Source organism: Scyliorhinus torazame, chromosome 3, assembly GCF_047496885.1.
Source record: "Scyliorhinus torazame isolate Kashiwa2021f chromosome 3, sScyTor2.1, whole genome shotgun sequence".
In the NCBI taxonomy this organism is placed as follows: domain Eukaryota; kingdom Metazoa; phylum Chordata; class Chondrichthyes; order Carcharhiniformes; family Scyliorhinidae; genus Scyliorhinus; species Scyliorhinus torazame.
This window is the reverse complement of record NC_092709.1, coordinates 273635451-273779629: the sequence shown is the minus strand read 5'-3', so window position 1 is coordinate 273779629 and position 144179 is coordinate 273635451.

The window sequence follows — 144179 nt, the reverse complement described above, 5'->3', positions numbered from 1 at the left end:
AAACAGTGGCCACTGTTCAATTCTGGATCTCTCGGGTTCGAAGGAGTAACTGCTGCTCAGCTGGGCTCATCCGTCTGGTAGCGGGCGTTGAACTTGGACTCGCTTCTGGTGTTTCTGCAATTGGCTATGGCTGTGACCGGGGTACCAAGGCCAAGAGGGTGCCAAGAGAGTGCGAACATATGGCAAACTCTTCTTCTTATACTCGGCGGGGGGGGGGGGGGGGGTTGCACTCTTTTGGGCGGTCCATCGATTTGGGCCTTACTAATTGGGTGAACCCTGATCACTCCGTTCGATTCCTTACCAATAAGTGGACGGGGATTTGGATGGCTGGGCGTGTCCCAAGCGGTCACTGACCCCGTTGTTTGCATTTCCCTTGAACAGGGAATGGCGCCGAAATGTCTGGGACTGTGCCGGTTGCTTGAGTACCAGTCCTTTGTTTTGGTGAAGATGGGCCATCAAATCCTAATTGGCTCCATTAAGATGCTAATTAGACGGAGTTTCGATACCGTCTGGACTTCTTGCTTACAAATATGCATTTCAGGTTTTGAGCCTGTCTGAGTCTTGGCTTGTCCATTTTACCTGCCAGGCTTTGACAGTTTCTCTGTACCTAGTTGGAAGTGGCTATCCCAGATGGCTACACAGGATTCCTAGCCTCTGACCTGCTCTTGTAGCCACAGTATTAATCTGGCTTGTCCAGTTCATTTTCTGGTCAATGGTAACCCCCAGGATGTTGATAGTGGGAGATTTAGTGATGGTAATACCATTGAATGCCAAGGGGCAATTGTTTGATTCTGATGGTCACTTGTGTGGTACGAATGTTACTGCTACAGCATTAATTACCTTGAGAGAATGGGAGCTGTTCTGCACAAACCTCACCCACTTAAATATTCTCAATATTGTAAGACCCCTACCTGATCTACAAATTCTAGTCTGTACTTTGGGTACCAATGGCACACAACAACTTGGACTTTGTTCCATTAAATGTGGTACACCTTTACTAAACTACTATGCAATAGTATGTACTCACGACAATGCTGGTTGTTTAGTTTCTCTGTCAGCCTGAGTCCATCTCAGTAGTCAATCTGCATGAGACCTCAGTATGCAACTTCCAGGTGACTGACTAGGTCACCCTAACTACTGCAGCAGCAATATCTTTGTGTGCTCTTTCTTTCTTTTGTTTTTGGCTCTGGTCTTGTGCCTTACAAGGTGAAACCTGTTTTTAAAACATTCAATTGGTCTGTAATTACCTCCCTGTCCTTCCTAATACAAGTCAGTGGGTTCACAATTTCTACTGCAGATGTTTTCTGGCTACTTGATTAATTATTTATTCTTCAACTGAGGCTCACTACTTATTTAATCTTCCGCTCCTGGCTGGTCACCAATTATACAGTAATTCTTGATTGATACACGTGAGCAGTTTAGTAAGTTGTTACAGATTTTTTAAATGGCTACTTTGGCCGAATGTTAGTACAAAATCGTGTCTTGACTTTGTCAGCATACGACAGTGAAGATTTTCCCTCTCAATTGTCAAGTTAAACTAAAATTCACTGTCCAGGTCTTCTGACAGAATACTGGTCAAACCATAAGCTTGTCAGGAGCATCAGGTCCTTGAAGAGCATCTAAATTGCAACGACAGAGGAAGTTTTGTGTAACTATCCTAAAAGACACGGCCAAGAGACCGAAACTTGAACAAAAGTAGCCATAGAGCTTTCCGGTACACTAAAGGCAACATGGATTTTGAAGATTCTTGGAAGCAGTTGAGAAATGTCACTCAGAGCACTGCATTTTCTCATGGGAATGTCACTTTAAAAAAAAAATGTATTCTCCTTTTTCACATTTTCTCCCAAATTTACACCCACCAACAATAAACAAGAATCAGCAACAAATATGTCAATCCCCATAACAATAACAACGACCCGATCCTCCCACCAACCCCCAAACATTAGCCCGCATGTTTACATAAACAAATGACAAAAAGGAATCAGGGATTACCCATAGTCACCCTTAAGACACACAGCCCCCCTCCCCCACAACCCTCCCACCCATCCCCTCCAACTAATGTTCGATGTTATCCAGTTCTTGAAAGTGCATAATAAATAATGCCCATGACTTGTAGAACCCCTCCGAGCTTCCCCCCAGTTCGAACATAACCTTCTCAAGGGTCAAGTATTCCAACAGGTCCCCCCGCCACGTCAGGGCACAGGGTGGAGAGGCTGCTCTCCATCCCAACAGGATCCGCCTTCGGGCGATCAACGAGGCGAAGGCTACAACATCTGCCTCCGCACCCGTTTCCAACCCTGGCTGGTCCGACACCCCGAATATGGCCTCCCGGGGACCCGGGTCCAGTTTCACATGCACTACCTTGGAAATGACCTCCTTCCAGTAATCCTCTAGCTTTGGACAGGACCAAAACATATGAACGTGATTAGCGGGCCACCCCCCCCGCAACGCTCACACAAATCTTCTACTCCTTCAAAGAATCGGCTCATCCTCGCCCTCGTGAGGTGTGCTCTGTATACCATCTTCAGCTGTATCATCCCCAACCTCGCACATGAGGTGGAGGCATTTACTCTCCAGAGCACCTCACACCAGATCCCCTCGTCTATACCTCTCCCAACCCATCCTCCCACTTTGCTTTGATCCCTTCCAGTGGTGCCTTATCCTCTTCCAAAATAGCTCCGTACACCGCTGACACTATCCCCTTCTCCAGTCCCCTTGTCGTCAGCACCTCCTCCAGCAATTTGGACGCCGGTTCCTCTGTGAAGCTCTGTATCTCCTTTCTGGCAAAATCTCGAACCTGCATGTATCTAAACATTCCTCCCAGCTCCAGCCCATACTTCGCTTCCAGCTCCTTTAGTCCTGCAAACCGACCCATAACAAACAAATCTTTTAGCATCTTAATCCCCTTCTCCTCCTATTTCCAAAAACTTCCATCCCACCTCCCTGGCTCAAATCTATGGTTCCCCGAATCGGCATTTCCCTTGACCCTGCCCCCAACCCGAAGTGTTGCTGAAACTGCCTCCAAATTCTCAATGAAGCTATTATTACTGGACTCCGTGAGTACTTCCCCGGGGCTATCGGGAGCGGCGCTGTTGCTAGTGCTTTCAGTCCCGACCCCCTGCACAAACTCTCCTCCATTCTGACCCATTGGGAATCAACCCCTCTGACCCAGCTCCGCACCTTCTCCACATTCGCCGCCCAGTCGTAGTACATCATGTTCGGAAGACCCAAACCCCCTGCCTGCCTTCCCCTCTGTAGCAGCACCTTTCTCACTCTGGCCAACTTCCCTCTCCATATGAACGAGGTAATCCTTCCCTCAATCTCCCTGGAAAAAGCCTTTGGCAGGAAAATCAGTAGGCATTGAAAAACAAACAGAAATCGCGGCAACACATTCATTTTAACCGCCTGTACCCGACCCACCAGTGACAGAGGGAGACCACCCCACCTTGCCAGATCGGCTTTCACTCTCCCCACCAAACTAGAGATGTTGTACCTGTGAAGCCTCCCCCACTCCCGGACAACCTGCACCCAAAGATACCTAAGGTGAGTACCTGCCCTACGGAATGGCAGCCCCCCCACCCCTGCCCCCACCCCCGGCCGAGACACCACAAAATACTCACTCTTGTCTAGGTTCAGCTTGTACCCCGAGAAGGACTCAAATACCTGCAGAAGCTCCTATAACCCCCCTATCGACACACTCGGTTCCGACACATATAACAGCAAGTCGTCGGCATATAAGGATCCCCCCCCGCACTATTCCTTTGCATGCTCCCGAACTTCTTAATGCGATGGCCACCGGCTCAATCGCAAGTGCAAACAGCAGGAGACATAGGACATAGCAGGGAGACACGGTGGAGAGAAAAGTATCTTGAGCTGATGTTGTTTGTGCGGACACTCGCCCTCGGCTCCTTATATAATAGCTTTACCCAGTTCCAAATCTTGGCCCAATCCCAAAACGCTCCAGAACTGCCATCAAGTACCCCCATTCTACCCGGCCAAACGACTTCATGGTGTCCAATGCCACAACCACCTCTGTTTCCTTCCCTTCCGCCGGTGCCATAACAATGTTCAAAATCCTCCTAATGTTCGAAAAGAGCTGCTTCCCACTCACGAACCCCGTCTGATCCTCACCTATAACCTTCGGGAGACACTCCTCCAGCCTACCCGCCAGTACCTTCACCAATACTTTTGCGTCCACATTCAGAAGTGATATGGGCCTATATGACCAACACTCCGTCGGATCCTTATCTTTTTTTAGCAACAGTGAAATCGATGCCTGCCCCAAGGTTTGCGGCAACACCCCCTTCCCTATCGCCTCCTCAAACATCCCCACCATCAGGGGTGCCAGCTTATCATTGAATTTTTAATAATATTCCACCGGAAACCCATCCGGCCCTGTCACCTTCACCGACTGCATCCTCCCAATCGCATCCTTTATCTGCTGCTTCACTATTGCTCCTTCTAATGTAGCCCTGTCCCCCTCCTCTAGCCTCGGGTACTCCAGCCCATCGAGAAATTCCTGCATCTCACCATCTCCCCCGGATGGCTCTGACCTGTACAACCTCTCATAAAACTCCTCAAAAACCTTGTTAATCAGCTCCGGAGCCACCACCAACTTCCTTGCCCTATCCCTCACCTGAAGAATTTCCCTTGCCGCTGCCTCCCTCCGGAGCTGACCTGCTAACATACGCCTTATCTCCATGTTCATAAGCTGCACCCCTTGCTCGTCTCAGTTGGCGCACTGCCTTCCTGGTAGACAGTTGTCGAAGCTCGCCTGTAGTTCCTTCCTCTTTTCCAGCTTTGCTGGGTCCCCATCCTCTGCATACCTCCTATCTACCTCCAACATCTCATCTATTACCCTCTGCTGCTCCAACCTCTCCTCTTTGTCCACCCTGGCCTTAAACAAAATTACCTCACCCCTCACCACTGCCTTTAGAGTCTCCCAGACGACTGCCTTCGACACCTAACATAGAACATAGAACAATACAGCGCAGTACAGGCCCTTCGGCCCACGATGTTGCACCGAAACAAAAGCCATCTAACCTACACTATGCCATTATCATCCATATGTTTATCCAATAAACTTTTAAATGCCCTCAATGTTGGCGAGTTCACTACTGTAGCAGGTAGGGCATTCCACGGCCTCACTACTCTTTGCGTAAAGAACCTACCCCTGACCTCTGTCCTACATCTATCACCCCTCAGTTTAAGGCTATGTCCCCTCGTGCTAGCCATTTCCATCCGCGGGAGAAGGCTCTCACTGTCCACCCTATCTAACCCTCTGATCATTTTGTATGCCTCTATTAAGTCTCCTCTTAACCTTCTTCTCTCTAACGAAAACAACCTCAAGTCCATCAGCCTTTCCTCATAAGATTTTCCCTCCATACCAGGCAACATCCTGGTAAATCTCCTCTGCACCCGTTCCAAAGCCTCCACGTCCTTCCTATAATGCGGTGACCAGAACTGTACGCAATACTCCAAATGCGGCCGTACCAGAGTTCTGTACAGCTGCAACATGACCTCCTGACTCCGGAACTCAATCCCTCTACAAATAAAGGCCAACACTCCATAGGCCTTCTTCACCACCCTATCAACCTGGGTGGCAACTTTCAGGGATATATGTACATGGACACCTAGATCCCTCTGCTCATCCACACTTTCAAGAACTTTTCCATTAGCCAAATATTCCACATTCCTGTTTTTCCTTCCAAAGTGAATCACCTCACACTTCTCTACATTAAACTCCATTTGCCACCTCTCAGCCCAGCACTGCAGCTTATCTATATCCCTCTGTAACCTGCTACTTCCTTCCACACTATCGACAACACCACCGACTTTAGTATCGTCTGCAAATTTACTCACCCACCCTTCTGCGCCTTCCTCTAGGTCATTGATAAAAATGACAAACAGCAACGGCTCCAGAACAGATCCTTGTGGTACTCCACTTGTAACTGAACTCCATTCTGAACATTTCCCATCAACCACCACCCTCTGTCTTCTTTCAGCTAGCCAATTTCTGATCCACATCTCTAAATCACCCTCAATCCCCAGCCTCCGTATTTTCTGCAATAGCCTACCGTGGGGAACCTTATCAAATGCTTTGCTGAAATCCATATACACCACATCAACTGCTCTACCCTCGTCTACCTGTTCAGTCACCTTCTCAAAGAACTCGATAAGGTTTGTGAGGCATGACCTACCCTTCACAAAGCCATGCTGACTATCCTTGATCATATTATTCCTATCTAGATGATTATAAATCTTGTCTCTTATAATCCCCTCCAAGACTTTACCCACTACAGACGTGAGGCTCACCGGTCTATAGTTGCCGGGGTTGTCTCTGCTCCCCTTTTTGAACAAAGGGACCACATTTGCTATCCTCCAGTCCTCTGGCACTATTCCTGTATCCAATGATGACATAAAAATCAAAGCCAATGGTCCAGCAATCTCTTCCCTGGCCTCCCAGAGAATCCTAGGATAAATCCCATCAGGTCCCGGGGACTTATCTATTTTCAGCCTGTCCAGAATTGCCAACACCTCTTCCCTACGTACCTCAATGCCATCTAATCTATTTACCTGGAGCTCAGCATTCTCCTCCACAACATTATCTTTTTCCTGAGTGAATACTGACGAAAAATATTCATTTAGTATCTCGCCTATCTCTTCAGACTCTACACACAACTTCCCATCCCTGTCCTTGACTGGTTCTACTCTGTCCCTAGTCATTCGCTTATTCCTGACATACCTATAGAAAGCTTTTGGGTTTTCCTTGATCCTTCCTGCCAAATACTTCTCATGTCCCCTCCTTGCTCGTCTTAGCTCTCTCTTTAGATCCTTCCTCGCTACCTTGTAACAATCCATCGCCCCAACTGAAACTTCACACCTCATCTTCACATAGGCCTCCTTCTTCGTCTTAACAAGAGATTCCACTTCTTTGGTAAACCACGGTTCCCTCGCTCGGCACCTTCCTCCCTGCCTGACCGGTACATACTTATCAAGAACACGCAGTAGCTGATCCTTGAACAAGCTCCACTTATCCAGTGTGTCCAACACTTGCAGCCTACTTCTCCACCTTATCCCCCCCAAGTCACGTCTAATGGCATCATAATTTCCCTTCCCCCAGCTATAACTCTTGCCCTGCGGTGTATACTTATCCCTTTCCATCCTTAACGTAAACGTCACCGAATTGTGGTCACTCTCCCCAAAGTGCTCACCTACCTCCAAATCCAACACCTGGCCTGGTTCATTAACCAAAACCAAATCCAATGTGGCCTCGCCTCTTGTTGGCCTGTCAACAAACTGTGTCAGGAAACCCTCCTGCACACACTGTACAAAAAACGATCCATCTAATGTACTCGAACTATATCTTTTCCAGTCAATATTTGGAAAGTTAAAGTCTCCCATAATAACTACCCTATTACTTTCGCTCTTATCCAGGATCATCCTCACCATCCTTTCCTCTACATCCCTAGAACTATTTGGAGGCCTATAGAAAACTCCCAACAGGGTGACCTCTCCTTTCCTGTTTCTAACCTCAGCCCATACTACCTCGGAAGATGAGTCCCCATCTAGCATCCTCTCCGCCACCGTAATACTGCTCTTGACTAGCAGCGCCACACCTCCCCCTCTTTTGCCTCCTTCTCTGAGCTTACTAAAACACCTAAACCCCGGAACCTGCAACATCCATTCCTGTCCCTGCTCTATCCATGTCTCCGAAATGGCCACAACATCGAAGTCCCAGGTACCAACCCATGCTGCCAGTTCCCCTACCTTGTTTCGTATACTCCTGGCATTGAAGTAGACACACTTCAAACCACCTACCTGAACACTGGCCCCCTCCTGCGACGTCAAATCTGAGCTCCTGACCTCTATACTCTCATTCTCCCTTACCCTAAAACTACAATCCAGGTTCCCATGCCCCTGCTGCATTAGTTTAACCCCCCCCCAAAGAGCACTAACAAATCTCCCCCCCAGGATATTTGTGCCCCGCAGGTTCAGATGTAGACCATCCTGTCTGTAGAGGTCCCACCTTCCCCAGAAAGAGCCCCAGTTATCCAGAAATCTGAATCCATCCCGCCTGCACCATCCCTGTAGCCACGTGTTTAATTGCTCTCTCTCCCTATTCCTCATCTCACTATCACGTGGCACGGGCAACAACCCAGAGATAACAACTCTGTTTGTTCTAGTTCTGAGCTTCCATCCTAGCTCCCTGAAAGCCTGCCTGACATCCTTATCCCCTTTCCTACCTATGTCGTTAGTGCCAATGTGGACCACGACTTGGGGCTGCTCCCCCTCCCCCTTAAGGACCCGGAAAACACAATCCGAGACATCACGTACCCTTGCACCTGGGAGGCAACATACCAAACGTGAGTCTCTCACGCTCCCACAAAATCTCCTATCTGTGCCCCTGACTATAGAGTCCCCAATTACTAATGCTCTGCTCCTCTCCCCCCTTCCCTTCTGAGCAACAGGGACAGACTCTGTGCCAGAGGCCCGTACCCCATGGCTTACCCCTGGTAAGTCGTCCCCCCCACAAGTATCCAAAGCGGTATACTTGTTTCTCAGGGGAACGACCGCAGGGGATCCCTGCACTGACTGCTTTTTCCCAGTCCCTCTTACAGTTACCCACCTATCTCCAATCTTTGGTGTAACTAATTCCCTGAAGCTGCTATCTATGACCCCCTCTGCCTCCCGAATGATCCGAAGTTCTTCCAACTCCAGCTCCAGTTCCCTAACTCGGTCTTGGAGGAGCTGGAGATGGCAGCACTTCCTGCAGGTAAAATCAGCAGGGACACTAACTGCATCCCTCACCTCAAACATCCTGCAGGAGGAACATTGCACTCCCTTCCCTGCCTTTCCTCTAACTTTCTACCAAGATCTGGCTAACAACTAAATTAAATTTTTTTATATATTAAAAAAAAAATTATTAATAACAATAATAAAATATGGTACTTACCTCACACCAAAGGGTTTTATTATTAGGTTAGAGGAGGAGGGCGGGTGGGAGTTGAAACAGTTGAAACCTACATATTCCTCAATTACCTTTTCAATTTTCTCACAGAACACTTGGTTCCCCAAAAGCCCCACATCCAGTTTCCATCCCGGTCTCTGCGCTACCCGCTTCTCCAGTACCATATCGAACCAATGCAGAGCATGATCTGACACTGCAATTGCCGAGTATTCCGATCCCTTAACCCCAGCCAGCAAAGCCTTCCTCACCACAAAGAAGTCGATCCGCGAGTATACCTTATGGACTGCAGAGAAAAACTAATACTCCCGTTCCCTTGGGTGCAGGAACCTCCAGTGGTCCACCCCTCCCATTTCCACCATTAGCCAGCCAGCGCCTTCGCCCCCCCCCCCCGATGGGACCAGCGAGCGCGGCCGTGATCTGTCCAACTTTGGCTCCTGCACCACGTTCCAGTCCTCCCCCACAATCAGTTCATGTGTGTCCAAGTCGGGGATGGCCCCAAACACCTTCTTCGCGAATCCCACATCGTCCCAATTGGGACCGTAAACACTTAACAGCGCCACTAATCTCCCCTCCAGCGCCCTTACCACAATCACATATCTACCCCCTTGATCTGCCACCACCTTCTCCACCTGGAAGCATACCCTTTTGCTGACCAGCACCGCTACACCTCGAGCCCTTCCGTCAAATCCAGAGTGAAACACTTGACTAGCCCAGCCCTTTTTAAGTCTCACCTGGTCCTTCACCCTCAGGTGAGTCTCCTGCAGCATTGCTACATTGGCTTTCAAACTTTTAAGGTGCGCAAGCACCCTTGATCTCTTGACCGGACCTCCTAGCCCTCTCACGTTCCATGTGACTATCCTTACTGGCGGTCTCTCACCCCCCCCCCCACCTTTCTTATCCACCGTCATCATACCACTGGGCCCTGCCCCATAAGCCTGACCCGCCCTGTCCATTGTTAACATCAAACCCCTTCCCCCCTCCCAAGAACGCCCCCTACATCCCCCCTTGAAAAAACATCTCCCAGCATCAATCCCTTCCCTCCCCCTCTCGCTCACCTCATAGGCCCATTGAAGCCTGCTATCCAGGCTCCAACATCCGCAACCCTCCTCTCACCTCATCTCCGTTCACTAGCTGACTTTAGTTAGCTAGCGCGTGTGGCTCCCCCCGCCAAGATATACCGTCCACTCCCACCCAGTCCCAGAGAAAGAAAAAACAAAACCAACAATCCAACCCATACAATTCACTAACATAAGATTTAACCGTCGCAACACAGAATGCCAATCAACCCAACCATTAACTTGAACTCTGTAACAAGTAAATTGCAATACACATCAGTAAAAAGAAAGTTGTAGCATTTATACATTTTCCAGCTCCCCAATCACAGTCCACAGTCTCTCTTCCAGCTCCGCTCCTTACATCTGTCCCAAACCTTCTGCCCTCACGAACGCCTCAGCCGCCTCCGCTGTCTCAAAATAAAAGTCTTTGGCGTAATACTTTACCCTCAGCTTCGCCGGGTACACCATACCAAATCGCACCCCCTTTTTGTACAGTGCCACCTTCACCCGCCCAAACGCCGCTCGTCTCTTTGCCAACTCAATCGTCAAGTCCTGATAGATCCGAACTCCAGCACCGTCCCACTGCATTTCGCGCTTCTGCTTCGCCCAGCTTAACACTTTCTCCTTCATGCAGTACTTATGGAAGCAGATAATTACTGCTCTTGGTGGCTCATTCACCTTGGGCTTCGGCCTTAATGACCGATGAGCTCGGTCCAGCTCGTACTGTGAGGAGTTCTCACCCTCCCCCATCAGCTCCGCCAACTTATTAGCAAAGTATTCTGTTGGCCTTGGGCCCTCTGTCCCTTCGGGCAAGTTCACAATTCTCAGATTGTGCGGTTCTCCAAGTCCTCGAGCTTTGCTCGGAGTCCTCTGTTCACCTCGACCACTCTCCTCAGCTCGTCCCATTTTTGGTTTCATTTTAGTGTTGGAGCTGAAGCCAGCCAAAGAAGGTGTAATTTCAATCTCTCTGCATCTAAAGACTATCTCTAGATAATTTGGGGAATTCAGAGTGATAACTGCTTTCAGTAGAGAATTTAAACCTGATATGCTTCTGTAAAAAGGTTTTTTGTCTTATGGATGTTAAAAGGAAAGTTTAAGGATTATTTAGAGTGTTATATTCTTTGGGGGGTGTATTTGAATTGATGGTTGCTAAGATGTTCACTGTATGTTTTAAAAAGTTTAACTGAGTTCATAGAATAAACATTGTTTTGCTGGAAAAATTATTTTTAAATTTCTGCTGCGCCACACCTTCTGAGTGGGCCATGTGCTCCCCATACCACAATCTAGTAAAAGTCGTGAGTCAGGTGAACTCCATGATACACTTTGGGGTTCTCTAAACTCTGGCCCATAACAATTTGGATTCATCAAACTGAAGCAACAAGATTGGTTTGACAAAAAATCAAGCATATATCCAAGATGGTAGATGATGCACATAATGCTCACAAATCCTTCATATCTAACAAAAAATTACCAGCAAGAAAAGTCAGATACCAGTGCAAATTAAGTGAGATGAGGAAGTAATAGTGGAAGAACAAGGCTGCATAGATTCAGAAAGCTGTCTACAAGCATGACCTAAAGGCCTATGAAGATGTCCAATCTGTTTACAACCAATGGTATGACACACCTCCTAAGTACAAAGACATTCTGAAAGCCAATGTCAGCTCATTTGGACCCCACTACATGAAAGGAACAACCCTGAGCAGATCCCAATGAGCAAGTCTCTGTCACCAATAAATTTCAACATTTGTGGAGAACAGTCAGGTTCCTACAGAGCAATCAAGTATGTTGTAAAGCCAGTGCCTTCAACCCTCTCCATTAGTGGCTTCATGTATATTACTTGTAATCAGATCTGAAAATCAAGATTTGGCCTATTATCAAGGAACAGATGACACCAACCTGGTCTCCTTGTCAAACATTTATCATTTGAGGTGAAGGGAGAACCGATCAAAATCGATTGCATCAAAATAATTAATTCTGTGACGTAATCCAAGGCATTTTGGTTTGTTAAGGTGTTAAATTAGTCCATGCATTCCAATATTATTCAGTGAAAGTTGGAGAAAAAGTATATGTATATATTGGGCAAGGACAAGGTCAAGCTTTGTCGCGATGTTCTATAAGTGCTCTCCCTGACACTCAAAAGGTATGCTAATGTTCCCTGCATTGCTAAGGTGGCAGTAGTGGGAAGCTGCTACAAAAATAGACATTCCCTCATTTATAATACAATAACCTTTTATTGTCACAAGTATGACGTTACTGCGAAAAGCCCCTAGTCGCCACATTCCGGCGCCTGTCCTGGTAAGCTGGTACGGGAATTGAACCTATGCTGCTGTCCTTGTTCTGCATCACAAACCAGCTGTCTATCCCACTGAGCTAAACCAGCCCTAGCCAGCCCTAAACCATTAGCCAGCGTGCTCAGGAGAAGTAGGGGAAAAATGTATTTCTCCAATTACTTGTTAAACTTTATTGTGTACTATCTTTGAGATTGTTAAAATTAATCAATGTGCATTTTCTGGATGGGCATGTATTTAATAGTTAATCACGAGATAGAAGCAAAAAGCTTCTCGGAATCTGCAGGAATTGTCTAAATGTCCTCCTGCCATCTGTCTTCAGTCCTCCAAGGTGGTCCTAGGTGCCTTCATGTATGTGTGATGATCAGTCAACATCCTTTTTGGACCAAGATCCTGGAAACCTGAGTTTACAGCCTCTTGAGCCAGGGACTTACGAGAGGTTTATTTTGTTGGAGTCGCTACTTTCCACTGTCAGATTCCACTTTCACCTATGCTCCTCTGGCACCATGAGGGGAGCAAATGAAGGACAGCCATTGATATTTTTTAAAAAGCAAGGAGATGGCCAGGGTGCAAGTAGCTTGCCAGTTCTGCTCTAATGAGGCCTCTGCCTGCACCGCAAGGTGCAAAGGAATCCTAGGGTTCAAGTAAGACAATATCAAGCCTCCAACCTAAAGTAGTCCTTCACACTTTCTCTGTATTTCTATTAGGTCCAGGCTCCTAAATATTTGTAGTGTGTTTCTTTGGTCTGGCTTTCATTCTTGTTATCCAACTCGACTCTTCAATCCAGTACTGTCATTTCTCCTTCAGGTAGCATCTCCTCTTGTTAATTTCTGACCCATCTCACCCATTTGTGGTCTAACTCCTGCTGCTGACCCACTTTACCACCCTGATGACATAACTGATTTAACAATTTAAAAAAAAATTATTTTGTTATTTTTCCAATTAAGGGGAATTTAGCATGGCCAATCCACCTACCCTGCACATCTTTGGGTTGTCGGCGTGAGACCCACGCAGACAGGCAGAGAATGTGCAAACTCCACATGGACAGTGACCCAGGACCAGGATCGAACCCGGGTCCTCGGCGCCGCAAGAGAGCAGTGCTAACCACTGCGCCACCGTGCCGCCTCATGCCTTCGAATTTTTGGGTCCATATTGTTTTCAAAGGCTTATTGAAAACTGTTCATTCAGATAGAATTTCTATACAGCGAGGCCCTAAAAATAAAAATTCTCATTGCAGCATTTTGTCAATTGCTGTTTGATATTCTGTACCACCTCAGCTTGACATGGCACAGCACAGATTAAATGTGCAATGTGAAATGTTTCCCCGAGATATAATGGGACGGGAGTGAAGATTATGTCATTGCAGATTTGAATTAGGCGGCAGGGTGCACTACCCAGCGCCAGACAATGAGCTCATTCTTGATACAGCATCTGAACAATCTTAGCAGTCACATTGTATTAGTCATTTAGTTACAATTTTGTTTATAGTTTCTAGTACTGTGTTTTCCATCAGGATCACACTTAAATCTTCATTAGTATGTGGTGAATGCATTCAGACTCAACAGTTGAATACAAAAATATATTTTTTACAAGAGGCAATGATTCTTCTGCCTCAGGTGTGCTACCCTCCAAATTATTGTGGCGCAATACTCATCACACACACCACACATACTTGTGCATGTCTCTTTGTAATGGCAAAGAAGAATAAATCAGTGCAATTAAATAATAATAATCACTTATTGTCACAAGTAGGCTTCAATGAAGTTACTGTGTAAAGCGCCTAGTCGCCACATTCCAGCACCTGTTCAGGGAGACTGGTATGGAAATTCAACCCGCGCTGCTGGCCTTGTTGTCCATTACAAGCCAGCTCTTTAGCCCACTGTGCTAAACCAGCCCCTATTAAAAAATAATTGAATAAAGTTCAATTATTTTTGTAGTTTTGCAACATAGCAACCTAAGCTACGCATTTTGTGGTGAAAAAGTTGTAAATTAAGTATCATATGCTGTACCCTACTATCTTGACCAAAATGTTTACTAGTCCATTTTAAGCTCACGTAGAACATGCTAATTGCCCTAATTTCTTCTTTTTGCAAATGGAGGTTTGATTTTTCTGATTTCTGTGGCAACGCCTCTACCAATCAGAATCCATTTGCCAACCAATCTGCATGATTTTCTCATGCAGTATAAATTGTTGTTTCGTTTGAGATTTGATATTCTTGCGAATATGTCCTATAAGTGCAGACAAAAAGCTTCCACAGCACACCTCTTATTTCCAGCACTATTCAAGTCCTTTACTATCAAGCAGCCATTTTCTGATTTCATAGATCTTAACAAATACAAATCAGAAAGAGAGTGCCAATTTTAACCACTATGATTCCTCAGCATCAAAAGCAAATTGGTGAACCCAAACATATCGATAACAGTCTACAAGTACATTTGCAACTAACTTGTACAAATGTTGAACATTTTACCCTTCTAGCCGTGAAGTATGGAAAATGCTTGTAGTGATATGATACAAATTTTGAAGTTCCCAATGTACAGGCACTACCGATTTTGAGAAAATATTGACTCAAATCTTTTATATACTCAGTAAAATCTTTTCTTGACCATGCCACCCTATTTGTCTGCATTTCTTTCATATAATCTATGTATACGGGGCATAATCAAATAGCACAGTGGTTAGCATCGTTGCTTCACAGCACCGGGGTACCAAGTTTGATTCCTGGCTTGGGTCACTGTCTGTGCGGAGTCTGCACGTTCACCCTGTGTCTGCGTGGATTTTCTCCAGGTGCTCCAGTTTCCTCCCAAAAGATGTGCAGCTAGGTGAATTGGACATTCTGAATTCTCCCTCTGTGTACCTGAACAGGTGCTAGAATGTGATGACTAGGGGCTTTTCACAGTAACTTCATTGCAGCGTTAATGTAAGCCTATTTGTGACAAGATTATTAAAAAATAAAAATTATTTCATCTTTGCTGGCAAAATAAAATGAAAATTGACTGATTTTCAGTTTTAATTTGTAGTGACGTGAATATGTGTTTTGTTTCTTATTCTACCTGTTGCAAATATTTCACAAAATGTCAGTTCAGTGGCTGTTACAATTTAACTTCAGCCAATTTTAGAATTACTTTGGTTCAATCGATAAACTTGTACTTCTGTCAACTTCAGGCAAAACCATTCTGGTAGGAGACCTTGTGCATTATTCATTTGATGAGCCAATTTTTCTCTCGAATTTGCAACTAATTAACTCAGGCTTTGAATTCACAAAACAGCAATTAATCAGAACCAATCAAGAAGGGGATGGAAGCTATTCATTCTGAAGTTCAAGAAACAAGTCAAAAACAAGTCAGAAACATATTTTGTGAGAAAAGAATTAAACCTTGAGTGGCTATCGGTTCACAAGATCCCATCCTTGTACAGAACCCCCTGCCTCCATGTTCCCCTTAAATTGTTTCCCTTCCAAGTGTTCATGTTGTCAGCTAATTCAACATCAGAGGTGACCAATTTCCCATAGTCTGCAACCAACAAACTCCCTTTAAGTGCCTGCAGTTCACCAGCAGCATGTAAATGAGACCCATGCCTCAAAATGAGCCTGGCAACATGGCAGTAACAACAGCCAGGCAGGCACTGAGTTTACTCTTTCCACTGACCACCCATTGTGCACCATTTCCTGGACCCTTGTTCTGCCATACCTCTAATGAATGGCCAGTGTTTCCAATGAAGAAATCCTGCTATTACTGCTTTTACCCAATGATTTTCTCATCTGTTCAATTAGGGAGTAATACACATGTGTAAGTGATGTCATGGTCTCAATGGCAATACTCATAGCATTCATTAAGAGACCACTGTTCTGAGCTGACTACACCACCATTTTAGGATGAGCCTGCAGATAACCATGAAGTTGTCAATCGTTTGGTGACACTTTATGGGGCATTTGAGTAAATGTCACAATGATGACTGAAATGACGGCAGAGACTGAGTACTTCATATCCTCTGTCAACTGCTGCAGATAACTAATGATGAACACAAAGAATGTCACAAATACTTTTTGCTTCTTCATTCATTACTATTTGAAGATCGGATCGTTAGAATACTAATGTCTTGTCCATACACTTTGCATAAAGAGAAGAAAAGAGAGATGGTCATAACATCAAAATGTCTGAAGTTACTCTGCAGTCACTGGAGCAGTTAAGGAGTACAGTTATTGTTGTAATGTCGGAAACACAGCAGCCAGTTTAGGCACAGCAATGTCCCACAAACAGCAAATTATGATTGGACAATTTATTCTGGTAATATTGATTGATGGATAAAATTTGGTCAGAATACTTGGCAAACTCAGCTGCTCTTTTTGTGAAGTAACAGGCTGATATAAGTTACTTCCACAGAAACAGGCCAACAGAGCCTCGATTAACAGTCTGAGCCAAATCTTTTGATGTCCTCTCCTGCCAATACCTGTTTGTTTCATCCAGTACCACAAATTCATGAAGGATATTTTCAGTGTTCTGTCTGTGCTGCTCCTTGGGATATGTGGGACACAACAAAGGCATATTCCTGAATTTATGGCAATGTGCATCTTGAGAAGAAGCTAATGGTAAAAAGAATAAAGTTTGCAATGTATCCTCCTGACATTGGCTCCAAGACAAATACAGTTATATTGTTTTTAATGTGTTGCACAAATATTCTGCAAGTGTAACCTCTGTTGTGATAATTAATAGTCGTGCCCCTACTTCATATTTTCTCTTGTCAAGGTTCCCTGCTAACCCTCAGCCAAGAAGGGCAAAGACAATCTCTTGAAACTCAGACAGCAGCTTCAGCTTGGCTGGCCCACCACCTGTCCAAATTCTCTCCTGATGATTGTGAGCAGCTTTGGTCTGGATGTATAACAGATGAAGATGTTAGCAATTGCATGTGTGCACCCTTGTGTGCTGACAGTCTCTATCCCTGCGCCAGACCTTCTCACATTAACTTTCACATTATTTTCATGCCAGTAATATTTTGCAGCTGTCTTGTGAAGTACATGGTCATATTGTCTTCTGCTGGAATAGTGCCACACTGACGATCAGTTCAAAAAATGTATCAATGTTCTCTGCATGTAGTTCAGATTTTCTCCGTATGAATGGAATGAATGGATATTTGCATTGGATCCATGCCTTGTAGAAACAAAGGATACATGGGATGGGTGTTTCTCTGATTTAGTAAGTTGTTGACAAGGTGGAACGTCTGCCCACCCATGTAACTGTGCCATTTTGATTCCACTGGACTAATTCTATATTTTAGGTGGGTTAGGGATGGTAATATCACTATGTCTGTCTTCCACTATTGAGACAGAGGGAAATTAAATGCGGCTGCAGTGTCAGAACAAATTATAAGAAAGTGTCAATCGCAGAAAGAAGCTCTCAGATTGTCAAATAAATTATGGATGCATTACTGACTGAAGACAAGCACGAATCTTGTGGATTCATGGCGGGTACCTACATGAAAGCTTTGTGGAGAAAGGTTGCTGCAAAACCCCATGCTACCTCCATCATTCCAGAAGCTGCCATACAATTCAGGAAGATGTTTGTTGACCTCACAAGAATGATCTCACAAGGTCGGTCAAGGCACACATTGATTGTTGCCTGACTTGAAATGAAAATCGCTTACTGTCACAAGTAGGCTTCCAATGAAGTTACTGTGAAAAGCCCCTAGTCGCCACATTCCGGCACCTGTTCGGGAAGGCTGGTACGGGAATTGAACCGTGCTGCTGGCCTGCCTTGGTCTGCTTTCAAAGCCAGCGATTTAGCCCAGTGTGCTAAACCAGCCCCTCCTTACCTGTCAGGCTGGATTTTCATCCTTCAAGTCAGGGAAATCCCCACTTCAGCCCAGCTGCCTCAGGATAAAGTGCCTAGAATGATGGGATTTTTATTGTGGGGGCCAGGATTGGGGTGGGGGGTGGGGGCGGGGGTGGTGGTGCAAGCTACAGTCAGGTCAGCTGCCAGGTGCTGAGGTTTGTAGTTTAAAACCAACACCTGGTTGCTGTGGCACTTTGTCTCAGCTATAATGAAAAAGGTAAGGCCTTACAGGCCTCACCTCTCATGCGACCATGCACTCCTAATGCCCCATCAATGTCTTCTCATGCCCCCCATTCTCCTCCTATTGCCCCTCGTGCGTCCCATGCCAAGTCAGAGATTTCTGGGATCTCAGACAACCCTCTTTATGGATTCTTGGCTTCCTTTTCAAAAGATTCCCTCATACAAACTCAGGCCCATGACAGCTCTGACGTGCTGAGAATCCCATCTCTCTGAAAAACTGCCCTGACTCCATGAGAATTGCAGAGGACTAGGACATGCCTATCTACGCACTGAGACCAGCCAAGTTGGGAGTGCAGAGTGTGAGCCTGTGACCCTAACCAGGTATTTAATCCACTTGTAGAAAATGGGTTAGTCATTTGAATAAGGCCACTTGTATTCATTTTAACAGTAATTCTTTGAGCTATGGCCTCTACTGCATGTGGATTAGGAGGAGCAGGAGTTTCTCCTCCAGGTCCAATTAGTTAATAAGTAAACTACCCTCTGTGATCTGTTTCCTTCACCCTCCCCACTAACAGCCCTCCTTGACCACTGCCTGCTAACAGAATTTCCTGTCAACAAGCCTCTAGTTTGTTAATCAGGCTGCCTATGGCAAGAAACTAACAGAAAAAATCTAAAATATCCCTGCAGTTAAAAAACTGCAGGACATGTGTTGACCGAGACCCTGTTCAATCACCCTAGACAGACGCAATAAAGCCACCTGAATTTAGTACAACTCTACTTTGTTCAGAAGAGCTAGCTTAAGCGTGATTTCTGAGAATACAGTACAGAGATGAGTCAGACTCATGACAGAGATCTAGGTATTACCCACACTAGTGAAGGAACAGGCCAAGCTGCGATCACTCAATGTGGATGTCTTCTTCTCTGAACCGATAGCTCAGCATCCCTCTTCTGTGATGGTTGCTGCTGGGTTTCTGGGTCATTGGTGACAGTGTATCCCAATGTCCCTTCTTTTATTCAGATTCTGCTATAGTCTCATCAAGACTTAAACTCATTAATAGAAATAAACAGGGTCCTCCTGTTTAACCAGGGTGATTTAACCAAGATCCATTGTCCTCTGAAACACTTGGCTGACCAGCAATTGGCCAGTTATGGCGTTTGATGGCCTATTAATTTATGGTCTTTCCTGTTGCAAAGTTGACCTTTACTATCTCAAAGTTAGTTACATGTTCATAGCATGGTTATTTGTTCTTTTGTGTGAACGTGATGAATACTGTAATTGGGTTATCGTAAAATAATGTATTTCTGTGGTGGCTTGAGTGGTCCAGCAGATGGCTGTGGTATTATCATAACTGTAAGAACAGCAAGGGTTAATGAACTGTCGAGAGTAGCCACTAGATGGAGCTACAGATACAAGTATACAAGACATTGATGGGTGAGAGTAGTCCAGGAGTTAGCTAGAGACAGTCAGAAATATTATCAGTGTGAGTTAGAGCAGATCATAGTTGATCCGAGTATTAAGATTAATTGTAAATGAGTGTATTTCATATGTTAACAATCAACAGTGTATTATTTAGAAGTAAGTGTTGAATCCAAGTTAGTAGTGTTAGTAAATTCATAGATTTGTTCAAGCTATTTTGTGGTCTTTGTGACACAATGCCAACCATCCTGAATTAAGTAACACAAAGAACACCACAATAGCCAATATTGTTTCCGGCCCGGGCTGTATTTGGTTGTTCCTGTTTTGACCGATATGTCTTTTTCCCTCTGTCAGCCTGCCCCCAGGATGTTTTCCCCAGTTTATTCCCATAGATGTAAACGCATGGGATCACTAGTTTTGGCAAACCTACTTCCCAGAGTTAGTCAGAGATGCATACTTTCTAGACAATATTCAAAGCTCATTTAGTTACTTATTTGGATTCAAAGCTGATATATTTGGTGACAGTTACTCAGGCTTGTCCAATTGTCTATTCACATGTCCAGTGACCGATCCCTACATCTCATTACCAATTCAACATTTAATCCATTTTCTTTTTCCATCTTTTAAACATAATCGTCATAAAGCTTGATTTATAGTAACAAGAACAATAGCAATAACAACATGATGTGACACAATCCGTATCCAAGGGTGTATTTCCATGTTAGAACCCCAATCCCAAATGTCATCCCGCCAAATAGTTTATTTTATCTGATTGATTTTATTATCTAGTTTCTTGTTCTTCCTGAACATATGTTTTGTCAGCCTTTTTAATCTCTTCTCCAACATCCTCAATTGTTCAGGCAACAGCTAGTTGGTGAGTCAGTGTCTAAGGGTCACATTTTCAAGATGGTGAGCAAGAGAACTAGGAGTGAGATGAGGAGAAATTTCTTGACTCAGGAAGTGAGGCACGATCAATTTGGCTGGAGCCGAAGTTGAATTTAAACTGAGGCTTTATTAGTATCAGATGTGTGGCCTCCTTCAGCAGCTGACAAAATGCCAGCGAGCTGGAGGCCACACATATTTATAACCCGGCTCCTGGGCGGAGCTAGCATGCAGGGGCCCAGGGGAACCTGTAGTGCAGGTTCTACCGTACAACCCTTAATATAAGAACACAGTGGTTTACCACAGAAAGTTGTTGGGATTTGGAATGCCCTGCCTGGGAGAGTAATGGATGTGGATTCCATAGGAGGTTCCAAAAGAGAGCTAGATATATATATTTGAAAGTGATTAATTTAGAGTGTTATGGAGATAGGACTGGGGAATGGGACTAGTTAGGTTGCTCTTTTGGGAGCCAGTGTAGACACAGTGGGTTGAATGGCCTCCTTGTATGCTGTAAATAACAAACACAACCTTTCTGTTAGGTTGCTCTCTTTGCATTCTTGGAGTTTCCCTTTAATCTTTTGGTTAACGTTGAACTCAACTTCTGATATTTTATGCCTGTCTATTCACTGTACAGCTCCTATTCAGGCTGCTACTCCATGTGAGAATCAAAATGATGGTCATAGAGTCATGGATGCTTACAGACAAAGGGTGGTGGTTGATGGGAAATGTTCAGACTCGAGTCCAGTTTCTAGTGGTGTACCATAAGGATCTGTTTTGGGGCCACTGCTGTTTTTCATTTTTATAAATGACTTGGAGGAGGGCGTAGAAGGATGGGTGAGTAAATTTGCAGATGACATTAAAGTCAGTGGAGTTGTGGACAGTGCAGAAGGATGTTACAAGTTACAGAGGGACATAGATAAGCTGCAGCGCTGGGCTGAGAGGTGGCAAATGGAGTTTAATGCAGAAAAGTGTGAGGTGATTCATTTTGGAAGGAATAACAGGAAGACAGAGTACTGGGCTAATGGTAAGATTCTTGGCAGTGTGGATGAGCAGAGAGATCTCGGTGTCCATGTACATAGATCCCTGAAAGTTGCCACCCAGGTTGAGAGGGTTGTTAAGAAGGTGTACGGTGTGTTAGCTTTTATTGGTAGAGGGATTGAGTTTAGGAGCCATGAGGTCATGTTGCAGCTATACAACACTCTGGTGCGGCCGCATTTGGAGTATTGCGTGCAATTCTGGTCGCCACATTATAGGAAGGATGCGGAAGCATTGGAAAGGGTGCAGAGGATATTTACCAGAATGTTGCCTGGTATGGAGGGAAGATCTTATGAGGAAAGGCTGAGGGACTTGAGGCTGTTTTCGTTAGAGCGAAGAAGGTTAAGAGGTGACTTAATTGAGGCATACAAGATGATCAGAGGATTGGATAGGTGGACAGTGAGAGCCTTTTTCCTCGGTTGGTGATGTCTAGCATGAGGGGACATACCTTTAAATTGAGGGGAATTAGATATAAGACAGATGTCAGAGGTAGGTTCTTTACTCAGAGAGTAGTAAGGGTGTGGAATGCCCTGCCTGCAACAGTAGTGGACTCGCCAACACTAAGGACATTCAAATGGTCATTGGATAGACATATGGAGAATAAAGGAATAGTGTAGATGGGCTTTAGAGGGTTTCACAGGTCGGAGCAACATCGAGGGCCAAAGGGCCTGTACTGCACTGTAATGCTTGATGTTCTTTGGAAACAAGCCCTTTGGCCCAGCTTGTCCATGCTGCCCAATTTCTGTCACTTGCCCGCATTTGGCCCATATCCCTCTATGCCCACCCTGCCCATGTAACTGTCTAACTGTTTTTTAAAGGAACAAATTGTACCCGCCTCTACCACTGCATCTGGCAGCTCATTACAGGTTCTTACCACCGTCTGTGTGAAGAAATTTTCCCTCTGGTCTCTTTTACATTTTTCTCCTCTCACCTTAAACCTATGCCCCCTAGTTCTAGACTCCCCTACCTTTGGGAAAAGATGTTGACTCTCTACCTTATCTATACCCCTCATTATTTTATTAACTTCTATAAGATCACCCCTAAGCCTCCTACGCTTCAGAAAAAAAAGTCCCAGATTATCCAGCCTCTCCTTATAGCTCAGACCATTAGGTCCTAATAGCATCCTGGTAAATCTCTTCCGCACTCTTTCTAGTTTAACAATATCCTTCCTATTGAAGGGTGACCAGAATTGAACACAGTATGCCATGTGTGATCTGACTACTGTCTTGTACAACTCCAACAAGACGTCCCAACTCCTGTGTTCAATATTCTGACCAATAAAACCTAGAGTGCTGAATGTCTTCTTCACCACCCTGTCTACATGCAACTCCACCTTCAAGGAGCTATGAACCTGTATCCCTAGACCTCTTTGCTCTGTAACTCTCCCCAACTCCCTACCATTAACTGAGTAGGTCCTGCCCTGATTTGATCTAACAAAATGCATCACCTCACATTTATCCAAATTAAACTCCAGCTGCCATTCATTGGACCACTGGCCCAATTGGTCAAGATCCTGTTGCAATCTTATATAACCTTCTTCACTATCCACTATGCCACCAATCTTGGTGTCATCTGCAAACTTACTAACCATGCCTCTTACATTCTCATCCAAATCATTAATATATATCACAAATAACAGTGGAGCCAGCACCGATCCCTGAGGCACACCGCTGGTCACAGTCCTCCAGTTTGAAAAACAACCCTCCACAACCACCCTTTGGCTTTGGTTACTAAGCCAATTTTGTATCCTGGATTCCTAGAGATTTAGCCTTTTGTAACAACCTACCATGCAGTACCTTGTCAAAGGCCTCGTTAAAGTCCATTAAAATAACTTCAACTGCACTGCCCTCATCTACCGTCTTGGTTACCTCTTCAAAAAGCTCAATTAAATTGGTGGGACATGATTTTCCCCTTACAAAGCCTTGCTGACTTTCCCTAATTAGTCCTTGCCTGTCCAAATGACTGTAGATCCTGTCCCTCAGAATACCTTCTAACAATTTACCCACTACAGGAGTAAGGCTAACCGGTGTGTAGTTCCCAGGCTTATCCCTACAGCCCTTCTTAAACAAGGGCACAACTTTTGCTACCCTCCAATCTTCATGCACCTCTCCTGCCACTGTCGATGGTTCAAATATCTCATTTAGGCGGCCGACAATTTCCTCCCTAGCCTCCCATAATGTCCTAGGGTATATTTCATCAGGTCCCGGGGATTTGTCGTTCTTGATGCGCTTTAATAACTCCAGCACTCCTTCTCTGTAATATGTACGCTCTTCAAGACATCGCTTTTTATTTCCCCAATTTCCCTAAAATTCATGCCTTCATCAAGAGTAAATACTGACGCGAAATATTCATTTAGGACCTCTCCCAACCCTTGTGGATCTGCATATAGATGAGCTTGTTTATCCTTAAGAGGCCCTACCCTCTCCCTAGTCACCCTTTTACCCTTTATGTATCTGTAAAAGCTCTTTGGATTTTCCTTTGCCTTATCTGCCGAGACAATCTCATGTCCCCTTTTTGCCCTCTTGATTTCTCTCTTAACTCTACTCCGACAAGCCCTATACCCTTCAAGGGAACCATTTGATCCCAGTTGCCTATGCATGTCATATGCCTCCTTCTTCCTTTTGATCATGGCCTCAATATCCCGAGTCATCCAGGGTTCCCTCCTTCTTCCAGTCTTACCCATCACTCTATCAGGAATGTGCTTATCTTGAACCCTAGCTGTACCCTTGCCTGCAAATAGGCACCCCCAATTAAGCTTTGAAAGTTCCCACATAATACCCTCGAAATTGGTCTTGCCCCAATTTAAAATTTTAACTTTTGGGCCAGAACGATCATTCTCCATAGCTATCTTAAAACTAATGGAATTATGGCCACTGGTCCCAAAGTGATCCCTAACTAACACTTCCATTACCTGCCCATCCTCATTCCCCAAAGAAGGACAAGGCCATCCATATATTGAATGATCAATTCTTCCTGAATACACTCGACAAATTTCTCTCCATCCAAACCCCTAGTGCTATAGTCTTTTGACAGGACACCTTAACTTCCCATAATGGTGGGACATTGAATTGGTGGAAACCCTGTACGTGCCATTTCCCATATATCCCACTCTTTAACAGATGTTGTTAGTTTATTTAACCTCTTTGTTACAGCAGTCATTGTAAACCTAAATTCTCAATCGTCATTTCTCAAACCTTTCTTTTGTCTCTACTAGCATACACAAACTATGTCCCTTTAAGATTTCAATAATTCATTACAGGTAAAACGTAACTTAAAGGAATTTTATGCCACCTTAACAAATTGTAGAGGAAGCCCCTTGATTATCTCATCGTTCTTCTTGACCATTCTTTCTTAGATTTAATCACCTGCTAATGGTCGCATTCCAAGCATTGTTTGGCATCTTTGAATCTGGCTATATATGTGTTTCTGGAACATAACTCTTCATTCACCTGAGGAAGGAGCAGCGCTCCGAAAGCTAGTGACATCGAAACAAACCTGTTGGACTTTAACCTGGTGTTGTAAGACTTCGTACTATTCTTTCTTAGTACATAGATAGCATGATCTGCATGAATTCTGTATTTTCTTCTACTTCTTAGGTTTTGACTTCTGTTCCATACCCCAGATAACTAAATCATGGAAGAATCCTGTCATCTGTTGCAGCTTCATTGACACTCCCCAACATTATCTCCCCACTGTTATATCACTTCACTCATGAACCCTCATCAATGCTTATTCTTTTATAGAAAACCATTAATTTCTAACCTGTTAGAATTGAAGTACATGGAATTAAAAGAACAGATTTTACATGCTCACAACTAGGGGAGGAACTAGCATAGTGGTATCATCGCTTGACTAATAATTCAGAGACTCAGAGTCATGCTTTAGGGATCCAGATTCAACTCCCGCCATGGTAGACGGTGAAATTTGAGTTCAATAAAGGCTGGATTCTCCGATCCCCGACGCCGAAATCGCGTTCAGTGACGGGGCGGAGAATACCTGATGACGACCAAATAGGGGCTGGCGGCGCTTTTGCGATGCTCCACCCCCTGAAAAGCGGCGTTCTCGAGGAGTACACCGCACGCCGTATCCACGGCCTCAGGCCATTTCCTGAAGCCCACCCCGCGATGCTCCGTCCCCGACCGGCTGAGTTCCCGATGGCGTGCAACTCTCATGGTCTCACCCGTCGTGAACTGAGCGTGGTGGCTGCAAACTCAGTCTGGTACCGCCACAGTCGGGGTGGGTGGGGGGGAGGGCGTGATCCGCGGAGTGGGGGGCTTAAATCGGGGCTGGGTGTACTGTGGGGGGGGAGAGCCGTAGTGCGCGAGCCGGCCGATGGGGGACTATTTTTGTGGTCCGGGTCCGCGGACTGCGTCTGCCATGAAGCATGGCGAGGCCACTGCAGGCCTCCGCCGTGCGCATGCGCGGCTACGGACCCGCCAATGCTCCGGGTTGGCCTACATGTGACTCCAGAGCCCTATGAATGTGTTTGACTCTTAAATGCCCTCAGCGCTGGGCCAGCATTACCTGAGTTTGGATTTACTCAATATGGATAACAAATATCAAAACATTACTTTTATAAAAATAACAGATTCAAATAGTGACATCTTAAGCTGAGAATATATTTATGAAAAGGTTTTGAAACTCAAAAACCCATACAGGCTATCCCTACTACCCTTTATTTGTCAAAAAAAAAAGTTTATTATCCCTTTATATGAGTTACTATTTTCAATTTATTTGATGAATTAAATATTAAGAGCAATTATATCCAGGCATGGCAATTTTAAGAGAAGAGTCAAATTATAAGACCTACAATTGGTATAAAGTGTAACTAATCAAAGAGCAACAACTAAATTTGACTCAGTTAACATTTTCCACAAAAAGCCAAGAATGTCTCCAATTATCACGATGGTGTGATAAACTATCCTGAACTCTTGAAGCTGCCAGACTTGTCTGTGATTCATGATCCATCTATTTTAAAACAGAAGCTCAAAATACATTTGGCTTGGACTCAAAGGAGTTCATTTGGTCCAGAAGTATCTCGTCGTCTTCTCAATCAGCAGATTAAGATGTGAAATGAACAAAGCAGAAAATAGTGACATCTCTGCCAGTTGGGGATAACAGAATAAAAGTTTTCAAATGTAATGACATCATCACTGCCACTTAAAAAACCTGAAGGCCAAAGGAGAGAGCACATGGTCTCCTTAAACAAAGAACCATCAGTGGGATTCTCCGTATCTGAGACAAAGTGTTGATGCCGGGGCAGGATTCATGGACTGGCGCCACACCTGGACCGATTCAGCGACCATTGAGGGGCTAGCACCGGTGCAATGTGGAATATGGTCGATTCCAATGGAAAACAATGTCGGATTCGCCAGAGTCGGGATTGACACTCGAGAGGATGGCAAGCTGCAGCCGCCTATTAGCAATCCACTCCCTACACAGACTCATCCCAGCCAACAAGATGGCACTGGTTGCGCTGGAGCACACCCATCTGATGGGTCAGCTGGGGCCAGAGGGCACCTAGGGGGGTGGCCTGGAGGGACACCCATATGACCTGTGGCAATAAGTTCACAGTGGGCAGTCACCGATGTGCGCAGCTGCATGGCTGCCTGGCAGACTGCGACAATGGTGTTCTGTGCCCGTCCACCCCGACCCCACAGCCCACCTGCTGGCCACCCCCTGCTACTCTCCCTCCTGCCCTGGCAGACGCCCCCAGGCCAGTGGCACAACTGTCAGCAAACTATGGCAATGTTGGACACTTTCCACACACCCTCTCATCGGCCACGGTGCCTTTTTCACGATTTTAAAAGCAGAAGTGAACTTCGCCACCGGGAATTCCCCACAGTGAAGGTGGATATTCGCGGAGGCCCGCAAATTATATGCCAAGGGTGTTAACTGTACGTTGAGGCACCAGAGATTTGCGATTTGGCGTGAAACTGGTGCCCATCATGATTTCAGCGTCAAAACCAATTCCCCGCCCAATTGCTTTTCCTGATTTCAATGCCGACCGACAGAGAATCCCGCCCACTGTCTTCAAATTCCAATTTAGACCCCTTTTTGTTCACAATTTGAGCTTGTAAACACAGGATTATTCCAAGCTCTATTCCAAACTAATTATTTCCAAATTCCAATTTATACTCTTTGATTTTTTTTACAGAAAATTCCATTTATTTTCTGAGAATTGTTGTGGCTAGCAACCATGCCCAAGATTAAGGATAAATATTAGAGTTAGCAACACAACAAAGAAAAATCTATACAAATTATTTATTTAGACACAAATAATTGGGACCTTTACCATTCACACATCATTTCCACTGTATTTAATTTTGCTTTCATTTACTCTTAACAATTTAAAATTGAAATCAAAATTGAATATTCAAAGAAAGCAGAGAAATAGCTCAAGACAGTAGTTTCCATTCTTCTTTCTTCAAAACTGTAATTAAATTCAGAGAAAACGACAAATTCTCAAGAATTTTATAAATATGTTTAATACTTTTCCGCCAGAACAAAGCAATTGCTTTAACAACTCCTCTATCATTTATCACAGCCTATCGTTCCCCTCAATCAACCTAATTCAAAATACAACTACATACACACATTATACAAGCAACTTTAAAACAACGAACAAAACCAGAGCACAGAGGGTTCACTCTGCAGGCACTAGACATAATTTAGCAGACAAGGGACACTGTAACACACTTATTCAAACACAAGTTTGGATTTTCAGGTCTGCCGCCAGCAGCTCTGAATAGGTTGATTAAAGTCCTCATTTAATTCAATAAAACCAATCATTTCCCCATTAAACCAATCAAACATTTTGGGCGGGATCCTCCATTTGAGAGACTAAGTGCCGATGCCGGTACTGAATGTCGGATGTTCCATGATCCGAATGGCGGCGCCTGCCCCCGTTATTCATGAAGGCCCACCTTCTCAACCTTGCCCATTGCCAGAGGTGTGGTGATCCTCAGGTTAAAACTACCGCCAATCAGCTCTCCCCCTCAAAGGGGAAAGCAGCCTTTGGTCATTTGGAACTATGGTGGCTTTACCTTTACAAACCCCGTCCCACACACCTGAGCCCTATACCATGCCGCCACCCCCCACTCAGAGGGCAACCGCACAACACTCGCTAGCAACCCCCTCACACTCCAGCCTGCACCACATGCCAGCACCCGTACGGCCCGATTTGGTCAGGTGCCCTGCACGCAGGCCACCAGCTGCCCGTGCCCGAGTGTCTTACACTGTGTATTATCTGGCCCCTAGGAGATGGTGGCCCATAGCCGCAGAGAGTGAGAAAACACCAGAGGGGTCCCACCGGACCTGCCGACCCTCACTGCCATGGAGCAGGAGGCTTTGGACATGGTTGGCGTGGTGGGAGTCAGTTGCGGAGGCAGAGGATGGCATCGGGCAACAAAGTGAGCATCCAATGCTTTGCAATGTCTCTATGGCAGATGAGTCACTGCTCCCCCCCCCCCCCACCCCCCCCCCCCCCCCCCCCCCACACCACACTGCCTGGTGCTGGTAAGTGTTCCTGCGGGGTAGGCTGGCTGCTAGTGCCACTGGTGGGACATTTGCCCAGGGGAACAGTGTGCCATGGAGGGTGGCAAGTGCTATGGTGCATGTGTCCACTGATTGGCGTGTGCCCTACATCACAACCTCGCTCCCCCTGCAGTGGAGCAGCACCTCAGATGGGTGCACTAAGGGGTGCCAAAACCTGGTGGGCCACTAGCTGCACTGGACCACACAAATCCGTTGATGGGCTGGCTGTGGTCTGGGCGTTCCTGGGGTGGCCTGGGGGGGGAGTGGATGAGCGTCGGGGCACGCTTCCGGCCGTTGGCATTCTGCACAATAACAGATCACAGTGCGCAGTCAGTGGAGTGTGCAGCCAAATGGCTGCCTTGTAGGCCGTGGCAATGGTGGCCTATACCCAGACACCCCAGTCCAGGAGAACACCCTGAACCCACGACCCATCTCCTGGTCACCCCCCAGTCACATTTGTGATGGGCCACGGTTTAGAGAACCCCAGAGTGTATCATAGAGTTCACCGGACCCGCAAATTTTAATAGATTGTGGTATGGGGAGCACACGTCCCACTACAGGTGTGGTACAGCAGAAATGAAAAAGTATTTTTTAAAGCAAAACAATGTTTATTCAATGAACTCACGTTAACCTTTTAAAACATATAGTGAACATCTTAGCAAATATTAATTCAAATACAACCCCCAAAGACTACAACACTAAGTAATACTTTAAGCTTTCATTTTAACGTGCATATGACTTAAAACACCTTTTACCAGAAGCTCATTAGGTTCACATTCACAACTGAGAACACTTATAATTCTGAATTCATCAAATGATCAAGAGACAGTCTTTTGATGGCAGAGAGAACAGCAGTTCACCTGCTTGGTCTGGCTTCAGCTCCAACACTGAAAATGAAACTAAAACACACCCTGCAGCAAACAGCCTAAATCAAAAGTAAAAAGCTGACAGACATCTCAGCTCCACCCACTCTCTGACATCACTGCAGTAGTAAACACCCATTTCTTAAAGGTACTCTCGCTTCAGATATTTATATACACACCCATTTATAAACACCCATTTCTTAAAGGTACTCTCACATGACACCTCCCCCCAAGAAAAAAAATAAACCATCAACTTCAAGATGGTTTCACTTTTCACCTTTTCACTATCCTTTAAGAAATGCACACAGTAAATATACTTATTTGTTTCAAAAAACAACACATGCAACAGATATAATAATATAGCCCATGCTTTTTTTTGTTTTTCTTCCTCCAACTGAAATTGCTTCCATTCATCACATTCGTGACAAAGCATCCGCTATCACATTTTCTCGTCCTGCCACATGTACTATTTTTGAATGAAATGGCTGCAACAATAAATCCAGCGAAACAGCCGTGCATTGTTATTCCGGAATCGCTCCAAAAACGTCAACGGTTTATGATCAGTATATATAACAGTGTCAGACGGATTGCTGGTCACATGAATGTGAAAATGTTGCAAAGTCAGCACCAAACCCAAAGTCTCCTTCTCAATCGTGGAATATTTTTTCTGGTGAGAATTCAATTTGTTGAAAAATAACCAATAGGCCGCTCTAGCCCTTCGTTGTCGTCTTGTAGAAGCACCCCACCTACACCCACATCACTCGCATCAACCGCCACTTTGAATTGTTTCGTATAATTTGGGATGGAACACAGGAGCAGTGGTTAACACAGCCTTCAGGCCATCAAATGCCTGTTGACACTCGGCTGCACGGTAGCATTGTGGATAGCTCAATTGCTTCACAGCTCCAGGGTCCCAGGTTCGATTCCGGCTTGAGTCACTGTCTGTGAGGAGTCTGCAGATCCTCCCCGTGTGTGGGTGGGTTTCCTCCGGGTGCTCAGGTTTCCTCCCACAGTCCAAAGATGTGCAGGTTAGGTGGATTGACCGTGATAAATTGGCCTTAGTGTCCAAAATTGCCCTTAGTGTTGGTTGGGGTTACTGGGTTATGGGGATCGAGTGGAGGTGTTGATCTTGGGTAGGGTGCTCTTTCCAAGAGCCGATGCAGAATCGATGGGCTGAATGGCCTCCTTCTGCACTGTAAATTCTATGATAATCTATGATAATCTATCTATGATAATCTATGATTGTATGGCCAAGAAAGTGACTTGGGCCTTTCTAAATTCACTTTTGGCTAAGTTTATCACCAAACCTGCCTCCTGAAGTCGATCGAATAACTCAATCAGATGTTTCAAATATTCTGTCCGTGTCTGGCTGAAAATTACCAGATCGTCAATGTATACTGCACAATTGGGTAATCCTGAAACAAATTTGTTCGTTAACCGTTGAAATGTGGCTGGGGCGTTTTTCATGCCAAATGGCATAACTTTGAATTGGCATATACCATCTGGAGTCACAAAAGCTGAAATCTCCTTCGCCCTTTCGGATAAAGCTACCTGCCAGTAACCTTTAAGTAAATCCAGTATGGAAATAAAAGCTGATTGGCCCACTTTCTCAATGCAATCATCCAAACGTGGGATAGGAAAACAGTCCGTTCTTGTAACTGCATTAACCTTTCTATAGTCCATACACAACCGTTGGGTACCGTCTGGTTTAGGTAACATCACTATGGATGATCTCCATTGGCTGCAAACCACTTCAATTATGCCATTTTTAAGCATACTCTCAATCTCTTTGTAGCCTGTGCCAATTTTAAAGGGTTAAGTCTGTATGGATGTTGTTTGATTGGAACAGCATTTCCCACATCTACATCATGTATAGCCATTTTAGTACTTCCCAATTTATCTCCACAAACTTGCCCATGTGATATCAATAACTCTTTCAGGTCAGTCCGTTTTTCCTCTGGAAGGTAACTCAACAATTTATCCCAATTTTTAAGAACATCCTCGTTTTCCAATTTAATTTGAGGCATGTCAAATTCACAGTCATCTGGATTTGGTTCATCACTTTGAATTGGAATCATTAAAACCTCCTCCTTTTCCTCTCCTTCCCTTTCAAAGTACCTTTTAAGCATATTCACATGACACACTCGGTGAATTTTCCTTCTATCTGGCATTCTTACCACACAATTCACCTCACCTAATTTCCTTTCAATCTGATAAGGTCCACAAAACCTAGCTTTTAAAGGTACACCTACCAATGGTAACAATACTAAAACTTTATCTCCACTGGCAAAACTACGAACTTTGAATTTCTGGTCCGCTACCCGTTTCATCACATTTTCTGCAACTTTTAAATGTTGTCTCGCCAATCCACCTGCTCTATTTAATCGTTCCCTAAAATTTGACACGTAATCCAATAATGTAATTTACTATTTCTCACTCGCCAATTTTTCCTGAATCAATTTAAGTGGTCCTCTTACCTCAGGATCAAAAATTAGTTCAAAAGGACTGAGTTTGGTTGATTCATTAGGTGCATCCCTAATTGCAAACCTTACGAATGGAATTCCTTTATCCCAATCCTCTGGATAATCTTGACAATAAGCCCTCAACATTGTCTTTATTGTCTGATGCCACCTTTCTAATGCTCACTGCGATTCTGGATGGTATGCAGTTGATTTAAATTATTTTAGTCCTAAGCTATCCATTACTTCTTTGAATAACCTTGAGGTAAAATTTGATCCTTGATCCGATTGTATTTCTGTGGGTAGTCCATATCTGGTAAAGAATTTAAGTAACTCCCGCACAATCTTTTTAGCTGCACTATTACGTAGTGGAATGGCCTCTGGAAACCTAGTAGGCACATCCATTATCGTCAAAAGATATTGATTCCCACTTTGCGTTTTAGGAAGCGGTCCTACGCAATCAATTAGGAACCGTGTAAAAGGTTCCTCAAATGCTGAAATGGGCATTAAGGATGCTGATTTTATCACTGCTTGAGGTTTCCCTATCACTTGACATGTGTGACTGATTGACAAACTTTAATTGCATCTTTATGAAGTCCATGCCAATAAAAATGTTTTTGGATTTTAGCATGAGTTTTCTTTATCCTCAAATAACCTCCCACTGGTATCTCATGTGCAACTTGCAACACCTCCTTTATATACCCTACCGGCAATACTACTTGATGAACATCTGCCCACTTTTCATCCGCCTGCATATGTAAAGGTCTCCATTTTCTCATCAAGACATCACTTTTATAGTAATAACACTCTGGTATACATGCAGATTCATTTTCCATTTTAATTCTACTTCCGTTTTATTTCTACATTTTTCTGTTGTAACTCCGCCAATTTTCCTGAACTAAAAATACCCGCCTCATCCTCCACCTGTTCTTGTTCTTTTTCAACCATCTGATCAAAAATCGTTTCTGATAATTGCACTTCAACTTCATCTTCACTCTTTGATTTCTCCTCTTGTCTTAACATGTGACTATTCGACCTTGTTACTGCACAATCCGGAAACATCCCAGGATATTCGTCCTTCAACACTTCAGTTGTCTGATTTTCCACTGGCTTATTAACCACAGGCATCACTCCCACCTGCGATCCAGCTATATCATTACCCAAGATAAACTGTATTCCTGGACAAGATAGTTTCTCTATTACTCCTACTACCACTTCACCACTCTTCACTGGACTTTCCAACCTTACCTTATATAATTGAACTCTACTCCTCTCACCCTGAATTCCATATATTACCACCTTTTCTGGCAACATTCTTCCCAAACTACATAACTCCTCATCTCGTACCATTAAAGATTGACAAGATCCCGTAACACTTAAAATTGTGACTTCTTTACCTGCTCCTCCTGATACGCATGAGTAAATTTTACCCACACAAGTAAATTCTTTAAAGAGATCTAGCACCTTCTTATCAATCGCCTCTTGATCAGGCTGTACACTCTTTTGCACCTCCTTCGCTTCACTTGGGCTTTCCTTTACCACTTCACCAAACCCCACTGTGTTATCCTGTTTTACCACATCAGCCTTCCCAGTGCTTTTCTTCAACCACCAACACTGTGACTTTACATGGCCTAGTTGATGACAGTGAAAACATTTGAAACTTTTCATGTCCCTTCCACCCGCCTAGATTTCTTTTTTAATCTGAGGTACACTCTTCTTATTATCTCCCATCAGATCATCTTTACTTTTACCACTTGAGTATTTCTCATGTCCCCAGTTTCTATCCCTCACAGGCTGAAACTGATGTCAGAAACCAAGCTTTGATTTATGAACTAATTCATAATCATCTGCCATTTTTGCTGCTAATCTCGCAGTTTTAACCCTCTGCTCTTCCACACGAGTTATCACTACATCAGGAATTGAATTTTTAAACTCCTCCAACAGTATAATTTCTCTGAGAGCTTCATACGTTTGGTCTATTTTCAAAACCACCCATCAAAATTACTCTGTTTAATCCTTTCAAAGTCCATGTATGTTTGACCAATTATTTCCTTAAATTTCTAAACCTTTGTCTGTAGCCTTCAGGCACTAGTTCATATGCACCTAAGATGGATTTTTTCACCTCCTCATACGTCCCTGAAAATTCCTCCGGTAGTGATTCAAACACTTCACTTCACTTCAGCTTTGTTTGAATCAGTAATACCCACATGTCCTGTGGCCATTTCATTTGTTTAGCTACCTTCTCAAGTGAAATGAAAAAGGCTTCCACTTCCTTCTCGTCAAACCTTGGCATTGCTTGGACATATTTAAATAGATCCCCACCAAGCCTTCGACGTTGACACTCTTTCTCACTATCCTCATCACTATCATCCAACTGCATGTTTCCCTTTATGCCTGCCACTTGTAACTGACTGTCATGTTTCATAGACATTTTCTGAAGTTCAATCTCTATATCTTTATCTTTTTCCCTGATCTGTATCTCCCTTTCTCTTTCTTTCTCCTCTTTTCCTCTTTCGTATTCAAGCTGCTTAATTCTTTCTCATGTTCCATTTGTTTAATTTGCAACTGGATTTTTGCCATTTCCAATGAGTCAAACTGTATCTCAGGCAACTTTAAATGCTTAGCCACCGCCATAATTACCTCATCTTCTCGCATTTTGTCAGGTAATGTTGACTGCAATGTTTTTGTCAAATCTAACAGTCTGCTTATTGTCTCTGTCCGTAAGGTACTGCGTGTGACTGTCTCCACCCCCAAAAGCTTCAGAACCTCTGAAAGAGCCATTGTCCACAACACACTCCCTCCTTCACTAAAATATCACACCTGATAAGCAACCACAATATGCTCACCCATCACTGTCTTTAAGTTCACTAAGCCAATTCAATAGATAGACTTTTATCCCCCTCGAGCCCCCAATTTGTTATGGGCCAGGGTTTAGAGAACCCCAAAGTGTATCATGGAGTTCACCTGACCCACAACTTTTAATACATTGTGGTATAGGGAGCACACAACCCACTCTACAGGTGTGGTACAGCAGAAATGGAAAAGTATTTTTTAAAGCAAAACAATGTTTATTCTATGAACTGAAGTTAACCTTTTTAAAACATATATTGAACATCTTAGTAACCATTAATTCAAATACAACCCCCAAAGACTACAACAATAAGTAATCCTTTCAGCTTTCCTTTTAACATCCATACGATTTAAAACACCTTTTACCAGAAGCACATTAGGTTTACATTCACGACTGAGAATATTTATAATTCTGAATTCACCAAATCATCAAGAGATAGTCTTTTGATAGCAGAGAGAACAGCAGTACACCTGCTTGGTCTGGCTTCAGCTCCAACACTGAAAACGAAACTAAAACACACCCTGCAGCAAACAGCCTAAAACAAAAGTTAAAAGCTGACAGACATCCCAGCTCCACCCACTCTCTGTCATCACGGCAGTAGTAAACACCCATTTCTTAAAGGTACTCTCACTACAGATACTTATATACACACCCATTTATAAACACCCATTTCTTAAAGGTACTCTCACATGACACTCGCCCAGCGCTGGCAGATGCCCCTTTAGCCAGCGGCACAACTGGGGAGCCCACGGTGGCGACTTTGGGAATTTGGCTTACCTCCTCTCGCACCCTCAGCAGCCACGGTACCCAGTTTCCATTTTAAAATCCATTAGTGAACCATGCAGCTGTCACTTCCACCTGGAGGAGGGGGAGCATCGCTCAAGACCGGAATCTACCGGGTCAGGCCCGTTAATGATATGCTGATGGCCGTCACTGTACAATTTGCATGCCAATGTGGAACACATTCACGCTGCCATCGAGGCACTGGAGCACCCGGTGCCGACCTCGATTTTTGGCTGACACGCAGCTCTCTGCCCAATGCCGATTTGTGATACCAGTGCCAACTCAACATCCCAAACTCTCCAGCACTGCCTAGGTATAGCTCCCAAGCCTTTTAAAAGGGATTTGAGCCCAACAATGGCTATATGGCAACCACTCAACCGGTCCCACCCAGAGACACCAAATGTTGGCCGATACCCTGCTCAATCAGCTTAGAGAGACACAGTAAAGCCACCTGAGTTTAGTACAACTCTACTTTATTCAGAAGAGCTTGATTTCTGAGACTATAGTAAAAGATGACTCAGACTCTAGGTATTACTGTGCTAATGAAAGAACAGACCAGGCTGGAATCATTCAATGTGGACATCTTCTTCCCTAAACCGATAGCTCAGCATCCCTCTTCTGTGATGGTTGCTCCTGGGTTTCCCAGATCTTACTGATGATGTTTTCCAATGTCCCTTCTTTTATCCATATTCTGCTAGCACTGAGTCACAATACATACAAACACCTTACCCGAGTTCTATTGTCTCATCAAGACTTAAACTCATTAATAGAAATAAACTGGGTAGGTGATTTAACCAAGATCCATTGTCCTCTGAAAAACTCTTGCCTGACCAGCTCTTCATCAGTTATGAAGTCTCATGGCTTCTTTGTTTATGGCTCTTCCTGTTGCAAAGTTCTACTGTCTCAAAGCTCGTTACATTTTCATCGCCACGTCTTTTGTTCTTTTGTATCAATGTGATAAATACTGTAATTGGGTCATCATAAAGTTCTGTGTAGTGCTAAAGAGTTTCTGTGTTGACTTGAGTGGTCTGACAGATAGCCAATCATTGACAGACTTTGTTCCCTACCAAAGAAATTGACATACGTTTGCATGCAAGTCTGCCCAAAAGCACTCAGAAACTATCAATAATCACTTGACATTAGAAGATGTAATTTAGAATGAGAATTTCATCATTATCAAATGGTCATTGCCATCTTTTCACTGTGATCAAAATAAAATCAAGGCATCGTAAGCATTCTCCCACATGGCCTCAGATTCGCACCATGCCCTCTCCCCCCATCCAGACTCAGACCCGCACTTGGTCCCATTCAGCAGCAGCAAGTCAAAGAGCGGAGGCGGCATCCTGAAGACACAATGCTAGGATGCACCCTGAAGGCTGGTAGCATGGCCTCTGCATCTCCCAACACAAAGTGAGCGGAAGGCAGTTGAAATGAAAATCGCTTATTGTCACGAGTAGGCTTCAATGAAGTTACTGTGAAAAGCCCCTAGTCGGCGAAGAATTGCATTGAGGACAAAAATTGTTACATTTTTGTTGTCTATTGTGTCTATGCTCTGGGGAAGTCAAATATTAATCTTTTCAAGTATGTCCCTCATATTGCTGCTGACAATCCTTGATGAATTAGCCAAGGAGGCTGCTGTATCACAAAGTGATCCTTCCGAATTTCCTGACACAGTGATGGATACCATAATGGGTGTCAACGATTATAGCAGGATCTAGAAGTGTAAATGTTAATGCAATCCTCACTTCTACCGCCACAGTTAAAACAATCCTATTAGTTGACGTGTGTAGTATCTGGGAGTCAGTATAGACTTCTGACTGAGTTTACAGGCCTTTTTTTTTGTATATAAACATTTCAATGAAGTCTTACAACCCCTGAAGTGAAAGAGATGGTTAAAAGTTGTTGAAAGATCTGTGATTTTGGAAACAAAACAGAGTAGAAAAGCAATAGGGTGGCACGGTAGCACAGTGGTTACCACTATTCGCTTCACAGCGCCAGGGTCCCAGGTTCGATTCCAACTTGGGTCACAATCTGTGCGGAGTCTGCACATTCTCCCCGTGTCTGCGTGGGTTTCCTCCGCGTGCTCCAGTTTCCTCCCACAAGTCCCGAAAGACGTGCTGTTGGGTAATTTGGGCATTCTGAATTCGCCCTCAGTGGAGCCGAACAGGCGCCGTTGTGTGGCGACGAGGGGGTTTTCACAGTAACTTCATTGCAGTGTTAATGTATACCTACTTGTGACAATAAAAGTTATCAAAAGATTATCACTATATTATTGCCTAACAACACAGACACTGTAAAATCAGGATTTGAGAAAAGCTGGGATAGGGGGGAATTAAGTGTTCAGAGTATGTTGCAGAGAGAGAAGACAGGGATTATAAGCTCTCTGAGAAGAAAAAAACTGCAAGGCTAGTGGGACAGTTGTATACTGAATAGTTGGTTACGTATACTTCATAATTATAATTCATAATTATAATTTAGAGGGATATCTAAGCCAGAGATCGGAGAGTATTATAGTTAGCTATTGCATTTCTATTAGAAATCTAGTGCTAGGAAACAGATAGTTGACAGTAACTTTGAAAATTTAAAAAAAAGTATTTAAAAAAAAAAAAAGACAAATTTGAATTTTAATTTTAATTAATTGATGCAATGTCAGTTAGAGGGGTGCTGTGCTCTGACTGTGAGATGTGGCAGGTCCGGGAGGCTTCCAGCGTCCCGGATGGCTTCATCTGCAGAAAGTGCACCCAACTGGAGCTCCTCACAGACCGCATGGTTCGGTTGGAGCAGCAATTGGATGCACTTAGGAGCATGCAGGTGGCGGAAAGCGTCATAGATCGCAGTTATGTAAATGTGGTCACACCCAAGGTGCAGGCAGAGAAATGGGTGACCACCAGAAAGGGCAGGCAGTCAGTGCAGGAATCCCTTGTGGTTGTCCCCCTCTTGAACAGATATACCCCTTTGGATACTGTTGGGGGGGATAGCCTATCAGGGGAAAACAGCAGCAGCCAGAGCAGTGGCACCACGGCTGGCTCTGATGTTCAGAAGGGAGGGTCAAAGCGCAGAAGAGTAATAGTAATAGGGGACTCTATAGTCAGGGGCACAGATAGGCGCTTCTGTGGATGTGAAAGAGACTCCAGGATGGTATGTTGCCTCCCTGGTGCCAGGGTCCAGGATGTCTCCGAACGGGTAGAGGGAATCCTGAAGGGGGAGGGCAAACAGGCAGAGGTCGTTGTACATATTGGTACTAACGACATAGGCAGGAAGGGGCATGAGGTCCTGCAGCAGGAGTTCAGGGAGCTAGGCAGAAAGTTAAAAGACAGGACCTCGAGGGTTGTAATCTCAGGATTACTCCCTGTGCCACGTGCCAGTGAGGCTAGAAATAGGAAGATAGAGCAGATAAACACGTGGCTAAACAGCTGGTGTAGTAGGGAGGGTTTCCATTATCTGGACCACTGGGAGCTCTTCCGGGGCAGGTGTGACCTGTATAAGAAGGACGGGTTGCATCTAAACCGGAAAGGCATAAATATCCTGGCCGCGAGGTTTGCTAGTGTCACACGGGAGGGTTTAAACTAGTATGGCAGGGGGGTGGGCACGGGAGCAATAGGTCAGAAGGTGAGAGCATTGAGGGAGAACTAGGGAATAGGGACAGTGTGGCTCTGAGGCAGAGCAGACGGGGAGAAGTTGCTGAACACAGCGGGTCTGGTGGCCTGAAGTGCATATGTTTTAATGCAAGGAGCATTACGGGTAAGGCAGATGAACTTAGAGCTTTGATTCGTACTTGGAACTATGATGTTGTTGCCATTACAGAGACCTGGTTGAGGGAAGGGCAGGATTGGCAGCTAAACGTTCCAGGATTTAGATGTTTCAGGCGGGATAGAGGGGGATGTAAAAGGGGAGGCGGAGTTGTGCTACTTGTTCGGGAGAATATCACAGCTATACTGCGAGAGGACACCTCAGAGGGCAGTGAGGCTATATGGGTAGAGATCAGGAATAAGAAGGGTGCAGTCACAATGTTGGGGGTATACTACAGGCCTCCCAACAGCCAGCGGGAAATAGAGGAGCAGATAGGTAGACAGATTTTGGAAAAGAGTAAAAACAACAGGGTTGTGGTGATGGGAGACTTCAACTTCCCCAATATTGACTGGGACTCACTTAGTGCCAGGGGCTTAGACGGGGCGGAGTTTGTAAGGAGCATCCAGGAGGGCTTCTTAAAACAATATGTAGACAGTCCAACTAGGGAAGGGGCGGTACTGGACCTGGTATTGGGGAATGAGCCCGGCCAGGTGGTAGATGTTTCAGTAGGGGAGCATTTCGGTAACAGTGACCACAATTCAGTAAGTTTTAAAGTACTGGTGGACAAGGATAAGAGTGGTCCGAGGATGAATGTGCTAAATTGGGGGAAGGCTACTTATAACAATATTAGGCGGGAACTGAAGAACATAGATTGGGGGCGGATGTTTGAGGGTAAATCAACATCTGACATGTGGGAGGCTTTCAAGTGTCAGTTGAAAGGAATACAGGAGCGGCATGTTCCTGTGAGGAAGAAAGATAAATACGGCAATTTTCGGGAACCTTGGATGACGAGTGATATTGTAGGCCTCGTCAAAAAGAAAAAGGAGGCATTTGTCAGGGCTAAAAGGCTGGGAACAGACGAAGCCTACGTGGAATATAAGGAAAGTAGGAAGGAACTTAAGCAAGGAGTCAGGAGGGCTAGAAGGGGTCACGAAAAGTCATTGGCAAATAGGGTTAAGGAAAATCCCAAGGCTTTTTACACGTACATAAAAAGCAAGAGGGTAGCCAGGGAAAGGGTTGGCCCACTGAAGGATAGGCAAGGGAATCTATGTGTGTAGCCAGAGGAAATGGGCGAGGTACTAAATGAATACTTTGCATCAGTATTCACCAAAGAGAAGGAATTGGTAGATGTTGAGTCTGGAGAAGGGGGTGTAGATAGCCTGGGTCACATTGTGATCCAAAAAGACGAGGTGTTGGGTGTCTTAAAAAATATTAAGGTAGATAAGTCCCCAGGGCCTGCTGGGATCTACCCCAGAATACTGAAGGAGGCTGGAGAGGAAATTGCTGAGGCCTTGACAGAAATCTTGGATCCTCGCTGTCTTCAGGGGATGTCCCGGAGGACTGGCGAATAGCCAATGTTGTTCCTCTGTTTAAGAAGGGTAGCAAGGATAATCCCGGGAACTACAGGCCGGTGAGACTTACTTCAGTGGTAGGGAAATTACTGGAGAGAATTCTTCGAGACAGGATCTACTCCCATTTGGAAGCAAATGGACGTATTAGTGAGAGGCAGCACGGTTTTGTGAAGGGGAGGTCGTGTCTCACTAAGTTGATAGAGTTTTTCGAGGAGGTCACTAAGATGATTGATGCAGGTAGGGCAGTAGATGTTGTCTATATGGACTTCAGTAAGGCCTTTGACAAGGTCCCTCATGGTAGACTAGTACAAAAGGTGAAGTCACATGGGATCAGGGGTGAGAGGGGGCAAGGTGGATACAGAACTGGCTAGGCCATAGAAGGCAGAGAGTAGCAATGGAGGGATGCTTTTCTAATTGGAGGGCTGTGACCAGTGGTGTTCCACAGGGATCAGTGCTGGGACCTTTGCTCTTTGTGGTATATATAAATGATTTGGAGGAAAATGTAACTGGTCTGATTAGTAAGTTTGCAGACGACACAAAGGTTGGTGGAATTGCGGATAGCGATGAGGACTGTCGGAGGATACAGCAGGATTTAGATTGTCTGGAGACTTGGGCGGAGAGATGGCAGATGGAGTTTAATCCGGACAAATGTGAGGTAATGCATTTTGGAAGGTCTAATGCAGGTAGGGAATATACAGTGAATGGTAGAACCCTCAAGAGTATTGAAAGTCAAAGAGATCTAGGAGTACAGGTCCACAGGTCATTGAAAGGGGCAACACAGGTGGAGAAGGTAGTCAAGAAGGCATACGGCATGCTTGCCTTCATTGGCCGGGGCATTGAGTATAAGAATTGGCAAGTCATGTTGCAGCTGTATAGAACCTTAGTTAGGCCACACTTGGAGTATAGTGTTCAATTCTGGTCGCCACACTACCAGAAGGATGTGGAGGCTTTAGAGAGGGTGCAGAAGAGATTTACCAGAATGTTGCCTGGTATGGAGGGCATTAGCTATGAGGAGCGATTGAATAAACTCGGTTTGTTCTCACTGGAACGAAGGAGGTTGAGGGGCGACCTGATAGAGGTATACAAAATTATGAGGGGCATAGACAGAGTGGATAGTCAGAGGCTTTTCCCCAGGGTAGAGGGGTCAATTACTAGGGGGCAGAGGTTTAAGGTGAGAGGGGCAAGGTTTAGAGTAGATGTACGAGGCAAGTTTTTTACGCAGAGGGTAGTGGGTGCCTGGAACTCGCTACCGGAGGAAGTAGTGGAAGCAGGGACGATAGGGACATTTAAGGGGCATCTTGACAAATATATGAATAGGATGGGAATAGAAGGATACGGACCCAGGAAGTGTAGAAGATTGTAGTTTAGGCGGGCAGCATGGTCGCACGGGCTTGGAGGGCCGAAGGGCCTGTTCCTGTGCTGTACATTTCTTTGTTCTTTGTATACATGTGGGCAGCACGGTAGCATTGTGGTTAGCACAATTGCTTCACAGCACCAGGGTCCCAGGTTCGATTCCGGCTTGGGTCACTGTCTGTGCGGAGTCTGCACATCCTCCCCGTGTGTGCGTGGGTTTCCTCCGGGTGCTCCGGTTTCCTCCCACAGTCCAAAGATGTGCAGGTTAGGTGAATTGGCCATGATAAATTGCCCTTAGTGTCCAAAATTGCCCTTAGTGTTGGGTGGGGTTACTGGGTTATGGGGATAGGGTGGAGGTGTTGACCTTGGGTAGGGGGCTCTTTCCAAGAGCCGGTGCAGACTCGATGGGCCGAATGGCCTCCTTCTGCACTGTAAATTCTGTGATAATCTGTGATAAAGAGATCAGCTGAGTGGAGGTGCTACTGGAGGTTTCAGTCGAGGGAACCAGTTGTTTCCTCTGCAGCTGGAATGAGTTTGGAATATGGTTTTGGGTGGCTTGGGGAGGGATGTGAGTTGGGTGAGAAGCAGCAAGTGAATGCCAGTAATTCACCAGAAGAAAACTGTTTGCATCTATGTCCCAAGCAAGACGCCTTTGTGTTAAGATAGTGGTAACTCTTCACTGGTTTTTATAACTGTAAAGATATTGCTGGAGTAAAGAAATAATGGGAATTTTAAAAGTTTTATTGTCTTAGTATTGTGATCTTTACAAACATTTTTTCTGGTGCAAACTTTTCTTGTTTTAATCAACATTTTTAGCTTTCTTGACACACACAAACACACACATATGTAAAACTAAAACTTAAAATTACAAATTGTTCATAACATAATGCCTGGATTTGGAAGATAAGATAGTTTTGTGATTATGGGCAGAATTTTCTGGCTGTTCGCACTGCCGGGATCCTCCTGTCCCTCTGATGGCGCAAACCCGGCCTAGGTTTCCCAGCGCTGAGGGGTGCATTGAACGGGAACCCCATTGCCAATGGTGGGCCGCCTCCAACTCTGTGAAACATGTGGTAGTTTGCATGGAAAATCCCACCTATATCTTTGTTGTTGGATTGGATTTTCATTTCCCAATAGTGAGTGAGCGCTGAGATGTTCGTTGCCATTGAGGACCAAAAATGGCACAGCAACTTCTGGTGATTGCATTTGCACCAAAATTGCAGTGTGCCTCAATGTGCTCCGGACAAGCACAATCTGCAAAATCTATGCAAATGTACTGCATCAGCTGGAATTGAGAAAAATCAACTGAACAGTGTCAACTGATACCTGCAGCAAGGGCAGCACAGTGATACAGTGGTTAGCACTGCTGCCTCACGGTGCCGAGGTCCCAGGTTCGATCCCGGCTCTGGGTCACTGTCCGTGTGGAGTTTGCACATTCTCCCCGTGTTTGCGTGGGGTTCACCCCCACAACCCAAAGATGTGCAGGGTAGGTGGATTGGCCATGCTAAATTGTCCCTTAATTGGAGAAAATGAATTGGGTCCTCAAAATTAAAAAAAACTGATACCTGCAGCTAGGTCAAATTTTGTTGTGATCACTAGAACATAGAATATCGCCTCACAAACAAGCTCAGAACACTTTTGAAGTCATTTGAATGCTCCTGAGTGCTTTGAAGGTGATCAAATGATACTAAATAATTTCAAATGATGATGTTTGAGTGCAGTGTGATTTTATTTGATGCCAATTAATGACTAATTATGTCAGTTGATCATTATTTTGGATGTCAAATGATGGTTAAATGATGGCTTTTGAGTGCAGGCAATGAAAAAATGATGTCAAATGACTTTTGTGTTGTTACGACACCCTGAGCTAGTGCGCGGTCAATTCCAAACCCAGTTGACCTGGAGTCACAACATAAGTAAAATTAGATTTTATTTCAAATATCCAAGAATTATTATTATTGGTATCCTTGGCTGAGCCCAATCAACTGCAGACACTATGTTTGTAACTTTAACACATATAACCTTTTATTATGTACAGCATTATAATTAAACTAGCAGAAAAATGGAACTAACTATCTAATACCCCTTACCAAACAATCCTCTTCTAACTACCCCCACACTCTCTAAATACACACAGACAAACAACACCGAGGAGAAAGGGTGGCTGAATGATAAAGAAAATATGAATAAAGTAAAAGATAAATGGCGGATTCTCCGTTTCTGAGACAAGGGGCGGGATTCTCCGCTTGCCAACGCCGAAATCGCGGAACGAGAAAACCTCCAATGGCAAAATTGCGGTAGGTGCTGGTTTGACGCCAATTCGGGATGGTCCGGCACCCCGAAAATGGCGTAAATGCGTCGCTCGCCGCGCGGCATTAAAATGCAATAGGCATATCATCAACAGGCCTGACATTCTATTCTCTGGGCATCCGGGATTCACCGCCTCTGATGGGCCAGGGTCCCGATGGCATGGTACACTTGTGGTCTCAAAAATTGTGAACCTGGCGTTGTGGCTGCTGAGCGAGAGGGAGAAGAGGTAGGACACAGAATGGAGTGACTGCGGGCTGATGGCCCAGACAATGGCCATGCTGGCTGGAGTTGGTGGGCCCCCTGCCAGGGCCGAGGGTGGGGGGAAAAAGGCTGAGCAGACGGGGTGCCCCACCCCTAGGACTGGGGCGGTGCCCAGGCATCGACCGCCATTACAGCGGCCATCTTGCTGCGCACCAACTGACCACCCTCCTCGGCACCTGCTTCCAGACAGTGACACCTGCTGGATTTGTGTGCCCACCCCCGCACCACAGCCCCCCACCGGAGCACGCTCCCCCCTTCCAGCCCCAAATACCCCTCCCAACCAGCCGCCACTCAGGGGGGGACCACACAGGGCAATACCCATGGCAGCCCCCAGTGTGGGCAGTGTCAGCCAATGGTATCCCTGGCAGCAGGAACAGGCAACATGACTGGGGGCACAGGAACATGCGTGGGCGGAGTCTGCAGTGCCAACCGGGGCCACTGTGTAGCTCATGGAACCTGGTTGGGCACGGGGGCATGGACCATGCTAATATGTTGACTTTTCATCTCCTGCAGACAATGGCGTTTGGCGTTCAACCAGCAATGGTGGCCACCCTGGTGATGGTTGCAGCGCTGTGAGATGCCCTGCGGCCACATGAGTGAGAGACACTTGGCGAGGAGGGGAAAGCTGCAGCAGCAGAGAGGGCAGCAGAGGAGCGACCAGCAGAGGATCAGGCTGCAGAGAACGGGCTGTAGAGGATCAGCTGTAGAGGAACGGCTGCGGAGGGGCAGGTGGGGGGTGGCAGCCGCACAGGCTGGAGGGCCGGCCGCCCAACAGGCTGAGGAGGAAGAGGTGTCAGGGAGGCGCTGTATGAGGCCTCGTATGCACTGGCACCGTCTGTCATTCGAGGACCTCCTGGACCAGACATGCCGGTAGAGACTCCGGTTGAGCAGAGAGATAGTGCAACACATTTACCAGAAGGTGGCTCCTGGCACCCCGGGGATATGGGGTAGGACACCCGCTCCCAATAACCGTTAAGGTGACGGTCGCCCTGAACGTCTACGCGACGGGGTGATTCCAGTCGCCGAGTGGGAACCTGTCCGGGATCTCACAGACCTCGGTGCACAGGTGCATCCACGCCGTCATGGAGGCCCTGTATGCCCAGGCGGAGCAATATATCCATTTCCAAGTGGACTGAGCACACCAAGATGCCCGGGCAGCAGGGTTCGCCGCCATCACCAGGATGCCCCGGGTCCAGGGTGCAATCGAAGGGATGCATGTCACCTACGGGAACCTGCAGATAACAGGGTGCTGTACTCAAACCGAAAGGGGTACCACTCAATGAACGTCCAGATGGTCTGTGACCATCAGCTGCACATTGTGCACCTCTGCCCCCGACACCCGGGTAGTGTGCACGATTCCTTCATCTTGGCACACTCAACGGTGACACGGGTTACCCGCTGTGGCCATGGCTGATGACACCTATCCAGAGGCCACAGACATGCGCGGACATCAGCTACAACGACGCCCATACAGTGACCAGGAGTGTGATCGAGTGATGCGTCGGCCTCCTGAAGATGCGCTTCAGGTGCCTGGACCACTCTGGAGGCGCCCTCCAGTACGAGGCTGAGAGGGTCGCCGCATCGTGACAGACTGCTGCATCCTTCACAACAATGCGCAGCAGAGGGGCGATGTGCTGGAGAAGGAGGATGAGGAGGAATAGCAGGTCTCGTCCAATAAGGAGGATATGGGGGAGGGGGATGATGAGCAGGACCTGGGGCCTGAGCATGGATGTGAGGCTGGATGACGCGTGCGCCAGAGCTAATGCGCACGGGACGCTCCGATTGCCTCCAGGTTCACCGAGGGGGCACGGGCGGGGGTGGACGTGGGCGGGGTGGGGGCGGAGAGGGGCGGAAAACACATTCCAGAACACACATCCCCTCACCTCCTACACCGCCAAATCGCCCGCTTACATACCCCTCTACACGTGGGCAGGACTGGAACCAATGTCCTATGGGGGTTGTTTGCTCGTGCTTTTGGGGAAGGTTTAAACTAATGTGGCAGGGGGATGGGAGCCAATGCAGGAAGTCAGAGGGTAGTAAAGAGAGTTTAGAAACAAAAGTCAGTATGGAGAAAAGTGGAAGGCAGAGAAACAGATTGAACTGCATTTATTTCAATGCAAGAGGCCTAACGGGCAAGGCAGATAAAGTCAGGGCATGGATAGGTACATGGGACTGGGATATTATAGCTATTACTGAAACATGGCTAAAGGAGGGGCAGGACTGGCAGCTCAATGCTCCGGGGTACAGATGCTATTGGAAAGATAGAACAGGAGGTAAGAGAGGTGGGGGAGTTGCATTTTTGGATTAGGGACAGTATCACGCAGTACAGAGAGAGGATATGTCCCAGGGTTTGCCCATTGAGTCTATATGGGTAGAACTGAAAAATAAGAAGGGTGAGATCACATTGATAGGACTGTACTATAGGCACCCTAATAGGCAGCTGGATACTGAGGAGCAAATATGTAAGGAGATTACAGATATCTGCCGGAAAAATAGGGTGGTAATATTTGGGGATTTTAACTTTCCCAACATTAACTGGGACAGCCATAACATGAAGGATTTGGATGGAGTGAAATTTGTCGAGTGTATTCAGGAAGAACTCCTCATTCAATATGTGGATGGCCTGACTAGCGAGGGGGCAAAACCTGACCTCCTCTTGGGGAACAAGGAAGGGCAGGTGACGGAAGTGCTAGTGAGGGATCACTTTGGAGCCAGTGACCATAATTCCATTAGTTTTAAGATAGCTATGGAGAATGATAGTTCTGGCCAAAATGTTAAAATTCAAAATTGGGACAAGGCCAATCTCAAGGGTATTAGACGGGAACTTTCAAAAGTTGATTGGGGTTTCCTGTTTGCAGGTAAGGGGACAGCTGGTAAGTGGGAGTCTTTCAAAAAGGTGTTAACTTCAGGGTGAGCACATTCCCCTTAGAGTGAAGGGTAAGGCTGGTAGATGGAAGGAACCCTGGATGACTCGGGGTATTGAGAACATGATCGAAAGGAAGAAGGAGGCATATGACGTGCATCGGCAGCCGGGATCAAGTGGATCCCTTGAAGAGTAGAAGGCTTGTCGGAGTAGAGTTAAGAGAGAAATCAGGAGGGCAAAAAGGGGACATAAGATTGTCTTGGCAGATAAGGCAAAGGAAAATCCAAAGAGCTTTTACAGATCCATAAAGGGTAAAAGGGTGATTAGGGAGACGGTAGGGTCTCCGAAGGATAAACAGGGTCATCTATGTGCAGAACCATAAGGGATGGGAGAGGTCCTAAATGAATATTTCTCATCAGTATTTAATGTTGAGAAAGGCACGAATTTTAGGAACATTGGAGAAATAAAAAGAATGTCTTGAGGAATGTACATATTACAGAGAAGGAGGTGCTGGGGGCCTTAAAGAGCATCAAGATAGATCAATCCCCGGGACCTGATGAAATGTATCCCAGAACGTTGTGGGTGGCTCGGGAGGAAATTGCCGGCCGGCTAGCTGACATATTTGAATCATCGACAGCCATAGGAGAGGAGCCTGAAGATTGGAGGGAAGCAAATGTTGTGCCCTTGTTTAAAAAGGGCTATAGGGATAAGCCTGGGAACTACAGACCGGTTAACCTTACTTCTATAGTGGGTACATTTTAGAACGTATTCTGAGAAACAGACATTTGGACAGGCAAGGGCTAATTAGGGAAAGTCAGCATGGCTTTGGAAGGGGAAAATCATGTCTCCCAAATTTGATTGAGTTTTTTTATGGGGTTACCAAGAAGGTAGATGAGGGCAGTGCAGTTGATGTTGTGTACAGGGACTTTAGCAAGGCCTTTGACAAGGTACCGCATGGTTGGTTGTTGCAAAAGGTTAAATCTCATGGAATCCAGGGTGAGGTAGCCAATTGGATACAAAATTTGCTCGGCGACCGAAGCCAAAGGGTGGTTGTGGAGGGTTGTTTTTCAAACTGGAGGCCTGTGACCAGTGGTGTGCCTCAGGGATCGGTGCTGGCTCCACTGTTATTTGTTATATATATTAATGATTTGGATGAGAATGTCGGAGGCATTGTTAGTAAGTTTGCAGATGACACCAAGATTGGTGGCATAGTGGATAGTGAAGAAGGTTGTATAAGATTGCAACAGGATCTTGACCAATTGGTCAGTGGGCCGACGAATGGCAGAAGGAGTTTAATTTGGATAAATGTGAGGTGATTCATTTTGGTACATCAAATCAGGGCAGGACCTACTCAGTTAATGGTAGGGAGTTGAGGAGACATACAGAACAAAGGGATCTAGGGGTACAGGTTCATAGCTCCTTGAAGGTGGAGTCGCAGGTGGACATGGGGGTGAAGAAGGCATTCAGCACTCTAGGTTTTATTAGTCAGAATATTGAATACAGGAGTTGGGACGTCTTGTTGAAGTTGTACAAGACATTCGTAAGACCACACATGGAATACTGTGTTCCGTTCTGGTCACCCAACATAGGAAGGATATTGTTAAACTAGAAAGAGTGCAAAAGAGATTTAGAAGGATTCTACCAGTACTTGATAGTCTGACTTTGAAGGAGAGGCTGGATAGGCTGGGACTTTTTTTCCTGGAGCATACGAGGCTTAGGGGTGATCTTATAGAGGTCTACAAAATAGTGAGGAGCATAGATAAGGTAGATAGTCAACATCTTTTCCCAAAGGTAGAGGAGTCTAGGATGAGAGGGCATAGGTTTAAGGTGAGAGGGGAGAAATATAAAGAGACCAGAGGGGACGTTTTTTCACACAGAGGGTGGTGAGCATCTGGAACGGGCTGCCAGAGGCAGTGGTAGAGGCGGATACAATTTTTCCTTTAAAAAAGTTAGACAGTTACATGGGCAGGGTGGGTATAGAGGGATATGGGCCAAATGCGGGCAAGTGGGACTAATTAAGTGATATAAACTGGGCGGCATGGACAAGCTGGGCCGAAGGGCCTGTTTCCATGCTGTAAACACCTATGCCTCTATGACTCTACGACTGATGGTCACCCTCCCCTCCGTTAGACATACCTGCAGCGCTATGAGCTGGGGCCCTGGGTTGGCAGTGACAGCAGGTCTGGTCCATGTGATGGAGGATGATGACAACCTGCTCTGCGATGAGCTCTGGTGCTCCACATCGTATGACAATGCCTGATTCATGCCCACGGTAGCACCTTCCACCTGGGTGATCCTTGCATACGAGCTGGCCAGTCCACCACACGGTCCCGTCGAATCCCTGGCTAGGGATGCTGGGGACAGTCGGGATGCGGGGGGGGGGGGGGGGGGAGGGGGGGGAGCATGGTCCTCCCATAGTACGTGCACTTGTCCCCTGCCTCCTCTTCCCACCAGGCCAGCCCAGACTAGCCCACATCCACACCCATCAGATAGAGCACCGAGGCAAGTGGTAACGGTGGTAACAGGTGTTTATTGTGAAAAAATACATACAGTCTGTGCCCGAGCCCCATAGCTAAACTGTGTTCTGCACCCGTGCCAACCTAACTGTTGTCTAACTTTCTGGCATTACGGGCCCTAACACTGTGCCTAGGTGGTTCCCCAGACTGTACAGAAGAAATGGTGGCAGCCTGCTGTGACTCATGCCCTGCGTTGAGGGTTCCCGTTGGCGCGCGTCCCCTGGGGCGACCCGGCCTTGATGGTCCCAGCTGCTGCACAAGTGACCCAAGTGGCATGGTGCCATCTTGTTCTGCCCGCTTCCCACCAGATTCACCAGGGCTAGGAGGGGCGGAGTCCAAAGTGCTGTGCTGTTCCAGTGTCATGTGAGAGTACCTTTAAGAAATGGGTGTTTACTACTGCAGTGATGTCAGAGAGTGGGTGGAGCTTGGCTGTCTGTCAGCTTTTTACTTTTGTTTTTGAGCAGGCTGCAGGATGTGTTTTAGTTTCGTTTTCAGAGCTGGATAGCTGCAGTCACAGCCAGAAGGTGTATGAATCTCTCTCTGTAATCTAAAGACTGTAAATCGATCCTGGTGATTTAAAACTAATAACAGTAGTGACTTTAACCTGATGTGCTTCTGGTAAAAGGTGTTTTAAGTCATATGGATGTTAAAAGGAAAGCTTAAAGGATTACTTAGTGTTGTATTCTTTGGGGGTTGTATTTGAATTAATGGTTGCTAAGATGTTCACTGTATATTTTCAAAGATTAACTTGAGTTCATAGAATAAACATTGTTTTGCTTTAAAAAATACTTTCCCATTTCTGCTGTACCACACCTGTAGAGTGGGCCGTGTGCTCCCCATACCACAATCGATTAAAAGTTGTGGGTCAGCTGAATTCCATGATACACTTTGGGGTTCTCTAAACCCTGGCCCATAACATGGCACCTCCCCTGTGGGAGTCACCGGCACGGGCCCCAGCATTTCCTCCTCCCTCGCGGTGCCCGAAGGCCCCCGGGCTGCTCCATGGGACGGGGGTGCGAGCGGAGCCGTCCCTGAGGCCCCACCCCTTCCACCTGGTGCTGCTAGTCCTGGAGGCCCGCTCTGGTCTCGACCAGGGTCTGCACGCTCGTGGCGGCCATGGAGCACCGGGAGTGGACCATCTCCGTCTGGGACTGCACCACATCACGGTGTCTGTGCCACATCAGCCAGTGACTGGGCCACCTCCCTCTGGGACTAGGACACCCCACCCAGTGTCTGTGCAACGCCGGCCAGTGCCTGGGCAATGCCGCCGGCGTTCCCAGATATGGTCTGCTGTGACAGGGCCATGCTGAGGAGTTCCGCTGCAATGTCCAGGTGGCTCTGGCACATGGCTGCCTGTGAGGGGGCAACCCAGTCCTGGGCCTCGGCCAACACCTGCACAGGATGCCCCAGGCCTTGGACACGTTGATCCATAGCCAAAAACATCAACCCCAACGCCTCTACTTTGGCTGCCACCCTTGCGGTGTCGGCCTGGGTGGCACCACGCCCTGCTTCTGCACGCGGATGGACTCCTCCACCTGCACCTGCAGGTGCTGGATGCTCGCCGTCATTCCCTATTGTAGGCCCTGGCCATTTGACTGCACCAGCACTGTGGTGAGGACTGGATGTTCCAGAAGCCCGGGACCTGTCTGGACGGCAGCTGGTTCCTGGGGCCAGGCTGCCCTCCAACCGTCTGGCCACTCAGCTGCTCCTGCCTCCACCTGCTGTCCCGGAGCGACTGTGTGGTGCGCACCAGATAATATCCCAGGAGCCTCCTCACTAGTGTGCCCAACCGAGGTGATAGCCTCTGGGATGGTGGAGGGTGTTGGAGACAGCTATGATGGAATGTCAGTGTCCTGCTCCGACCCGAGATCCGGGATGTCCTGAATCTCAGGCGGAGAGCTGGTGTTCATGCTGCTGTCCCCGTCAGCTCGGCCATATGGGTGGCACTGACTCTGGCAATGGCTGGGGGCGGGGGGCTTCGGATGGACCCTCCATGACTGGCAGGTCCTGCAAGACACAAGACGACATGTATGATTAGACAGCGGGCCGGGGAGGCGTGGGGGGGGGGGGGGCAGTGGGTCGAGTGGGTAAGTGGGGTGTGGAGGGGGGTCTCGATACATGTGTCGTGGGGAACCACAACTCATCGGGGTCTTACTTGCGCTCCTGGGACGGCACTGCACCCCGCCGACATCATTTCCACTGGACCACGTTCAGGACCCTGTGCTCGGGCATGGTGAAGGCCCGCAGTTCTGCTGGTCCCCCTCTAGCTTTCACCTGCTCCCGGCGGTTGTGCATGGCCTTTTCCTGGGGGGGGCACATACAACAAAACCGTTAGACGGTCCGACACATGCAGCCCAGGGGTAGGCTTGGCCATGACGGCTGGCATGGGTGTTGCCATGTGGGGCAGGGTGAGGATTCAGCTGTCCCCTGGGGGGGTGTGACCTGGTTTCAGTTATGGGGGCGGGGTCAGTGCCAGGGGCACGGAGCAGCCAAATCACCCTGGCCGCCGTGAGGAGGTCGTGGAGTTTCTTGCGTCACTGCATTCCAGGCTGGGTGAACGCCTCTGCCACCTGTGCCCAGGCATGGCGAACGGCAGTGCCTGGTGGCCTTCCTCCTGGGACAGGGTATAGGGTCACCCTTCTCTCCTCTGTCATAATATACACCAGTATATCATGGTGCAGATACACACACTGATGGACACACAGTGGGACCAATCAACACACACAACACCGCAGTCAATCACCAGTTAGAGCACACGCACTACAAAGACAGGGGGCATCAGAGTTCCCGCTCATTTGAGCTGCAGCTTCCTAGTAGGACAGAGCTCACAGCCTGCAGCACAGATATTCACCATGTGCTGAGTGCATCGACTGGTTAGGACAAGGCAAAGGTCTTTAGTTAAAGCTAATATCGTGTTAACCCACAGTGAGAGTATGTTAAACAGTTGATGACTCAATAAAATAGTGTTGCACTATATCAAGTGTTGGTGACCTGTATGTGTTCCACAGATCCAGAGCGCCCAACACAACATGATACCAGGAGTTGAGGGATATTAGCACTTCTTAGACCTACCTGCAAGTGATCTGCCTTCCGCCAGCATTGCGTCATCCTGCAACATGGACAACATCTGCCCGCCGCCGCCGCTCCGTATCGCCGGCAACCTAGGGGCCTACTGGAAAATATTCAAACAGCGCTTCCAGCTCTTCATTGAGGCCACAGACAAGGAGGACGCCTCGGATACCAGGAAGATTGCTCTCCTCCTATCCACGGCCGGGGACCATGCCATCCACATTTTCAATTCTCTCACCTTTGCGGATGATGAAGATAAAACAAAGTTCAAGACGGTCCTCCTCAAGTTTGACACTCACTGCAGCGTAGAGGTGAATGAAAGTTTCGAGTGCTACGTGTTCCAACAGCGTTTGCAGGGTAAGGATGAACCTTTCCAATTCTTTCTCACTCACCTCCGCATCCTGCCGCAGTCTTGCAGCTACGGGCCCACCTCCGACTCCATGATACGCGACCAGATCGTTTTCGGTGTTCAGTCGGACCCCCTACGACAGCAGCTCCTCAAAGTAAAGCAGCACACCCTAGCGACCGCCATTGAGACCTGTGTCCTACACGAAAACGCCACGAGTCGGTATTCCCACATCCAAGCGGCTGAAACGGCACGGCAAGGTCCCCATGAGGCGGAACGGGTCTGAGCAATTGAGCAACTCCAGGGCCTCAGCCTGGATGAGGGCGGCCATTTCGCGCGCTTTTCGCGGACTCCCGTGCTTGTGCGCACCAAACGAGGGGACGGCGAACGTGCTGACGCTACGACGTGCGGCAACTGTGGCTCCGCACATTTAAAACGGCAATGCCCTGCCAATCTCGACAATGCCTAAGCTATGGCAGACTTGGCCACTATGCTGCCTTATGACATCGCCAACACAGTGCTCAACTGCCCCACTTGTCAGCGCTTCCAGCCGGCCTAACCACGTGAGACCCTGCAGCCCCATGAGTTGGTCACGTCACCTTGGACCAAGGTGGGCATCGACCTGTTCCACGCGCTGGGTAGAGACTATGTCCTGATCATGGACTACTTTTAAAATTACCCGGAGGTGATACGGTTGCACGGTATCACATCGTCTGCAGTCATCCGTGCCTGTAAGGACACCTTTGCTCGACACGACATCCCACTCACGGTTTTGTCGGACAATGGCCCCTGCTTCGCCAGCCAGGAATGGTCCAACTTTGCCAGGCGGTACAATTTTGCCCATGTAACATCCAGTCCCCTGTACCCCCAGTCCAACGGCAAAGCGGAGAAGGGAGTACATATAGTCAAACAGCTCCTCTACAAGGCTGCCGATAATGGGTCCGATTTCTACCTCGCCTTGCTGACCTATCGATCCGCCCCACTGTCCACTGGCCTGTCGCCAGTCCAATTGCTCATGGGTCATACCCTGAGGTCAATGGTGCCATCCATTCATGTCCCAGACCTCAACCACGTTCCGGTCCTTCGACGGATGCAGCTGTCTTGTGCACAGCACAAGGCGGCTCATGACTCCCGTGCAGCTGATCTCCCTGCTCTGGCTCCAGATGACAATGTCCGCATCCATATTCCCGATGGTGGCTGGTCTGCAACCGCTGTTTTCCTTCGGCAGGTGGCCCCCCCGCTCGTTCCTGGTTCGTCTACCGGATGGCTCCATTTGGCGCCGCAATCGACACGCCCTTCATCTCGTTCCACGCTCGCTACGTGCTCCTCCACTGTTGCCTCGCCCCCCCTGCTAACCCTGCCATAGACTATGCAGAGATGCCTGTCACTCTGCATCCTCCTCACTCTGACGCAGTCCAGCCCACTCCTCAGCCGGCGGCTCCCGACCCGCCCTTGAGGCGGTCAACCAGAATTCGTCGCCCACCTCAGAGACTTAATTTGTGAATTTTGTGGACTTATAGACTTTCTGAATTATTTTGTTCTTCCATTTGATCGTTTACATGGTTTGTATATAGTGTTCATCTCGTTATTCTTGTGACACACTGTTTTTCTGCACCAGGCACCTTCCCATGTAAATAGCTTAGTTCTCATGTACATGGTCCTGTAAATATATCTTTCGCACACATGTAGTTAGGGACATTCTCACCATACACTATTTATTGCCACACATGTACATTCTTTTATAAAAGGAGGGATGTCATAATATACACCAGTATATCATGGTGCAAGCACACACACTGATGGACACACAGTGGGACCAATCAACACACACAATACCGCAGCCAATCACCAGTTAGAGCACACGCACTATAAAGACAGGGGGCATCAGAGTTCCCGCTCATTTGAGCTGCAGCTTCCTAGTAGGACAGAGCTCACAGCCTGATGAACAGACATTCACCATGTGCTGAGTGCATTGGCTGATTAGGACAAGGCAAAGGTCTTTAGTTAAAGCTAATATTGTGTTAACCCACAGTGAGAGTATGTTAAACAGTTGATAACTCAATAGAATAGTGTTGCACTATTTCAAGTGTTGGTGACCTGTATGTGTTCCACGGATCCAGAGCGCCCAACACAACATCCTCCACAGCATCCAGGAGGGTGTCCAGCTCAGGTTCTTTGAACCGTGGCGCTGCTCCCCTTCCAGCCATCTGGTTGGCTGGGACGGTGTGTGAGGAGGAAGGATCATTTAATTGCGACTGAGGCGTGTGAGCCTCATAAGTGCCAATCACTGACCCGACGAAACAGGCACCGTTTTCCATGGAATTGATTGCTTTCCATGTGGTGAAGGTGCTAGCCCATTTAAAGTAGCTGAATCGGTGTAGCTGTTGCGCCTTGTTTTCAGTCGTAAAATGCCACACATCCTCCGCTGGCATCACCACTTAGCCTCAGAAACGGAGAATCCAGCCCAATGTCTTTCTGGAGTTTCAGCTTTCATTTTGGCACTTATTCCTTCTGGGCTTGAGATAGTTTTCTCTGGCAAAGTTGTCTAATTTCTCTTCAGATGCAGGATCATTTCACGTTAAGAGCAAAGATATGCCAGGCACTGACTGGTTTTTAAACAATAAAACATTTCTTTCCTTCAGCAAGCGAGAGAGAGAGATACAGTGTTCCTTCTCCTTCCAAGATCTAAACACTTCTGCCAAGTTCTCTCAGAAAACATCACGCAGAAACCAAACAATGTCTCTTGTCAGGCAGACAATGTCCCTGGGCAACTCACCGGTTGCCAATTAGCCAATTTAACTGACTTTGTCCGACACTGGCTCCAAAGGTTCACTCGGTGCCGAAGAGTCAGAGGCGGGATTTACTCAGCCCGCGCCGGTTCGGAGAATCGTCGGTCCGGATGTGGGGCGTCATTCTCCGCCGGCGGGAGTCTCCGTTTTGCCGGCGCCCGGGGGTTTCCCGACGGCGTGGGGCTGCCCCACAATGGGAAACCCCATTGACCGGCCGGTGTTACGGAGACTCCCGCCGGCCGGTCGGCGCAGAAATGTGGCGGGGCGGGTAGGAGAATTTCGCCCGTGATTCGCGCGAAGCTGCCCCGACGCCGGTCCGCCGATTCTCCGCCGGTCGGAGGCCACTCTACACGGCCCCCACCCCCCGGCAATTCTCCGCCCAGGATGGGCCGAGTGGCCGCCAAAAAAGCCCGAGTCCCGCCGGCGCCATTCACATGGCGGGACCTCGGCATCCATCCTGTCAGGAGGCAGCCTGGTGGTGGGTGGGGGGGAAGGGTGGGTCCGATCCCTGGGGGAGGGCCCTCCACCGTGGCCTGGCCCGCGACCGGGGCCTACCGATCAGCGGGCCGGCCTCTCCTGGTGGGGGCCTCTTTTACTCCGCGCCGCCCCCTGTAGCCCGACGCCATGTTGCATCGGGGCCGGCGCCGAGAAGGAAGCTACCGCGTATGCACAAGTTTGCGCCAGTCGCAGTTTTCGCACTGGTCGCAGCATGCATGCACAGACCCGCGGCGCATGTTTGACGCTGGTATCGGCAGCTGGAGCAGCGCGAGTCGCTCCAGTGCTGTGCTAGCTCCCTGTAGGGCAGTGGATCGCCACACTTAGTGGTCCGATGACGCCGTCGTTAAACTCTCCGGTTTTTACGACGGAGTCAACACTCTGCCATCAGAAGGGAGAATCACGCCCCTGGTTTCTCCTCCCCAAAATAAAAAGACTGGAATACATTGTCCGAGCAAGCACTCTTTTACTTAAAGGCACATCCTGATTATGGGACCATGGACAAAAAATAATAATAAAAAAGTAAATTACAGGAAGGACTCTGAAAATTTGCAGAGGATCACAAATTAACACAAATAATGCCTGCTGAATGCTGTAGAATTTGAATGAACAAGCACTGATGACTTTTGGTGTAATTTGAAAATGTCTGAGTGCTTTGACAGTAATTTAATGGTGCTAAATGATTGCAGATGATGTTGTATGAGTGTAGTGTGATTTCATTTCATGCCAAATGGTGACCAAAAATGTCAGCTGATCACCATTTTGTTTGTCAAATGATGGCTAAACAATTGCTTTTGGATGCAGGTTATGTCAAAGGATGGCAACATTATAACTTTTGAGTGCAGATGATGAGCAATGATGTCAAGTAGATTTTGAGTGCAGAGGACCACAAATGATGCCTGTTGAATGTAAGTGATGTCAACATTATCTGGGTGGCCTACTTGCCTCAGGGAAAAGTGTAGATTTCTGATTCAGTATTGTGCTCAAAAATCTACGTGTTCTCGGTCTATAAAATCCAGTGAAGGGATCTTCATGTTAAGTCCCAAACAGGTTTTGTGATGCCTCACTCTAAATTCCTCCATTTTAGTGTTTTCCATCTGCACCTCCTCTCTAAAACATAAATGTTGTGGGATTGCCATGGCCACACGTCATAATTGTGCTTTCTGCAAAGTTCATTAAATAGGAAACGTGTTTACAGAGCCTCCAGAGCACAAAACAGCATAAATTGACTTGCAGATAAACAAAGCGAATCTTCAGTCTGAGCAAACAAGGTAACCTCATTATAATATTTGGCTCAGAAGTACCTCTTTACTCCTTATACTGTCACTTGTGTAACACAAATTTAATTTGTGTTGGGTTAGGTGCCAATTCAGGAAAAAGGATAGTTATCAGGTTGACTACACCAACCCGATACATGCCACCTCATTGAGGATTTAGCGTTGCTTTAAAAAAGGGAATGGCAGCTTCTTTAAGGAAGGTTTTGCAATGATATTGTTGCTACATTTAAGAATGTTGGCCTTATTTCTCCATTTTATTATTTATCTCCCATTTCCTCAGTGCAAGCTGAGTCAACCGTGAGGGCCTCAAATAGTCATCATACCTCTTGTTTGTGTACCCAAGTGTCCATGACTATTGCAGCATTATCTACTGCACACTGATTGTTTTTTTTTAAATTTAGAGTACCCAATTATTTTATTTCCAACTAAGGGGTAATTTAGCATGGACAATCCACCTAACCAGCACTTCTTTGGATTGTGGGGGTGAAACCCACGCAGGCACGGGGAGAATGGACACTGACCCAGGGCCTGGATTCGAACCAGGGCCCTCAGTACCGTAGTCCTAGTGGATTGTTTTGATCTTTATTTAAATGGTGGGCAAAGTACCTCAAGCTCATAATGAGCATGCATTTCCTTCCCAACACTTTGAAAGCTCAGGATGTTGTTTAGCTCTTGAAGAACAGATGCTGTACATTTGAATTTCCAGATCAATGTGTATTAATGACATAGCTTTGTTCATAAGTTAATGCATGTGTTAAGATGATTATTTAAAATAGCTAACAAAAAAATGTCAAATGGACAAGTGCTGTGTCTGATAACAGGTACAATATTAATTTCATGGCTGGTATGATCATTTAATTTTTTTTTAATGGATTTATGGAATGTGGGCGTCACTGGTTAGGCCAGCATTTATTGCCCTTCAGAAGGTGGTGGTGAGTTGTCTTCTTGAACTGCTGCAGTCCTTGAGGTGTAAGCACACCCACTGTGCTGTGAGGGAGGGAATTCCAAGATTTTGTCCCAACACCAATAAAGGAACGGCGATATATTTCCAAGTCAGGGTGAAGAGTGACTTGCGGGGGAACCTCCAGGTGGTGGGGTTCCCGGGCATCTGCTGCTCTTGTCCTTCCAGTGGTAATGGTCGTGGATTTGGAAGGTGCCGTCTAAGGAACCTGGTGAATTACTGCATTGCATCTCGTAGATGGTACACAAGGCTGCCACTGTTCATCAGTAGTGAATCATAGAATTAATAGTGAAGAAGGAGGCCATTCAGCCCATCGAGTCTGCACTGGCCCTTGGAAAGAGCACCCTACTTAAGCCCCACGCCTCCAACCTATCCCCTTTATCCCCGTAACCCAGTAACCCGACCTAATCTTTTTGGACACGAAGGGCAATTTAGAGTGGCCAATCTACCCTACGCATCTTTGGATTGTGGGAGAAAATCGGAGCACTCGGAGGAAACCCACGCACACACGGGGAGAACGTGCAGACTCCACACAGACAGTGACCCAAGCCTGGAATCGAACCTGGGACCCTGGAGCTGTGAAGCAACTGTGCTAACCACTATGCTACCGTGCTGCCCTGAAGGGTATGAATGTTGTGGAAGGGGGAGCAACCAAGTGGGCTGCTTTGTTAAGGATGCTGTTGAGCTTCTTGAGTGTTTTTGGAGTTGCACTCATCCAGGCAAGTGAGATTATTCCATTATACTCCTGACTTGTGCCTTGTAGATAGTAGACAGTCTTTGGGAGATCAGAGGGTGAGTTACTCGCCGTAAGATTCCTAGCCTTTGACCTGCCCTGGTAGCCACAGTATTAATATAGCGAGTCCAGTTCAGTTTCTGATCAATGGTAACCCCGAGGATGTTGATTGTGGATGATTCAGCGATGGTAATGCCATTGAATGTCAAGGGGCAATGGTGAGGTCCTCTCTTGCAGGCGATGGTCATTGCCTGGCACTTGTGTGGTACAAATGTAACTTGTGATGGGTAATACTTAAACATTTTAATACAATGAAAGTGTGGTAATATTTGTATAATGTATTGTTTTTGTACCTTTTAAACACATTGGTTCTGAAGCCACTGGGAATGCACATGTTCTATTTTGCAAAAATACTGGAGTCTTATTCTGTTTCCTGGTGATATAAACCTGCAGTTTTGCTGCTGTATTTTCTGACAAACCAATACAAATTTTGAGATATTCTGATATCTGTCAGTGATTCCTGTCAGTATTTTTTCTTGTTTACATTTCAAAACAAACAAAAAAGTATTCTATTAAATAGAAAAATTATCACTTCTTAAGTGCATTACACTACAGGGAGGAATTGGGGTATGTGATTACATTGAGATATTGGGACTGCTGGTTATTGCTAGGAGTTTCCCATTACTCAGTCCATAATTTTATCTACTACTTTATAACTTCCCAGTGGAATAATATGGTATTCTTGATTTCACTGAAGAAAGAGGCTATGACTCAAGTGGCACATACACCAGGAATAGAATGCATTAATTATCACATCATCTGGGAGGTCGTGTCCCAGCCCACCTGGTAAATTTATGCATATTGGATATATTACTGCCTACATCGTCAAACAACTGAGTCTTAAAATGAAGTTGCCAGTATAATGTTATTCTGCTGACATTATTATGTACTGTACTGAGGGTTGTGGCTGCAAACAGCATTGGTTGCAAACACAAGTGTTTTAGGTAATATATTACCATTTCTTTTGTAGCAATCTGGATTCTGAGTCAAAGTTTGTATAGTCAATATTTACGGCAGCACCTGAGTGCATAATCTAAGCTGACATAGCAATGTGCTAATGTGGGCTAGCACATTGTGGAAACTCCCATCCTTTACACAAGATGTTAAATCAGGGTTCTGCCTGGTTCAAATTTAATACAGGTGTAAATATATGGGGCGGGATTCTCCGTCACGGGACACCCAGATCAAGTTCCCCAATGGGATGGAGAATCGGGTGTCGACGCCAAATAGGGAACGTGATGCTCCAACCCCCAGCTGGTGGCGTGAATGAGGTCCAAGATGCGCACCGGCGGGGGAATGTGAATAAATACAAATGAGTCTTAATGACCCATTTGCATCTGTTTAGTATGCTCGGTACCTATGCTCCGGTCTCCCGTGATTCTCCGGTCCTCATGGCCGGGAATCATGTGGGCAGGATCACTTGTGGTCTCAGCAATCGTGAACCTGATGTGGTGGACCTCGTGGTGGGCAAAAGGTGGGCAACAGTTGAGGTCCACCACACCAGGGCCATCAGAGCACATCTGATCGCCACCCTCTAACAAAGAATTGCCTGTCCATACCTCCCTTAGCAGATGCCCCACCACACCACCACCCACAGGGACACCTGCAATAGGGGGTGGGCACAGGGACACCTGCAATAGGGGATGGGACAGGGTGGGACCCCCCATCCTGCACAGAGTCCCATGTAATGGGTGGACTTCTCCCGAACAGGATCCCCTGTAATGAGTGGACCCCCCCCCCCACCAAACAGGGACTCCTGTATTTGGGGGAACCTGCCACCACAGGGACTCCTGTAATTAGGGTACCCCTCCCGTAGTGACCTGTTGCCTAAAGGAACCCCCTCCACACAACCCCTCCCCACACAGAACCCCGCCAGAAAAAGGACCCCTGTTGGGAAGTTAGAGAGCAATCCAGATAGTGGCAGTGTGCAGCATTACAGCTGTAATACTTATCTTGTAACTCCATGTGTCCATTCCTTGAAGGAGAGCAGCTGTGCTTGTGTCTGGTTCCTACAGATCCAACAGCTGCAAGCCATTCATAGCTTTAGAGTAGTGGCCTGTGATTGACAGCTTGTAAAAACCATCTGCAGCTTTGATTCACATGAAAGTTAAGTGCAGTGAAATCACACGTTTGAGTAATTGGAATGCGCTTAGTGCTTGGAATGCACTTACATCTTTTTGATGTGGTTAATGGAAAAAACATTGGAGTTTTACCACTTACGTCACTGAAGCCAGAAGGAATGTGGATGGATGCAAAACTGGTGCCATTCAACTCCGGCGTGAAAACATAGTTCCCAAACGGATGATCCCGCCCATGTATTTAATATCGGCAACTGAGGAATGTCACAATGCCAAGTTAACGGTTACAGTAGTAATTCCATGGTTAGTATAGTAATGTGTAAGGCTTGAAATTTTTTATACAGTGCAAGTAGTGATAATATTTGCATGATGCAGTTTTTATACCTTTTTTAAACACGTTAACCCACATTGGCCAACAATGCTAATTTTCTGGATGTAAAAGATGCCCAAGAAGAAATTCCAAAATTCAGGAATGATCCCTTTGGCATTCATTTCATACGAGCAGAAAATTATTTCACCATAACCTCCGCAGTTCTCCATTACAAATGCACATAGGTCACCTCAGCTGACTACAAAATGTGCTAATCACTTCTGCTACCATGTTTGGGCAACACAGTAGCACAAATGATTAGCACTGTGGCTTCACAGCACCAGGGTCCCAGGTTTGATTCCCTGCTGGATCACTGTCTGTACTGAGTCTGCATGTTCTCCCCGTTTCTGCGTGGGTTTCCCCCGGGTGCTCCTGTTTCCTCCCACAGTCCAAAGACATGCAGGTTAGGTGGATTGGCATGCTAAATTGTCCTTAGTGACCAAAAAAGGTTAGGAGGGGTTATTGGGTTACAAGGATAGGGTGGAAGTGAGGGCTTAAGTGGGTAGGTGCAGACTCCTTGGGTCGAATGGCCTCCTTCTGCACTGTATGTTCTATGTTCTATGTATGTTCTAAAACACTGCAGGGTTAAAATGGTTTGTAGCAATTTCCGAGAAGAATCTGCAGTAGATTCATTATGCATGTTTAGTGTATTTAAGTGAAGCATCCATAATTAGGCCTCAGTTCTTCGAGACTTCAGGGCAAATCCTGTTCAGTGGTGTATACACCCATTGCTTTAAAAGGAAGTTACATCCTCATATGTAGGGAAGCAAGCTTTTAAAAGGTCACAAACAATTTTGTACCATCAATTTTATATTGAGTATATAAGCCAAAAAATTGTCAATCCAAGACCCAAGGTGGGTCATTTTCGGTTGGAAGTGCACATAGAAGATGCAGCATCCACCATGTTGAAAAATTATAGCTGCATTTGTGTTGCTGTGCTTGACTCATCATGTACTGAATGTGCACAGCATAAGTAGCAGAAAGATACCCATACTTATCTGAAAGTGGAGACGGGAGGCAAAGAGGCTCAGTCTTTAAGAACAGTGACAGGAAACAGTATCCAATTCATTGCTAGAATCCGACACTTTGTTTCGTGCATTATTTCCTCCAAAATATTCCTCCTTTTGGCTAATATTTAATGGGTCATTGTCCAATAGTTAATTCTCACTTTTGACCCTAATAATTAATTCTTTTGCATTCCACTGTCGTGACATTTGTATGTAATTACCTTATTATATTTTGTTACTCCTTTTAAAATAGGCGCAATTTTATCATGTTTCCAATGTACAGAGACTCCCTTTGGTCCATAAATGACCTCCTTAACAAGGGTGGCATGGTAGCACAGTGGTTAGCACTGTTGCTTCACAGCACCAGGGACCTAGGTTCCCTTCCCAGCTTTGGTCACTGTCTAAGCGGCGTCGGCACGTTCTCCCCGTGTCTGCGTGGGTTTCCTCGGGTGCTCCGGTTTCCTTCCACAAGCCCCAAAAGACGTGCTTGTTAGGTGAATTGGACATACTGAATTCTCCCTCAGTGTACCCGAACAGGTGCCGGAGTGTGGCGACTAGGTGATTTTCACAGTAACTTTATTGCAGTGTTAATGTAAGCCTACTTGTGACACTAATAAAGATTATTATAATAGCCATTAATGCTTCACAAATCTTAACACCTTAAGTCTCTAAAGAAAAGGAGGGGGTATTATCAACTTTTGCATTTACTTAATTTGAGTTGTTTTAGCTTGGTGGAATTTTCATTTTGTTTACATTGAAGAGTGTTACTTTAGGAGATTGCTCATATCGTCCAACCAATTACTTGAAGCAAGTAGAATATATGTCATCAATTGAATGTTAACATCAACTGTAATTTTAATAGGTAAACTCGCTCGTGAAAGCAGCAAAGATGAGAAAGATGTCAGAATACAAAACATTCTGCTGATAACAAATGAGTCATTCTCAAACTATGGTATTCCAGAATTTGATGTGTATGAACTTTAAACAACTTGATCATCTGAGCAAGAAAGTCAAGGGTTGAAGCCCCCATGGTGTACAATGGTATTGGTTAAGGGATAAAGACATCCTGCTCTTCTTCAGATAGTGCTTTTCCATCTAACTGAACAGGCACTTTTGACAACCCCTCAGAATATGCGACACTTCAAGATTTTGTGCAACTCGGGTGGCACGGTGGCGCAGTGGTTAGCACTGCTGCCTCATGGGGCCGAGGACCCGGGTTGGATTCCGGTACTGGTCACTGTCCGTATGAAGTTTGAATATTCTCCCGGTGTCTGCTTAGGTCTCACACCCACAAATCCAAAGATATGTAGAGTAGGTAGATTGGCAACGCTAATAACTGGGCACTCTAAATCTATATAAAAAAAGATTTTGTGCAACTTACACAGATATTGGTCACAGGATTGCCATATCTGCCCATAGAACAACAGTTTTTATTTTATGCGTTTCTCAATGCAGAACATTTCCAGGTCTTATGAAGGATTCACATGCCTATGATGTTCCAGAAATTGGATACTTGTCTGAATTGCCAATATACATCCCCTGCCTGCCTTGCACTAGAAGCATTTCAAATAATCACTGTTATGTTTACAAAGTTACCCTCTCACCACACACAGTGCCATTGTATCACCATTACGCTGCCATATCTACTTATTTTGTTACCATGGCACCTTACAATTTGCAGAGCCTGCAACTCCTCCCGGGACTCATTCCTCACTTCTCAATCCACACGTTTGGCTTTCTTCAACACCTCCCTATCCCCATTTCATATTGGTTCTTCTCCAGCTCTCAGAAAAGTCCTAAACACCTCTTCTTACCTTTTCAACAGCCACTCACTAACTCTCACTCTCCTTCAGCAGGATAAAACAACAAATAATGCAAATGAACAGTGAGATCAGGGGTGCTGTAATAAACTTGTAAAATAAAACTCTGGTGATTAGTAGCCTGGTAAATCTCTGCACATCTGGGATGACCATATTGGCAGCTTATCTGAATAGAGGTCTGTGTTTTATTCAAACCCAAAAAGGCACAGCATTTAATGAGGCCATTTGGCCCATCATGCCTATCTAGCTCTCTGAAGACCTGCCTCCTCACCGTCGCCTTCCACATTCTTCATTTTCAGAAAATAATCCAATTTCATGAATGCCACAATTGACCATGTCTCCATCGCACTCTCAGGTCATACATTTCAGGTCCTAACCACTCGCTCTGTAAAAAGGCTTTTTTTTTCGTGTTACCATTGCTTCTTCTGTCAATCACCGTAAATCTGTGCCCTCTGGTCTTCAATTCTCCCACCAATGGGAACAGTTTTTCCTGATCTACAGTGTCCATATCTGTCATGACTTTGAATAACTATCACATCTTCCATCGACATTCTCTTCTTCATGAACAGCCCCAATTTCTCCAATCTATCTACATAACTGAACTTCCTCATAACTGGAACCATTCACATGAATCTTTTCTGCAGCCTCCCACAAGCCTTCACAACATTCCCAAAGTTGCAATATTCCAATTAAAGCCGAACTTGTTTCAGTTAACATAATTTCCCTGCTCTTGTACTTCATCTTCCTATTGGCAAAGCCCAAGATACTGACTTAAATCTTGTGATCCCACCTGCCATGGGTTTCATTGCGGGCAGGACCAGAAAATCACTGTATGCTTTCTTAACTACTCTCTCAACCTGTACTGCCACCTTCAATGTTTTACACACATTTACACTCTGCTCCTCCCCGCAGTGGGAAGAAATCCCACCCTTAAGGGCTGCCGATCAATCAGCTTGGCCATCAGCTCTTGCAGTTCCAGCAGCGCCAGAAGAGCTAGTAGTGGTCTTTGCTGGGACTGCAGGGAAGCCCATGATGGAATGCCATAGATGCTGAATAAGGTGAGTGCCTGGTTTCTTGGGCAGGGAGGGCTCGAGCGTTCTAAAGGGGAAGGCAACAAGAGTGAGGAACCAGTTCTGGTAAAAAAAAAACAGCTTTCCCACTCTTGCCTGCCTTCCAATTCCCCGCATATTATATAATAATATAATGATAATCTTTATTAGTGTCACAAGTAGGCTTACATTAACACTGCAATTATGTTACTGTGAAAATCCCCTAATCGCCACACTACGGCGTATGTTCAGGTACACTGAGGGAGAATTCAGAATGTCCAAATCACCTATCAGCACTTGGGACTTGTATTCGGGACTTGTGGGAGGAAACCGAGAACCAGAGGAACACGCACAGACAGGAGAGGAACGTGCAGACTCCGCACAGACAGTGACCCAAGCTGGGAATTGAACCTGGGACCCTGGAGCTGTGAAGAAACAGTGCTAACCACTGTGCTACCAAGCCTATTATGACAATGGGGATTGAGGCCCTGAAGTGTCACTTATTTCGACAGCTAGGTCCCTGAATTGACCGGAGGGTGCGTAGGTTAGTGACACTTTACCCAGCCCCTGTATTATTGGGAATTGTTTGAGGTGGGCAGGAAGGCAGTGGTCATATTTTACGTTCCCGCCTGCTGAAAACATACCTGGGGGGGGGGGGGGGGGTGCATGAGTGTTGAGCTGGGGGGGGGAGTCTGCAGGGGATGGGTGGGGTGGTGTTATGGAGGGCTTTGTGTGCTGAAATCCAGTGTTATTATTCTTGCAACTCTCTTTAATTTCGTTAAGCATTTCTTCCTCCATATCTTTCCCACTAGTTTGTGGTCTATAGACTATGCCAAGCAAGTAATTGCATTTTCCTTTCCTTAGTTCTAGCCAAATAGATTTTGTCTTTGATCCCTCAGGGTTATCCTCTCTCTCCAGCGTTCACCGCATCAGATATTCATCAAGCTCCAGAACTTGAAGCTACTGTCTGAAGACTTATCCAGCCTTTCAGTACAATGGTAATTCTTGTCCCTTCTCACTTTGCAGTGGCAAAGGTTGGCCTCCCTGGTGCAGTAGTCAGAATATTCTGTTGCGGTAGACTGCCTGATGCACATCTCTTTAAGAAATTGACTCTTGGCCTGTGCATCTTGTGTGCTGAGTTCAGTCTTCTCTGATCAGCTCCCTTCGACTACGGTCTTCTAAATGCTATTCATGCTGGTTGCCGAGTCGAGCGCTGCTTTCACTGCATTTCTTGTTCCATCTCGTCCTCTGTCCAAATGAATTGTCAATTATAATATTCATGATATGCAGGTAGATACTGAGCGTAAGAAAGGCAACAAAATTAAACAGAAAGAAGTAGCTGAGAAGTTGGGAACTCATCTGACAGTACAAGTAGCACAATGGCACACAGAACCCATGATCAAAGCCATCAGCAGCTGATTGCCCCACGAGTGCTCCTACAATAGCTATGAGCGAAGAATTGTTTGGGCATTGATAAAGCCTCTTGCGATTTCCTTTTAAAATAATGTTGGCCTCCCGACTGTTTTATAGGACCCCAATTTTCAAGTATTCTTTAGGCGCCCGTTTGTGTCTGCTGGGCATTTTTGCTGAATTAAATCAAAAGTATACTTAAATGTTTAGTTGGTGGATACAGTTTACCTGTCCACCTCCCCAACAAATTGAGGTTAAAATCACCTTTTATTTTACTGTGACATGGTTTGGGATAGAACAATCTTCTTCCTGTATTCTCTAAAAAGCACTGCACTCATGTCAAAAAAGCATTATTTTAATAATAATATTATTATTAATAATAATGATGATTTTTGATCTAAGAAATTAAATACATTAAAATTGAGGATTCGTTGGTCACAGATTTTGTGCTGGGCAAATGTATTTATAAAGGGAAGGCTGCCTTTGCGATTCAAATGCGCAATATGGGGAGTGCAGTGCAGGATTCTGTGTGAATTGGAGGGTATTGGATAACACTAAAGTCTGGTCAGCATCACCTGTTTTTTTGTTCCCGTTTCATTTGGCCTTGTTCACTTTGGTTCTTCTTCTTTCATATGGCTCGGTACAGAGCAACGAGTATAATTTTACATCAAGGTGCTGAACAGCATGGTAGCACAGTGGTTAGCACTGTTGCTTCACAGCGGCAGGGTCCCAGGTTCGATTCCCGGTTTGGGTCACTGTCTGTGCAAAGTCTGCACGTTCTCCCCGTGTCTGCATTAGATTCCTCCGGGGCTCCACTTTCCTCCCACAGTCCTGAAAGACATGCTTGTTAGGTAATTTAGACATTCTGAATTCTCTCTCCATGCCACAGGCACTGGAATGTGGCGACTAGGAGATTTTCACAGTAACTTCATTGCAGTGTTAATGTAAGCCTACTTGTGACAATAAAGATTATTATTATTATATAAATCACGATATTATGTCAGAAGTGGCGGACTGTAATGTGGTAACACCTTCATATTCATGAGTCAGGTATTGAGTCATGTGTTCCATTGTTTATCCTGCGTGATCACAATTGCATTCAGGAGAGTTTTTAATTTTCCATTTGTGCAGCAGGTATCCACATCTACCATGTTTTGTATAGATGCAGTTCAGGGATGCCATGAGCTTTGTGAGGGGGTCGAAACCAGAGGCCTTCTGTGTTAGGTCTTTCACAAAGCTTTCATTTGTAGCTTCTTGAGGGGATTGCTGCATTTTTCCAAGCTTCCTCCGGGTTGAAATCACATTTCCTGAGGTGTGCATTGGCCCAAAAGAGCTTACAGATTTCAAGCGGAGTTGAGGGACGTTGGTGAGGTCCGATCGGATGGGCATGCCTCACAACACATCACAGAGTCACACTGTATAAACATGACATCATGCTGTCCCTGATCAATTTACTTGTACTATGTTGCAAAAACTATTTCTGCTTTGTGTATTGAAATATATCCTGGTGTTTTTCCTTTTTGCATTGTGTGTCCTAAAATATGTTTAATACATTGATATTGCATTATACTGAAGAAAGTGTTTGGCGAGAATGTTGTGTTTTAACATTTGATTAATTACTGTTTGTGATCTAGTAATATTGTGTTTTTGTTATCCACAAGATTATTCAGATACCAAATGGAGTCACGCATCAGGGGCGTCATTCTCCGCCGGCGGGAGTCTCCGTTTTGTCGGCGCCGGGGGGTTTCCCGACGGCGTGGGGCTGCCCCACAATGGGAAACCCCATTGACCGGCCGGTGTAACGGAGCATCCCGCCGGCGGGTAGGGGCAGAAATGTGGCGGGGCGGGTAGGAGAATTTCGCCCCTCCATTCTCATTAATAGGATTCTCCGACCCCCCGCCGTGTCGGAGAATCGCCGGGGGCTGGCATGAATCCCGCCCCTGCCGGTTCCTGAATTCTCCGGCACCGGATATTCGGTGGGGGCGGGAATCGCGCCGCACCGGTCGACAAGCAACCCCCCCCCGGCGATTCTCCAGCCCACGATGGGCCGAAGTCCCGCTGCTGGAATGCCAGTCCCGCAGGCGAGAATCAAACCATCTCTCTTACCGGCGGGACCAGGCAGTGCGGGCGGGCTCCGTGGTCCTGGGGGGGACGCGGGGCGATCTGGCCCCGGGGGGTGCCCCCACGGTGGCCTGCCCCGCGATTGGGGCCCACCGATCCACGGGCAGGCCTGTGCCGTGGGGACTCTCTTTTCCCTCCGCCTCGGCCACAGCCTTCACCATGGCCGACGCGGAAGAGAAACCCCTGCGCATGCACGGGGATGACGTCAGCAGCCGCTGACGCCCCCGCGCATTCATGGACTGCCGCCGGCCAGCAAAGTCCTTTTGGCCCGACTGGCATGGCGCCAAAGGCCTTTCCCGCCGGCCGGTGGCGCACCAACCACTACGGAACCGGCCCAGCCCTTCAAGGTGAGGGCTTGGCCCCTAAAGGTGCGGAGAAATCCGCACCTTTGGGGCGGCCCGACGCCGGAGTGGTTCCCGCCACTCCATCCCGCCGGGACCCCCCGCCCCGCCGGGTAGGGGAGAATCCCGGCCGTTCCAGGCTTTTCAGTTAATTTGGTGGAATGATTGCATTTCATGAAAAACACAGTTGCATTTGCGTAAATGTATCCCAATGATCTCTAAAACAAGGATCAAAAAGCTTTCACCATCCAAAATTCCTTTATTTTCTTAATTATGCTGTCGCACAGTTCTTTTGAGTTAGTGATATAATAATGACAGCTTAAAACATTAAACAATTTTTGTAGATGTATTGTGAGGATAATATAAACTGAGGTGTTAGCAAAAGTCACCATAGCCCCATAGTCTGCTCTCCCCTTTGAAAGAGAGGGCTATTGTTGGTGATTTAACTTGAGGGTCACACCTCAGGCAAAGGACAAGGTTGAGAAGGCAGGACCTTCATGGTAACTTCTGCTGGTCTAGGAATTGAACCTGTGCTGTTGACATCACCCTGCATCACAAATCAGCCGTCCAGCCAACTGAGCAAACCGGTATTAGCAAGGTTCGTCTGAACACCAAGGTAGGTTAGCACGAAAAAACAACATACCTAGTTAGCACTTTGACTATGATGATGGCACATGCAGGGTAGTATTTCTTATACAGTTCATCATGCAAGAGTAATCTGATACCCTGTAATATTCTAAGTTTCAATTACACCATCCTTCATGTTCTTCCTACATCATTTCTATGTTAAAGACAAGATAGACTGCAAAAGTTCCTACCCTAACATATTTGTCAAGATCGCAGAACTGTCTCACCTGCCTAACTCTTATAACCTGTTGGTGCTTGAACTAAAACCTGGCATCAACTGACCACTGTTTTTTGATAGACCTCATCTTATTTACGTCACAATATTTTTGCACAATTATTCTTTCATGGGACATGGCTGTCACTTGGATGGCCAGCATTGTTTTGCCCATCGCTAATTGGCCTCGAGAAGGTGGTGGTGGGCTGTCTTTTCAAGCATTGCAGTCCATGTGATGCAGGTACATGCATAGTGCTGTCAGGAAGCACTCCCAGCATTTTGATCCAAGAAAGTGAAGGAACGGTGATATAGTTCCAAGTCCAGGTGGTGTGTGGCTTGGATGGGAACTTGTAAGTGCTGGTGTTCCCATGTATCTGTTACCCTTGTCTTCCTAGGTGTTAGAGGGTGGTATAACAAAGAACAAAGAACAAAGAAATGTACAGCACAGGAACAGGCCCTTCGGCCCTCCAAGCTCGTGCCGACCATGCTGCCCGACTAAACTACAATCTTCTACACTTCCTGGGTCCGTATCCTTCTATTCCCATCCTATTCCCTTAAATGTCCCGATCGTCCCTGCTTCCACTACCTCCTCCGGTAGCGAGTTCCAGGCACCCACTACCCTCTGCGTAAAAAAAATAAGATCCAAGCCATATGGTGAAGTCAAAACTAAGACAGAAAGTATTTTCTTGCAGAGAGAGTTCATTGACTTAGTACAGAGTCAACACTCTCCCACGTCACCAATGTCCCAGCTATTCCTATTTATTGATGTACAAATGCATATCACCTCTTCAACAATATAATTGCCAAATTGTATTGACAGAGATCATGGGTTTGGAAGGAGCCTTAGTGAGTTGCTACATCTTGTGGATGGTACATTCTGCTGCCACTCCATCAGTGATGAAGGGAGTGAATGCTTATGTTGATGTGAGGGGTGCCCATCAAGTGGAATATTTTGTCCTAGATGGTGTTGAGCTTCTTGAGTGTTATTGGAGTTGCATTCATCCAGCTAAGTGGAGAGTATTCCATCCTGAACTGTGCCTTATAGATGTTAGGCAGGCTTCGGGCAATCAGGAGGTGAGCTTCTGGTCAATGGTAACCATTAGGATGTTGATAGTGGAATCTTCAGCGATGGCCAATCCATTGAATGTCAAATATGATGGTTAGATTCTCTCTAGTTTGCCTGGCACTTGCGTGGTGCGAATGTTACTTGCCATTTATCAGCCTAAACTTGAAAATTGTCCAGACCTAGCTGCATATGGACACGGATCTCTTCAATTTCTGAGGAATTGCAAATGGTAATGAACATTGGATTTTGTTTCTTGTCATGTGTACCAAGGTACAATGAAAAGTATTTTTCTGCAAGCAGCTCAACAGATCAGTTAGTACATGAAAAGAAAAGGAAATAAAAGAAAATACATAATAGGGCAACACAAGGTACACAATGTAACTAGATAACACCGGCAACGGGTGAAGCATACAGGGGTGTAGTGTTAATCAGGTCAATCCATAAGAGGATCTTTTAGGAGTCTGGTAACAGTGGGGAAGAAGCAGTTTTTGAGTCTGTTCGTGCGTTTTCTCAGACTTTTGTATCTCCTGCCTGATGGGAGAAGTTGGAAGAGTGAATAGGCCGGGTGGGAGGGGACTTTGATTATGCTGCCCACTTTCCCCAGACAGCGGGAGGTGTAGATGGAGTCAATGGATGGGAGGCAGGTTTGTGTTATTGACTGGGCTGTGCTCACGACTCTCTGAAGTTTCTTGCAGTCTTGGGCCGAGCAGTTGACATACCAAGCTGTGATGCAGCCACATAGGATACTTTCTGTAAAGTATTTCTGTAGTGCATCTGTAAAAGTTGGTAAGAGTTAATGTGGGCATGCTGAATTTCCTTAGTTTCCTGAGGAAGTATAGGCGCTGTTGTGCTTTCTTGGTGGTAGCGTCGACGTGGGTGGACCAGGACAGATTTTTGGAGATATGTACCCCGAGGAATTTGAAACTGCTAACCATCTCCACCTCGGCCCCGTTGAAGCTGACAGAGGTGTGTACAGCACTTTGCTTTCTGAAGTCAATGACCAGCTCTTTATTTTTGCTGGTATTGAGGGATAGATTGTTGTCGCTGCACCACTCCACTAGGTTCTCAATCTCCCTCCTGTATTCTGACTCGTCACTATTCAAGACCGTCCCACTATGGTCGTATCGTCAGCAAATCATGCAATCATTCGCAAATATGACCTTATGGTGGAAGGAACGTCATTGATGAAGCAGCTGCTGATGGTTGGGTCTAGAAACTCCTGGGCAGCACGGTAGCATAGTGGTTAGCACAGTTGCTTCACAGCTCCAGGATCCCAGGTTCGATTCCCAGTTGGGTCACTGTCTGTGCGGAGTCTGCAGGTTCTCCCCTTGGGTGCGTGGGTTTCCTCTGGGTGCTCTGGTTTCCTCCCACAGTCCAAAGATGTGCAGGTTAAGTGGACTGGTCATGCTAAATTGCCCTTAGTATCCAAAAAGGATGGGTGAGGTTACTGGGTTCCGGGGATAGAGTGATGGTGTAGGCTTGGGTAGGGTGCTCTTTCCAAGTGCCGGTGCTGACTTGAAGCGCCAAATGGCCTCCTTATGTACTGTAAATTCTATGATTCTATGATACCCAGGAGCTGAGATGATTGTCATCCAACAACTTCCTGTGTGCGAGGACTCCAGCCAGTGGATAGATTTCCCCTAATTCCCATTGACTTCAACTATGCTAATGCTGCTTGATGCCACACTTGGCCAAATACTGCCTTGATGCCAAGGGCAATCACTCTCACTTAACCCTTGATTTTAGCTCATTTTCCATTCGTGGATGAAAGCTGTAAGTCCAGCAGAGAAGTGGCTCTGTTAAACTGAGTTTTAGTGAACAGGTAATGACAATGAAAGATACTTGACAGCATTGTCAATGTCACTTTCCATCACTTTGCTGATGAATGTTGGGTGCTATAAATGGTTAACCAATGCACTCCCATCTTTATAGTTGATTTTCAGGAAATGAACGTCATTGGCAAAGGTGGCATTCACTGCCCATCTCAAGCTGCCTTTGGAAGGATGACGTCAATCTTCTTCTTAAGCACAGGAACCTGTGTGGTGAAGGTGCTTCCACAGTGCTTTTAGGTAGGGAGTTCCAGGATTTTGACCCAGAGACAATTATACTGGAGATCTGAAATAAAAACAAAAAGTCCTGGAGAAACTCAACAGGCCTGGCAGCATCTATGGAGAGAGAAACAGAGGGTAGAATTTTCCAGTCCTTCTCATCAGCAAGATCTTATGGTCCGCCAAATTCAACCATTGCCTGCTCCCCATATCCTTTGATTTCCTGAGAACAAAAATCCGTCTATCTCATGTCTTAAACCTATTCAACTGCAGAATATCTACCCCCTGGGATAGGAAATTCACAACCCTTTGAGAAACAAAACGTCCCCTCATCTCAGGCCGACATGATTAACCCCTTATTCTGAAATTGTATCCCCTTGTTCTAGATTCCCCAGGCATGGAAACAATCTCTTTGCGTCTATCTTGCCAAACCCCTTCAGAATCTTAAATGTTTCAATGATATCATTTCTGTTTTCTGAACTCCAGAGAATGTAGACCCAATTTACTCAGTCTACCTCATAGAACAGCCCTCTCAGCTTAGGGACTTTCACTGCCTCAAATCCAAATACACCCTTCCCTAAATCTGGAGACCAAAACTGCACACAGTATTCTAGGAATGGTCTCACCATAGCCCTGTGCAATTGCAGCAAGACTTCCTTAGTGTTATAATCCAATCCCTTAACAACGAAGGCTAATAAAGATGGGAATGACAATTCTATTCCTAATTGTTTGCTATACCTGCATGGAAACGGTCTGTGTTTATCCAACTCCCTCTGAACATCAATACTTAAAAGCGTCACAACTTTTAAAACGTATTCTGCTTTTCCATTCCATTCTTACAAACAAATACTTCCCTACATTATAGTCCATACAATGCCTTGTGCGGGATTCTCCGACCCCCCCCGCCGGGTCGGAGAATCCCCGGGGGGTAGCGTAAATTTTGCCCCGCGGCTCCCGATGCTGGCTGCCGAATTCTCTGGCACCGGTTTTCGGGCTGGGGCGGGGATCACGCAGCGCCAGTCGGGGGCTGTTGGTAGCAGACCCCCGGCAATTCTCCGGGCCCCAATGGGCCGAGCAGCCGTCGTACCTTGGCCAGTCCCGCCGGCGTGAAATGGACATGGTCCAGCACGGCGGACCTGGCTTTTAGGCCAGCTAGGTGAGTCCTCGGGGAGGCGCGGGGGGGGATCCGGACCCGGGGGGGTCCCCCACGGTGGCCTGGCCCACGATTGGGGCCAACCGATCTGCGGGCGGGCCTGTGCTGTGGGGGCACTCTTTCCTACCGCGCTGGCCTCTGTAGGGCTCTGCCATGGATGGCATGGAGAAGAACCCCCCTGCGCATGCGCAGGAACATGCTGGCCGGTCTGCGCATGCGCAGAACCACACCGGCGGTTCTGCGCATGCGCCAACTCACGCCTGCCCTTCGGCGCCAGTTGGCGCGGTGCCAACCCCTACGCCGCCGGCCTAGACCCTGGAAGTACGGAGGATTCCGCACCTCCCGGTCGGCCCGACGCCGGAGTGGTTCGTGCTGCTCTTGGCGCCGGCGACGGGCCATTCAGCCAGTTGCGGGAGAATCCCGCCCCTTGTTTCGTGCTCACTTCAGCTCTTGTGTACTCTCCATAAATTGATGATCTTCTCTTCATCATTGTGCCTTCCTCTGGTTGTTAGAAAAAAAACAATCTGTTACTTTGTTTTGCTTCAGCATTATTCTTTCAATACTTCACAATCGAAAAAATCAGATTCAACTTGAATTGTTTTCACCAAATCTCAGTATTGCCTGTGACTCCCTTTTTGAACTTACTACTTCTGCGATTAAAATACCTTTTCACTTAAGCAAGTCAATTAGGAACTGATTTTTCAAATACAGAAATGTTTGCTATTATGCAAAGTGCTGGCTTTCACATCTGAGAAAGGAGCTAGGTTTGGATGTATTACAATATGGGTTTGTAAATGATAATCCAGATCAGAAATTGGAATATGATATTCTTCAGGACCTTTCAGTCACTCAGATCACACGTAGACCCAAATTGAGTCCTAGTATTTCTATTGTAATGAGCTTCTGTCTGGATCCTCATCAATCCTACCATTTCCTTAATATATGTTGTGGCAAGAGAGAACCAGCAGGAAAAAAACATCAATACTAAGAAACCTGTGTGGAAGGATAATGTCAAAATATAAATATAGTCTACATCATCAATGATGTAAGATTGCATGACAGCAGAGCATGGAGAGTGTTTGTTCCATGGAGAGCCTTGTGCTAAGCCTGTACTATGTAATGCTAAGATGTTCAATAAAAGATCGAGCTTATCAACAGCCTTGCCTCCAGTGGTATCTGCAAGACCAGATCATGAACAGCTAAGATCCACAACAATGGTAATGGAAAACTCAGATTGCCTGGGATCATGGAACAACTCAGACCTAGACTGCTATCATGGTACTTTTAAAGTCTTGATGACTTTGAGTAAAATAGCTCTCGACAACTGGCTTTGGTTGTATGAGGGAATACTTTCAACTCAATAAAAGTTTAAAGGTAAAATCCTTTTTTTTGTTTGATTCCCAATGTTTCTTTCAAAATAAAACAAAGAAACTGCTGCAGCATCATGGAGACTCTCATGAGACTGGTAATACCTCCTGGCAGTGTTGACAATCAGATTTGATACGTGGCATTTCCAGACAGCAAATTATAGACAGTCTCTTCATACTTCGATGAATTTGCTGACATGTTCTGTAAAGTATAACAAGGTGTGATTGAAGAGCACTAATGTACTTGCAATCATACTCTAGCAGGGAACAGAGGATAGGTTGATTGATTGAAGGACATGACCTGCAGCCCTTTCTTTTTAACATAGATAGCATGCTCTCAGTCCCCTGCTCTACTGCATGTGCCAATGAGGCATTGCTTCAAAGAGGTAATAACATTAATGGCAATAATCCTTTATTCAAAGCATTCTCCTGTTGTCAATTCAGAATTAGTTGCACTCTTCCTATTAAAAAACTAACCTCGACACAGTCGAGATCTACCACGTAAGGTCTCCTTGTCTCCAGACTGATCTAGCAATATCTCTGTCATAATATACATCGATGTATACAATGGAGTGCAGACAGGCAGTGATTGACACACAGGATGACCAGTAAGCACACAGAACAGAGCAGCCAATCACCAGACAGGAGACGACCACTATAAAGCCAGAGGGCACCAGTTTTCCCGCTCTCTCGGGACCCAGCCTCTGAGACAGTCAGAGCTCGTGAGCTAGCTAGTGCCTACACCATGTGGTAGCGAGGTTAGTCTGGTCAGGCTAGTGTCAGGTCTCCAGTCAAGTCAGCATAGTGTCAACCCACAGTTTGAACATGTATAATAGTTTGGATGTTGAATAAAATCGTGTTGCATTTAAAAAGTGTTGGAGGTCTGTCTCTCGCTACACTGCATCAAGTGCAGTTCACCTTGACCCAGCCTACCCAACACATCATCGTACCAGCTGAGTGATGCTGAAAATTTGATGGACCTACCTTGAGTGAATCAGCGCTGACCAGCAAACAGCCATCCGGTGACATGGAAAACGTCCGCCCTCCTCCGCAGCTCCGCATCGCCGGCAACCTTGGTGCAAATTGGAGGATCTTCAAACAAAAGTTCCAACTCTATCACGAAGCCACCGATCCTGAGGCCGCATCGGACGCCAGGAAGATTGCACTGTGGAAAATCCCACAGCCGGGGACTACACCATCCACATCTACAACTCCCTTACATTCGCTGAAGGCGAAGACAAGACGAAATTTAAAACAGTCCTACTGAAGTTCGACAGCCACTGCGAAATTGAGGCGAATGAGAGCTTTGAACAGGAAGTTTTCCAGCAGAGGTTTCAGGGTAAGGATGAACCTTTTCAATCCTTTCTGACCCATCTCCGCATCCTCACGCAGTCATGTAATTATGACTCGACCACTGATTCCATGATCCGGATCAGGTCATTTTCGGGGTCCACTCTGATTCCCTTCGCCAGCAGCTCCTGAAAGTCAAGTAGCTCACCCTCACCAGTGCCATCGAAATGTGCGTTCTCCATGAACATGCTAACAATCGGTACTCCCACATCAGGGCGGCAGGAACGGCAAAGCTAACCTCCCACGAGGCGGAATGGGTGCAGGCCATCGCACAAATGCAGGGCCTAACTATCGACGAGAGTGGCCATTCCGCGCGCTTTTCCCAGGCCCCTGCGCATGCGTGCCACGACCGAGGGGACGGCGAGACCGACGACCAGACTGCGCAGGGGCTTACGTCATTCGACCGCACTGTGCATGCACAATGGCGCACGGAATGCGCTGACGTTGGCGTCATGACATGTCTGAATTGGCTCCGTCCATTTAAAGCGGCAATGTCCGCCAAAATCACGACGGTGTCTACAGTGTGGCAAGCTTGGTCACTACGCAGCCCTTTGCAGGTCTGCTCCATTGCCCAGCATCCAGCGATCCTAGCCATGGGGCAGAAGCGTCCATTCAATACAGCAGGCCATGCCAGACTCCGATCCCGACAGCCCAACGGAACCTGATGCTGCGTGCCTCAAATCTCCATGCCAGGTGGGCATCATTACGAAGCATGCGCTGCTCTTCTCCAAGACAGCGATGAACCTCCCGATCCTCAGCGTGGATCCCGATGACGAGTGGTGTGCTGTCCTCACAGTCAACAAGGCTCGCATCCATTTCAAACTGGACACCGGCGCATCGGCGAACCTCATCTCCAAATCCGATCTCGACACCATCCGTGTCAGTCCAAGCATTCTTCCACCTGCCTGCCAGCTCCTTGACTACAATGGCAATGTCATAGCTGCCAGTGGCTCATGCCAACTCGGAGTTTCCAATAAGTCATTTAAAGCGACACTGCGATTTGAGATCGTGGGACCTGACAGAGCATGCCTGCTCGGTGCTCGGGCCTGCAAACTCCTGAACTTGGTTCAGCGAGTTCACCAGGTCATCCTCACAGGCGACGGCCTCACCTGATGAGAACTTCCAGGCTGAAATTGACAACATCATCACGCAGTACCACAGCGTGTTCGACGGAATGGGCACACTCCCATACCGATACAAAATCCTGCTCAAACTGAACGCCACCCCTGTGATCCATGCACCACGTCGAGTGCCGGTACCTCTCAAGTTAAGCAGCAGTTACAGGACCTCCAGGTCCAGGGCATCATATCAAAGGTCACAGAACCCACGGACTGGGTCAGCTCTATGGTCTGCGTCTAGAAGCCCTCAGGGGAGCTTCAAATCTGCATCGACCTGTTGTTGAAAACTCATCACTATTCTTAGACGTACCCCTATACCAAAAAGGGCCGACATTCTAAATGGTGAAACAGGGATTCTCACTCCCTGACTCCAATGCAGTCTTCAGTGGGTGCTATACAGGTCAAACTATATTTTCAAGTTATCCCCCGGTATAACCCATACCTTCACCGAAGATTTCATCTACTTACCACTTAGTAGCATCGATCCTGGGTCCTGTATTGCTAAGTAAGTAAAGTAGACTTTGGAATAACCACTATTTCAGGTTAAATTAAGTTATTTTATTATATATTTGTCTTTTAAAAGCTGCAGTTACTGTCCTTACAGAAAAGTAAAAAGATCTTGCTTCTGGATCCTTTTGGTTTGGTTGAAGGGATCTTCAGGCCCACCTTGACAATCAATCTACTTTAAAGTCTGGTCTTCTTTAGATGTATTCGCTGCTTAGCTCGATTGCTGTGTCCTATCTTTCCCATGTACCGAGCTGTGAGATCTGGCTCTGCTGGCTATCTCTGAGCTGACGCTGAGCTGACTCTGCCTACTCTTTAAATTCTAGTCTTCCTTAGATGTATTAGCTATTTTAGCTCGGCTGCTCTGCCCTGTCCCTTTCCCATGGCCGAGCTGACTGTAATCTGACTCTGCTTCTCCCCGAGTTCTGGTTCTGGTTGCTGTTCCCTTTCTTTGGGTTTATATATTTTCCTAACAGTTATCTAGTTTTTATGACTTTATTGTAAAGTAACTCTTGATTTTCTTTGATTGTAAAAAGTATCTTTGATCGAAACAATCAAATACAACATAGATCTTATTACCTTGTTTCCTTTGTGATGTTCAAAATGCTTTGGCTTCAAGGGGTATTACTTTTAATTCCTGTCATTTTTATTTTTATTTTCAAATTGTGTCCTCAGCTCATAATTTTAACTTTGATTTTGGCTTTGAATTATGTTTCTCGCAGACTGATACTCTCCAGTTTTCTTTAATTTACCTGGTATTCGCAAAATTTCACACTTAGAATTGTCCCAAATTCAACTGAACCTTATCTTTTCCTTTCCAGATGTTGACTAAGATAGTTACTTTCAATGAAGATGTGAGCCATTGTTTTTGGCTTCATTCAAAATCCTGTTTGTCTTGTTTGCTAAGCCTGCTTCACCAAGGCTATCTGCATTTTACAATCCTGCTCTTTGCAGCTGCTGTTAATCCTTTGTGGGATCTTTCCCTGTATCCTCTCATGTTTCTCTCAGACCAGATATTGCCAGACTTCCATGTTTCAAATGACACATCTTTCCATATTTTCAATAACAGACACCAAGGATTTAAACCGCGCCATCATAAGGGAACATTACCCGATACCAAAACGAGAGGAGTTGACCAGCGACATGGCTCATGCCAAACTCTTTACGAAGCTGAACGCCTCCAAGGGGTTCTGGCAAATACAGCTGGATGCATCCAGTCGCAAGCTGTGCACATTCAATACCCCGTTCGGTCGCTACTGCTACAACCGGATGCCTTTTGACATCATCTCTGCCTCAGAGGTATTTCACCGCATCATGGAACAGATGATGGAGGGTATCGAGGGAGTGCGCGTGTATGTTGACAATGTCATAATCTGGTCCACAACTCCTCAAGAACACATCGATCGCCTCAAGCAGGTATTCCACAGAATCCATGAGTATGGCCTCCGACTCAACAGAGCCAAGTGCTCGTTCGGTCAATCAGAAATGAAATTCCTTATGTGACCACATCTCGCAGCAAGGCATGCGGCCAGATGCTGGCTAGGTCTCGGCAATCAACGCCATGAAGACCCCAGAGGACAAGAAGGCGGTCCTCCGCTTTCTAGGGGTGGTCAACTTCCTCGGGAAGTTCATTCCCAACATGGCGGCACACACCACAGCCCTCCGCCATCTTGTCAAAAAGTCGACGGAATTCCAGTGGTTGCCCGCTCATGAGAACGAATGGCGTGAGCTGAGGGCAAAACTCACCACAGCCCCGGTTCTGGTGTTACTCAACCCTACCAAAGAGATCAAAATATCCACTGATGTGAGCCAGGACGGTAGTGGGGTGGTGCTCCTCCAACAGGATGACTCCTCCTCATGGGCCCCAGTTGCGTATGCCTCCAGAGCCATGACGCCCACTGAGCAACGGTACGCTCAGATCGAGAAGGAATGCCTGGGCCTTCTAACGGCAATCGACTAATTTCACGACTATGTGGATGGTCTCCCAAAATTCATGGTTGAGACAGACCACAGGCCACTAGTCCATGTAATCCAGAAGGATTTGAATGACTTGATGCCTCGGTTACAGCGAATCCTTCTCAAGCTACGCCGCTATGACTTTGAACTTGTCTACACGCCAGGCAAAGAACTCATTGTTGCAGATGCCCTTTCCAGATCTATCACCGCACCATGTGAACAAACTGACTTTGTCTGCTAAATCGATGCGCAGGTGCAATTGTATGCCTCCAACCTTCCGGCCACTGATGAGAGGGTCATCCAAAGTTGTGAAGAAATGGGCAAGAATCCTCTGCTCCAGCATGCAATGCAGCACCTCACGAATGGCTGGCAGAAGGGACAATGTCCCCAGTTTTACAACATCAAGGACGACCTGACGGTGGTGGACGGCATCTTCATGAAGCTAGCTAGGACTGTGATTCCGCAGAGCATGCGAGCTATGGTGCTCGGCCAGCTCCATGAGGGTCACCTGGGGGTCGAGAAATGTCAACGCAGAGCTCGAGAGGCAGTCTGTTGGCCGGGCATTAGCCAGGACATTGCCAACATGGTCCTCAACTGCCCCACATGTCAGAAATTTCAGCCAGCTCAACCCAAAGAAACTCTGCAGCAACATCAGATAGTGACCTCCCCATGGTCCAAAGTCGGTGTCGACCTTTTCCACGCCAAGGGGCGTGACTATGTCCTCCTGGTCGACTACTTCTCCAATTACCCTGATGTGGTGAAACTGTACGACCTCAAGTCGAAGGCGGTGATTAAAGCATGCAAAGAAACGTTTGCCAGGCATGAAATAGCGCTCACGGTGATGAGTGACAACGGTCCCTGTTTTTACAGCCAGGAATGGTCTGATTTTGCCCGCCTATACAACTTTCATCACGTAACCTCCAGCCCCCACTACCCGCAGTCAAACGGGAAGGCCGAAAAAGGGGTCCATATCATCAAGAGATTACTATGCAAGGCTGCAGACTCAGGCTCCGACTTCAACCTGGCGCTTCTGGCATACAGAGCATCCCCGCTGTCTACTGGGTTGTCTCCTGCGCAGATGCTCATGAATCGCACTCTGCGAACCACAGTTCCAGCCATCCATGTCCCAAACCTTGACCACCTCAAGGTCATACAAAAGATGCAGCAGTCTCGGGCCCAACAGAAATCAGCATACGACGCTCATGCCACGGATCTCCCCGAGCTGATCCCAACTGATCGTGTTTATGTGCAGTTGCCTGACAGCGGCTGGTCCGCCACAGCTGTGGTGGTCAAGCAAGTGGCCCCGAGCTTGTCCCTCATCTGCGTGGCTGATGGCTCCTTCCTACGACGCAGCAGACTGGCGCTGCGCAGAGTTCCACGCCCGCCACCTAACCATGATGTCCCACCTCACACAATGCTTCCTCCGGACGTGCCCAACCACGAGGCCACCGATCTACCAGCAATCCTGCCGACCTCTGCGACCACTTCATTGGCGGCGGTCCCGCCCATCCAAGTGCAGGCGGCCCCTGATCCACCCTTGAGGCGGTCAACCAGAATTCGTCGCCTGCCGCAGAGACTAAACTTACAGACTGAACTCTTGCACAACTGTGTTACCTTATCATTTTGACCTCTGTAAATATCGTTGTTACCATTTCATCTGCCCTATATCTGCACTAGCGTCACCTTCCTGTGTACAAAAGGTCATTTTAGCACATTCTGTATATAGTCACGCACATATACACATCCACACGCACATGCACCTTAATATTTATTATCTCAATACACACAATATAGCAAATAAAAGGAGGAGATGTCATAATATACATCCATGTATACAATGGAGTGCAGACAGGCAGTGATTGACACACAGGATGACCAGTAAGCACACAGAACAGAGCAGCCAATCACCAGACAGGCCACTACCTCTATAAAGCCAGAAGGCATCAGTTTTCCTGTGCTCTCAGGACCCAGCCTCTGAGACAGTCAGAGCTCCTGAGCTAGCCAGTGCCTACACCATGTGGTAGCTAGGTTAGTCTGGTCAGTCTAATGTCAGGTCTCTAGTCAAGTCAGCATAGTGTCAACCCACAGTTGAACATGTATAATAGTTTGGATGTTGAATAAAATCGTGTTGCCTTTTATCAAGTGTTGGAGGTCTGTCTCTCGCTACACTGCATCAAGTGCAGTTCACCTCGACCCAGCCTACCCAACACATCAATCTCTATTGGGAAGGAGCCCATTCAAAGTGGAGAATCTCCATTCATTAAAATAGAGTTTGCAATTTTGGACTAAATGGGGAGGCTCTGAAACTTTTGGGTAACAGAACAAATGCTTACTGTTGCAGTCTTATGGTGCTGAAAATTTCTGAACTGCTTGGTAGGTAGATAATGGCCAGCTAGTGGTGGAAAGCCAAATGCCGTCGATTCTTAGATAGAAAAACTTACCTGCGCTCGGATATTGCGGCAAACTTTCCTCTTCAAGATGCAGCCTGGGGCCTCCAGCGCAACAGCGTGCACAGGCTGCAGCATGCGCAGGAGGAATGCAACTCTGCCCCCTTATGATGGGACCAGGTTGGGAATGCCCACAGGCATTTAAACTGCAGATTCATATTGACGACAACAGGCAACAAATTTAATAAATGTTTTAAAGGTATGTGGAAAGTTTTTTTCGCAGATTTTTTGTTATTTCCCTTATTCAGGCATTGCTGTTGTTATTGGTTCTTCTGAAGTAATTTTAATTGTTTTAATGATTAAAGGTGATTTTTTATAAGTGCACATAGATTTGGTTATTTGTTTTAAATCTGTGCATCTATTTAAATCTGCACTATATCAATATGTAACTTTACGTGTGGCATGCTTAAAAATGTTTGTATGTTTTAATTTAGATTATGGTCACAAGAATTTAAAAGTGCCTCAGTGAAGCTGTCACTGTCCTTGTAACATCTGATACTTTTTCCATTTGAGTTTATAGAATCACTGAATCACTGCAGAGCAGAAGAAAGTCATTCAGTCCATTGAATCTGCACCGATATTTCAAACGAACACCCTACACAGGCCCACATCCCGCCCGATCCCCGTAACCCCACCTAACCTTTGGACAGTTAGGGGCAAGTTAGCAAGGCCAATCCACTTAACCTGCACATCTTTGGACCATGGGAAGAAACCAAAGCACTCGGAGGAAGCAGAGGTGTCACAGTGGTTAGTACTGCTGCCTCACAGAATCACGGATTCCAGACTTGGTGACTGTGTGGAGTTTGCACGTTCTCCCTGTGTCTGCATGGGTTTCCTCCGGGTGCTCTGGTTTCCTTCCACAGTCCAAAGATGAGCAGGTTAGGTGGATTAGCCATGCTAAATTAGCATTTAGTGTCCAGTGATGTACAGGTTAGGTTCCAGGGCTAGGGCGGGGAAGTAGGTCTTGGCAGGATGCTCTTTCAGAGGGTCTGTGCAGACTCGATGGACTGAATGGCCTTCTTCTGCACTGTAGAAATACTATAGTTCTAATCTTTATGGGTGGCATGACATCACAGTGGTTAGCACTGTTGCTTCACAATGCCAGGGACCCCGGTTTGATTCCCAGCTTTGGCCACTGTCTGTGCGGAGTCTGCAGGTTCTCCCTGTGTCATTGTCGGTTTCCTCCAGGTGCTCTGATTTCCTCCCACAAGTCCCGAAAGATATGCTTGTTAGGTGAATTGGACATTCTGACTTCTACCTCAGTGTACCCGAACAAGCACCAGAGTGTGGCAACTCAGTGATTTTCACTAACTTCATTGCAGTGTTAATGTAAGCCGACTTGTGACACTAATAAAGATTATTATTATTACGATGATGATTCCAGGAAACCCATGCAGACATGGGGAGAATGTGCAAACACTACACACTCACCCAAGCTCAGAATTAAATATGGGTCACTGGTGTTGTAAGGCAGCAGTGCTAACCGGTGTGCCACCGTGTTACCTGTGTTAATATGTTTCTGCCTTGTTACTTCAATCATTTTAGACATTTATAATTATGTCATAATTAAATGTTGTGTTTTGATATTTCAGTAAGACATCTGGAGAAGCTTGTAAAGTTTAATGGGAAACATTTATTGACAAAAGTAATTTTATAAACATCAAACTTTGATACCAGTTAACATTTAATTTTATGTTTAATTTTATGAGTTGAACAATGAGATTTTAATAATCTTTATTATTGTCATAAGTAGGCTTACATGAGCACTGCAATGAAGTTACTGTGAAAATCCCCTAGTCGCCACACTCCGGCGTCTGTTCGGGTACACTGAGGGAGAATTCAGAATGTTCAATTCATCCAACAAACACGTCTTTCGGGACTTATGGGAGGAAACCGCAGCACTCACAGTAAAACCACGCAGACACGGGGAGAATGTGCAGTCTCTGCACAGACAATTACCCAAGCCGGGAATCGAACCTGGGTCCCTAGCGCTGTGAATCGACAGTGCTACCATTTTTGTAATAACCGCAACCTTTACAATATTTTCTCACTTAAACATAATAGACAATAAGATCTTCTTTTCCACATGTTTGTAAAGGGGAAGGGAGGAAAGGGGAGAAGGGGAGGGAGAGAGGGTAGAAAAGAGGGGGAGGGGAAGGGTAGAGAGAGGGGGGGGTAGAGGACTGAGAAAGGGTTTAGACATTTCAATTGTTAATGTGGCAAGCTTAAGTCTGAAAGCAACAGCTGCTGAAGCACAGTATCCTGGCACACCTCTCCTCTGACCATTTTGGAATGTCCTTTGCCTGTACACTCTTAGAGGAGGGTAATTGATTCATTTCCTTGCCAAGTGGAGATGTAGCTGGGCTCTCTTCACAAGATCCCTGCATTAAAGCCTCAAAAGAAGTTCACGGATTTTAAGAACGCAAGCCATAAGTGTGATGCAGCAGCATGACTACAGATTTTGAATCTGCACTGGATTGCATACCTGTCAGAGAAATAGTTCACATTAGCTTCCAGGAGGATTGCATACGTCAACTAAGACATTGAACTTTGTTAAAGCATTTGAAGTAATCACTGAGGCTTGTAAGGATGAACATTACCTCAGGGAGACTTAAACAACACAGCTTAAAATACATTGCAAATTCCAAATGTACTTTAGCTCTGAATCAGCTGGTAGGATGAGTGTGCTAACATTCATTTCATTTAATGAGTCAAGAGCACCAATGTCGAGGCCATGATCGTCCAAAACTAACTCCGCTGGTCCGCCCATATGCTGAGGATATCAAAGCAAATATTCTTTGCCCAGCTCAAGGAAGAATCGAAAACAAAGGGAGGACAAAGGTGGCTCTTCAAAGACACCTTGAAGGCCTCAAGAAATGGAACATAGACTTCAATGCCTGGGAGACCCTTGCTCAGAAGAGACCTACTTGGAGGAACCACATGGTTGAAGGGACACAATTCTTTGAGAACAGCTGATGGCAAAAGGAGGCCCAGAAAAGGAGTCTGAGAAAGGAATACCTGTGACTTAGCATCCAAGGACCAGTCCCACCTTTTGGAATCTCCTGCCAGGTGAGTTATTGAATATACGGCTCCAGGATCAAGCAAGGACTCACAGACCCCATGACCAATAACACAGAGAATCCTCGGTGGGCCATTATACTTGCCAGCGGGTGATCATTGCATTCTATCCATGTAGTTCCTTTAATGGAATAACATCCTCATGTCAAACCAGAGTTAAAATAAATCTTTCTTTCAGTTTTAGTGACTCCAAACTCACTTTATACAGTAAAGTACCTTTTTAATGGAACTAACAGCCTCATGACAAACAAAAGTTTAAAAAAATAAGTAAAAAATATCTTTCTTTCACTTTATTTGCATTTTAAACATATTTATAAACTTTAAACACTAATAATATAAAACATTGACCTACCAAACAAATGGCTTCCGATGTCTCCTGCTTTTGCTCGATGATCCTGGACCCAAGAAATAAAAGTGCAAATAAAAAGGTGGAAAAACACACCTTGCATTAGCTCGACCAAGTTTGTCCCTGGATTTTTAAAATATTAAAAATAAATTTAGAGTACCCAATTTTTTCATTAAGGGGCAATTTTGCGTGGCCAATCCACCTGCCCTGCACATCTTTGGATTGTGGGGGAAAAACCCACACAAACACGGGGAGAATGTGCAAACTTCACACGGTCAGTGACCCAGAGCCGGGATCGAACCTGGGACCTCATCCCTGGATTTTTATGCAGCAGGTCCAGTGCAGGGCATGAGTTCAATCTGTCAAAACCAAACGATCTGGGAGTTTGAACTCCACGCGCTTCCAACGCGCTCCGCACGTCCGGGTTGTCACGCCGCGCATGTGTGGCAGTCCAGCGACTTAAGTCAGGGACCCAAAAGGAAGTTACGGGCCAATGTCACTCAAATATGCAACAGTCCAATGCATGTGATGCAAGGTGTCTGTTGTAGCACTCTTGCTTCTGACTCAAAATGTTGTGATCTCAAGCCCCACCCAGAGACGCTTTGTTTCAATATTAAAGGCAATCGGCAAAGGGATTGCATTTTTGGTGGTGCTATTTTTTTGGATTAAGCTATCCATTCTCTTGGGTGGAAGTATAAGGTCCAAGGGCAATATTTGATGAAGCAGTCTGCCAATATGTATTCTCCAATCAACAGAGGGGACATAATCCGTCATCCAGACAAGTGAAGCAAATAATCTTGTCATGTACCTTATTTCTGTCTGCCCGTGAAAATCGGTTGAGCATTTCCCATTTTTTAGAATATTTGCCACACTTGAAAAGTGCTTCATTGGTTGTAAAGCAGTTTCAAATGTCCTGAGCTTTGAAAGTTGCAACATAAATGCACATCCGGGGTGGAGTATCTCCAATAATAATAATAATAATTGCTTATTGTCACAAGTAGGCTTCATTGAAGTTTCTGCGAAAAGCCCGTATTCGCCACATTCCAGCACCTGTTCGGGGAGGCCGGTAATGGGAATTTAACCCGCGCTGCTGGCCTTGTTCTGCATTACAAGCCAGCTGTTTAGCCCACTGTGCAAAACCAGCCCCTAATGGCTATGTCCCAACTCCAGCATGAAACCGCGGGCGAATCACTCTGGACTTTCCTGAAGAAAGTCCAGAGTGATTCTTCTACCTGGAGGGGACCAGCAGGGCCCTGGAGTAGGCCTCGCAGCTCCGGCTGCCTTATTATTATTATTATGGGGCCCTGCACTTCCGATTGGGGGTGTGCGCACGGCGGAGGCCTGCGTGGTCGCCCTGTGCAGCATGGCGGACCCACATCGCGGACCGGCACCAAAAAGATAGCCCTCCCCCAAGATCGTGCGTGCCCGTGGATCGGTGGCCCCCGATCAATAGCCTGGCCATCTGTGAGGCCCCGCCGGTGAAGGATCCCCCCACCAGGGTAGCCGCGGGCTGAGTCCACAGCTGCCACGTCGTGTTCACGACAGGTGGGACCATGAGAGAACCATTCCATCGGGAACTTGGCCAGTTACACTTAGAGAATCACCGCGTGGGCCTCTGCCAATGGCCCCCTACCCACACCACGTAGACTGCGCATGATTCACGGCGATTCTCCGGGGGCGCGGGAGCGACGTCGCGCCAGATCTTGGCGATGCGCTCCTGCGCCGATTGCGATTTTGGCTCGGAGGCACGGAGAATCCCACCCCCCTTCTTTGGACAAGGAAAAAAATCACTAATAATGTGAACAGTGAAGGGTGATAACTATTAACATTTGGTCACTATCGTTAATTATGAACATGAAGGAGTGACTGCTAACTGATGATTAATGGGCATTAAAGACTTTGTGATATGGTACGAATTAAGTAATGGCATAATGGGAAACTGGTCAATGGGAAGATGGTCAAAAGGTTTGATACAATACCAGAAAGACTGAAACTTCTCATTCTAGCTCCCCAGGCCCAGGTAAAGAATGCTGCCCTAACCATTTTCAGACTAGTATGGCCATAGGCCAACTCTGCATAACTTGAAGTCTGAAAAGATCAGCGAAGGTCGAGCCATTCCAAAACACCGGACCTCGGCAACTCCTGATAAAACTAACTCGTCATAACCCAGGGCCGTAGGAATTTAAAACAAACATAAGTTCAGGAAGAAACAAATCTATTCTGACCTTTCAATTTTCCCTCCGAGGACTAAATAATGGTATGAGTGACATGACCAAACATGGTCTGGTCTTTGCTTCCGTTTGTATTTCCGATCAAACTCCTGACCAAACTGTTGTCACATAATCTTGATAAAGTTAATGTAGAAATATTGAGCTAATTCTCCACGAAAAGCGCGGAACTTGTGAAAGACTGAGCAGTTTTGTTGACAGCCCTCTTACGTCAAGTTTCAGCCATTACTCCATGCAGTTGTTTTCGACAATAAATCTTGTTATTCTGTCTTAACGAGTGTGTTGAATTTTTCTACCACAGAAGCGAAAATATTTTATTGACATTTGGCTCTGCGAGCAGTTACCAATATCCTGAGTGAATTCCATGGGGGACTGAAGAAGTGATTGAGCCAGACCCGGAGGAAAGAGACAGACGCCGGCACAAGGTAAGATTAACCTTGGTCTCTCTCTCTCTCTCGGATTAGTGGTTCGACCCCTCATCCCTGACGGAAGTAACTAAACAGGTGACGGTGTTCGAATCTAAATTGTACTTATTAAATTGTTAGTAGAGTACTGCGGGTCAGGGACCCCAATTGTGGTTAGCCTTAGGGGTCAGGGACCTCTTGCCTGTTTTGCAGGTTTAAATTTGGGTCAGGCATCCTGCAATTTGTTTTGGTACCAGGGATTTTTTTTGATTGCCAGGGGCACATTTTATTGACATTATGGGACAGAGTTTAGACAAAACCGGGGGCAATTCCCCTCTATTTTTCATGTGATCTGAAAACCCTTCTCACGAACATAATTTACGTAAATTAGCTGCAGCGCTGAACAATAAATTGGGTAACGATATTTGGCCACTAGGGGGCACTTGGAACTACGATAATTGCATTTCTGCTGAGAAAATCATTTGGCAGAGAAAAGCTGGTTTTAAGTGTAAGTTTTTAATCTCAGAGTGGAAGAAGCAGTCCAGTAAGCGCCACGAACAATCACTATTAATGAGTTGAAGAGATAACGCCCGTAGAAAAGGGATTGATGATTGTGTGAATGGTAAAGCAAAACATTGGGAGACTTTAAGATTGGAATGTGAACTTTGGGATAGAAAGCATAAACAACAAGGCGAAAATAAAAAATCTCCAACCAATATGCAGAGAGGGCTAGCCCAGCAAATTAAACGAAAGGAGGATCCTCCCAGTTGCTCTGGCATGCCGATGTTTCCCTATTCAGGCGATACGGAAGAGGAGAAGGATTTAACCCCTGGACCCCACCCTCATCCTGCACATCCTGACCCTACAATTCCACCGTCCCAAGTCAAGACCCCCCCTTATGGTCACACTGCCAATGAAACTCCTGCTAACACATCCCCCGTAGCAACACACACTCGGTCACATCGCAAGCCGTTAATATGGAACAACCCTTCACCTCTGTAATCAGGCTTTTCTTGATTTATCACTCCAACCTAAGGAGGAGGAAACTTTTCCGCCACCGCCTCCCCCCGCAAATTATCCCATTAGGAGTGTTATTAACCCCCACGCTGGTGATAATGACGACCCATTCATTGAGGTGTGGCAGGCTTTTAAACCCCATGTGCTATGTTTGATCATGGCCCAATGTCCCTCCTGCAAAGAGGACCCAGAGGGGTTCACTGAGTTTTTGAGGAGAACTGCGACCATGTACGGTGCTACCGCACATGATCAATATTCATTGATTTATTCATCCCTTCCCCCAGAATTAGGGGTAAGATGGAAAAATGAATTAGGACTCCATGGGGACACGTGGACGGCCTTCAGCGCCGCACACCAAACAGAGGACGATCAGCGTACTTTAATATTCCCTGCACTAAAACGGGCTCTCCGTAAACCCGTTGACATCGCCAAACCCCTTGAATGTACCCCCACTTCTAAGGAAGATGGTCCAGAATTTATTTGACCGCTTTTGTGGCGTGTACACTCTTTACTCCGGGGACATTGCTTTCAATGCAGACACACAGTCTCCCCAATTTAATGCACTATTAATGCAGGTTTTGCCTGACTGCGTAGCATCCAGTATTAAAACATATAACATGAATTGGTCTGACAATTCTAAACCTCAAATGAAACGTGCTGTGTCTTATTATTGGAGCAATGGCCGCAACTGTGAGACCTGTTACAAAGACACTTCGCCCAAAGTTAAATCCAAATTCATCCAACGTCCCTCTCAAAGAAGAGCTCCTAAAGGTCAGAACCCTCAGACAGATTCACGTTACTATCACCCAGATTGCACGGACCCTCCTGAATTTGGTTACCGCTCACAGGCTCCTTACCCCTTCACTCCACACATGGAGGATTTCGACGCCGCTCCTCCGCGTCATCCTCCTGCCAAATATAATGCCACTTGCTTCAACTGTCAACGTACAGGCCACTATGCTAGGGATTGTCCAGCACCCCGACAACAAGGTAGATTTCAACCCCTTCGGCAGACACCCTTTACTACCTCTAACCCCTACTGACTAGCCAGATCAAACTTTCCGGTCCTCTCAACAGACCACTCTGACAAGCTCATTTTGGAAGGACAAATATGAATGCGGAATACAGGGTTAACGGTAGAGTTCTTGGCAATGTGGAGGAGCAGAGAGATCTTGGGGTCTCTGTTCACACATCTTTGAAAGTTGCCACTCAAGTGAATAGAGCTGTGAAGAAGGCCTATGGTGTGCTCGCGTTAATTAACAGAGGGATTGAATTTAAGAGCCATGAGGTGATGATGCAGCTGTACAAAACTTTGGTAAGGCCACATTTGGAGTACTGTGTACAGTTCTGGTCACCTCATTTTAGGAAGGATGTGGACGCTTTGGAAAAGGTGCAAAGAAGATTTACCAGGATGTTACCTGGAATGGAGAGTAGGTCTTACGAGGAAAGGTTGAGGGTGCTAGGCCTTTTCTCATTAGAACGGAGAAGGATGAGGGGCGACTTGATAGAGGTTTATATGATGATCAGGGGAATAGATAGAGTAGACAGTCAGAGACTTTTTCCGCGGGTGGAACAACCATTACAAGGGGACATAAATTTAAGGTGAAAGGTGGAAGATATAGGAGGGATATCAGAGGTAGGTTCTTTACCCAGAGAGTAGTGGGGGCATGCAATGCACTGCCTGTGGAAGTAGTTGAGTCGGAAACATTAGGGACCTTCAAGCAGCTATTGGATAGGTACATGGATTACGGTAAAATGATATAGTGTAGATTTATTTGTTCTTAAGGGCAGCACGGTAGCATTGTGGATAGCACAATTGCTTCACAGCTCCAGGGTCCCAGGTTCGATTCCGGCTTGGGTCACTGTCTGTGCAGAGTCTGCACATCCTCCCCGTGTCTGCGTGGGTTTCCTCCGGGTGCTCCGGTTTCCTCCCACAGTCCAAAGATGTGCAGGGTAGGTGGATTGGCCATGATGAATTGCCCTTAGTGTCCAAAATTGCCCTTGGTGTTGGGTGGAGGTGTTGAGTTTGGGTAGGGTGCTCTTTCCAAGAGCCGGTGCAGACTCAGGGGGCCGAATAGCCTCCTTCTGCACTGTAAATTCAATGATAATCTATGTTTAATCTAGGACAAAGGTTCGGCACAACATCGTGGGCCGAAGGGCCTGTTCTGTGCTGTATTTTCTATGTTCTATGTTCTATGTTCTAAGCCCACCGCTATGATTTACATAGAGGGTGTGCCTATCCCCTTCCAGATTGACACCGGCGCGACTCATTCTACGCTAGACGACATTAATTCAGAACATTGCTTTCCCCTTTCTGATAAATATGTGGAACTTGCTGGTTTCATGGGGGAAGGTGCTGTTTATCCGCTCTCTGTTCAATTTGAGGGCCGGGAATGTTGCATCCCTTTCACAGTCACCCGCGTCCTTGGTGACAACCTGGAATGACGTGGCTTTCTGTGTCCCTTGCAGGTGGAAATTGTTTGCCTTGATAACGGCATTACTATATCAGCTATCCCGCAGGCCCAGCTTCAAAATTTTCCCCTTTTCACTACTCCACAGTGGTGGTCGGTTGATTTTGATCCCTCACACTTTTCACCTCCCTTAGATATTCCCGATCCACATGTCACTCTTTGCTACGATCATACAGGATGCTCGCCTGATTTGGAGAGCATTTACCAAGACGCCCTTGGTTCTCTACAATCCGTTTCCTTTGTTGGCCTCGCTAAGGGAAAAGAAGGATCTGCCTTTCTTGTCAATTTACCCCATGGCCTCTGGCATCAGCCGGGTCCTGTGTCACCCCACGTGACCCTTTCTGTGAACGAAGGCTACAGTGCCAAGTCCTTGGGATTTCTGGCAGCTGCACTGTGAGGACAAGCTGATCCTTTCTTTAATGGAAGTCAAATCCTACTCGCAGGCACTTTAGAATATTTTCAACGCCCATTTGTCCTCATTGGCACACTGCACCACCATCTTCAGTCCAATCAACGACTTCTGAACTACCCACAGATTTATGGGCGGCCTCCAAACACGAAGTTGGTCTCACTAATGTCCCTCCCGTTGTTATTAAAGTTAAACCTAACATGCCCTTGCCCTCGATTTCACAGTACCCTTTGCGCCCCGAGGCTAAAGAAGGAGTCTCGGTCATGATTCAATCGTTCCTTCAACAGCGAATTGTGGTACCATGCCAATCGCCCTGTAACACCCCGATTCTTCCAGTTCCTAAGATGGGAAGACCATCCGAATGGCATTTGGTCCAAGACCTCCGACGTATTAATCAGATAGTGGATACCTTACATCCTATTGTCCCAAACCCGGCGACAATCCTTAGTAATGTCCCACCGGAAGCGACTGTTTTCACCCTTGTTGATTTACAACATGCCTTTTTTGCGATACCCCTCGCCCCTGAATCACAGTATTTGTTTGCCTTCACATTTAAGGGCAACCAATACACTTGGATAGACTCCCACAGGACTTCATTCATTCTCCAACCCTTTTCTCACAAGCATTGCACTCCCAGTTAGCGACATTATCAACTCCTGGTAGCTCCACCATTATCCAATATGTTCATGACTTACTCCTTGCCAGCCCTGACTTCAACGCTAACCAGCATGACACCATTTACATGCTCATCCGTCTCCATTCATGGGGATATGTGATCCCGCCCACTAAACTTCATAAAGGCCAACGGCAGGTCAAATTTTTGGGTGTCCTAATAAGTGCTACGGATTGCTCCCTTACTCAGGAACGCATTACTCCTATACTGCAGACCCCATTTCCTACATCGCCCAAGCAGGTGCGAGCCTTTTTTAGAATTGGTGAACTTTTGCAGACAATGGATTCCGAATGTTACTGTCCATACTAAAGATTTAACTCCGTACTCCTCTCAAAATGCTCCTCTTAAGTTTGAACTTCCTGATTCAGCAAAACAATCTTTTGTTACTCTCAAAAATGCCCTGGCTGCCGCCCCAGTGCTAGGACGACCTATGTATGACAGACCCTTTCAGTTGTACGTTAATGTTCTTGATGAATGTGCCACTGGTGTTCTAACACAAGAACACGGTGACCGGCGTTGCCCGGTCGCCTACTATTCTACGAAATTGGATCCTCTAGCTTGCAGTCTACCTCCCTGCACCCAAATTCTTACGGCTGTCCATTTGTTAGCACAGGCAGCCTCTAATCTGACCCTTCACCAGCCAGTACAAGTGCATACCTCGCACTCTATTGTGACTCTCCTAACGTCTCAGCAAACCCAACATCTGACTCAAGCCCGCTTGAGCCGCTATGAGTTTTCACTATTGCAAAACCCCTACCTCTCTTTTCAGTACTGTTCTACGTTAAATCCTGCTGTGTTCCTCGAACAGCCCCCCGATAACCTTGCGGATCCGCCACACGATTGTTTGCTTCGGAATCACTTCCTTACCGCGCCTCGCCCGGATTTAACGGACTGGTCTATTGATAATCCAGATCTAATTTTTTATGTTGATGGCAGTTCCTCCATTTCTCTCACTGGCATCCCACAGCGGGATATGCCGTGGTAACCGACACTGACGTGCAGGAAGCAGCAGCCTTCGAGACCCCTGTCTCCGCACAAAAAGCCGAGCTATTCGCCCTTACTCGAGCATGTATTTTGGCCACAGATAAAAGTACGAATGTTTACACTGATTCTAGGTATGCCTTTGGCGTGACCCACGATTTTGGTCGCCTCTGGCAACAGCGAGGCTTTCTCACCTCTGCGGGAGCTCCTATTCAGAATGCTCTTTGGGTTAAAAATCTCCTCGATGCTATTCAGCTTCTCCATCAATTGGCAATTATTAAATGTGCTGCGCACACAAAGGGGGACACTCCTGTTCAATTAGGAAATGCCCGTGCTGATTCGGCTGCTAAGGCTGCGGCTATATCAGCCACTCTGATTGTTCCAAGTGGGGCTAATCAGGCTCTAAACCAGGGACCTGCATTAGGAACGAAGGGCATGCCAGACATAACTGAAGTTCAAAATTTACAGAGGGACGCCTCTGATTCCGAGCGCACACTATGGAAGTCAATGGGGTGTTCACAGTCCTTGACACGAGACCTCTGGCTTACTCCCGTTGGTCAAGTTTGTATTCCGAATTCTTTATTGCCAGTACTTATTGATGATTTGCATTCTTGTACCCATCTTGGCAAGGAGGGAATGGTACAGCTACTCCTGAAAACTTGGTGGCACCCAGATTTGAATACAGCAGCGCAAACGCGGCTCGATCGATGCGTTATTTGCATGAAACATAATAAGGGTAAAGGCATTAAATGCCCTCCAGGAACCACTCCCTTGCCAGATGGCCCTTTTGCCTGTATACAGCTTGATTTTATCGAATTGCCAAAAGCACAGTGCTATAAATATTGTTTAGTAATAATCAATGTGTTTAGTAAATGGATTGAAGCCTTCCCCGCCACTAATTGTACGGCACATACAGTGGTGAAGTTGTTGTTAACGGAAGTCATTCCTCGTTTTGGGGTACCCAAAATGGTGAGCTCAGATAAAGGACCACATTTTGTACCTCGGATCAGTACTGAATTGTGCGAAGCACTCGTAATTAAACAGCAACCGCACTGTGCGTATCACCCGCAGGCAGCAGGAATTGTGGAAAGAGTCAACAGGACTTTAAAAGAAAAATTATCTAAATTAACTGAAGAAACTGGGTTAAATTGGCTAAAAGTATTACCCTTGGCACTGTTTCACGTGCGAGTGAATCCCCATTCGCGGACCGGACTGTCAGCTGCAGAGATAGTCTATGATCGGCCAATGAGGACTCCCTGGGATGCCCATGAAAAACCCCTAGAGGGAGTAGACCTCCACGTGATGGGGGAACAAATGCAGAACTATTTGAAGCAATTAACACTTTCTCTGAAGTTTCTCCACTCACAGGTAAAACAGGCACATCTCCCAGTAACAGCAGGGACAGCCGTCCCTCGATATCCAGTGATCAAACCCGGAGACCACGTGTTGGTGAAAAGCTGGGACAGGAAGAAACTAGGACAACGCTGGAGCGGACCCTTCCTCGTACTGCTGACTACACCGACTTCCGTCAAACTTGAAGGACATTCAAGTTGGATACATCTATCCGATTGCAAGAAGATAGTCTCCAACCCAGACGAGAACACAGGATGAAGATCTTCATTATAATTTTTGGACTCTCTGGACTATTCAGCCTTAATGGCCACTTGATAGTAAAAAAACGACCTAAACGAGACCTGCCTTCCAATACCTATTTATATATGTCATATCTTTATGCCGAAAAATTGAACGTAAGCAAGTGTTGGGTTTGTACCCACATCCCCGTCCATTCAAGGGAAGGAATACCTCTCCAATCCATCCCTTTCATATCGCAGAGACGGTTGAATGGATTTTACAACAAAATCAAACAGGGAGCAGGGAAGATAGGGCGGATATGGAAATATGGAGATCTGCTTGCTATGACATGACTAAATTTTCAGCTTCGTATCAACCTACCTATAATCATGCCTTGACTCCACCCTCCCTCAATGTCCACTCGTATAATGTTCAAGGTTCCATGTGTTTTAATAAATCAGGGAAAGGAAAGTTAATGGGGCAAAGTAGGTGCAACCTTACAGTTGACTGGCAAGGACCGGTACCAGGCATATCCAACAAGGGCATGTTTAACTGTGATCAGCTGATAATTTTAAGGCCAATAATGGAACCTATTTCATATGCTGCACTTAAGCATATCCATGGCTCCCCATTGATTGGACAGGATCCTGCTTTTTGGGATATGTTGTACCTCAAATGCATCACCTACCCACCCTTAAGCACTCAACCCCTCGCGAGCAAAAAGGACTATTTCTAAATCGGAACAGTTCTTTATGATGGCCTTTCCCTTGTACGGAACGGGCAAGGCATCCGACGAACTGATCCACATGGCCGCAGCATTGGAACAACTGGCGAATGTAACGGCAGCAGAAGCCAGGGAAGCTGGACAGGCACTGGCTGAGGTCTCAGCTGAGCTAGTAGCTGTCCGGACCGTGGCATTACAAAATCGACTGGCTTTGGATTATCTGTTAGCCTCGCAGGGAGGAACGTGCACTATCATAGGTCAAGAGTGCTGTACTTATATTCCAGATGGCTCTGAAAATATCACTAACCTGGCCGACCATATTAAGAGACAGGCTGCTCAAATTCAAGAGATTGGCAGTGAATTTCATGACTATAACCCGCCGGGTTGGCTAGGATGGTTGGGTCACGGATTATTTGATTGGATCTTTAAGGCCTTCATTCTACTACTCCTAAATCTACTAGGGGTAGATTGCTTGGTTGCTTGTGTAAATGCATTTTCAAACGAGTCATGGATATACCGATTTAAATAGTTGTCATCATATGACAAATGGAGGGAATGTGATATGGTACGAAGTAAGTAATGGCATGATGGGAAAACTGGTCAATGGGAAGACTGGTCAAAAGGTTTGATACAATACCAGAAAGACTGAAACTACTCATTCCAGCTCCCCAGGCCCAGGTAAAGAATGCTGCCCTAACCATTTTCAGACTAGTATGGCCATGGGCCAACTATGCATAACTTGAAGTCTGAAAAGATCAGCGAAGGTCGAGCCATTCCAAAACACCGGACCTCGGCAACTCCTGATAAAACTAACTCGTCATAACCCAGGGCCGTAGGAATTCAAAACAAAGATAAGCTAAGGAAGAAACAAATCTATTCTGACCTTTCAATTTTCCCTCCGAGGACTAAATAATGGTATGAGTGATATGACCAAACATGGTCTGGTCTTTGCTTCCATTTGTATTTCCGATCAAACTCCTGACGAAACTGTTGTCACATAATCTTTGATAAAGTTAATGTATAAATATTCAGCTAATTCTCCACGAAAAACACAGAACTTGTGAAAGACTGAGCAGTTTTGTTGACTGCCCTCTTACTTCAAGTTTCAGCCATTACTGCATGCAGTTGTTTTCGACAATAAAGCTTGTTATTCTGTCTTAATGAGTGTGTTGAATTTTTCTACCACAGAAGCTAAAATATTTTATTGACAACTTAGTGTGGGATCCATAATTAGTTGGATAAACTAGCACTTGCAGATATTTTGTTCAATTATGATGTTATCTATGTTACCTAGCCACCAACTCCATCTCCCTCCCTGTCAGCTGACTGAGGGTGAACCAGAAAGTTTGTAAATTCAATGTTGTGATAAGCCTGTGATGAGCTTTCAACCACACATCAGCTCTATCACTAAAACCAACTATTTCCACCTCTGTAACATTACCCAATTCCACCCGTGCCTTAGTTTACCTGCTGCTGAAACCTGCAACCTTGCCTATGCTACATCTCAAGTTGACTTGGTCACATTATGACTGGTGTCCCATCTTCCAAATATTGTAAACTTGAATTCATCCAAGATACTGCAGCCCAAACTGCCGTGTTGTGACACAAAAGCACCAATCACTCATAAGGGATTGTGCAAATACATTGTGAATTCATTTATTGAGACTAAGCATGTGAACGGATATACATAGATATAATGCTCAAAGGTGTCAGGTCTATAGAGCTGTGTGTGTGTGTATGTGTGCTTTGCTGAAAGTAAAAGTGAAAGTAAAATTGGATCACGTAACTCACTTCCTTTCTAGTGATGTCATGTCCAATCTTTAAAGGGATATTTCATTATAAAGATATTTCCCCGACTTCCAAAGAAGTCTAACTATCTACAATACATAGTCATGTTTAGTTACCATTACATGGGTGTACAGACTGATGAATCTATGAGTCTCTAAAGTATATTTGCTGGACCATCCAGTTAATGTAAAGGTAAATTGTCTGGAGGTTTCTTCAATTGCTCACAGCGATCTCTGGGATGGTCATTCTTGGATCATACTTCTGGTTACATTTGGGCTCTTATCCCATCTACAATAGGAGTGCATCATAGTTGGGGAGCTGGAATTGATCTGATTTGTCTTCACCGTTATAACCCACTGTTGCACCTTTGTGCACAATGACTTCATCGGACCTTGGTTCCAAAAAGATCCTTGTCATCTTGGCTGGTTGCCATGTGCCTTCAATGGAATCCTGGATACAAACTTGTCCCAAATGAAAAGTTAACAATTCTGTGACCGCATTTTTATTGTGCATTTTGGTCATCTTATTGCTTGTTTGAACCTCTTATGTATGGCATGTTTGGGCAGTACGGTGGCACGGTGATTAGCATTGTTGCCTCCGGCGCTGAGGACCCGGGTTCGAATCCCGGCCCTGGGTCACTGTCCGTGTGGAGTTTGCACATTCTCCCACTGTCTGCGTGGGTTTCACCCCCACAACCCAAAAGATGTGCAGGATAGGTGGATTGGCCACGCTAAAATTGCCCCTTAATTGGAAAAAAATAATAATTGGGTACTCTAAAAAAATTTTTAAAATGTATGGCATGTTTGGATCAGTGCACAGTTCTTTGTAGTTCATAGAATTCCTGCAGTGCAGAAGGAGGCCATTTGGCCCATCGAATCTGCACTGGACCTTGGAAAGAGCACCCTACTTAAGGTCTTGCCTCCACCCTATCCTGGTAATGCAGTAACCTCACCTAACCTTTTGGACAGAAAGGGGCAATTTAGCTTGGCCAATCCTTTAAGCTGCACATCTTTGGACTGTGGGAGGAAACCGGAGCACCCGAAGGAAACCCACGCAGGCACGAGGAGAACGTGCAAACTCCACAGAGTCACCTGAAGCTTGAATTGAACCCGGGTCCCTGGCGCTGTGGGCAGCAGTGCTAACCACTGTGCCACCGTGCCGCTCAGTTATAACAGCCTTTGTTTTGTTCAGACAACTGCCAATCACCTTCACTGCCATTTGTCTTGTAGAATTTCTGGAAATCTGGGCATTTCATTGCTGCATACAGGCTACAACTTTCACATGTCTTGCTAGGTTTAGATGTTCTCGTGAGTGCGTCAACAATTGGGGTTGTACTTGTTGGCCTGTGAGGACTGCTTTGCACTTATATCCATCCTTGAAAAGTTCTTCAGTGCTATACATTTTGGGCTTGTCTCGTAGGTTACCCTGGAATTCTTTTCTCAGAGTGAATTCAATCACCTACGCAACAATTCTTTCTGCTAATTCTGTGTCCCAAAAATGTCTGTACCCTTTCCTCTGCATCTGATGATGAAGTAGCTCATGGATTCTGTAGGCCATAGGCGAAATGACGTGAGCTGTAGTTGATAAATACAGAAGCTTAACCTGTGGTCCGTAGCTTCTGGGAGCCCTTTAGCTCTTCTGCTGTTAGTCCTGATGTATTCAACCTGTGAAGACCTTCATTCCCAATTGCTGGGCAATTTTTTATGACTTGTTTGTCTGATACAGACAGAGCTCTGAACGCTATTTAGACATTGTGAATTCAAATGGTAGGCCAGATACGTCCCAATTCAGACTGGAGAATTTTGTGGACATTCTCGCTATCGATCTGGCCCACACCCTGGTCACTCACCTTTCCTGAATGAGCTAAAATGGTGCTGGTCCTCTTGATGTCCTGTCACACTGACTGAAAGTTCAGGCTATGTGCTGCAATCACACCATGAGTGAACTTTCTGCTTAATAGCTCTTTATCTGAGCACTTATCTCTGCACTTTGCCTTCAAAGCTTTTCTTCACAGCCAGCACACAGCAGATTCAACATTCTCTGACATTGTGGTTTCACTGCAGTCTGACCAGAATGTTGAGGGTCATCTCATTGGATTGGATTGGATTTGGATTTTGTTTATTGTCACATGTACCGAGGTACAGTGAAAAGTATTTTTCTGCGAGCAGCTCGACAAATCATTAAGTACATGAAAATAAAATAAAATACATAATAGGGTAACACAAGGTACACGATGTAACTACATAATACCGGCATCGGGTGAAGCATACAGGGGTGTAGTGTTAATCACGTCAGTCAATAAGATGGTCGTTTAGGAGTCTGGTAACAGCGGGGAAGAAGCTGTTTTTAAGTCCGTTAGTGTGTGTCCTCAGACTTTTGTATCTCCTGCCCGATGGAAGAAGTTGGCAGAGTGAGTAAGCTGGGTGGAGGCGTCTTTGATTATGCTGTCCGCTTTCTCTAGGCAGCGGGAGGTGTAGATGGAGTCAATGGATGGGAGGCAGGTTCGTGTGATGAACTGGGCTGTAATAACGACTCTCTGAAGTTCCTTGCGGTCTTGGGCCAAGTAGTTGCCGTACCAAACTGTGATGCAGCCAGATAGGATGCTTTCTATGTTGCATCTGTAAAAGTTGGTAAGAGTTAATGTCGACATGCCGAATTTCCTGAGTTTCAAGACATATAGTATGGTCTAAGGCTGTTCACCATGTCATACCTGTACTGAATCTTGCTGCCTGGCTGAACTCTATGTTGTTGAGAAGGTGTCACTGCTGCACACCATGTCGTGCTGTGATAGAAAGGTACCAACAACTCATAAGGGATTGTGTGGACACGTTGTGGTTTCATTCATTGAGAGTAAGCACATGTGGACAGATGTACATAGATACAAAGCTTGAAGGCATCAGCGCTGGAGAGCTGAAAGTAAAAATGAAACTAAAACCAGGTTGCATGGCACATTTTCTTTCTAGTGGTGTTATGCTGCAATTCCTTCACGGCATATTACGACAAAAACTTGCACCAAGTCACATTCACCTATATCCCGAGCTCAGTGATCTATGTTGACTCCTGGTTAAGCAATGTCTTGATTTTTAACTTCTCATCCTTGTTTTCAAATCCCTTTATCACTTCATTCCTCATCTCTGAACCCTCCTCCAGCCTCACAGACCACTTAGATACCCATGCTCGTCCAGTTCTGATCTGTTGCTCTATTGGTGTCTTAGCCTTTGGCTGCTGAGACCCTATGCTCCGGAATTGCCTACCTTATCTTCTCTGCCACTCCACCTCTCTTTTATCCTTTAAGGTGCTCCTTAAAACATACCTTTTTTTTACAAAGCTTTTGGTCATCATTGGCCCTAATATCTCCTTGTGTTGTTTGGCGTCTGATTTTGTTAAGGCCCCTATGAAGGCCTTGGAACATTTTGCTACAGAAAAGTGCTATGCAAATTTAAGTTGTCGTTGCTGTATGTGAGTGGCATTAGTTTTTGAAATAAAATGCTACTACGCTCAGTGCAAGTCAGGCTCTCGGAAAATTGCCCCATTAATTTTCATGCATAGAGCAACTCCACATGGAAACATACACTTTGATGCATTTCCAAATTCAGACTGAATCATACAAACCATTCTACAAAAAAGGCATCCATTCTCAGCTTGGGACAAAGGATCTGTAATTTCTATCCCAGCTCCCTAGCTAATTTTCCCTGGAAGGGGATGCTTCAGCCTGCATCAGAATCCCCTTACAAATGTGTGGTGATACACCACTGTACCTCCCTACCATTGTACATAGTATATAATAGTTGTGCGTAACGTGGCCCTGTAATACTGTGTATTGTACTGTAACTCTGCAGAGGTTCGGTCACTGGTAGGTAACCCGACCTGGCCACGGAGAGCTCCGCCTTAGCCACTCCCCCGGGAGTCAGTATAAGAACCTCTTCTGGGACAGGCCCCATTCTGTCTGGGGTCGTCTGTGTCGGGTAAGCCTCCCATGTAGTATATTAAAGCCTGAGTTAAAGTCTCACATGTCTTTGTGGTTCTTGACGCTTAGCGCATCAAACTGTCAGGCAACAAAGCAAGTGGTGTGGAGTTTAAAATGTGCCATCACAGTCTGTGGTCTCACTACTGTAGGATCATGTTAATTAAGTTCAATGAAAATTAGAGTTACAATAATTGTAGAAAATGTTGCCTCAAAAAAACCATATGGAACAGCAGGATTGAGTACCTGGTAATCTGAGTATTAGGCAGGCTATGTCAGTCCATAGATTCCGGTGTGATCAGTTTGTAGTCATTGTTGTTGGATGAATTTTGAAAGGTCAGTACTAAAGGTTCGGGGGGATTATTACGTTACGGGAATAGGGTGGAAGTGAGGGCTGAAGTGGGTCGGTGCAGACTCGATGGGCTGAATGGCTTCCTTCTGCACTGTATATTCTATGTTCTATGTTCTAATCTTCTTTGGTGGCCACTCGTTAACGAGTATGATTGTCCGCCTAAGAAACTCCCTGTCACTGGTCATGGGTTCTGTGGGTTCTTGCATGGCTGATGAACTTGATCCGAGAGCTGCATCTTCGACCGCACAATTTCGCAGGTATATCTGCGAGAGAGCTGTGTATGCGCGCTTTACTAGACTCTGGATTGCTGGTACACGTTTTTCGGGTAGTTTTATCAGGCCTCTTCCGACTGTCGGGTGTCCTTGAAGAATTGTATCCCTTCAATCATGAGGTTCCTCAAAGTGGGTCTCTTCTGAGAAAGGGCCTCCCAGGCATTGATGTCTATGTTGCATTTCTTGAGGTAAGCCTTCAAGTGTCTTTTAAGTGCTTCCTTTGTCCTCTTCTTGTTCCGGAACCTTCCTTGAGCTGAGCGAAGAAAATTTACTTTGGCAGTCAGGACTCTGACATCATAAGCATATGGCCGGTCCAAGAGAGTTAGTTTTGAATGATCATGGCATCAATGCTGGTTCTCTTGGCTCCCTCAAGGATTCTGATGTTAGCATGCCTGTCCCCCCAGTTGATGTGAAGAATTTGTTTCAGACAGCGTTGTTGGATCTCTCCAGGACCTTGAGTTGGCATCTGTACATAGTCCAATTTCTGAGGCATTTAGAAGAGTTGGGAGGACAACTGCCTTGTACACGAGGATATTGGGGTTGGAGAGGATGTCGTGGTCATCAAAAACTCTGGTCATTAGACATCCGAAGGAGACAGTCACAGATTTGATACAATGCTGGATTTCTGCATCAATGTGAGCCTGAGAGGAGGTGTGGCTCCCAGGTAGGGGAAATGTTCCACGTTTGGTAGGGTTGAGTCTTCTTGAGTTTAATGCTGGGACCGATTCTTTGGTCTGCCTCTGCAAAGGTGGATATTCTCTTCTGAGAGAGTAGAGATGGTATTACCATCTGCATACTGAAGGTCCACGAGCGATGTCAGCGTCGTTATCTTCTTGGACTTCAACCGGTTGAGGTTGGAAAGTTTTCTGTCCAACCTGTAGATGATATCCACTCCACTGGGAAGCTTGCTCTTGATAAGGTGAAGGATGATGGCGATGAAAATGGAGAAAAAGGTGGGTGATATTCCTGCTTCATTCAGTCTCCACTCAAAGGTTTCTGTCTTATTTCTGTCTGTGAGAACTGTCGTCGGCATCTTGCCATGGAGGAGTCGGAGGATGTTGATGGATTTCTCTGGACTGCCAGCATTTGACAGGGTCTCCTATAGTATTTCCCGATTGACTGAGTTAAAAGTGTTGGTCCGATTGATGAAGGCCATGTAGAGTGGTTGATGTTGCTCCTGGCAATTCTCTTGAAGTTGCCGATTCGGCAGAAATCATGTCCGCTGTTCCACAGTTTGATCAGAAGCAGGACTGGCTTTCCAGAAGAATTTCTTTAGCGACTGGGAGAAGGTGGCAAACGAGGATTCAGGCGAAACCTTCCCCAGCGATGGAGGCTCGGGGGTATTCCTTGCTAATTCCACAGTCCGGTTTGTCTCCTTCCTTGAAGATGGTGCTGACATCCCTGAGGTTGGCAGGAATTTCTTCTCTATCCCAGATTTTCAGGAATACCTGGTGGAGATGGTGGGTGATCTCTTCTCTGCAAGTTTGAAAATCGCTGCGGGAAACCAGTCCAATCTTGCAGTTTTTCCATTCTTCATTTGTTTAATGGTGACTTCGACTTTGTCCCCGCTTGGTGGGAGTCCAAGTTTATCTTTAATAGGTAGTTGGGAATTTCTGCAAACACCGCCGCATCTATGATTGTATCACAGTTTAGGTGTTCTTTGAAGTGTTCCCTCCATCAAAGGCTGATATTTTCTCTGTCGCTCAAGAGGATTCCATCCTTACTCGGCACCAGTTTGAGGCCTAGGGTGGTGGGTCCATCTATTGCCTTGATGGCACTGAAGAAGACATTGCTGGACGCTCACTAGCATGAACTTCTTGAAGCCGCTCAACGTTGATCTTTTTTCTGAACTGGTTTTAGTCTTCCGCTGCTTCTGGTGGAGTTTGATAAGCATAGAGGAGCAGATGAATCAGTAGTCTATCCAGGAGTCATCTCTACTGGTCATCGCTTTGGTGATGAGGACATCCTTATGGCCTCGGGATCAGACAATGACAAAGCCGATTGTGTGCCAGTGCTCTGATCGCGATTGCTTACAGGAAGCGTTAAACTTGCCTTTTTGGCGGAAAAATGTGTCAGCGATGACAAGCTGGTACTCCGTGCATTTGGTGAACAGGAGAACTCTGTTGGAGTTGCAATTATCAACTCTTTCCTTTCCAACGTTTTCTTTCCAATGTTGGGAATTCTTTCCAACACTGGCATTGAAGTCCCCAAGGAGGATGATCTTATTTTCCTTCGGAATTTTGGAGAGTCTGGGGTCCAGGATGGAGTAAAAGCCTGCTTTGAGCTCATCCAGGGTTGGGCATAGGCACTCACGCCCATTGCCTGCTGGTCCTTGGTAAGTTGTAGACAGAGGGTCATGAGGCACTTGTTGATGCCAACAGCATGCTCTCTTGATGACCAAACCAATTCCATGCATCCTGGGCTGATCCTCAGGTTTTCCTCTCCAGAAGAAGGTGTAACCACTGCCATCCTTCAGCTGCTCTTCGGGTCTCTTGCAGGGCAGCAATGTTAATGTTAAAGTGCCTGAATTCACGGGCAACAAGCACAGTTCTCTGTGCCAATTGATTTTTTTGCTCGTTATCCATGAGAGTTCCTACATTTCAAGTCCCGAAATTGAGTTTAATAATTTTTATTTTCTGACGGCAGGTAGAGATTCTGCTTGATACGATCTTTTGCAGCCAGATTGGAGGTGGGACAGACTATTTTATGGCACCTTTTCTGGCTCTTTTCCCATGTTGGGTGAGCAGAGTATACCCTGCAGAGAGCTGCTCAGTCGAGAAGAAAGCTGCTGAAAAGCTTTATTGTTCCTATTACAAGAGCGAGACGATTGAATCAAACTCCACAGCCTTTGTGCCGATCTGAATCTAGGGACTTCCAGACCTCACGGTCCTGTTCCTGACACCTCTCACCAGTCGCTGCAGGACTTGTCTCATGGAAGGGGTGTTGGTCTCCTCTAGTTAGATGCTTGGTGCAGGACATATTTTAACGTGGGTATGACGTTACACATCAGCAGACACATGGGCCGGGATTTTCCGTCGGTGACGCTGAAATCGCGAATCGCGATCGGGTGGAGAATTGGTTGTGATGCCAAAATCATGGCAGGTGCCGGGCGCCCACCTTCATCCACAATCGCAGTGGATAGCAGACGGGTATCTTCCATCTGATCCACCGTTGGGGCCTTGTTTTGGATTGCACTTTGTCTGGTTCCTCCCCTCTAACTTGGCCATCTTGGGTGACCCTGCCAGGTGTTTAAGATGCCCGACAGCATTGCTCGTAGGATCAATGGAACATCCACGCCTTTCCATCACAACAAGGTGGCAATCTAAGGTACTAATCAAACATTTACTCATGAAAGAAATTTCCAGATGCGAATTCTCTTGGTGGGCAGCTTTTCTGATCAGTGTAAAATTGAAATAAATTCAAAAGGCCAACAATGTCTATTCAACCTGAAGATGTCTTTCATAATTTGTCTCATTATCTTAATAATGACATTCAGGGGAAAAAAAAACAGCTGTCAGTTTGCCTTCGTTTGCTTCATTTTTTTTTCTGCTGAGTGTATAACCGATTATATTTGCAACATAAGATGCCAGATTTTCAGCTCAATTACAGTGTATCAGAATTTCAGAACAGTGGTCACAATCATGACTGGCCTCAGGCCTAAGAATGTTGAATACATCATAAGATGGCTCTCAAGCTGCAGCAAAACACAAACATTGAAAATCATCGTTTGAGTACAACTTAAATTAATGCTCAGAGTGATCTGCTTGCAGAAGGAAGAAGCTATATCCAGGCCAAAAAAAAGGTTATTAAGAGTACAAGACATAAGGACATGTAGGATATTGTTTAGTAACAGCGACATCACAGAATTATTACAGCACAGAAGGAGGCCATTCAGCCCATCGACTCAGGGCTGGCTGTCCGTTGGAGTAGTTTATCAAGTGCCACTCCCCCATCTTATCCCCGTAGTCCTGCACACTCCTACTTTTCAGATAACAATCAAATTCCTTCTTGAATACCTCGATTGTACCTCCACCACATTTCCAGGCAGTACATTCAGAATCTTAACCATTTGCTTCATAAAAATGTTTCCCCTCATGTCGCCATTCCTTCTTTGGGCATTTGGTGAACCTTTGTTATGTTCCCAGCTGATGTTCTGATGTTACTGCTGGCCAGGATGGAACCTGGCTTAATAGTTCCCAACTTTTATTTTTTTGTTTATAAATGTGGAGGGCGACTACTGAACAGTCACAGAGTCCGCTGATGAACTTTTCACAAAAGAATGAAACGTTTACTAAACATTTAGAAAATATTAACTATATTACATATGAACATACAAACACTATTTCTTAACGTCAACTATACCTTTACAGATATATAGAAATTCATAAGGATGACACAAATTACAAAGTCCATCTTATACTCTAACATTCACAGTAAGAGCAGTCCACGTAAGCCAATAGGTGACCTATGGTCAGGCACACCACACTCTGAAATCAAGTGACTGATGTTATCCAAAGCAACTTCTGTGGATTTCTCATCAACTCCCGCCCACAGCACCTCAGCCGCGCACCCCCCCCCACCCAAAAAAAAAACACCTGCTTATCACACTGTGCCACTGAGTCATAGAATCATAAAGCACATAAAAGGCCATTCGGCCATCACATTCGCACTGGTCAGAAACAAACATCTAACTATTCTAATACCATTTTCCAGCACTTGGCCCATAGCTGTGTGTGCCCTGGGATCGCAAGTGCACACCTAAATGTTTCTTAAATGTTATGAGGGTCTCTGCCTCCACTAACCTTTCCAAATTCTCACCATCCTCTGGGTAAAAATGTTTTTCCTCACATCCCCTCTAAACCTCCCGTCCTTTACATTAAATCTATGCCCCCTGGTCATTGACCCCTCCACCAGGGGGAAAAGTTTCTTCCTGTCTATCTATGCCCCGTCATGATTATATACATCTCGATCCTGCCCCCCCTCAGTCTACTCTGCGCAAAGGAAAACAATCCAAGTCAATCCAATCTCTCTTCATAACTAACACTCTCCAGCCCAGGCAACATCTTGGAAAATCTCCTCTGCAGCATTTCCAGTACTATCACATCCCTCCTGTAATGTGGATTCCAGGACTGCACACAATACTCTAGCTGTGATCAAACCAATGTTTTATACAGTTCCAGCATAACCTCCCTTCTCTTAAACTCTATGCTTCAACTAATAAAGGCAAATGTTATGCCGTCTTAACCACTGTATCCACCTGCTCTGCTACCTTAAGGGAATGGTGAGCATGTACACCAGGTCACTCTGGTGCATCCCAGGGTGCCGCTGTTTATAATGTATTCTCTTGCCTTGTTTGTCCTGCCCAAGTGCATCACCTCATACATATCCGGATTGAATTCCATTTGCCACTGATCAGCCCATCTGACCAGCCCGTCTATATCCTCTTGCAATTGAAGGTTATCCTCCTCACCATTTGCCACCCCGCCAATTTTCAAATATTCTGCAATCTTACTGATCAACCTTCCTGCATTCGTATCTAAACATTTATAGGAAGCACAAACATCAAGGGCCTAACACTATTCCCTGCAGGATCCCACTGGACACAGGATTCCAGTGAGAAAAACACTCCTCGACCATCATCCTCTGCTTTCAACCACTCAGACAATTTTGTATCCAATTTGCCAAATTTCCTTGGATCCCATGGGCTCTTAGCTTCGCTATCTATCTTCCATGTGGGGCCTTATCAAAAGCCTTGCTGAAGTCCAAGTAAACTAAGGCATTTCCCTCATCTCCACACCTGGTCACCTCTTTGAAAACTTCAATCAAGTTGGTCAGACATGACCTTCCCTTAACAAAGACATGCTGACTGTTCTTGATTAATCCCTGCCTCTCCAAATGCAAATTAATCTTACTCTCATAATTGCTTCCAATAGTTTCGCCTCCACTGAGGTTAGACTACTGGGTCTATAGTATCCTGGTTTCTCCCTTCCTCCCTTAGGATGGTACCCCATTGGCTATCCTCCAGTCCTCCAGAATCTCTCCTGTGGCCAGAGAGGAATCAAAAATTATTACCAGCCCCTACTATTTCCTCCCTTGCCTCACTCAGCAGCCTGGGATACATTTCATCCGGCCCTACAGATTTGTCTACATTTAAGCCTGCCAGATCACTCAGAACCTCCTCGCTGTCTATGTTAATCTCTTTAATTTTATTACAGTCCTTCTCCTTGATTTCTATACCCACACTGTCCCTCTCAGGAGTGAACACTGACTCAAAGTATTCATTTAGAACCTTCCTACATCCTCCAGCTTCACACATAAATTACTACCGTGGTCCTTAATAGACCCTATTCTTTTCCGAGTTTTCCTTTTCCCTTAATATATTTGCAAAACAATTTAGGATTTTCCTTTATTTTGCCTGATAGTTCTTTCATGTAACCTTTTTGCTCTTCTAATTTCCTTTTTAAGTTCTCCTTTGCACATTCTACAGGCTCCAGGTTGTTTGGTGTTTTGAGCCTTCGATATCTGCCATATACAAAGAACAAAGAAAATTACAGCACAGGAACAGGCCCTTCGGCCCTCCCAGCCTGCGCCGATCCAGATCCTTTATCTAAACCTGTTGCCAATTTTCCAAAGATCTACTTCCCTCTGTTCCCCGCCCGTTCATATATCTGTCTAGATGCATCTTAAATGATGCTATCGTGCCCGCCTCTACCACCTCCGCTGGCAAAGCATTCCAGGCACCCACCACCCTCTGCGTAAAAAACTTTTCACGTACATCTCCCTTAAACTTTCCCTCTCACACCTTGAAATCGTGACCCCTTGTAATTGACACCCCCGCTCTTGGAAAAAGCTTGTTGCTACCCACCCTGTCCATACCTATCATAATTTTGCAGACCTCAACCAGGTCCCCCCTCAACCTCCGTCTTTCCAACAAAAAAAATCCTAATCTACTCAACCTTTCTTCATAGCTAGCACCCTCCAAACCAGGCAACATCCTGGTGAACCTCCTCTGCACCCTCTCTAAAGCATCCACATCCTTCTGGTAATGTGGCGACCAGAACTGCACGCAGTATTCTAAATGTGGCCTAACCAAAGTCCAATACAACTGTAACATGACCTGCCGACCCTTGTACTCAATACCCCATCCGATGAAGGCAAGCATGCTGTATGCCTTCTTGACCACGCTATCGACCTGCGTTGCCACCTTCAGGGGACAATGGACCTGAACTCCCAGATCTCTCTGTACATCAATTTCCCCAGGACTCTTCCATTGACCGTATAGTCCGCTCTTGAATTGGATCTTCCAAAATGCATCACCTCGCATTTGCCTGGATTGAACTCCATCTGCCATTTCTCTGCCCAACTCTCGAATCTATCTATATTTTGCTGTTTTCTCTCACAGTCCTCCTCGCGATCTGCAACTCCACCAATCTTAGTATCATCTGCAAACCTGCTAATCAGACCCCCTATACCTTCGTCCAGATCATTTATGTATATCACAGACGACAGTGTTCCGAGCACGGATCCCTGTGGAACACCACTAGTCACCCTTCTCCATTATGAGACACTCTTCCACCACTACTCTCTGTCTCCTGTTGCCCAGCCAGTTTTTTATCCATCTAGCTAGTACACCCTGAACCCCATGCGACTTCACTTTTTCCATCAACCTGCCATGGGAAATTTTATCAAACGCCTTACTGAAGTCCATGTATATGACATCTACAGCTCTTCCCCCATCAATTAACTTTGTCACTCCCTCAAATAATTCTATTAGGCTTGTAAGACATGACCTTCCCTGCACAAAAACATGCTGCCTATCACTGATAAGTCTATTTTCTTCCAAATGTGAATAGATCCTATCCCTCAGTATCTTCTCCAACAGTAGGCAACATGCTGCCTACCACTGACCTCAAGCTCACAGGTCTATAATTCCCTGGATTATCCCTGCTACTCTTCTTAAACAAAGGGACATCATTAGAAATTCTCCAGTCCTCCGGGACCTCACCCATGCTCAAGGATGCTGCAAAGATATCTGTTAAGGCCCCAGCTATTTCCTCTCTCACTTCCCTCAGTAACCTGGGATAGATCCCATCTGGAGCTGGGGACTTGTCCACCTTAATGCCTTTTTGAATTCCCAAAACTTCCCCTTTCCTTATGCCGACTTGACCTAGAGTATTTAAACATCCATCCCTAACCTCAACATCCGTCATGTCCCTCTCCTTGGTGAATACCGATGCAAAGTAGTCATTAAGAATCTCACCCATTTCCTCTGACTCCACGCAAAAATTCCCTCTTTTGTCTTTGAGTGGGCCAATCCTTTCCCTAGTTACCCTCTTGCTCCTTATATACGAATAAAAGGCTTTGGGATTTTCCTTAACCCTGTTAGCCAAAGATATTTCATGACCCCTTTTAGCCCTCTTTGTTGCGCGTTTGAGATTGGTCCTACTTTCCCGATATTCCTCCAAAGTTTCATCAGTTTTAAGTCGCCTAGATCTTATGTATGTTTCCTTTTTCATCTTAGCTAGTCTCACAATTCCACCTGTCATCCATGGTTCCCTAATCTTGCCATTTCTATCATTCATTCTCACAGGGACATGTCTGTCCTGCACTCTAATCAACCTTTCCTTAAAAGACTCTCACATTTCAAATGTGGATTTACCCTTAAACAGCTGCTCCCAATCCACATTCACTAGCTCCTGCCGAATTTTGTTATATTTGGCCTTTCCCCAATTTAGCACTATTCCTTTAGGACCACTCTCGCCTTTGCCCATGAGTATTGTAATACTTACGAAATTGTGATCGCTATTCCCAAAGTAATCACCGACTGAAGCTTCAACCACCTGGCCGGGATCATTCCCCAATACTAGGTCCAGTATGGCCCCTTCCCGAGTTGGACTATTTACATATATCTCCCTTTTTCTTATAATCCAATGCTGCATATCTGTGATGAACGATTACTGTATTACTGTACCCTTATCATCATGCAAGGTGATGTCCCCTTTAAGACCGGGCTTGGAACCCTGGGGGATTCCCCTCTGGCTCCGTCCACCTGGGAGCCGTAAAAAAGGGGCCGCCTTGTGGGCGGCACCCAGTAAGCACCGTCTCGGCACCAGGCTAGTTCTTAGCTACTTAAAGCCTTCTTTACCGTTTTACTCTCTAAGCGTCGTTATTGAGGGTACAACAATATCCCTTGATATGCAGGGTTCATTGGATTTGTTGGTCCCACCCTTTTTCTTGATTGGAGCAATCAGTAGCTAGTGGTGTCCCTCAGGGATCAGTGTTGGGCCCACAACTGTTCACAATTTACATAGATGATTTGGAGTTGGGGACCAAGGGCAATGCGTCCAAGTTTGCAGACAACACTAAGATAAGTGGTAAAGCAAAAAGTGCAGAGGATACTGGAAGTCTGCAGAGGGATTTGGATAGGCTAAGTGAATGGGCTAGGGTCTGGCAGAATACAATGTTGACAAATGTGAGGTTATCCATTTTGGTAGGAATAACAGCAAAAGGGATTATTATTTAAATGATAAAATATTAAAACATGCTGCTGTGCAGAGAGACCTGGGTGTGCTAGTGCATGAGTCGCAAAAAGTTGGTTTACAGGTGCAACAGGTGATTAAGAAGGCAAATGGAATTTTGTCCTTCATTGCTAGAGGGATGGAGTTTTAGACGAGGGAGGTTATGCTGTAATTTAGGACTGAGGTTAGGAGGAACTTCTTCACCCAAAGGGTTGTGAATCTATGGAATTCCTTGCCCAGTGAAGCAGTAGGGGCTACTTCATTAAATGTTTTTAAGATAAATATAGATAGTTTTTTGAAGAATAAAGGGATTAAGGGTTATGGTGTTCGGGACGGAAAGTGGAGCTGAGTCCACAAAAGATCAGCCATGATCTCATTGAATGGTGGAGCAGGCTCGAGGGGCCAGATGGCCTACTCCTGCTCCTAGTTTTTCTGTTCTTATGTTCCCTGCTATTCCTTTATCCCTGCGTGCTCTCACCTCTCCCACTGATCTCTCACTGACTCTCATGCTTTCTCTGCTATTCCTTTATCCCTGCGTGCTCTCACCTCTCCCACTGATCTCTCACTGACTCTCTCGCTCTCTCTGCTATTCCTTTATCCCTGCGTGCTCTCACCTCTCCCACTGATCTCTCACTGACTCTCTCGCTTTCTCTGCTATTCCTTTATCCCTGCGTGCTCTCACTTCTCCCAGTGATCTCTCCCTGACCATCCCCTGCTGATTTTTCAGTGACTCTCTCGCTCTCTCTGCAACTCCTTTTATGTCCACTGTGTCTCTCACCTCTCCTGCTGGCTTTGCAGTAACTTTCCCATTTTCTCTGCCACATCTTTTATCTTGTGTGTCTCTCACCTCTCCTGCTGCTTTCGCAATGACTATCTCACTCTCTGCTGATCTTTTGAATAAGCCAATAATACAGAATGAGGCTTGATTGAGAGCCCAGCTATTAGAATAGGAGAATATGAGCTTTATAAACAGTCACCTCTGTACCTGGGAACCCTTGTCACTACAGCTCTACTTCTTCTCAGGTTGACTGACTCGACTTCAGCCTGCACCCTGCCTCCTGCCCCCAGCAATGAAGATCCTAGGCTGGATTCTCCACTTCAGCGGTTAAGTGCCGGCTCAAATGGAGAATTTGCGGGTGTTTTACGACGCCAAAATCGGCACCGAACCCTCACCGATTCCGGGACCAATGAGGGGCCAGCAGCCGTGCCATGTCAAGCCCCCAGGCTTTACCTGCTGATATAGATGCAGAATGGCCGAGTCTGTAACCGCGCATGCGCATCATGGCACCGGCCATCATGCCACCTGAGCCAGGTGGGCTGAGATGCGAGTTTGCCCGACTCCTCCTACTTGCCTGGAGGATGAAAATCCAGGTCGTCATCTTTAGATGTTGATGTGTTGGGTGTTCTGGATTACAAACAGGTCACCAAATCTGGAAGTGGTGCAACTCTATTTTATTATAAGGTTAACTATATTAACATACTTGAACTGTGGGTAAATACAATACCAGCTTTAACTGTTGACCCTTGCCTAGTCCTAACTAGGTGATGCACTCAGCACATGGTGAATGTCTGTGTTGCAGGCTGTGAGCTCTGTGCTCCGAGCTGGCTGCTACTAGAATGAGCGGGAACTCTCCTGTCCCCTGTCTTTATAGTGCGTGTGCTCTCACTGGTGATTGGCTGCGGTGTTGTGTATGCTGATTGGTCCCACTGCATGTGAATCAGTGTGTGTGTGTGTGTGTGTCGGCACAATAATATACTGGTGTATATTAGGACATCCCCCCTTTTATATAAATAACATGTGCCTGCATGACAATAAATATTGTGTAGTGAATGTACCTGTCTATGTGTGCGCGTGTTATTTACATGACTATGTACATGAGGCTAATCTATTTATACGGGAAGGTGCCTGGGGCAGAGAAATAGGGTGTCACACCAACAACGAAATGAACATTATATACAAACTACTGGAACGATGAAACAGGATAACAGAACAGATCAAAGAGTCCAACATTGTAAAACTCATAAGTCAAGTCCCTGAGGTGGGCGACGACTTCTGGTTGACCGCCTCAAGGGTGGGTCAGGAGCCACCGGCTGAGGAAGGGCTGGGCCACGGCAGAGTGAGGAGGATGCAGAGTATTCGGAATCTTCACATAGTCCAGGTTGGGGACAACAGGAGGGCGTGGCACCGGTGGAGAATCACGTAGCGAGCGTGGAACGAGACAAAGGGCATGCCGATTGCGGCGGCGAATGGAACCATCTGGCAGACGAACCAGGAACGAGCGGGGAGACACCTGCTGAAGAACCACAGCAGTTGCAGACCAGCCACCCTCCGGAAGATGGATGCGGACGTTATCATCCGGCGCCAGAGCAGGGAGATCGGTCGCCCGAGGTCATGTGCCGCCTTGTGTTGTGCACGAGACTGTTGCATCCGCTGAAGGACCGGAACGTGGTTGAGGTCTGGGACGTGAATGGACGGCACCGTGGCCCTGAGGGTGAGACCCATGAGCAGCTGGGCTGGCGACAGGCCTGTGGAGAGTGGGGCCGAACCATAGGCCAGCAAGGTGAGGTCGAAGTCGGATCCTGCATCGGCAGCCTTGCAGAGGAGCCATTTGACGATGTGGACGCCCTTTTCTGCTTTGCCATTGGATTGGGGGTGCAGGGGACTGGATGTCAGATGCACAAAGTTGTACCTGCTGGCAAAGTTGGACCATTTCTGGCTCGCGAAGCAGGGCCCATTGTCCGACATCATAGTGAGTGGGATGCCATGACGAGCAAAGGTCTCCTTGCAGGCACGGATGACCGCCGATGATGTGATGTTGTGCAGGTAGTTCAAAAAATAGTCTACAATCAGAATATAGTCCCTGGAACAGGTCAACGCCTACCTTAGACCAAGGGGACGTGACCAACTCATGGGGCTGTAGGGTCTCACATGGTTGGACCAGCTGGAACCGCTGACAGGTGGGGCAGTTGAGCATTGTGTTGGCGATGTCCTCATTGATGCCGGGCCAGTACACAGCCTCTCGGGCTCTCCGTCGGCACTTCTCCATGCCAAGGTGGCCCTCGTATAGCTGTTCCAAAACGAGCTGCCGCATGCTGTGCGGGATCACGATGCAGTCCAGCTTCAGGAGGACAACATTGACTACTGCCAGATCATCTCTGATATTGTAGAACTGCGGGCATTGGCCCTTGAGCCACCCGTCCATCATGTGGCGCATGACACGCTGTAGTAGGGGGTCAGCCGCAGTCTCACGGCGAATATGGATAAGGCGTTCATCCGTGGCCGGCAGATTGGAGGCCGTGAAGGCCACATGGGCGTCAACCTGGCAGACGAACCTCTCTGGGTTGACTGCCCTGGACAGAGCGTCGGCTATGATCAAGTCCTTGCCCGGGGTGTAGAGGAGGTGGAAATCGTACCGCCGGAGTTTAAGCAGAATGTGCTGGAGGCGAGGGGGTCATATCATTCAGGTCTTTTTGTATAATGTTGACCAGCGGGCGATGGTCGGTCTCGACAGTGAATTGGAGGAGGCCGTACACGTAATCATGAAATTTGTCAACCCCAGTAAACAGGTCTAGGCACTCCTTTTCGATCTGCGCATAGCGCTGTTCCGTGGGGGTCATGGCACGTGACGCATATGCAACCGGGGCCCATGATGAGGCCTCATCATGTTGCAGGAGCACCACCCCAATGCCGGATTCTCTGGCATCTGTTGAAACTTTTGTTTCCTTCGTGGGATCAAAAAATGCCAATACCGGGGCCGTGGTAAGCTTGGTCTTAAGCTCCTCCCATTCGCGCTCGTGGGCGGGAAGCCACTGGAAGTCTGTCGTCTTCCTGACCAGGTTCCGGAGAGCTGTGGTATGGGAGGCGAGGTTGGGAATGAACTTCCCCACGAAGTTGATCATGCCCAAAAATAGGAGGACCGCCTTCTTATCCGCTGGCTTCTGCATGGCCGTGATGGCTGCCACCTTGTCCGCATCCGGCCGCACACTCAACCGGGAGATGTGGTCCCCTAGGAACTTGAGTTCCATCCGGCCGAAGGAACATTTGGCTCTGTTGAGGCGAATGCCTTGGTCCCGTATTCGTTTGAAAACGCGCTGGAGGCGACTGATGTGCTCCTGCGGGGTGGTGGACCAAATTATGACGTCGTCAACATAGACGCGCACACCCTCAATGCCCTCCATCATTTGCTCCATGATACGGTGGAATACTTCTGATGCCGATATAATCCCATACGGCATCCTGTTGTAGCAGTATCTGCCAAACGGGGTATTAAAGGTATACAGCTTTCTGCTGGATCTGTCTAGTTGAATTTGCCAGAATCCTTTCGAGGCGTCAAGTTTGGTGAAGATGTTGGACCGAGCCATCTCGCACGTGATCTCCTTCCGCTTGGGGATAGGGTAATGCTCCCTCATTATGTTGTGATTCAGATCCTTTGGGTCAATGCAGATCCGGAGCTCGCCGGAAGGCTTCTTTACGCACACCATGGAACTGACCCAGTCGGTTGGTTCCGCCACTCTGGAGAGCACTCTTGGTCCTGGAGGTCCTGCAGCTGCTGCTTGAGGCGGTCCTTGAGGGGTGCTGGGACGCTGCAAGGTGCATGAACCACAGGCGTGGAGTCTTGTTTGAGCAGGATTTTCTAAGTGTATGGAAGCGTGCCCATGCATTCGAAAACGTTGCGGTGCTGGTTGATGATGGCATTGAGTTGCGCCCTGAAGTCCGCATCCTGGAAGGCAGACGTGTCCTCTGGAGAGAGAGAGTGTACTCGTTGAACGAGGTTTAGGAGTTTGCACGCCTGTGCGCCTAGCAGAGAGTCCTTTGAGGAGCACACGATCTCAAAGGGAAGGATGGCTTTTTGCGAGTTGTGCGTCACTTCGAGTTGGCATGAACCGGTAGCAGGAATGACGTTGCCGTTGTAGTCCGCCAGTTGGCAGATCGACGGAAGAATGGTTGGTTTAACCCCAAGGGTCTGAAAGTCTGACCACGTTAGGAGATTAGCGGAAGCACCAGTGTCCAGGCGGAATCGTATCTGGGATCGGTTGACCGTCAGGGTGGCACACCATTCGTTGTCTGGATCAATGCTGTGCACCGAAAGCGGCTGGTGGTTTTGATTCGGGAACAGCTGTTCTTTGTTATAACAGCGACTCGAAAAGACTCCCTCGGGTCCTCGGTGTCACTGATCTGCGGGAAGTCGTTATCAGACTCGGTGAATGTGGGTTGAATTGCCCGAACGTTCCTGCGAGGCTGGCTGAAGCGATGCGAATTGGCAGGCTGAGCTGCTCGACAGCAGGCAGCACAGTGGCCAAGTCTGCCACATTGTAGGCATTGTCGCAATTTTGCAGGACATTGCTGCTTTAAATGGGTGGAGCCACAGTTGCCGCACGTCGTGACATCAGTACGCTCGTTGCGCCACCGCGCATGCGTGGTGCGGTCCTGCATGGTGCGCACCTGCGCAGCACGTTCCTCCACGTTACCGTCCCCTCATTTGACGCGTACAAGCGCGGGAGGCCGCGAAAAGCGCGTGAAAAGGCCGCCCTCATCCAGGCTGCAGCCTTGGAGGTGTTCAATTGTTTGGACCCGTTCCGCCTCATGGGGACCTTGCCGCGCCGTTTCAGCTGCCTGTATTTGGGAGTACCGGCTGGTGGCATTTTCATGCAGGACACAGGTCTCGATGATAGTCGCTAGGGTGAGTTGCTTAATTTTGAGGAGCTGCTGACGCATGGGGTCCGACTGAACACCAAATACAATCTGGTCGCGTATCATGGAGTCGGAGGTGGGCCCATAGCCGCAGGACTGCGCAAGGGTGCGGAGGTGTGTTAAAAAGGATTGGAAAGGCTCGTCCTTACCCTGCAAGCACTGCTGGAACAGGTATCTTTCGAAGCTTTCATTAACCTCTATGCTGACGTGGGTATTGAATTTGAGGAGAACCGTCTTGTACTTTGTCTTGTCCTCGTCGTCTGCGAATGTGAGTTGAAGATGTGGATGGCGTGTTGCCCGGCCGTGGAGAGGAGCAGAGCAATCTTCCTGGTGTCCGAGGCACTCTCCCTGTCCGTGGCTTCAAGGAAGAGCTGGAAGCGCTGTTTAAAAATCGTCCAATTGACCCCGAGATTGCCGGCGATGCGGAGCGGCGGCGGCGAGTTGATGTTCTCCATACTTCAGGATGCCGGAATGATGATTAGTTGCAGGTGGGTCTCAGAAGTGCTAGTATGCAACCACTCCTTGTACCATGATGTGTTGGGTGTTCTGGATCACAAACAGGTCACCAACACTGGAAGTGGTGCAACTCTATTTTATTATAAGGTTAACTATATTAACATACTTGAGCTGTGGGTAAATGCATTACCAGCTTTTACTGTTGACCCTTGCCTAGTCCTAACCAGGTGATGCACTCAGCACATGGTGAATGTCTGTGTTGCAGGCTGCGAGCTTTGTGCTCCGAGCTGGCTGCTACTGGAATCAGCGGGAACTCTCCTGTCCCCTGTCTTTATAGTGCGTGTGCTCTCACTGGTGACTGGCTGTGGTGTTGTGTATGCTGATTGGTCCCACTGCATGTCCATCAGTGTGTGTGTGTGTGTGTGTGAGTGTGTCTGCACAATAATATACTGGTGTTTTTTATGACAGATGTCCCACCTCTAAATCCATCTCCATGGGCCCAGAAGCTTTCATCCCAAGTCTCAATGTGCCATTTTCCTCTCTCCTTCCCATACAGCAATTTGTTTCTCTCCAACAACATAGCCCAGTTACTTATCTTTGTTTCTTTCTCTCTCTGTCTCTCCCGCTCATGCACACACATTTTTCCTTTCTCTTGCTTACACTGCTTCACTTTCCTCCATCAAAGTCAGACAGAATTAAATTGCCTTTTTCATTAGATCGTGTGCCTTAGAGTATGTTTTGATTGGGTAGTGTTTTTTGCCAAAATGTGAAATTGAAATTGGTAAGAGGCCTGTGATTATTTCCTATTTTCATTATCTACCAAATAGAGAGAAGACAAACATAGACTTAACCAATGCGCAAGAAGAAAATTGACAGACAGACGTGACAGACTCTATGCACAGATACAGGAAATGTTAGTAAAAAGGGATTATTACGTGATAAACATGCAGCCTGGAGGGAAGACAATTAAAGAGAAATCTTGGTTAAGTGTAGAATGTAGTCCAGTTAATTTAAATTCTGAATGTTACTATCAAATAATTCAGGTTAATAGGATCAATGGTCATAAGAGGGTATCAGTGAGAAGTGAATTTAGATCAGATGAAGGGTGATAAATGTCTGGAATAATTTGCCATGCGGGGTAAGGTTTTGGGGGCATTCAGAGCCAAGTTGAATATGAGGTTGGGGAGATGGAATACAATGTTCCATACGCAAAGTGAAGTTTCCGTTTCCTTGAATTCTCTTAAATCACAGCTGATCACATCAACAGGCATAAGTTGTGCAGACTATCCTAGCCATCAACTTTTTTCATGTCGCATATTCCCAGGATGAAGAAAAAAGGAGGAAAAAATGAATCAAATCTTCTCCTTCAAAATATATTAAGAAATGCATTTGTTGTCAATTTACGTGTGTTGTGCATTATCAACAGGGAACAGACTGGCATCAATGTTTGCTGTGAAAGCTGCTGTTCAATGAAGGTACCCAGCAATATAGATGTCTACTCCCATGTAATTCATTATATGTAGATTATGACATTAATAGTCACGCCTGCATGTTTCCAAGAATATAAAGACATATTCAACATATTCAGCATTCCCAGTCAATGCCCTTCCTTGATGGGAGGATTTGCGTTATATTGTTGAATTTTATGTTGACCCATGCTGGGAACTGGAATCACTCCTGTAATCTGTTGTTGGGGCTCAGATAAAACTGCTCTTATTATTTAAAATGTGATCAAAGGTGCTGCCTTATAATTACAAAGCATTTTATAAAGCACCTCATGTAGCAATTTAAGTGAAAGATCACGACAATCCTCTCTGACATGGGAATTGCAAGGTTCCAATGGATGGAGGTGCATAACACTAATTGGAGTGAAAAGATTATTCATTCAAACCAGTCACTTGCAGCAATCTGAAATCCAGTTGTGGAGGGTGGTGGACAATTAGACAAGAAACTGGAAGAGGAGGCTACAAAAATATCACAATTGTCAATGATGGGAAGCCCAGCATATCATTGTATACAACAAGGCCAAAGCCTTTGTAACAATCGACACACAGAAGCACCGAGTGGATGATCCATATCGGCCTCTTCCTGAGGTCCTCAGCATCACAGATGTCAGTCTTCAGAAAATTCAATTCACTTCTTGTGATATCGACAAATGAATGAAGGCCTTGGATACAGCCAAAGCTATGGGACCTGGCAACATCCCAGCTGTAGTACTGAAAATGTATGCTCCAGAACTAGCCACACTCCTCACCAAGCTGTTCCAGTAAAGCTTACAAAACAGGCATCGAACTGACAATGTGGAAAATTGCCCAGGTATGTGCCATCCAAAAAAGTAAGTCAAATCAAACTCAGCCAATTATCGCCACAACAGTCTGCTCACGATCGTCAGCAAAGTTATGGAAGGTGTCATGAAAAGTGCTACTAGGCAGTCATTAATCAGTAACAGCTCACCGATGCTCACTTTGGTTCTGCTGTGTAACTCAGCTCGAAACCCGAAAACAGCCTTGATCTAAATATGGACAAAAGATGTGACTTCCAAAAGTGAAGTGTAAGTGTCTGCCCTTTGACAGCAAGGCAGCATTTCACCAAGTGTGGCGTCAAGTAACCCTGGAGAATTGGTATCTACGGGAATCAGTGGGAAGAAAATGCTCCAATAATTAGAGCCAAAGCTAGGACAAAGGAATATTGTTTGGTAGGTGAATCATCTCTCTCCCAAGGTATCGCTACAGTAGATCCTCAGAGTAGAGTCCATCATAAGGTTAGAAGTGGAGATATTTATCTGGCGCTGGGGATGGGGGCCATCAAGCTAGCTGGGCGAGCTAGCTCTCGGAAGCGCAGTGGGGGGTGTGCATATGTTTGGTTTAATAAAGGGGTTGGGTTACAGGGTGTTGTTACGAGGGGGCAGAGGGGGGGGGTGAATGTTCTGCTGACGATGGAGGGACTTGGGCTGAGGGACAGAGAGGAGGTTGGGGGCGGGGGCTGCCTGGGGATGGACCGGTGGAGGCGTGCCTAAAAAAGGGGATGGCTGATCGGAGAAAGGGGGGGCAATGAGCCCCCCAACTAGACTGATCACCTGGAATGTTCGAGGGTTAATTGGGCCGGTCAAAAGGGCACGTGTGTTCGCGAATCTTAGGGGATTGAAGGCGGACGTGGTAATGTTGCAGGAGATGCACCTTAGAGTAATGGACCCGGTTAGACTGAGGAAAGGCTGGGTCAGTCCGGTCTTTCACTCGGGACTAGATTTAAAGACTAGAGGGGTCGCGATCCTGATCAATAGGCAGGCGGTGTTTGAGGCGGGTAGAATAGTCTCAGACGTGGGAGGTCGGTACATTATGGTTAGTGGGAAACTGGAGGGGGTGCAGGTGGTATTAGCAAATGTGCATGTGCCAAATTGGGATGATGTGGAGTTTATAAAGACAATGCTGGGGAAGATACCGGACCTGGACTCGCACAGGTTGGTCATGGGAGGGGACTTCAACACAGTTATGGACCCTGGCTTGGACTGGTCAAACTCAAAAATGGGCAGGGTGCCAGGAATGGCAAAGGAACTGAGAGGATTCATGGAGCTGATGGGTGGGGTGGATCCATGTAGATTTGGGCAGCCGAGGGTGAAGGAGTTCTCCTTCTACTCACACATGCATAAAGTGTATTCCCGGATTGATTGATTTATTTTGAGCAGGGCCTTGATGGCTGGGGTGGTGGACACGGGGTACTCAGCGATTACAATCTCAGACCATGCTCCGCACTGGGTTGACCTGCAGGTTAGTAAAGAGAGTAACCAGCGCCCGCACTGGAGGTTGGATGTGGGACTTTTGGCAGATGAAGGGGTGTGCGAGTGGCTGAGGAAATGTATTCAGAGCTACCTGCAGGTCAATGACACGGGGGAAATTTCAACAGCGATGGTGTGGGAAGCACTGAAGGCGGTAGTTAGAGGGGAGCTGATCTCGATCCGGGCCATAGGAAGAAGGTGGACAGGGCGGAGACTGACCGAGTGGTAAAGGAATTACTACAGATTGATAGGAGGTATGCGGGGACCCCAGAGGTGGGGCATTTAAGGGAACGGCGGAGGTTACAGGCGGAGTTCAGCTTGCTGACCACAGTGGAGGGCATGAAGGCCATGCAGGCGGGTAAGGCCCCGGGTCCGGACGGGTATCCAGTGGAGTTTTATAAAAAGCTCTCGGGGATATTGGGGCATGTGTCGTTGAGGATGTTCAATGAGGCAAGGGAAGCGATGTCACAGGCAACGATTTCACTGATTCTTAAGCAGGCCAAGAACCCGGAGCTGTGTGGGTCCTACTGGCCGATCTCCCTGTTGAATGTAGATGCCAAGTTGCTGGCCAAAATCTTGTCCTCCAGGATTGAGGATTGTGTTCCGGACGTTATTGGGGAGGACCAGACAGGGTTTGCTCAGGGCAGGCAGTTGGTGACCAATGTAAGAAGGCTGTGAAATGTGATCATGATGCACCCGGAAGGTAGGGAGGTGGAAGTAGTAATCGCAATGGATGCAGAAAAGACTTTTGATCGGGTAGAATGGGACTATCTGTGGAAGATACTGGGATGGTTCGGATTTGGGCGGGGCTTTATTGACTGGGTCAGGTTGCTGTATCAGGCTCCTGTGGCAAGTGTACGGACGAATAGGACAACATCGGACTATTTTAGACTACATGGGGGACGAGACAACGATTCCCCCTCTCCCCACTATTGTTTGCGCTGGCTATAGAGCCATTGGCAATTGCTCTGAGAGCCTCCGGAGGCTGGAGGGGACTGGTCCGGAGGGGGGGTGGAGCACAGGGTTTTGCTCTATGCAGATGACCTGCTTCTGTACATTTCGGACCCAATTGAGGGTCCCAATAGAAATCACGAGGACTCTAGGACAATTTGGCCGGTTTTCGGGGTATAAGCTTAATATGGGAAAGAGTGAGATGCTTGTGGTCCAGGCGAGGGGACAGGAGAGGCGACTGGGAGAGCTGCCGTTTAGGTCAGTAAAGGGAAGCTTTAGGTACCTAGGTATCCAAGTAGCGCGGGAATGGAACCGGCTGCATAAATTGAATCTGGCCCGGCTGGTGGACCAAATGAAGGATGATTTTCGGAGATGGGACACGCTTCCGTTGTCTCTGGCTGGGAGGGTGCAAACAGTGAAGATGACGGTCCTCCCGAGATTCCTATATGTATGTCAGTGTCTCCCCATCTTTATTCCGCGATCCTTTTTTAAGCGGGTCAACAGAGTGATCACGGGCTTCGTCTGGGCGGGCAAACTCGCGAGTAAGGAAGGTAATGCTTGAGCGGGCGGGCTGGCGCTGCCAAATTTTAGTAACTATTACTGGCGGCGAATATAGCCATGATCAGGAAGTGGGTGGTGGGGGAGGTGTCGGCATGGGTGCGTATGGAGGCGGCTTCAGGTAAGGGCACCAGTTTGGGGGCATTGGTAACTGCGCCTCTGCCGTTCCCGCCAGCACGGTACTCCACCAGTCCAGTGGTGGTGGCGGCTCTGAGAGTTTGGGGCCACTGGAGGCAGCATGTGGGAGCAGTGGGAGCATTGCTCTGCGCCCCAATCTGTGATAATTACCGGGTTGCCCCGGGGAGTATGGACGGGGGTTCCGGTTATGGCGGAGAGCGGGTATTGAGAGGATGGGGGATATGTTCATAGAGGGGAGCTTTCCGAGTATGAGGGCGTTGGAGGAAAAGTTTGGGTTGGCGTGGGGAAACAAATTCAGGTATCTGTCCTTCGTAAACAGGTGTCAACCTTCCCGATCCTACCACTAAGGGGGATTCAGGACAGGGTAGTTTCCAGAGGGTGGGTAGGAGAAGGGTGCATCTCGGACATTTATAAGGCGCTTATGGGGTCGGAGGAGACGCAGACCGAGGAGCTGAAGCACAACTGGGAGGAGAAGCTGGGAGGTGAGATAGAGGATGATCTATGGGCAGATGCGTTGAGTAGAGTCAACGAGTCTGCAACATATGCCAGGCTCAGCCTGATACAATTTAAGGTTGTTCACCGGGCTCACATGACAGTGGCCCGGAAGAGCAGATTCTTTGGGGTGGAGGACAGGTGTGCAAAATGTGCGGGAGGACCGGCAAACCATGTCCACATGTTTTAGACATGTCCAAAGCTTAGGGGATTTTGGCAGGGGTTTTGGACGATATGTCCACGGTGTTAAAAACAAGGGTGGCGCTCAGTCCAGAGGTGGCGATTTTCGGGGTATCAAAAGACCCTGGAATCCAGGAGGAAAAAGAGGCAGATGTTCTGGCCTTTGCTTCCCTGGTAGCCCGGAGAGGTAATACTATTAGCATGGAGGGACTCAAAGCCCCCCAAGTCGGAGACCTGGCTATCGGACATGGCTAGCTTTCTCTGTTTGGAGAAAATCAAGTTCGCCTTGAGAGGGTCACTGTTAGGGTTCACCCGGAGGTTGCAACTGTTCGTCGATTTCTTTGCAGGAAATTAATCGTCAGAAGACGGGGGGGTGGAGTAGTTTAGATGAGAGTCGGGGGTCAATAAGGGTGGGACCTGTATGAGAGATAAATGGCTTTTGCACTATGTTTATGGTTTCATGTATAGTTTCTTTTGTTGTTGTCACTATACCAAAAATACCTCAACAAAATGTTTATTAAAAAAAAAAGTGGAGATATTCACTGATGATTACAATGTTCAGTGCCATTCAGATGCTGAAGCAATTTGTACCAGTACACAGCAAGACTTGGACATCAATCAGGCTTGGGCAGGAAAAGGGCAAGTGACATTCATGCCATACAAGTGTCAGGCAATGATCATCTCTAAATAGTAGGAAGTCTTACAACACCAGGTTAAAGTCCAACAGGTTTGTTTCGATGTCACTAGCTTTCGGAGCGCTGCTCCTTCCTCAGGTGAATGAAGAGGTCTGTTCCAGAAACACATATATAGACAAATTCAAAGATGCCAAACAATGCTAGGAATGCGAGCATTAGCAGGTGATAAAATCTTTACAGATCCAGAGATGGGGTAACCCCAGATTAAAGAGGTGTGAATTGTATCAAGCCAGGACAGTTGGTAGGATTTCACAGGCGGAGGCGGAAGAGACTCCCTCCACTGTGCATACGCGGGAAACTGTCAGCGGCCGCTGACGCTCCCGCGCATGCGCCGCCCCGAGATGTCATTTCCGCACCAGCTGGCGGGGCAACAAAGGCCGTTTCCGCCAGCTGGCGGGGCGGAAATTCCTCCGGCGTCGGCCTAGCCCCTCAAGGTTGGGGCTCGGCCCCCAAAGATGCAGAGCATTCCGCACCTTTGGGGCGGCGTGATGCCCGTCTGATTGGGACCGTTTTGGGCGCCAGTCGGGAGAATTTCGCCCCATAATCCTGGTAGTTTGTATTCAAAACAAAATCCAGATATTAAAAGTTAGTATCAGTAAACATAATCGTGAAGTTGATAAAACCACAAATGGTCACTCCTGCTTTTGTGGAACGAAGCCTTCAACTAGCTGACCTGGTCTTTATCAAATCTAGTTAAACTCCAGTGTGTGCTTTGTTGTTACATAATGTGGTCTAGCAAACCATTCAGTCATATTGAAAAACTGCTTGACCACTTGCATCAGACGGACTGCAGTGATTCAAGAAGGTGGCCCAGAAGGTGGCCCATCTTCCTAGGACAAATGGGGATGGGCAATTATTCCCAGCCTTTCCACTGACATCCACATTCCAAAAATGGATTGGCAAGATATTATATTCACATTACCTTTTGTATTGGAAAAAGCATGTATTTCAGCTGCGACCCACGTCGCATAGACCTTGATGGAAGCTGTGTATCATAATTAGGATGTCCTTTGGTAGAAATTTTGAATTGAATTTGCCAGTATAAGCATAAATTTGGTGTGAAAACACTAGTCTAACAAGCTTATAAATTCTGATTCTATACTAGGAGACTGTGACCCCATTCTCTACCAGTACAGTGAGTCACACAGTGGCAGGTGCGTTCAGAATTGTAATTATAATTTAAGAGTGAAAATTGGTATGGATTGCACCTGTTTCTTGGATGTAAATTAGGTGCAAGACAGATCAATTTAATGGTGGGGGGGGGGGCGGGGCTTGTGCAGAGAATAAACTGTAGCATGGAAGTTTTGGGCCGAATGCTGTGATTCTGTGGCATAAATAATCTCGCCAAGATTTGTTTAAAATTAGTGGGTCACCGATTAAAGACAGAGATGAAGCTAATTTTCTTTCTCCCGGAAGTCTTTGGAACTCCCTTCCACACAAGGAAGTGGAAGCAGAGTCTTTGAATGTTTTCAAGGCAGAACTGGATAGATTTTTGATTAACAAGGGGTTGAAGACTTAATGGGGATAGGCAGGAGGTCACATTTAGATCAGCCATATTAAAGGTGGAGCAGTGTGGCCTACTCCTGCATTTATTTGTATGTTTGTGTGTTCCGGTCAGCAACTGACATAGAAATGGGATGAGAAGAGTGTCCCAAATAAGATCAGTGAGTGAAATAACATTGGGGGAATGGGAGGACACACCCCATTTTTACAACATTAGCTGCCATATTCAGGTAAGTTTTTAACGGTCCAAGTCTTTGAATGAGTGAGTGTGGGTTAGTGAATCGGGAATGAATGGGAGACTGAATTAATTTGCGAGAGAGTATATGGATAGTTGGGTGAATGGGTCGGTGGGTGAAATGGTATGTGGGTGGGTGGATACTCAGGGGACTGGTCACTTCGTCGGGCAGGGAAATCGGCCTGGGGGTCGGTTGTGGAGTTACCCAGCTGTTGGACCAAGTTTTAAACTATAAAACATTTCCACGGTAAGTGTGGTAACACGCCCCTTTAAGGGGTTGGGCTCCATGGAGAATGACCTGCTTGGGGCTAATTGTACAGGAGCACACGAACCCCGACCAATAAGGGGCTGGATTCTCTGCACAAAATCGCGTTCGGCAACGGGGCAGAGAATCCGTTTTTCCACATGAAATTAGGACCTGCGCCGGTTCCACGATTCTCCGCCCCCCCAAAAATCGGCATACTTGGGGAGTACGCCGCGCCGAGTATCCACTACCTGAGGCCATTGCCTGAGGCCTGCCCCGCTATTCTCCACCCCCGACTGGCTGAATTCCTGATGGCGTATTTCTAACGTGGTCTTGCCATTCGCGAAACTCGCAAGGCGGCTGCGGACTCAGTCCGGGGCCGTCATTGTCGGGGGTGGGCCGATCGGAGGGCATGGTGGACTTCATTCGGGACTGAGTGTTTTTTGTGTGGGCGGCCGAGTGGCCGATCAGGGCACTATTTCCACGGTACAGGTCCGTGGGTTGAGTCCGCCATGGAACACGGCCCGGCCGCTGGAGGCCGCCGATGTGTGAATGCACGGCCTCTGACCCGGAGTGCGGGGAGGCCGTATCGGCAACTGGTGTTGCGAGCTCCATGGCAGCTGCCTGCTAGCCCCCTGCAAGGCTGTGAATCTGTGGCCTTTTGACACCAGTTTTCCTGGCGTAAAAGACCTCAGCTTTCACGACGGCATGGGGACATAGTCCTGAAAATGGAGAATCCACGGCAAGGAGTTTGCGCAGGGCCCCTGGGAGCAGGACCCCGGGCATTGAGGACCAGGGAGCTGAAGTGCAAAGACTTGTTGTGATGTTCTATGTCTCTGATCTAACTGTCTTTGTCTTTCATCATTACAACCTTTATTTATTACTGGAAGCCTCTAGTGTAAGTCTCCAGACACCACATTGGTAAAGAGGTAAAAATTGTCGATTGCAGCTGACAAACAGTGGGGGGGGGGGATTGGAAGGAAGGAACAGTTGAAGAGGCAGAGATGCTCCAGCAAGAGTTGGAATCATTGAAACCATAAGTAGAAATATCTATCATTGGTAAACTAGACCCATTTGGCCAAGGTTTTGAAGATTGGAGTTAGTCGATTGAATTGTTCTGCTATTTTTTTTTACCACAAATGAGATTACAGGTGAGGACAAGCAGAAGGTGATACCTCTGACAGTTTGCAGGCTCCTAATGTATAATTTGATTAGAAACCTCACTTTCCTGGAGGCACCTGACTCAAAGACATTTGTGCAGATAGTGAAATTGGTTAAAAAGCATTTCAACCCAAGGCCTTCAATTATCCTGAACGTTATAAGTTTAACTCTGCAATGAGGGTCCATGAAGAGTCAGTCTCAGCCTTCATAGCCAGGCTTCACCAGCTTGCTGAGCACTGTGAGTTCGGGATCACACTTAGTGACATGTTGTGCAATTGGCTTGTTTGTGGGATCCATAACCTTAATATCCAGAAGAAGCTTCTGGCAAAGTTCACGATTACTATGGAAAAAGCGATCAAGATAGCCCAGGTAACGGAGTGTGCCAAAAAAGTTGCCACTTAGCTCCGCAGCATGGCTGAAGTGGAGGTTAACCAAGTATGGGGCGGTTAGGTTGCAAGGTCTGCTGCAGGATCAGATGGCACAAAAGAGAACCAAACACGGTCTTCGAGACCGGACCAGAATCCAAGGAGTGGGAAAGGATCGCGGCGTCAACCCAAGTCAGAGGTGAGCTGCTACCACTGTGGGTGAGCCCATCCTCAGGAGACCTGTCATGTTTGGAAGCTTGTGTACTTCCGGTCCAACTAAAGGGGGCACATTCAAGCACATTGCCATGTGAGGCAAAGCGCGCCAATGCAAAATAAAGGGGAAGTTCATATTCCGGGGAGGTCACGGGAAACCATTGGGGTTACAACAGGCAATTGTATCCCACAAAATGGAAGATGTTTCAGAGCGCCCTATTGCCTTTGCCTCAAAGACCATTTCAGAAACAGAGCTAAACAATGCCCAGATTGAGAAGGAGGCCTTAGCAGTTATATATTATGTGAAGAAACTCCACCAATATGTGTATGGTCGATGGTTTGACACACTGACAGTGACACAAGCCATTACTGAATCTTTGAAGAAAAGATAAACCTATACCACCCAGTGCCTCTGTGAGGGTGCAACGTTGAGCTTGACTGCTGGCGGCCTAAAACTATGCTTTGCAGTACTGGCCTGCCATGAAAATTGCTAATGCAGATGCATTAAGTTGCCTACCCCCACCAAAGAGCATTCTGCCACCACCAGTATCCATGGAGGTCATTCTGGCTTTAAATTTCCTAACACTGCCAGTGTCTACTGGGAATATCTGCAAATGGACCCAAAGAGACTCTATTCTTTGCAAGGGTAAAAGAATGAGACAGACTGGGTGGCATAATGAGAAGTTGGAACAGCCCCGGACCTACTTCACTCATCAGGTGATTTGACATGTGAGGGTGGCATTATTCTGTGGGGATCATGAGTGGTTGTCCCGCCTCCGGACAGGGGCCCCCCTCCATCAAGAGCTACATAGTGCCCACCCAGGACAGAAGAAAATGAAGTTGCTGACACACAGCCATGTCTGGTGGTCAGGCATGGATAAAACAATTGTAGGTGTTGGTCTTAGTGTCCTACCCCATCAGGATTCTTCAACGACTCCTGTAATCGATATTAAAGTATCATATCAAACAGGAAACACTGGAGATATAAACTGTTCATAGCAATTGTGAGACTAAGGGGGGTTAGCACGTTTTACTTTATATGAACTTAAAATGAAAATAGAAATGTTGGCAAACGATTGTAGCGGACATGATCTGTTACCGTTTATGCTGCATTGTCCACTACAAATGTTTTACTCTTTTAATTATTATCCCTCATGATTTGCTTTTTCACCTGAAATGATTGGCAAGCCTGGGTGATGGGATTTTATTGGGGACACAGAAATTCACATCATTACAATTGTAGATGGGATGTCAATCCATGCTGTGTAAGATTTAAAGCATAACATTGGTTTGTGTTCTGTATCCTGAATGGAGAATGAAGTTAAAAATCTATCCAGAAGTTGAATATATTAGTCGGAAAGGAATATTATGTGAACAAGGTAATATCATTTTCTTATCTTTCCTAATTTCCATCTGGCAATCATTAGACTATTCCAAAAGAATGCATTGCTTTTGGTAATATTAAGTCCATAGACTCTATTAATGAATAATTGCTAACATTGCAGATTCTTAATGAACATCAAAAAACTCCAAGCAGTCTCACAAGACTACTTTATTTCAATGCGTTCAATAAATAAATTAAATATTAAATAACTAGGTAAATAAATTTCAGCTAAATGATTTATGATGCAAGGAGATGTGCTTTGGAAGGTAAAAATTGCATTCAGCGCAGAAGACAATCAATTTGAATGGTGCTGTATCTGTCAGTTGAGCTGGGAAGGTTGTCAGCATACATTAATGAAAATTAACTGTAAATTTTGCCTTTGTCCATCAGAGACTTTTTAAACATTCCATCTCAGGCTGGAAGGGATTTGGGTCAATGTCAATCAAAGAGTTGATTCAAGTAGAACTCGCAAATGAGTTTCTTTTTTGGCAGAGACTAGAAAGCTCTTCACTCGATCTATTCTCCACTATTGGGAGGACAGTGCAATATCATTTTCCAGGCAATGAAATTTGGAGTGACATTAATATAAATGTAATTTCATAGCAAAAATGTGCCGACAAGATCATTTATACCTGCTGTGTTTTGATGATATAAATTGGTTCATCGCCATCTGTGTAATGGAATTTCACCCTGGTAATGTTCTGATTATAAAACAATACACCTTCTGCAGTTCAGAGGAATGGTTCCATGAATACAGTCATAAAATTCTGACTGTTCAGCATAAAAGAAATGAGCAGAAAAGGCAAAGATGCTTCCTGGAATGTTCTGGATGAATTTCGCTCTTTCATGCATAAGATCGATGTTGATAGCTATGCCAGTACCGGCAGGATCAAGGGGCAAATGCAAACTTTATTTATTTTTTCTTGTGAAAGTTATGTGTCTCATTATGCGTAGATATTTTATAAGGATTTTTTCCGCATAGATTTTATCTTTAAAAAATCATATAGATGCCACCTTATATTTGGTGATTTCTTTTTTAATACGTAAAAACATATTAAAAGAACTCGCATCAGAAAATATTCTCTTTTTATATTCATTCGTGGAATGTGGGCGTCGCTGCCTGGGCCAACATATATTGCTCATCCTGAAATGCCCTTGCAAGATGGTGATGAACTGCTGAGAGGGAGTTCCAGGCTTTTGACCCAACAACAGTGAGGAACGGTGTAATATCAGGATGGTGAGTGGCCTGGAGGGGAAATTCCCATGTGTCTGCTGCCCTTGTACTTCCAAATGGTAGTGATCATGGAAGGTGCTGTCTAAAGGGCCTCAGTGAGTTCCTGCAGTGCATCTTGTCGATAGTACACATGGCTACTGCTGTTCAGCGGTGGTGCAGTGAGCGAATATTTGTGCAAGGGAGAGCTTTGTCCTGGATGGTGTCAAGCTTCTTGAGTGTTGTTGGAGCGACACTCATCCAGGCAAGTGGAGAGCATTCCATCACTGTTGCACAATCAATCACTCACGAGGCGAGAAGAGATGAAGTCAATCGATGGCTTTATTATGCAGACTTGTTCCCCAGCAGTCCGGAACCCAAAATGGCGGCGCCCGTTGGCCGCACATGGATCGTTGGGGGGGTTGAGTCTGTGGTCCCAGTTCACCCCCGGAGATTGCGGCGACCCCCCGGGACTGGCACATCGCTGAATAGTGTCCCTTCTTGCCGCAACTTTTACAGATGGCCGAGTCGGTCGGGGGCGTAAGCGCGGGCATTCTGCGAGGCCACATCGAGGGAGGCCTCAAGGGCACATGCCTCCGTGAGCCCCAGTGAGTCTCTCTCCAGCAGTCGCTGGTGAATTTGGGATGAGGTCATACCTGTTACGAAAGCATCCCTGATTAGGAGTTCTGTATGTTCGTTAGCCGTCACCGGTGGGCAGTTGCAGCTCCTTCCCAATATTAGCAGCGCACTGTAGAACTCGTCCAGCGATTCTCCGGGGATTTGCCGTCTCATCGCGAGTTGGTGGCCTGCGTAGACCTAGTTTACGGGCCAAATGTAGATCCCTCTCAGCATGGTGAGTGCCGTCGGGAAATCCTCCGCGTCTTCGATGAGCGTGTAGATCTCCGGACTCACGTGGAATGCAGGACCTGCACTTTCTGGTCTGCCGGGGGCCATTCGGAGGTATCCCTCAAAACATGCTAGCCAGTGTTTAAATGTGACCACTGAGTTTGCTGCATGGGGGCTGATTCGCAGACACTCCGGGGTGATCCGGAGCTCCATCGTCCTTTAAAGTGTGCGTAATAAATTGTAGCACAATCAATCACTCACGAGGCGAGAAGAGGTGAAGTCAATCGATGGCTTTATTACGCAGACTTGTTCCCCAGCAGGTCGGTTACAGAATGCGGCTGCTGGGAGAACCCGGGTTCTTATACTCCGCCTTACTGGGTGGAGCCAGCAGGCGGCAGATCCAATCAGGACCCAGTGTCTGACCACCAATAGCCTCTCGGCATCACTGGGTACCGTACTACCCCTAATACATACCACCACAATCACACTCCTGACTTGTGCCTTGTAGGTGGTGGGCACACTTTGGGGAGTCAGGTGGTGAGTTACTCTCCGCAGGAGTCCTAGCTTTGACCTGCTCTTGTAACAATAGTATTTATATGCCGAATCTAGTTCAGTTTCTGGTCAATGGTAACCCCCAGGATATTTATAGTGGGGGATTCATTGATAGTGTGTGTGGTGGCTCGTGGAAAAACGAGGTAGACTTGCAGTATAACTGAACAATGGTTTATTGGTAATAGGTAAAAGTAAACAATATACAAGCACAGAGTCACTAAACAGGTCTTCATTCTCTGGCTCCCGGGCCCAGCCTGCCCAGCACTCAGCTCTTCGGACCTCATGCGTTTTCTCCATTGGTCAGGGTTTGCGCACTTTCGTTCATTAGGCTCCAAGTCGGTCAGGTGGACCACGAGGGCGCGCTCCTTAAAGGGATCACGCTACCACATCCCTCCCCACGTACGTCCATCAATAACATATTTACAGAACAGGCTGTATCTGGATACCATATACAATAAAAAGATTGAGAAAAACAAGGGAGTAGAGTCCATAACAATTCACCACAATGTCAATCAGTTAGGGAATTTTCTTGGCCCTGTAGACTGCCTTAGTCGCCCAACCGGCTCCTCCAGCTCTAAGGTAGCAACATTGTCATCCACGGAAGATTATCTCTAAGATTCGACCACTGAGGCAGGGACATTCCCTACTCCTTCTCCCTGCTGGGTTATCAGCGGGCCTCATCAGAATTCCTTGATTCCCTTTGTTCTGACTCCACCACGGGAGCACTGCTACTGCCTGCTGGCTCCCACTGTTCTGAAATTGGGGTTGTTGTCCCCTGGATTCTTACATGGTCAACGTGCTTCCACACTGTCCTGCCATGCAAATCCACCATGAGCCTGACTTTGATACAATTTGATACATCATCAGCCACCTCCTAAGGGGTACCTTTTATCCCCAAGGTACCATCCTCCAGCCATTGGTCTCCCTCGACGACAGCTGAGACCTGAGAGCTGTCGCGGATTGCTCCCTGGGAAAACTGCATTATGCGTAGCGCACGGTCACAGACCATCTGTGCACTGAATGAGTGGTACCCCATGCGGTACATAAGGGCCGCCCCATGGCATCATGGTGAATGCAAAGACATGCGCGGGCAGTCGATCATTTGGGGCAAGCCAGCCACGCGGGCGAAGCCCATGGCCTTGACATCCTGACTCGCCTGGTTCCGGTAAAAGTTGACGTATTGGCAGATAATGCATCACTCACCTCCCATACGCATTTGTGTGTGGCAGACTGGGAGATGCCGGGTAGATCATCCTTGCAGCCCTGAAATGAGCCACTGGCATAAATGTTCAGCAAAGCTGTAACTTTCAGGGCCACAGGAAATGGGTGACCTCCCAGTTCATTTAGTGCCAACTCCAGCATGACCTGGCACAAATGGTCCACTGTTCGTCGGGACAGACCCAGTCATCTCTGGCACTGAATTTCTGATATCTGGGCATATGATGCTCTCCGTTGCTACACACGTGGCCTGTAGTTTCCCCTCTGAGCCACCTCCTATGTGGCCCTGCCCCAGAACCCCAGCAGGCCCTGCCTTCCCCTCCCCTGCATCGCACTGGCCCTGCCCACATGCAGCCTCACGTTGATGCTATTGCTGTTGGTCCACTGCTAGCAGTAGCACAGCAAGCTCGACTGGCTCTATGATCATCTCAATCTAAAAACTGAAAGGAAGGAAACAGAAATGTGAACAACGCGGAGTCCTGACAGTGTCCTGACTCATATTCCTATGGGACACCCACCTGTGTGCATACCTCTATGAGAGCGCCTTTCCAATGAACCTCACTCCCTTCTCTCACACATAAGCGCCAAGTCCCCACACTAGCCTCTCCCAACTTCACTTGACAGATGTGCCTTTATCTTGGATAGCCTCAGTGGCCCGCAAGGGACATGAGTGCATTGACTTGACATGTGTGCTGACTCCCCAGGAATATAAAACAATGCCACAAAACATGTTGTGTCAGGGCTGACGTATGAGCTTGGTTAACTTTGACCCTTGCATTGGGGCTGAACCTGTGTCACCTCTATCTTATGGACAGGTGACTGCAAGCCATGGAGTTCAATGTTTGGGGGCTGGCAAATTAATAGGCATAATTAACTTGTCAAGGAAGGGTCGGGGATCTGATTAAGGAAGTGTCTTTCCCTTGTGGCAGGCAAGGTTCCCCTGATGTATTTCAAGATTCCAGTTTGTACTCAGCTTCATCCTTAGATTTCACCTTCAATCCCCCAGCTCTCATAGTTTTTTGATCAAATGAGCATTCCAAGTTGATCAGTCAGCCACCCATGATTACATCCCTGAGCGTATGGACTCCTAGACCAGTGACAAAACAAATCAACACAGCTTATGCCTTGAAGCTGCATTTTGCAGGCTGAGGGAGGAGATAGCTTTGACTGGCCGCTTTGTCCCTGCTATGTGAGGGTTCTCTTGCCCTCCTGGAGCTAATCACCACCCAATGTAAGAGTCATAGATCATAGAATTTACAGTGCAGATGGAGGCCTTTTGGCCCATCGAGTCCGCACCGGCCCTTGGAAAAAGTACCCTACTTAGACCCTCCCCTCCATCCTATCCCCGTAACTCAGTAACCTCACCTAACCTTTTGGACACTGAGGGGCAATTTAGTATGACCTAACCTCCACATCTTTGGATTGTAAGAGGAAACCAGAGCACCCGGAGGAAACCCACGCAGGCACTGGGAGAAAGTGCAAACTCCACACATTCAGTCAGCCGAGGCCGGAATTGAGCCCAGGACCCTGGAGCTGTGGGGCAGCAGTACTACCAACTGTGCCACCGTCTGCCACACTACCCGCGTAGTCTGATATTTCACCGAACCTCTTCCTGGAACCTCACCCCCTGTGCTGACCCTGTGTTATCTCCCCCTCCCACCCATTTCCAGTTGCCACTCCAGAAAGGCTATCCTTCCAAAGAACCATCACTAAGATGCTAGCAAGGCGTCCCGAGAGGCACCAACTCCACACCAGGCGCCAGACTCCTTGGAGACCTAGAGGTCCACAATAATAAAGCTCTCTAAGGCCTGTCAGGAGCAAACTTTACACCCACAATGCCTAGACTCAACATCACCCCCCCTCAACCCTCAGCCCCGAGAATGACTTAGCTAATTCCCCCACGTCTTCTCCAGTACCCCCTCTTCATTGGACACCCTGGTGAGGAACGGCGACTTGCGTGCTCACCTCCAACATCGCCGTTTATGCTGCCGGCTTACACAGACTCAACATTCCATCCAATTGTTGCAAACCTCCAATGTTTGTCTATTCAACCTCTGGGTGGCCAGTTTTGTGGGCAGGACATGCTCCAAACCTTAAAAAAAACTAGAGCAAACAATTCCAGAAAATTGTATGTACCTGGAAGTGTTTTCTGCTTAAAATTCCCCTTTTAGTTGCATTGGTTTCGCTGTTTTTAGGATGAATTGCCTGGAATCAAACAGGAGCAGGAACTCCAGGCCAATATGTTCTTAAAGAAATATGACAGTGTGCTTTATATTTTTTTCTAACTCTTAAATATTAAAAATGTCAGTTAAAGAAGGGATGAGAAGATTAGTATTATGTTATTTTTAGGGGTCTGTGACTATTCTTCATTAATCTTAATCAATAAATCTCAGCATTTAAACATGGCCTCTGGCGTAAAAAACCTTAGAGCTTTAATCTATACACCAAAGTGGCATCTGTGTTTGAGGTGAGAAATTTAGGGGTGGCATGGTAGCACAGTGGTTAGCACTACTGCCCCACAATGCCAGGGACCCAGGATTCGGGTGACTGCCTGTTTGGAGTTTACACATTTGTGTTTGTGTGGGTTTCTTCCGGGTGCTCCGGTTTCCTACCACAATCCAAAGATGCGCAGGTTAGGTGGATTGACCACGCTACATTGCCCCTTAGGGTGGGGTCGCTGGATTAGGTCAGGGGATTGTGCCTCGGTAGGGTGGTCTTTCGAAGGTAGGTGCAGACTCGATGGGCTGAATGGCCTCCTACTGCACTGTAGGGATTCTATGATTTAGCTAATTGCACAAAATAACAGTCAAGGGTTCTGATTTTAGTTTCAGATCAACTCCATGCACCTGATTCTTGTGTACTGACTCCTTCCAGTCTTTTTTCCTTCTCTGATGGCCTCATACCTAATGATGTCATCGGTAAGGCCAGCATTTGTTTCCCATCCCTCATTGCCCTTAATATGAGTAGCTTGCTCAGCTATTTCAGAGAGCTCTCTAATCATATTGATGTGGGTCTGGAGTCATGGCGGCCTGAACTGGTCGGACAGCAGAATTCCTCCCGTAAAGGATAGTAGTGAACCAGATGCTTTTTTTTACATAATCGATTATAGTTGTCATGATTACCATCAATAATGATCTGTTTCCAAGTCCAGATTTATTAATTGAATTTAAATTCCACCAATTGCAGTGGAAGGATTTGAATCCTTGTCCGCAGGACATTAGCCTGGGTGTTGGGACTGCTATTTCAGTGACATTCCCATGACACCACCATCTCCCCGTTTGAACAAGATAAATAATTTCACAAATTAGGAACTTGGTGATTAAAAACAAATTATTGGATAATTTGAATCAAGTGATATTGAATTAGGAAAAGACCATATTGAATATCATTGTTAGCAATCAATTTTTCTTCATTTCAATAATAAAATCTTCATCAAAGGTTTTGTACAAACCTACCTAACATCATTTATGTTTTTGCCCATTTATATTTTCAGTACTTAAGACTCAACATATCGCCTGTCCTTTGTTTTATTCAACCTAAAATTAAAATTTAAGGAGCAAAATTTCCATTAATTATCATAGTTTTGATAATAATTATTAGGTGCAATGTTGTCCCAACTTTTTTTTTCTTTTTTTAATAAATTTAGAGTACCCAATTCATTTTTTCCAATTAAGGGGCAATTTAGCGTGGCCAATCCACCTAGCCTGCACATCTTTGGGTTGTGGGGCCGAAACACACGCAAACATGGGGAGAATGTGCAAACTCCACTGATGCACTACCAATAATGACGAGACAAGAGTAGAGAGTAATCGAGGCTTTATTAAGCAGAGATGTATTGCCTCCTGCAGCTGCTACCGAAATGGCAGCAGCGCGGTGAGCACACAAATTTATACTCCGCCTACTGGGCGGAGCCAGCAGGCAGGGATCTACCCCTGTACCAGTAGTACAGGAGCCTTACCGTATTACCTCTAATACACGTATTATACAAACAGTGGTGACTACCACATTCACCCCCTGTTAAAAAACGGAGTCCAGTGGGGTTGGTGGAAAAACTATTTCCAGGTATGTGAGAATTTTTAAAGTGTACAGTTGGTGGAAGTTTACAAATTTAGCTGGTCGGGTGCCTTGATCCTCCGCAGTATGCAGGTGCCGGCTTGGTCACCTGTGACTCCGGGAGGGTGTAGTCCTCATCTTCATCCTCGGGTGGAACTAATGGGAGGATGGATCGTTCTGGGGCGAGGGCTGTAGTAAGGTGTGCTGTTGGGGAGGATGGGTGGCGCCGGGGCAATCAGAGTGGGGGGCGGGGAACCAGCTGGTGCCAGGTTTCTGAGGGGGACTGTGTCTTGGCGGCCGTTGGGGTAGGCCACGTAGGCGTACTGCGGGTTTGCATGCAGCAGCTATACCCTTTCAACCAACGGGTCCGCCTTGTGAAGCCGCACGTGCTTGCGGAGAAGGACGGGTCCTGGAGCTGCCAGCCACATTGGGAGCGAAACCCCGGAGGTGGACTTGCTTAGAGGGGTGGATAAATCTCTCCATGCTCCCGGAGTCGAGAAGGCAAGGTGTCTGGTGGCCATCGACTTTCACCGTCATCGTCGCAGTTGCGAGGTTGTGCGGCCGGGACTAGTCGAGCGTGATCCGTGTGGCTACGGCTGGTGTTGGTGGGCCCCGGGCTGGTCGGCGGCGGTGGCAGGCGATGAGCGGCCAGATGAGGTGCCTGATGAGCAGGGGTCCTGAGACGCCATCCACAATGGCGGCGAAGATGGCGGCGCCCACGGGGCGCACATGGTGGGCGGTGTTAAAGATGGTGGCACCCACGGGGCCACATGGCTGGCGGCATTAAAGATGGCGGTGCCCACGGGCTGCACGATGAAAATGGCGATGCCCACGGATCGCACGTGGGGTGTGCAGGAATAATGGGCCTGGATACAGCGGCGATCGACCGGGCCTGGCACACCGCAGAGAAATGTCCCTTCTTCCCGCAAGTCTTGCAGATTGCACTCCGTGCCGGGCAGCGCTTCCAGGGGTGCTTTGTCTGCCCGCAGAAATAGCACTTGGGCCCTCCGGGGTTGGCTGTCGCACGTTGCAGGCTTGGGGTGGGCTGGGGGCGGCCGATTGTGGGGCCCACGATGTCCAGGAGGGGGGCACCCTGTGGTTGGGCGTGTATGACTGTACATTACAGGAGGCTACCGTTAGTGAGGTCGCGAGTTGCTTGGTCGGCGCAAGGTCGAACGTACCCCCTTCTAAGAGGCACTGGCGGATGTACGCCGACATGTATGCCCGTAACGAAAGCGACGCTGATTAAGATTTCAGTATGTTCAACGGCCGAAACTGCCTGGCAATCACAGTTCCTCGCCAGGATGTGCAGGGCACGCCCAAAATCGTCCAATGACTCACCAAGGAGTTGTTGCCACGTGGACAGGAGGTGCCTGGCGTAGAGTTTGTTGATCGGCCAGATGTAGTTCCCTTTCAGAAGCGCCATTGCCTCAGTGTAGTTGGGCGCATCTCGGATAAGGGGAAAAATATCAGAGCTCACCTGTGAGTACAGGATCTGGAGTTTCTGTGCTTCTGAGGGTTGTTCTGTCGCTGATCCGATGTAGGCTTCAAAGCAAGCTAGCCAATAGTCGAAGGCCGACGCGGCGTTTCTGCTTGAGGTTGCAGCTGTAGGCAATCTGGCTTGATGCATAGTTCCATCGCTGTAATATCTCTGCTTAATAAATTGATGCACTATCAATTACGATGAGACGAGAGTAGAGAGTAATCGAGGCTTTATTAAGCAGAGATGTGTTGCCTCCTGCAGCTGCTACCGAAATGGCAGCAGCTCGGTGAGCACACACATTTATACTCCGCCTACTGGGCGGAGCCAGCAGGCAGGGATCTACCCCCGTACTTGTAGTACAGGAGCCTTACCATATTACCTCCAGTACAATTCAAATTTGAGGAGCAAAATTTCCATTAATTATCATAGTTCTGATAATAATTATTAGGTGCAATGTTGTACCAACTTTTTAAAAAATACATTTAGACTACCCAATTCAGTTTTTCCAATTAAGGGGCAATTTAGCGTGGCCAATCCACCTAGCCTGCACATCTTTAGGTTGTGGGGCCGAAACCCATGCAAACACGGGGAGAATGTGCAAACGCCACACGGATAGTGACCCAGAGCCGGGATCGAACCTGGGACTTCGGTGCCGTGAGGCAACAGGGCTAACCAACTGTGCCACCGTGCTGCCCATGTTGTACCAGCTTTGATAATTATTTTTGTTTATAGCAGAATAATATAAAATGTATCTGTTATTTTTGAAACCTATCCTTTGATAAAATATTAGCACAAACAAACTTGATTAATAACTGTTACACTGAAAGAAATATTAATCTAACAGGGCATTGCTTCTGAGAAAGGTACAAATTCAGGCCAGTCTGATGCAATATAATTTGATTCTGTCTGCTGCCTGTAAGGATTGGCAAATTTCAATTCATGTCCATGGTCCTGATATAAAATTTGCTTCGCATTTGGTGCTAAATTAACAATCTCATTTGAACAGAGAATAGGTTCACTGATAAACAATGTGATGGTGGTGCAGGAAGAGTGTTTTTTGTTAACATTCTCATTGAGATATTCAACGTGTCCTCAGAGTTGTGTGCTAAAAGCTGTGAGAGATAGGAAGGAATTGTATGGAAGAGTGGGGTAGGGAGGGAGAACGGAGGGCAGTGAAGGAAGTATTGCCAGGTGTTGTTGAGTGAGTTGAAGCTAAAAAGAACTGCAGTGTCCCAAATTGTGGGGGGTCAGTCAATTTGCATGGGCAGAGGCATGTCTGTCTTCATTTACCATAGACCCATAGAATCTCTACAGTGCAGAAGGAGGCCATTCAGACCATTAAGTCGGCACCGACCCTCTGAAAGAACACCCTATCTAGGCTCACTCCCCCACCCTAACCCCATAACTCTATAACTCCCACCCCCCCCCCCCCCCCCCCACCCACCTAACCTGCACATCTTTGGACACTAAAGGGCAATTTAACATGGTCAATCCACCTAACCTGCACATCCTTGGACTGTGGGAAGAAACTGGAGCACTCGGAAGAAACACACGCAGACATGGGGAGAAAGTGCAGACTCCGCACGGACAGTCACCCAAGGCTGGAATTGAACCCGGATCCCTAGCGCCGTGAGACAGAAGTGCAAACCACTGCAGAAGATATAAAGCTGAGGAATATTATGTTAGAGGTTAAGAACCAAGAAAAGTTGCCAAGAATGTTGGATGCATTTTGTGGGGACCAGTGAATGCCCCCTTCTTAAATCCCCAGGATTCCTAGCATGAACTAACCTTGATGGCATTTCCCCACAGATTGTAGATAATAAGGTGCTGACTAGCTTATCTGCATAATCAACAAATGATTCATATCTACTGGTTAGATAAATCTCTGCTCTTAGACCCTCAGCAAGGGGTCTTGTACCTTTGCCTATCATGGCTGACAGCAAGATAGTTGAGGCACAGAGGTGCACACACCAATAAACTCATTTGGAGCAGAAATGGTATAGAAGGCAGTTAGGCTTTTGCAACTGAAAGCTGCAGACCCTCACCAAGAGGTCTGGGAGGTTAACAAGTTCACCAGAACAGTGCCTGCTCCTCCTAACCCTTCTTTGCAGGCTGCTAATATGTATGACATGCCTGAACACATTACCTTGCCCCCATGTTGGAAGAGCCAAAGGGGAAAGTGGGATATTGAGTAGAGCATCCGCTGAAGTCAGCTCGTAAACTCAGATCTATAACCCTGCTCGACAAAGAAAGGTGTTGCATAGTGTATCACGCTTACATGCAGGCAGTGATGTTCATCACCGAGGACCTGAAGCAGATAACAACAGCCAATACTATTCTCTGTTCCATTGATGAGTTCACTTTCCCCAGCTTATTATGTAACCCATGGGCTCAAGAATCGTATTCCCTTCTGATCTGAAATGGATATTTGTGTCTTTTGTATGTATGCCTCTTAAATCTCTCCTGTAGCAGAAAATGCATAACATAAAACATAAACCGGTAACATAACGTCAATGGCAAAATGAGAAGCTGGTTCATTTTGAAGAATCCATTTCATTGAACAAATGTCATGATACTGAATTTTTAAAACTTTTTTTAACACTTGCATGAGC